Source organism: Notothenia rossii, assembly GCF_949606895.1.
Source record: "Notothenia rossii genome assembly, chromosome: 4".
In the NCBI taxonomy this organism is placed as follows: Eukaryota; Metazoa; Chordata; class Actinopteri; order Perciformes; family Nototheniidae; genus Notothenia; species Notothenia rossii.
Window position 1 is genome coordinate 59,157,034 of NC_136902.1, and position 116,734 is coordinate 59,273,767.

A 116,734-nucleotide genomic window follows, 5' to 3' on the forward strand; every position below is an offset into this window, starting at 1 on the left:
GACCAATCTGCACAATGACTACTTTTACTGTCGCTACTTTCACTAGATTTTGATGAGAATACTTTTCTACTTTCACTTGAGGAACATTTTGAATGCAGGGCTTTTACTGTAACTGAGTATTCCTACACTCTGGTACTTCTACTTTTACTCAAGTACAACATCTGAGTACTTCTACTTTTTCTACTATCAGATCTGAGTACTTCTACTTTCACTACAAGATCTGAGTACTTGTACTTTTACTCAAGTACAATATATGAGTACTTATTCCACCTCTGGTAGCGTATTAGCCTGAATTGTAGCCACAAAATCAAGCAGAGCTGCATAAAAATAGACTTACAATGGTAACAAGTGGAAAATAATATTTACAAATGTGTACAATGATTTGTAGGTAATTTTGACTACTCAAGACACCTGACGTATACATATTCAAAGGAAGACTGTGTTCATTCTACAATTACATGGGATTAACACCAGTGTTGGGTGTAACGCGTTACAAAAGTAACGGAGTTACAGTAATATATTACTTTTTGCTGTAACGAAGTAATGTAACGCATTACTAATGAAATGTGGGTAATATATTACCCGTTACAATGCTCAGTAACGCAGTTACAACACATTTTAACCCGAAATTAAATGGTGTTTTGTTTTTTAAGAATGTACTAACATAGCGAGACATTCCGACACCGGACAAATTGTGCGGGTAGATTAGTAAACCTGGTGTTTACCCTTCAGGCTTCGCGTCGAGATCTTCGGGGAAGTTGAACGTTATGCAACCATTCAAAAAAGAGAACGTAGCGAAAAATACAAACACATTGTGTCAGGTGCGCGTGACCTGCTCCGCTGCGCGTGCATCATTTCCAAAGTGCTTCCACAACAGTGACACACATCTGATCTGTGGATAATCATTTATACGAAAATGGTTAAACCAACCATCACTAAACGCCAGCAACACTGCATCTACTGCAGACAGTAGCAACAGGTCAGATGCGGACATCACGCTACCCTCCGTTGTGGACACTAGCTTACTCCCGCCTGACTCGCCGGCCCCGGAGCAGCAGTCTTCGTCGCCCAAAACTACGCCGCCCCTCTGCGGCCCGCAGGTGCCAGGTATATCTAAACAACTACCCGCCTGTACAGTGGGGTAAGGCGGTCATTTTGCAGCTTGTGGTATAAAAATAGACAATGGCTAGAATATGCATGTGAAAATAGTACCATATTCTGACATGCCTGTAGAAATGTTGGGTCAAAAATAATGCATACAATAGCACAGATGCCTTCACCACGAATGGCTACAAAAATATCTCATATCCCAAGCTTATTATCAACGAGCTGATGTTGCAGCTGAAATGTTCTCCAGGTCACAAAGTCAACCTCACATAATGATGTGATACCAGTTTTCAAGCACAGTAAATATTCTCTTCCCATCGTATATGATGGGACCAAGCTGATGATGTAGTAGGCTACATGGTTTTAATAATACTTTTGCCTTTCAATGTTTGCCATTTCAAACCATGAGCATGGTTTAAATAATATTTGCCTTGATTTACAATATGTTAACCTTCATTATAGTCCTTGACAGCGGTCTGTACTGCTGTATTAACAACGTGTCACATGTTAAGAATTTACAATCAGAATCGAGTATTCAACTAAGCCCTGTAATACAAGTTGTTAGTAGCCTTAAGGGCCTACACAGTTGTTATGCTATACCACATTGCCCTTCACTGGATGCATAATGAGCTGCACTAAAATACATTTTAGCATTTAAAATAGCTAGCTATTCTTTTGCGGTTATTTTGGTGAAAGTAACTAAAAAGTAACTAAAGTAGTGTAACTCATTACATTTCAGAGAAAGTAATATTGTAATGTAACTTATTACTTTCGAAAGAGAGTAATAAGTAATATGTAATATATTACATTTTGGAAGTAACTTGCCCAACACTGACTAGCACCGCCATCGGGTCAATTTCACCCACAGCTGTTTTTTTTATTGTATGTAACTTTTTTTCAATAAAATATTAAAGTCTCCCAGTCAGCGACTTTTCCTGAAAGTGTGTTATGTAGCACCCTCTGTTGTTAAATTTTTTCAATATGAAGTCAGATTGAAGAAATCGCCCAAAAAATTGCCATTTATACCTATTTCCGCCAGCCACCCCTTTTCACGCTATTGATTTCGCGTGTAAACCATAGGTGTAAACCATAGGTGTAAACATAAACATGACGTGTTGCTATAGCTATACCCTTTGTCTCCTGCGGTTCCTTATAGATTGAGAGAGAGGGAGAGAGAGGGAGAGAGAGAGAGAGATATAGATAGATAGATAGATATTGATAGTGACAGTCTGTAGTGAAGGAGCGCGCTGCGCAGCAAACAGCTGTTTGCTTTTCACCCAACAACGACAACCGCCTCACGAAACGCTATGTTGTAGTGTTAATAAACGAAACAATTTAACAAAATTGCTTGTCAAAATACCAATACCACAGGACCATTTTTTTTTTTAAGCAATATTTTTTTAGTGGCCCGAGCGGGCAAATTGAAATTACGTTATGCTGGCCGGGGTGTCTAAATAGTGCTTCCGGGACAGCGGGCCATTTATAATGTCGAGCCCTGTATATCATATGAAAAGCTGAGAGTCCACAGATTCTATTGGTATACGTTTCATCCCTGTGCGATCAAAAGAATATTAAACTTGTTTCGGCAAATTCAGATGATAAATACAACTTTGAAGCTTGTAAAGGCATAATTACAAGCGGAGAACGGAGTAATTTAACGTCACAGCAAGCGTAACAACAGCCGATGTTTCTTGTGAGTGTTTCCCCGGTACACAAACACAATACACACAAACGCAAAAATACACAAACACACACACACTCGCGAGCTTCCCCCAGACCAGTAATACAAACTAAAATGTGTCTTCGGGTCAATGTGACTGATTTCGATAGAGCAAGTGTTAGAAATTAAAATCAATGTTTTGATGGTATAATGTAACTTAAACATACCGTCAGTTTAAACGCTCTTTTATACTGAAAAACCAGAAATTCTTGTGCACAAGCAGTTAAGCTTTTATTCTGAAAATCCTTCATCTACGGTTAGCATTTAGCATGTGGCTAATATACGAATTCCTAAAGAGGTGAATTGAGAAGCGAAATGACATGGAGTGGGGCAAACCGAAACCTACTGATTTAACACTACAACTATAGATGTCGAGATACTACCATGCTGAATATTAAATGAAAGTACAGTTTATTTGAATACATTATTGTTTACAGACGAGAGTAGCATGTGACAACATCCGGGATGACCGGAAACCAAACGAGCCGAGAAGTATTTTTTAGAGTATTGATTACAGCGTTTAGAATGTGTTAAATGAAAAGTGATGAAAGAGAATATGAGGAGAAAAGGCGTGTTAAGCATATATTGAATGTGAAAAGAACCTATCCTGTTTAAATGCAATAACGGACATTGGAGACGAGGTGAGCCGACTGGCGGGGAGGAGCCAGCAGAGGATATATAACAGCGCCGGAGGAGAGATCCAGTCTCTTCTCTTCTTGCTCAGGAGAGCCAGATCACAGCTGTTTTCTGCCGGAACAATATTCTGTCTGTAACACTACCGCGCCTTTTTTAATTAAAGTATCCCATTTGAATCTTTTCAGAGACTCCATTTAGTCTCATTTTAAAGCTTCTCTCCTGGACGCGAGAATAAAGAACATATTTAACAACCAAGGATAAAATAGAGATGATGACAAGAACAAAGCCAAACCAATTGTGGGGTCCCCTAGGGATAAGAGTCAGAATAGCATTGTTGATTGTGCTCATTACACTTGGCACCTTTCTGGTTGGAAGGGGAGTACAATATTATGTAAGACATGGATCCATTAGTTCACTCATAGAATGCCCACATCACTAACAAGACTCCAGCTGGGTTTCAGAGACTTTCACTTATCCCCAGAGCCAAAAGATCAGCTGAGCAACAAGAGGAGGAGTTAGAAATACTCGGTCCCAAACAAGAGGCGGTTATAATCAAGATGATTCACCCCCCCTATATGCAGTTCTTGTATCAAATGATGAGATGGGTTTAAGTGATTGGGATATGTAAGTGATGGGGATTTACAGATTAGGGGAATCTCTAAATACACTGGATCCATGTTTTAGTCCGTACCAGAAACACCCCCTGTTAAGCTATGAACAACCGATCGGTGACCTGAGCACAATTATTGAAAATGATTGTTAGACACAGGCTACTAACCCACAAGTACAGCTTTGTACGTACAAACTCTATGAACAAGATTCCCCAGCAGATAGTGGCGACATTGCAGATATGTCCAGTCACAAAAGTTACTACGGTTCTAAATAACAGTGAGATTTAAAGTGATGGAGAAAATATGGAGACGTTCTTTTATAGTGTGTGAAATATGTGGTGCTTGAAACATGTAGGTATTTAAATGTATAGAAGAAAATGGTTTCCTGAAAGAGTTAATTGGAATAAACATGTTACAGTGGGTGAAGGCAATGTTTAGGGATATGGTAAAATTATTAGTAGACATGAATTGTGTTTAGATGACATTTAACAACTAAGATGGATAGTAAGATTAGGAAAATAGAGTGGAAAAGGTTGGATTTATTTTACCTCAGTGTGTTAGAATTTAACTATACGTAATGCCTCCCGAGATCTCTCTCTCTCTCTCTCTCCGCCTGTCAGAACGCTACGACCCCATCGTCCAAGCAGACAAAAGACCTCACCACGGAAGACTCCTCCTCCTCCATAGAACAGACAGAGAACCAGAGCTGAACCAACAACTCCAACGCTGCATCCAGAACTATCTCCACCTGAGGCATCCAGAACCAAAACCAGGTGACATAAAAAGGCACACTCTCATCGGTCCCCCACAGGACATGAAGTTCCAAGCTGAGCCACAAGATTTGGGCACAAGAGCAGAGTGTGGGACATGAGAGCGGAATACGCCCTCCATGCAACAAAGTAGAGACTGTAAAGGAGGAGATGAAAAGCAAAGCAGATGGGACACTGAAAAGAGTTACAGCGGAAGGATCCAAGAGCAGATAGACTGAGGAGAAGGTGGACGGAGAAGAGGACAGGACGGAGGAGTTGGCATGGTCCAGCAGAACATGAGGGGGTCGTGGCTTGACAACCAGAGGGGGAGAGAAGGAAAACGGGAGTTTGTGAGTTTACACATAAACACACTTATTCACCAACGAGAAATACGTAAAGAAAAGATTTATTAGCCATGAATTAATCAATTGGTGAACTTATAAAGAAAAAAGAGGAAACTATTAAATAACCCTAAAAACACACTGAGGGTAGAACATATTATTCAATCTTTTCATCATATGAACAAATTATTCTTTAAGAGTTTTTTATTCATGTGTGAATTTGGGGAAGATTTAATTTGTTACAGTATAGACCTACAGTTTAAAGGGATGGTTTTAGTAACCACTCTATAAAAGCAGACAAATCTTTATTTGTATGGAAAATGTTAAAGGTAGAGCTAGTACCAAGCCAAAGATAATATTCCAATATAGAGTATTGATTTCTCCATTGTAGCATGGTTATTACCTCAAGAAGGAAGATTAAGGTGGAAATAACATTTGTTTTTCGTCCAAGATGTAGAGTTTTAAAATGACACTGGGCAAAGAGCGAAAGCAAAGTTTAATTTTTTTTAAAAACTAATGTAGTTGGGAGCAATACATGCAGGGCCTTGGAGCACTCATTGTGATGGTGCATATTTGTTACAACAAACATCGTTTAGGGAGAAGGGGTCGCTCAACCCACCCTGCAGATGTTTTAAATCTTACTTGCAGCTTCAGAGGGAGCGCACGGCACCAGAGTATGAGTTTTAAAAGACAAGCGCCACCAGCTCCTAATGGTCATCCATTCACCAGATGACCTGACATTTAGAGATGTTATTTAAAGGAGAAACATATCTGCCATTAATGTAAATTCCTGAATTAAACTACAAACCATTAATGAAATGACTTCTGTTTTTAAAATCCTTGTTAAAGGAGGGAGTAATTATCACATGCTCGGGCACCCAAGGTTCCACACACTGTAAAAGGGGTTATCATAGCTATTTAAGTAGACCAGAATTGAAAATAAATTAGTATAATGAGTTATTGATATTCCACCGGTTTTCACACCATTTCAGGGACTTTATCACTGCATTAGAACAGACCACCCAAAGTTACTGAGTAGGAACTTTTAAGTGATGAAACTCTACAACTGTTGTAACTGACCAAAATCTTCTCCCAGAAATGACTGTCTAGAATGCCGTACCCCAGAGTAGAAGGTACAACGGCCCCTTCTAGAGAACATATTACTTTCATACCTTAAATGGTATGAAAGGAGGGAGGGTACATTTCTCAGGAGGAGACAGTTACAAATGCTAGCAGAACAAGACGACCCACCCCGTATACAGATCTGGATGACAATGATGAGTTAGTTTAAATGATATGGATGTTCGGAGATGAGAATCCATTTCAATTTACTTTACACTTTTCCAAGATAGTTTATTTTTATTTTTCAATTTACTTTGCCAATCCAAGATATTTTATTTTATTCTTTATTACTTTATACTATTCTAATATGGTGGATCTCATGTTGTAAAAATCATTGCTATTTTAAAATGGTTTGTTTCTTTTCACTTTGTAAAAACAAGTGCCTTAACACTGAGCGTGGTATGAGAACGGTTTCTGTGAAAGGAGGGACGAAGAAATGTTCTGATACCAAGCCATTGCTGCTATTTTGAAGAATGATATTGAATGTAAACACTAGAAGTTATGCACAAGGGAAAACGTTTATATTTGAACACAGACAAGAATTTATTTTGTATTTTTGTAAAGCCAGCTGTAAAACCATTCCATTTAATTGTATGTTTGTTAATATGAGATATGTAATATGCAAAGTTCAGATAAAGAACTCATTGATTTCAGTATTATACACACCTTTTAGGTGTGTAAGGGGGGACTGTTAGAAATTAAAATCAATGTTTTGATGGTATAATGTAGCTTAAACATACCGTCAGTTTAAACGCTCTTTTATACTGAAAAACCAGAAATTCTTGTGCACAAGCAGTTAAGCTTTTATTCTGAAAATCCTTCATCTACGGTTAGCATTTAGCATGTGGCTAATATACGAATTCCTAAAGAGGTGAATTGAGAAGCGAAATGACGTGGTGTGGTGAAAACCGAAACCTACTGATTTAACACTACAACGATAGATGTCGAGATACTACCATGTTGAATATTAAATGAAAGTACAGTTTATTTGAATACATTATTGTTTACAGACGAGAGTAGCATGTGACAACATCCGGAATGACCGGAAACCAAACGAGCCGAGAAGTATTGTTTAGAGTATTGATTACAGCGTTTAGAATGTGTTAAATGAAAAGTGATGAAAGAGAATATGAGGAGAAACGGCGTGTTAAGCATATATTGAATGTGAAAAGAACCTATCCTCTGTTTAAATGCAATAACGGACATTGGAGACGAGGTGAGCCGGCTGGCGGGGAGGAGCCAGCAGAGGATATATAACAGCGCCGGAGGAGAGATCCAGTCTCTTCTCTTCTTGCTCAGGAGAGCCAGATCACAGCTGTTTTCTGCCAGAACAATATTCTGTCTGTAACACTACCGCGCCTTTTTTAATTAAAGTATCCCATTTGAATCTTTTCAGAGACTCCATTTAGTCTCATTTTAAAGCTTCTCTCCTGGACGCGAGAATAAAGAACATATTTAACACAAGTCACATTTGGTTTAGGCACGAAACATACTACCAGTAGAAATACATTGCTTTTAAAATCGTTCTGTGTCGAATCAATAGATTATATTTTGTGAATATAAGACAAAATGCCGTGAGACTGGGTTGAATTACAAGTGAGTGCTTCATCCTCTGAACACCACAGAATGGCGACTGTAACGCACATAACATAGGTACGCTCCTCTGAAATGATTGTCCCCTGCAATTATTATCCCTCATTCAGCTTGCTAACGTTAGATTAAACAAACGTAACATGCAACGTTAGCCTAATCTAAAATGCTCTACTACGGCGTACCTTTCATGTGGCTCGTCAGCGCCGACTCTCCCATCGTTATTTTTTGCAAACTTTGCAGGAGGCTACTCGTGGGCTTGACCCTCGTCTTATCCATGGCTTGTATTTGTCTTCTGCTAGCCAACGCTCGTTGAAACTGCAACCTCCTGGCATACTGTCATCTATCACTTATCAGAATGCCCAGGTCACACACCTAACAAAAACACTTGCCGGTCGCGCGCATAGCGCGGGAAGGCCGGAGCGGAGCTGTTTTATGTAAAAGCGAAGCAATTAAGCTGGCTCCGACTTCTTTATTTTCTTTTAATCTAAAAAGCGAAGTAAAGCATTTACATTTTCAAGCACTTTATCCCAAATTCAAGCACCATTCCCAAAATTCAAGCACTTTCCCAACCTTGAAAACGCCACGTCAAATTTCAAGCATTTTCAAGGATTTCAAGCACCCGTACGAACCCTGTAGTATGTAAAGATGATTTCACATGACCAATGCAAAATATCAAACTCAATACATGTGTGTCTCCTGGGGGGTGCATTGTGCCTTTGATGTATATAAATAATATACCATAACCAAATACTATTACATACAGTGGAAATCAGGTTGCCAGAGCAGGTCAGTCCAGTGTGCATGTTCCTCAGGGTCTCAGCAGTTACAGGTGAGGTAAAGAAAATAAAAGAGAAAAAGGTCAGTAACAACACTTTAAAGTAACAACACTGAATAATTATCTCTTTTTTATAATTTTCTCTTAGTAATCACTCAACTACTGTCTTTCCAACAAACAGATTGACTCACTCTCACTATCATCATAATGAATCACGTCCAGAAGAATGTCATGCAAAGCTGCCTGCCTTCCTTCGACTCTCCCTGAACTGCCTGATCTTTTAATGTTCAATGTTAACCATTTGTGCAGATAGCATTAAGTAGAAAATATGCTAATGTGGCGTTAGCCTACCTCCCGCCCCCTTAGCATCTGGTGGAGGGGGCGATAGGCTACTCTTCAAATGTTTCACAAAATACTTACCATCATGACTACTCTTACTGTTTAACATTTTGGTTTACTTCATGTTAAGGCTAATACAAATGACAAGGCTAAGTAATGTAATGAAATGCTAACTAACATGCTCGCTACTAGCTAGGTAGCTAACTTGATTATGTTCCATGCAAAACATGTATATTACCTGATATGTTTGGTCCAACGACTCCTGGTCCTTTCATAAGACGGGAATCGATAGAACGAGCAAGTGGTATCATCACTTTTGTGATTACAACCTGGTACAAAGCAAACAGGCATCTTGTAAAAGTGAATTTATTGGAGCAATCTCTTATATTTATTGGAGGGAATAAATCAGTCTTCTTCTTTGCTTTGCGAGTCGCAACCAGTCTTGCAGCATTATCGCCTATGACATCACTTACGCGACCCAGAATGCATTTGGGATTTGTAGTCTTTCTAGTTGCGTATTTTTCATAGTCTTATATTTCAACAGTTTTACGACAAACTGTTACTTTTTTTACATGGAAATGATTGTTTAAGATTGACAAACATCATGTGTCATTCGTGGCACAATTCAAACGGGATCAAAAGATAAATTTTCTCTCTCCATTTACTTCAATGTATAATTTTCCGCTTCCGGGGTCCCATGGAGGCTCCCGGAAAGGGAGGGACTTCGCCTCTCTATAGAAAAAAAAAAAAAACTCGCTCTCTCCAAAGGTTATGGCTAGAAAGGATCCGTCTAGTGTAAATATGACGTCACGTTCTCGTTGTAACTCTCGTTGTAATCGGAGCGGCTCGGAAACACATCTACAGCAGTAACATGATTCAACATACACATTAATGCAGCAGCAATATTAATAGAGAAACATCAGACTTAATAGTAAAACACTGCAAGGGAACATTGTATTGCACCAGGAGCTATCTTGGGACTTTTACTGCGACAACGTTGACTTGCCTGTGAATACAAAATAAACCATAGTGTTGGTGATCTACAGTGTTGTCATTCTTCTTTGAACACCAACAAGACTGCTAACACCCTATTTCAACAATCACACTCCCTGTCATTGACATAATTAATAGATAGTTTAGCTTCTCACCATCATTTGCTGTGGCCAACTGATGTTAACAATCGTAACTGAAAGGCTGCCTGCCAAACGTAAACATTCAGCCACGTGACATTCAGCCAAACTCTCGCGAGAGTTTTACACAAGACGGATCCTTTCTAGCCATAACCCTCTCCAAAGGGGCAGGTCAGACAAAGATGGCTGTTGCCCGGGCCCGTACCTTTGCACGTCCCTGGCATGGATGGTCCCTGGTGGACATGTTGTGCAAATCGTGGCTATTGCTACTTGTGTGACGATAATCAAGCTAGCACTTGGTGACCACAGAAAAATATATTTTAAACATATAACCATATTCTCTAAATTAAAATATATATATTTTTCCACAAAAAAGAAGAAGAAGAAGAAGAAGAAGAAAAAGAAGAACGATATAATGTCTTGTGTGTGTTTGATTAAAAACCAGCAGCTTTAATAAGAATCATAAATAAATAAATCATCTGGATGTTTTGCCTTGTGACTGCTGTATGACTTCATACATGAATATGTAGTTCATTTTTAGAATTGGCAGAAGGATGAAAGAAAACAGTAACAAAAACTGTAGCTTACTTGACAGTGTCACATGCTGGTCAAACTTTCATTAAATATTCCCTAGTTCCAGTCAATATTTCTTCAGTTCTTCAGCTTCAGTCACATTTTTGACAATATTCTTAGTTTTGATAAATATTGTTAAGTTTCACTCAATATTCTCAAGGTGCAGTCACTATTCTCCTATTTCATTCATTTTTCTTAAGTTTCATTCAATATTCCCAAGTATCTGTCATATTCACCCAGTATCATTCTAATCTACATTTTCATTCATTTTTCAAGTTCCATTCAAAATTATTCTATTTTGTTCCATTTTCTCACATTTTAGTTATTGTCCAGTTTCATTCAATTTTGTCCAGTTTCATTTAATATTTTCAAGGCACTGTCAGCAGCCATCCAAAGTTAAAACATAGATGATTGAACCCTTAAGAAAGCATTAAGTCCAGAATAACACTGACCATATTCAATATCGGTAGCCGTAGCTAAATACAAGGTCATTGGGTCTGGATCTCATTAATTATTTCCTCTACCTGATTCTACCAAGACAGATACAAACTGAGATACACTTTATAAAAGACATAAAAATGCAACATTAATGTGCATAAATCAAAACTCTCTAACACTAAACAAATTCCAAATTATTTAAAAATGAATTTATTGAACTGAAATGATACAGTTTCAAATCTGTTAAGGCACCTTGTTGAAATCGCACAGATGAAATAAGTGATTCAAATGTATGCTTGTCAATAACTTAATGGACACAAATTGGGTAACATTCACATTAAAGATGAAAATATTCATGTGTGTATTAACCTGGTATTAACATACTGGACTGGAGATAACACATTCTACAAATACATTCAATAAAAAACTCTGGTGCTGCATTTAGAAAAAAAAGGAAGTGTTCTTTGTCCCTAAGTCATACATACATATTCATACAGATATGTGTGAGTGCTGTCCAAAGAGTGGTACATGTCAGAGACCAGGCTAATGTTGCATTAACTAGAAATATTTAGATCAGCACCGAGTCAAATGTTTAAACATTTTTTTAACACCTCTGGTCAAAATTGGCAAGCTGTGCACATGTCCTTTGGTACGCATGGTATCGCATCTTTTTCTAAGACATCAACATGAATCTATCTGCTACTCTGAAATAAACAGGATAACACTTTCAATTGTCTGAAGGCACAGAGGTTTCTTCGCTCAGTTTGATTTCTTATTTTCGCCGCTTGAATCCTGTTCAGAGCAAAGAGGGATCCTTTGGGGAATGTTCTTATTGAGACAATTGGTAGGCTAGACATGGGCCTACAGAGGGACGGTAGTCTCATGAAGGGGGTAATCCTTTGGGTATAGCCATTGTCAGTTTGTAGTTTGTGTGTTCTCAGCAGATCTTGACTGTCTACTCTATAGCACCAGGCCTGGTGGCCACATATACAAAGACGACGATGAGCAGCACCACCACAGCCAGTGTAGGCAGCACTATGGTGGCCACTTGCTGTCGGGCCTCCTGCATGGCCTGCTTACGCTCCTTCTTGTCCTTGGACGTTTCTTTTTTGGCTTTGCCTTTGAGTTGCCTCATGTTGTCTCCAGGACCTCTCCCTCTACTTCTTTGTTGTGCTCACAGGAACCTGACAAAGACAGATAAAACGGATCAGAAAAAGGTCTTAAGCTTAGAATTAGTCACATTAAAATGTTCAACAGGAAAGAGTTAACGTCTTTGTATAAAGATTTTTAAAAATGTAACTGTTGACCGAAGTTACCTTCCAATAGCTCCTTCAACTATTAGCTATTGGATCTTTCCTTCGGATATTTTAATATTGCAAAAAATAAGGTCTGTTGAAATCAGCTTTGTTCAACAAGGTAGTCTCCATATATTAACACCACTTTTATAATATATCTAGCATAAATGCAATCGCCAGAAATAAAAAGCTAACGTTAGGCTATAAAACAACCACAACACTGTCCCATGACTTCACGTCAACACTGCTAATCTAAAAGGTAGACTCACGTTAGGTCTATTTACGTTTATCAGTCTCAAGAAACTACTGTTTGTAAGACACGTAAAAGCTCTAAACTCCCCATTGGGGTGTTTACTTCAGAGAACAAAACTCAAAGATCTGTTTAGCTTTTATTAACAAAATATCTTGTTTGCAGTCTTTAACTAAAAAGTAATTCCAGAAAACATTGACTTTGAGACAAGGTACCCTGGAAGTGCTAAAATGCTAACTAATTTCTGGGTTTAGGACTCATTCCTGCATCGCTTTGAAGCGAGCCTCCAAAAGCAATGTGTCATGGCAGAATTAGTCAAACACCTTGTGTTGTGAGGACTTTTGGGCTGTTAATGCAAGTAACAGAAAAAGGGTCATTACACCCATGAGTGCAAAACGTTTCTATAAACCAGATCAGGCAAGGGGTTCTTTTTCGGTGGTGTGACCAACTCCGTAAAAACCTCCTGAAGGAGAAGCTGATCCAAAATGTTTGGTTAGCTTGCAGCACCTCCATCCTACGCCCTTGAACCATGATGGAGAAACATTTATTTAACATCTTGCTCCTTTTTTGTGGGTTTTTTACCGGTTTTACTCACAGTTTCTGGTTTTTTTTAGAGGAGGAGACTCATCCTGGTGAATTCATCAGAATCTTAAATGATAAAGAAACAAATAGAGCAAACATCAGTGGTAACTTAGCTTGCAGTCCCTGGACATTTGTTGTTGCGCTGGCAGCATCTGAGAAGTGAAATGGCTTTATACATTGATTTTCGGGTTTTCATCACCTATTGTGTTTTTAGTAGAGAGGCTACCTCTGTGGAATACTGGACCCCGGTAAAAAATTGCCTGAACTATGAAAAACTGCATATTGTGCATTTTACAAACATAAGGATTTGTGGCCAATGTGAAATGTTTCAGTTTTTGTATTAATGTATTATTAATTTTGTTTTACATGCTTTACTGAAAACATACCACATTACACCCTTCGACTGACTGGTGACACTTTAACCATGTATGACGTCACTGTTTACAAGTCAAATAACCTTACCGGTAACTTATAACTTATAAAGTGATGATAACATTAGTAATGTCAGTTGCTGAGTGACACATTGTTGATGCCGCCCAGTAACAGTCAGCTAACATGTATGCAGTAGGTACAAATAAGGTACGCAGTAGGTACAAATAAGGTGGTCTCCCTTGTAAAAGAGATCGTTGATCTCAATGGGATTTTTTACCTGGATAAATAAAGGCTACAAACAAACAAGGTAGTGACTTTGTCTGCTTACTGGAATTTAACTAGCTTAGTACGATGATGGACTTTACACACGGGTTATTCAGTTTGCCAGACTGCAGCACATTCTTTAACTGTTCTTTAACGCATTACAATATGCGGCTGACGAACAGTTCGGTCCTGTATCCTGTGGCTCCTCACGCTAGTTACCATGGACTAACTTTAGGAAATGTGAGCTAGTGAAGTTACAGCCCTGAGAAAATACTGCTGACGACTCATAAAGTCAGAGGTAACGTTATCTTACAGATAGCCGCAGTTGTGAACAGTTCCGAGCGGAGAATGTGTTTTGGCCGTTCTTCCAGTGTTTCTACCGGAGTCCGAGACGCCAGGTTTGACACAGCAGAAAGTACAGTAAGTTAATAACCTGCTGTTCCTTACGGAGCTCGACGTGGCAGTCAGCAGGAAGGGTTGAAGAAAATCACTGTCAAGTTCCCCAGCACGAAAAGGATGCAACTTCCGGTCATATCCTCCAAAATAAAACACCAAAGGAAGGTCTGATAATAACAAATTATACTAATAATGCTAATAAATAATCATTATATTTATTATAATTATAATTATTGTTGTTGTCATTTTTGTCCCTTAAAGCTTAAGCCAGGTGACAACAACAAAAATTGCAAAATTAAGTTGAGAATTGAAAAGGTATTTTAAACATTATTAACGAGAGGCGAAGTCCCTCCCCTTCCGGGAGCCTCCATGGGACTCCGGAAGCGGAAAATTATACATTGAAGTCAATGGAGAGAGAATAGTTATCTTTTGATCCCGTTTGAATTGTGCCACGAATGACACATATGATGTTTGTCAATCTTAAACAATCATTTCCATGTAAAAACAGTAACAGTTTGTCATAAAACTGTTGAAATATAAGACTATGAAAAATACGCAACTAGAAAGACTACAAATCCCAAATGCATTCTGGGTCGCGTAAGTGATGTCATAGGCGATAATGCTCCAAGACTGGTTGCGACTCGCAAAGCAAAGAAGAAGAAGAAGACTGATTTATTCCCTCCAATATAAGAGATTGCTCCAATAAATTCACTTTTACAAGATGCCTGTGTGCTTTGTACCAGGTTGTAATCACAAAAGTGATCATACCACTTGCTCGTTCTATCGCTTCCCGTCTTATGAAAGGACCAGGAGTCGTTGGACCAAACATATCAGGTAATATACATGTTTTGCATGGAATATAGTCAAGTTAGCTACCTAGCTAGTAGCGAGCATGTTAGTTAGCATTACATTACATTACTTAGCCTTGTCATTTGTATTAGCCTTAACATGAAGTAAACCAAAATGTTAAACAGTAACGGTACGTCTACACTACAGGCATCAAAAAATGCTTTCAACGCTTCGCCCATTCACTTGAATGGGGCGACGTAGAAGATTTTTAATCTTCGCCGAACTGCATTGTGGGGAGCATGGCATGGCTTTGCAAATATTACGAGCATCTATCGGCATCAAAAGTTGAACAATGTTCAACTTTTGAGGCTCGATGCTTGGCATCAGCCTATAGAGAGGCGAAGTCCCGCCCATCTACTTCCGACCCATGGGACCCCGGAAGCGGAAAATTATACATTGACGTCAATGGAGAGAGAAAAGTCATCTTTCGATCCCGTTTGAATTGTGCCACGAATGACACATATGATGTTTGTCAAATTAAAAGAACATTTTGCAAGTCAAAAAAATAAAAATGTGTCGTAAAACTGTGAAGTTACAATTTTTTTTGTGTGAAACCGCTCAGTGAACTACAGGTCTCTGGTCTCGCACAATACGCGTTACCATCACAAAGATGGCTGTCACGTTAGTAAATTTCACCTGTTTCTTTCAGAATGAGGCGAAAAAGTATAAAACGAGGTGAAAATCACTACAAGTCTGGGCATGTTGAGAGCTGTACATACACGAAAGGGAGCGGTTCTGTAAGAGCCAGCATGCGGGACCGGCTTTACAAGGTTTCAGTGAGTAATATGAGTGCAATGTTTAAGGTTAATGTCAGCTAGCTAACAAGGTACACTAACGTGTTTTGTTTTAGAAACTAGTTTTCTCCTTAAGAACTTTGTGGTGTCTGTGTATGCTGTGGATAACATTAGTGTTCACAAGAACAAGATACACTCCCGTGTTTTGTTTTAGTTGCTCTTCAGATTGAAGCGGCCAGTTCTATATCGACTATATGTGTGATCTCCTTTTTACATCTCGTTGTGTCATTTGAGTTTATTTGCTGTGTGTAGATTCAAGGATTTTGGTTATCTTGTCCAGGGATGCAAACTTGTCACCTTTCGGCGAAATTCTCCGTTTTGAATCCAAAATAGGTCGTTTTTGTGATTCCTGTAGATCTGCAATAAAAATATTTTTTGGGTATGGGAGGGGGTCTGGGACCCGGATTAATGTGCGGCCGCGAGCTTTTTTTATATATATTATAATGAAGCGCGAGCTGTGTGCTCGAGTCTTCCTGCCTGTTGGCTCTGCTCATGATGTATAATAAGCCTCTGCTGCTCGGCGATGATGGTCTAGCTTCAGCAGCTACATTACCTACGGTGCGTTCGTTAATATTAACTGTGCGTCCGGAGTCCCTGTGGCACAGACTGGACCGCTGGTGAACAGCTGTTAGAACGGGCCGTTCAGGTGTTCACAATAGAGCTCCCTGTCGGAGCGGCAGAGCGTGATGTGCACTGAAAAGTTTTTTTTTCCCGTCGCAATATTATCGTTGAGCTAGCTAACTAGCATACATTGTCACTATCTGCTAACGTTAGCTTTAGCCTTCGTTTTCTAATCGTTTTTTTTCATAGGCTATAAACAGAGGTGGTATAAGTATATATCTTGTAATTGATTAAAATTAGAAGTAGTCAGTTCTTGTACTTGAGTAAAAGTAGAAGTACCAGAGTGTAGGAATACTCTGTTACAGTAAAAGTCCTGCATTCCAAATGTTCCTCAAGTAAAAGTAGAAAAGTATTATTATCAAAATATAGTGAAAGTAGCGACAGTAAAAGTAGTCATTTTGCAGATTGGTCCATTTCAGAATAATATGATACGTTTTTATAATGATTGATCATGAAAGTGTTCTCAAAGCTGGTAAAGGTGCAGCTAGTCTGAATGACTTTGTATACTGCAGGGTAGCTTTTGGATTTACTCCAGGTGGAACTAAAGTCTGATTTAACACTTGATTATATTTCACATCATTCATCCACATCTGTAAAGTAACTAAAGGTATTACATACTGTACATGTAGTGGAGTAAAAGTACACCATTTACCTCTGAACTGTAGTGGAGTAGAAGTACAAAGTAGCAAAACATTGAAATACTTAAGCAAAGTACAAGTATCTCAAAATTGTGCCCAAGTATAGTACTTGTTGAGTTTATGAACTTAGTTACTTTACACCAGTGGCTATAAAGATAGAAAGACTAAGCCTTGCACAGAGGCCTGAAAATACATTTTCAAAATGCTCAACAGTGCTGCCAAAATTATAAACTGACTGCTACACAATTAAAATAAATGCTTTTTATATATTTCTATTAGATGTGACTCTATGGCGTTTCTGTTAATATTAACACTGCTGCTTTAGTTGTTCTGACTGCTAAAATCCTCTGTTATTCCTCATTTTAAAGCCGATATTCTGTGGGGTCAGGGGGCTCGGATCCTTGTCACCTTTTTCATACCTGATGAGTTTGCATCCCTGTTGTCAATTTGTTTGGTTATCTAGGCACAGCTGTGTGTGACTCCCTCTGGTACACTGGTATGTGTTTTCCTAATGTAGAGAGCATTGATTAATTAATAAACTACACACTGACTCTAGATCCTGACCAAATCCTTATTTTTTGATCAAATGTTTTTCAAAAAAATGTATTGTATATTATATAACAGCTGCAAATCACAGACCGGAGTCTCTGCTACTGTGGACCACGAAGGAGGGGATCATCATCCCCATCCCCAAAGACCCTGCATGGCATGGAAATCTCCTCCTCCTGGAACAATTCTACACCCAGCATATGCTCCCTGTGTTGGCCAGTAGAGAGGAGGACATTTAAATAAACATACTCTTAACACCCTCGGACTCTGCGTTGTGTTTCGTATGTGTGATGGGGTGTTATGCAGAGGGGAGGAAAACAGGACACAGCAGATTGGGATTGTGGTGGAGATGCTGAGCAGTTATTTAATTGTTGCGTGTAATTATTATTATACTGTGTGCTTCTTAGTTATTCCATCTTTTGCTGTAACATGGATCTGTATGTAACTCTATATTTAATTGTTATCTACCACACTTCCTTCTACATCATACACCATCATTATACATGGTGTATATAGGATATGTATTTATTTGTATACATATCTGTAAATTGTATAATTTTATTTTTCGTATTTGGGATTTCTCTTTTGTCCACTCAAATACACTTGGCCCTTTCTCTTTTCCATGTGGAAAATGGCAGCTGCATATTCTGCTTTTCTCATCTGCTCCCTGTCTGCTCATCTACGATGAGAAAATTATATAATTAATTACTAATAATCATTTAAACATGTTATTACCAATATTTCACAAATTCTTCATGTAAACTTAAGAGCACAGCTGTATGTTGAGTATGTCAGCTTTGCTTGGTTCATCTTACTGGGGGGGGGGGGCTGCTACATGGATGTCGGTGCAGTCCACAATAATTTTGCAGCTGAAGGCAGAATGAATTTATTATTGACTCAGAATGAAGCACAACTTCATGTCATACAATACATTGACTTTATTTGTAATTGTGTAAAAAAAATATGAGCATTGATTAGCAAGCAGGACCTGGCAGGAACAGAGAATGGTGATGGATGGAGCTGGGAAGAGAGAAGAATAAAGAAAACACATCAACTTTATTATCGGATATTAAAAATTCAATTTCAAAACAAGTTGCCGCTCCTACAGTTTTCTAGTGTGTAAAGATGATTTCACATGACCAATGCAAAATATCACACTCAATACATGTGTGTCTCTGAGGGGTGCATTGTGCCTTTGATGTATATAAATAATATACCATAACCAAATACTATTACGTACAGTGGAAATCAGGTTACCAGAGCAGGTCAGACCAGTGTGCATGTTCCTCAGGGTCTCAGCAGTTACAGGTGAGGTAAAGAAAATAAAAGAGAAAAAGGTCAGTAACAACACTTTAAAGTAACAACACTGAATAATTATCTCTTTTAATAATTTTCTCTCAGTAATCACTCAACTACTGTCTTTCCAACAAACAGATTGACTCACTCTCACTATCATCACAATGAAACACGTCCAGAAGAATGTCATGCAAAGCTGCCTGCCTTCCTTCCTTCGACTCTCCCTGAACTGCCTGATCTTTTAATGGTCAATGTTAACCATTTGTGCAGATAGCATTAAGTAGAAAAGATCGCTGATACTAATGTGGCGTTAGCCTACCTCCCGCCCCCTTAGCACCTGGTGGAGGGGGCGATAGGCTACTCTTCAAATGTTTCACAAAATACTTACCATCATGACTACTCTTACTGTTTAACATTTTGGTTTACTTCATGTTAAGGCTAATACAAATGACAAGGCTAAGTAATGTAATATAATGCTAACTAACATGCTCGCTACTAGCTAGGTAGCTAACTTGACTATGTTCCATGCAAAACATGTATATTACCTGATATGTTTGGTCCAACGACTCCTGGTCCTTTCATCAGACGGGAAGCGATAGAACGAGCAAGTGGTATGATCTCTTTTGTGATTACAACCTCGTACAAAGCACACAGGCATCTTGTAAAAGTGAATTTATTGGAGCAATCTCTTATATTTATTGGAGGGAATAAATCAGTCTTCTTCTTCCTCTTTGCTTTGCGAGTCACAACCAGTCTTGGAGCATTATCGCCTATGACATCACTTACGCGACCCAGAATGCATTTGGGATTTGTAGTCTTTCTATTTGCGTATTATTCATAGTCTTATATTTCAGCATTTTTACGACAAAACTGTGACTTTTTTTGCATGGAAATGATTGTTTAAGATTGACAAACATCATATGTGTCATTCGTGGCACAATTCAAACGGGATCAAAAGATAACTTTTCTCTCTCCATTGACTTCAATGTATAATTTTCCGCTTCCGGGGTCCCATGGAGGCTCCCGGAATGGGAGGGACTTCGCCTCTCTATGAAATCCCGTTTATGCAAATCCCGCCAGTGCAAGCGCAGCCAATCAAACCGCGTGCAAGCTGGGAGATCCAGACCGCAGTTCATTTCCTCATATTCCAAACGAGATATTACGGTAGCAAATCACCCGGTTCTTTACGACCGGAACTATTTACCGGGATACAAACCGGAGGAACCAGGCATGGAGGGAGGTGGCAGAGACAGTGGGTGAAACTGATCGTTTTTTCGCCTGTTTGGAGAGTTTATATCCAGTTTATTATGCTTTGTATGTCGGGGGGCGGGAGATTCATGTGATTGGTTGCTCGCAAAAAATCGCCAAGCTTCAGACACGCCCAGCTCCAAGATTTTTTCATGCCTGTAGTGTAGACGGGCCGTAAGAGTAGTCATGATGGTAAGTATTTTGTGAAACATTTGAAGAGTAGCCTATCGCCCCCTCCACCAGGTGCTAAGGGGGCGGGAGGTAGGCTAACGCCACATTAGCATATTTTCTACTTAATGCTATCTGCACAAATGGTTAACATTGAACATTAAAAGATCAGGCAGTTCAGGGAGAGTCGAAGGAAGGAAGGCAGGCAGCTTTGCATAACATTCTTCTGGACGTGATTCATTGTGATGATAGTGAGAGTGAGTCAATCTGTTTGTTGGAAAGACAGTAGTTGAGTGATTACTGAGAGAAAATTATTAAAAGAGATAATTATTCAGTGTTGTTACTTTAAAGTGTTGCTACTGACCTTTTTCTCTTTTATTTTCTTTACCTCACCTGTAACTGCCGAGACCCTGAGGAACATGCACACTGGACTGACCTGCTCTGGCAACCTGATTGCCACTGTACGTAATAGTATTTGGTTATGGTATATTATTTATATACATCAAAGGCACAATGCACCCCCCAGAGACACAAATGTATTGAGTGTGATATTTTGCATTGGTCATGTGAAATCATCTTTACATACTAGAAAACTATAGGAGCGGCAACTTGTTTTGAAATTGAATTTTTAATATCCGATAATAAAGTTGATCTGTTTTCTTTATTCTTCTCTCTTCCCAGCTCCATCCATCACCATTCTCTGTTCCTGCAAGTCCTGCTTGCTAATCAATATTCATATTTTTTTTACACAATTAAAAATAAAGTCAATGTATTGTATGACATGAAGTTGTGCTTCATTCTGAGTCAATAATAAATTAATTCTGCACCGACATCCATGTAGCTGTCCCCCAGTAAGATGAACCAAGCAAAGCTGACATACTCAACATACAGCTGTGCTCTTAAGTTTACATGAAGAATTTGTGAAATATTGGTAATAACAGGTTTAAATGATTATTAGTAATTAATTATATAATTGTCTCATTGTAGATGAGCAGACAGGGAGCCAGATGAGAAAAGCAGAATATGCAGCTTTCATTTTCCACATGGAAAACAGAAAGGGCCAAGTGTATTTGAGTGGACAAAAGAGAAATCCCAAATACGAAAAATAAAATTATACAATTTACAGATATGTATACAAATATATATATATATCCTATATACACCATGTATAATGATGGTGTATGATGTAGAAGGAAGTGTGGTAGATAACAAGTAAATATAGAGTTACATACAGATCCATGTTAAAGCAAAAGATGGAATAACTAAGAAGCACGCAGTATAATAATAATTACATGCAACAATTAAATAACTGCTCAGCATCTCCACCACAATCCCAATCTGCTTTGTCCTGTTTTCCTCCCCTCTGCATAACGCAGAGTCCGAGGGTGTTAAGAGTATGTTTATTTAAATGTCCTCCTCTCTACTGGCCAACACAGGGAGCATATGCTGGGTGTAGAATTGTTCCAGAAGGAGGAGATTTCCATGCCATGCAGGGTCTTTGGGGATGGGGATGATGATCGCCTCCTTCGTGGTCCACAATAGCAGAGAGTCCGGCCTGTGATTTGCAGCTGTTATATAATATACAATACATTTTTGAAAAACATTTGATCAACAAAAAAGGATTTGGTCAGGATCTAGAGTCAGTGTGTAGTTTATTAATTAATCAATGCTCTCTACATTAGGAAAACACATACCAGTGTACCAGAGGGAGTCACACACAGCTGTGCCTAGATAACCAAACAAATTGACAACAGGGATGCAAACTCATCAGGTATGAAAAAGGTGACAAGGATCCGAGCCCCCCGACCCCACAGAATATCGGCTTTAAAATTAGGAATAACAGAGGATTTTAGCAGTCAGAACAACTAAAGCAGCAGTGTTAATATTAACAGAAACGCCATAGAGTCACATCTAATAGAAATATATAAAAAGCATTTATTTTAATTGTGTAGCAGTCAGTTTATAATTTTGGCAGCACTGTTGAGCATTTTGAAAATGTATTTTCATGCCTCTGTGCAAGGCTTAGTCTTTCTATCTTTATAGCCACTGGTGTAAAGTAACTAAGTTCATAAACTCAACAAGTACTATAATTGGGCACAATTTTGAGATACTTGTACTTTGCTTAAGTATTTCAATGTTTTGCTACTTTGTACTTCTACTCCTCTACAGTTCAGAGGTACATGGTGTACTTCTACTCCTCTACATGTATTTAATCCCTTTAGTTACTTTACAGATGTGGATGAATGATGTGAAATATAATCAAGTGTTAAATCAGACTTTAGTTCCACCTGGAGTAAATCCAAAAGCTACCCTGCAGTTTACAAAGTCATTCAAACTAGCTGCACCTTTACCAGCTTTGATAACACTTTAATGATCAATCATTATAAAACATATCATATTATTCTGAAATGGACCAATCTGCAAAATGACTACTTTTACTGTCGCTACTTTCACTATATTCTGATAATAATACTTTTCTACTTTTACTTGAGGAACATTTGGAATGCAGGACTTTTACTGTAACAGAGTATTCCTAGACTCTGGTACTTCTACTTTTACTCAAGTACAAGATCTGAGTACTTCTACTTTTACTCAAGTACAATATCTGAGTACTTCTACTTTTACTCAAGTAGCCTACACGATCTGAGTAGGCTACTTCTACTTTTACTCAAGTACAAGAACTGAGTACTTCTACTTTTAATCAAGTACAAGATATATACTTATACCACCTCTGTTTATAGCCTATGAAAAAAACGATTAGAAAACGAAGGCTAAAGCTAACGTTAGCAGATAGTGACAATGTATGCTAGTTAGCTAGCTCAACGATAATTTTGCGACGGGAAACAAAAACTTTTCAGTGCACATCACGCTCTGCCGCTCCGACAGGGAGCTCTGCTCTGAACACCTGAACGGCCCGCTCTAACAGCTGTTCACCAGCGGTCCAGTCTGTGCCACAGTGACTCCGGACGCACTGTTAATATTAACGAACGCACCTTAGGTAATGTAGCTGCTGAAGCTAGACCATCATCGCCGAGCAGCAGAGGCTTATTATACATCATGAGCAGAGCCGACAGGCAGGAAGACTCGAGCACACAGCTCGCGCTTCATTATTGAAGAAACACACTCCTCAATGTCAGTTTCGGTAATTGACAAGGATGACGACACCCTGAAACAGAGTAATGCAGCAAGATAAGCTGACAAAGTATTACATCCATGCAATTTAATCAACACAAATATATACCACGAAATAGAGTATAGTAGTATAATAGTATAATATATATATAGTATAATATATAGTATAATATAATAGTGGAAACAGTCTTACATGAATGAGTGGACGAACGTCTCAACTCGAGGCGGAGTGAATGAACAATGTTTGAACTAAAATGGCCGCTCGGCACTACCGGGTCAGAGCACGGCATAACCGGGCAACGACAGCAGTGACACTGCCCTCTAGTGGCCGGCGATAAACTCTTCATCCCCCCCAGACCGGAAAGCTGTGGGCCGGAATAGGTTAACGGTCTAAATCCCGTATCCAGCTGCCAGACTCGGGCTCGTAACGTGCAGGCGGCCTCCTCACGCGGTCCGGCCGAGTCGGCTGGGGCAGCGCCGGCAGCGCCGGCAGCGTCGGCGGCGACTGCGGCACCGGGAGCGGTGCACCCAGGAAGGCACCAATAGGAACAGTGAGGTCAGAGGACGCCTCATCAGCAGGCGTCGGTGGGGAAGCGCCAATAGCCGAGTCGCGGGGCCCGACAGCCAGCCGCTGAACAATCCCCTTGGGCGTCGCCCAGCCCGGGTGGATAGGTGGGGGCTGATGACCCAGTACAGCGGGCGGCGGCGACGGCACAGCCGACTGCTCACGGACGCAAGGTGTGGCCGGTGTGTAGGCACGGAGGAACCGCTGGTTGCGCAGTGTCAGACGTCCCGAACCGTCAACCCTGACCCGATACTGGTCGTGGCCCGGCAACTCCACCACGATCCCTGACCTGTCCCATTTGTGGGGGCTCGGGCCTTGCTGGTTCTGGAGGAATACCCTTTCGCCGAGTGCCAATGGGCGGAGCGGTCTCGAGTGAGGCCCCAGAGACTCGGTGGTACGGGACATACGGGTCCGAAGGGCGTCCTCCTTCGCCGCCCATGCCTCGCGCCATAGCAGGCGGATATGCGGGTTCGAGAACTTCTCGAGGCGGTTCACGAAGGAGAGCGAGCCACGAAGGGGGCGACCGAAGATGATCTGTGCTGGCGAGAGGTCGCAGTCGGGGTCAGGCGTGTTACGCAACTGCAGCATAGCGCGCAGGAAGCGGTCCTGATCAAGGCTGCTCGACGGGCCGGTGTTGGACATCAAGAGGCGCTTAGCAGTCTTAACCGCAACCTCCGCCCTCCCATTCGACTGCGGAAAGCTAACGGAAGACACACGGTGTTTGACGTGCCATAAGCGGAGGAAGTCCTCAGTGTGGCTCGCCTTGAATTCCGGACCACCGTCGCTCGAGAGCTCCTCCGGTACGCCGAAGGTGGCGAAGAACGACCGGAGGTGTTGGACCAGGCCAGCTGAGCCCGCCAGGGCAGTACCCGCCGTAGAGCTCAGGACCTCTACCCAGCCCGAGAGCCGATCCCCGACAACTAGGTAGTGACGGCCCCCATAGTCGAAGAAGTCAGCAAACACCGCCTCGAATGGCGTGAACGGGGGTGAGGACGGCCGGGGGGGTGTAGCCGCTTGTGACGGAGCACTGCGGTTGCAGTCTGCACACCCGTCCCTGGTGGCCTGAATGTCCCCGGACATCCCGGGCCAGTAAACTATGGCTCGGGCATGCAGCCCCATAGCTGAGGTCCCCTGGTGAGCGGCATGGAGATGCCGAAAGACCCTCCCACGGAGGGACGGGGGAACCACGACGCGGTCCCGATAGAGCAGGATGCCGTCCTGGGCGTAGACGGACTCACAGACCGATGTCAGACTCGCCAGGGCAGGGTCGTTAACGTCAATCCCACCCTCCTGCTCGATAAGTTGGAGGAGGTGACCGAGGCATCCATCAGCCGCTGTTTCCCGTGCGAGGAGGGGCCAAGAGACAGCTCCGAGCTCCCGTGCGTCGTCGTGGATGGAGGCCATGAGTGCTGACTCCACGGCGTCAGGCCCGCTCGGCAGCCCCAATGAGAGTCCGTTCGCTGAACCCGAGGGGGAAGGATGCCTCGACGTGGCATCAGCGGCATAGTTGCTCTTGCCAGGCAGATGCACAATGTCGAAGCCCGATAGGAGGGTGCGCTGCTTGAGTCTAAACAGACGCGAGTTTGTGATCTCATCCAGCGTACGCCAAAGATTTTCACCAACGGCTTATGGTCGGTGACCACGACGAGGTTGTCGGACCCCTGCGTGAAGTACCGCGTCTGTTCCAGGCCCCAGGCCACAGCTAGGGCCTCTCCCTCGACGGCCGCATAGCGCTGCTCCGCAGAGGACAGGAAACGCGAGCCCGCGAGGGTGATCCTCCACCCTCCTGGACAGCAGTCCGGTATGCCCGAGGCACAGTGACAATGTTGCTGGAGCAGGATGTAGCCAATGCCACGCATGGACCAGTCACGGCGGAGGCAGGTACGCTTCTGCATGTCGTAGATCTCCACGCCCTCGCGGATGGCCTCCATTATGGCTTGCTTGGACGTCTGGAAGGCCTCCTCCAGAACGGGGGACCATAGGAACACACAGCGTGGGCTGAGGAACGGCTTAAATGGAGCCATCGTGTCACACAACTGGGCGTATTTAGCCACCTGGTTGACAAGGCCGAACCAACTCCTGATGTCCGTCGTGGAGCCTGGAGTGGGGAAGTCCCGGATGGCGTCCAAGTATTTTGGGAGCGGTTCGATGGTAGATTCCGACACCCTGAAGCCAGCGAAGTCGACGCACCTCTCCGCGAACTGAAGCTTGTCCGGATTCAACACGATGCCCGACCGGCCGACACGCGTCAGGAAGTCGATGGTCCTCCACCAGTGTTGCTCCAGGTCGGTGTCATAGTGGATGGTGTCATCCACACAACGTTCCTTGCGTTCATAGTCCGAGACGACGGCGTCAAACCGACGGTTGTAGCCATCCCCTGACGACAGGAAACCCTGTGGTGCCCTGGTGTAGCGCCAACGGCCGAAGGGCGTGATGAAAGTAGTGAGGTGACGATCCGACTCACGCAGGGGAACACTGTGGTAGCCGTTCCAGGCGTCCGTGACGGTCTTCCAGGTGCCCTTCGGGATGCGGCGTGCGAGGTGGAACGGGGACTCAGTGGCGAAGGTCTCACGTTGGCAGAACTTGTTGAGGGGGGAGAGGTCCACGGTCCTGCGGGGGGAACCGTCGTGCTTCCGAGTGACCATACGATGGCACCACGCCACCGGATCGCCGTATGGCACGCGTTCAATGACCCCAAGGGCTTCGTCCCGCAGGAGGTCATTGTGAACCCTCCGCTGCCAGTGTAGAGGCACCGTAGCCGCGGTGTGGAATGCCTTAGGCGTAGCTGCGGGGTCCACGTGCATCTCGATAGGTGGCCCCTCCATGCATGGTAGTGCCCGATGGGGGCAAGTATTGAATGTCGACGAGGCATATCTCCCGAGTAGCCAACCTTTCATCCGGTTATTGTTCTCTGGCGTACAAGGGAACGGCAGTGCTGCGGGGGGCGCCGGGGGGACCGTGCACTGAGGACATGAGCACTGGGCATCCCGGGGGTCACTTGGCCCAACGCAGCCGCCGTTGGTTGACCTCGTCGCATTGATGGACAGGGGCTGGACTGGCGTGTCAGCCGTGTCAGGGCTACGCCTGTCCTTGGGCCCCCCTGCAACGTCGTCCGACGGCAAGTTAACGGGCAAGAGGCCGAGGTTGAGCAACGACTCGTAGGAGAGGTACATGGCCCGGACTGAGCTGCTCACGTATACCATGGAACGGCAGGATGTAGTACGCCCCCCGCTGCAGGTCGTCGAGAGCCTAGCGAAGAACGCTCCCTCGATGGCTATAGGGGAGCGGTTGGCGGCCGACAGGCTAAGGCTGACGGGTCGCAGGTCGTCCCGCGCGAAACCGCAGGCCAGGAACTCCTCCAGAGACCAAAGGTCCGACTGCGCGCCAGTGTCCGCGACGGCGGATATTCGAGCTCCGTCGGCCGAGCCCCGGTTGCTGGTGCCATCCCTCAGCCCGACTGGCATGTCCATCGAGATGGTGATTAATGCCCGGGGGTGGTCTCTCAGCCTGGCTCGCTTCCATTTGCCCTTGGAGAAGATGTGGTGCTCAAGTCTGATAGGTGCAGGCCTGTCGACACAGCCATGCGACGTAGGGGCGCGGCGTCGGCGAAGACTCCCGCAACGTCGGCCAGGGCGGGCTCCAGCTTGCACCGACGAGACCTGGGATACCAGCTCCGACCCCATGGCGGCCTGTTGACTGTCGGATGACGGCTGTTGACGCCTCTGTCGTCGGCGGGCCCTGTAGCAGCCGATGCACACCTGGTGAGGCTTAGGATTCCACCCGCGAGGCCCCTCCTTGAAGACGTTAAAGACGCTCTTACACTCCGGGCACGAGGCACGTTTAGCCCCGTCCGCAGGGCTCGGGGCGGGGCTCGCCTGTGGAGTCGTCTTCAGGCGCCGGAATGACGACATGGCTGATAGGGAGGACGACGGGAGAGCGTTACGGGCCATCTCTTTGTTCTCGACGAGTGCAATCACGTCGTTAACTGGCTTGACCAGGACGTCAGTTGTCCCCAGCATCTCGCGGCGTATGTCCGAGTCATAGATGCCATTGAGCAGCACATCGCGGATAATGTGGTCGGTATAGTCCACGTCCTTACCACACTCGCATACCGCATTATATGCGCATGTCTCTGCTTTACCCCGCACTCTGGCAGCGAATGCGCGGAATGTCTCGTCGCGTTCCTGGCGTAACTGAAGTAGTTCGGTGCGCAGGACGCATGTAGCAACTGGGATGACAGCTAGGGAACGCATGACGGTGATCAGGTCTGGCAAGGGTACGGAAGCGGCGTCGGGGATGGCTTTCAACAGGCTGTCTCCAAGTACAGGCCCAGCGCACTGAAACAGCTGGAAGGGGGCCTGTGCGTCCCCTATGCCTGAGCCGGCGCGGAATACGTTCCAACGGCGGATGAACACGTTCCATTCCTCTATTGACACGCCCACATCAACTTTGGGCCGATCGAGTCTCCGGCCGTGAGGGGCTGGGGCCTGGGCTGGCGCGGCCATGACAGGCGCTGCGTGCTGGTGGCTACATCCATGAATCGTCAATATAGCAATGACGAGTGCTTCAGACAAGTCATCGGATTTGAACTCGCAGCCGGGGACAGGGCATCCAACAACGACCATGGTGTCGTCATGAAGAAAAACACTCCTCAATGTCAGTTTCGGTAATTTATTGACAAGGATGACGACACCCTGAAACAGAGTAATGCAGCAAGATAAGCTGACAAAGTATTACATCCATGCAATTTAATCAACACAAATATATACCACGAAACAGAGTATAGTAGTATAATAGTATAATATATATATAGTATAATATATAGTATAATATAATAGTGGAAACAGTCTTACATGAATGGGTGGACGAACGTCTCAACTCGAGGCGGAGTGAATGAACAATGTTTTAACTAAAATGGCCGCTCGGCACTACCGGGTCAGAGCACGGCATAACCGGGCAGCGACAGCAGTGACACTGCCCTCTAATGGCTGGCGATAAACTCTTCAATTATAATATATAAAAAAAGCTCGCGGCCGCACATTAATCCGGGTCCCAGACCCCCTCCCATACCCCAAAATATTTTTATTGCAGATCTACATGAATCACACAAACGACCTTTTTTGGATTCAAAACTGAGAATTTCGCCGAAAGGTGACAAGTTTGCATCCCTGGACAAGATAACCAAAATCCTTGAATCTACACACAGCAAATAAACTCAAATGACACAACGAGATGTAAAAAGGAGATCACACATATAGTCGATATAAAACTGGCCGCTTCAATCTGAAGAGCAACTAAAACAAAACACGGGAGTGTATCTTGTTCTTGTGAACACTAATGTTATCCACAGCATACACAGACACCACAAAGTTCTTAAGGAGAAAACTAGTTGCTAAAACAAAACACGTTAGTGTACCTTGTTAGCTAATGTTAGCTTGCTGACATTAACCTTAAACATTGCACTCATATTACTCACTGAAACCTTGTAAAGCCGGTCCCGCATGCTGGCTCTTACAGAACCGCTCCCTTTCGTGTATGTACAGCTCTCAACATGCCCAGACTTGTAGTGATTTTCACCTCGTTTTATACTTTTTCGCCTCATTCTGAAAGAAACAGGTGAAATTTGCTAACGTGACAGCCATCTTTGTGATGGTGACGCGTATTGTGCGAGACCAGAGACCTGTAGTTCACTGAGCGGTTTCACACAAAAAAAATTGTAACTTCACAGTTTTACGACACATTTTTATTTTTTTGACTTGCAAAATGTTCTTTTAATTTGACAAACATCATATGTGTCATTCGTGGCACAATTCAAACGGGATCGAAAGACGACTTTTCTCTCTCCATTGACGTCAATGTATAATTTTCCGCTTCCGGGGTCCCATGGGTCGGAAGTAGATGGGCGGGACTTCACCTCTCTATTGTGCGAGACCAGAGACCTGTAGTTCACTGAGCGGTTTCACACAAAAAAAATTGTAACTTCACAGTTTTACGACACATTTTTATTTTTTTGACTCGCAAAATGTTCTTTTAATTTGACAAACATCATATGTGTCATTCGTGGCACAATTCAAACGGGATCGAAAGATGACTTTTCTCTCTCCATTGACGTCAATGTATAATTTTCCGCTTCCGGGGTCCCATGGGTCGGAAGTAGATGGGCGGGACTTCGCCTCTCTATGGAGAAAATGCATTGCTTTTTGACGAAGGAACCGGAAGTGCTAAAAATGCTAACTTACTTCCGGGTTTTAGGACGCGTCACTGCGGTTCTCTATATGAATTGTGTAAAAGTAATTACTGTGGTATTGGCTCAAAAATAAATAAAGACACAATTCAACTGAAATTAGATTAAATGTTTTATTTATAAATGTTCTTATTTAAAAAAAAGAAGGTGTTACTAACTCTGCCAGCCTTATTTACCTTTGACAGGTTGTTCCGTCTATGGTTGTTCCACAGCCTCAGGGCCAAAGGCTTTGTCCCATCTATTTTTATTTTATGCTGGCAGGCTCAAACAGAGGAAAAACTTCCCACAAACAGGCTTGTAAAAGCTCAGAAAAATTACATATATTTTGTATAGGCCGACCCAGAAGTAGGCATTGAAAGGGCTCCTTTCAGGTATCGAATCAAGAATACATTAAAAGAAAATTGACAAAATGCTAACTCATTCCCAGGTTTTGGACTCATTCCTGAAGCACTCTATTGAAGACTATAGCTGGAAGCTATTTGGCCAACTGTGCTATCAGCGCTAATTGCCCTATAAGCGCAGTGCAGAGCGGTGAAGATTTGCCTGCCACATTCAGGCACTCACAGGCACTCACATGCCCTCACGGTTAACAAAAACCAACATTAGAAAACTTTGGTTTACAACAAAACACACATTGTGTTTTCTGGCTGTTTGTACCTGTGTACTCTCATGTTCCGATTAACCCAGTTTCCCCCAAATCTCTTTTTTGTGTCCATATATATGCCGGGATCCTGAGTCGAGGCTAATCCTGTTGCTGTGGTCGTGTGTCGGATCCTCTATCCTGAGCACTGGATCTGAGTCCTGGACTTCGAGTCGTGGCTGAACCTGTCTCTGCGGTCCTGCCAGACTCTCACCATATTGCTTCCCTGATGGCTCCCACAGGATTGCAGATATCCTCGTGGATTCATCTTCTTATTATAGACACTATGCATTTCCAAACATTTGGACTACCTATGTTGAAAATGTATTATCTTTTCAATTTACACACGGCATCTATTGCACGTCTGTCCGTCCTGGGAGAGGGATACCTCCTCTGTTGCTCTCCCTGAGGTTTCTCCCATTTTTCACTTTAAACTGTGGGTTTTCTCTGGAAGTTTTTCCTTGTACGATGTGAGGGTCTAAGGACAGAGGGTGTCATATTGTCATACTGATATTCTGTACACACTGTGAAGACCACTCAGACAAATGTAACATTTCTGATATTGGGCTATATAAATAAACATTGATTGATTGATTGATTGATTGATTGATTGATTGATTGATTGATTGATTGACATTGTTTCAATACACCATAGCAAACTGTCAGGAAAAACCTTGTGCTGTGCCTGTGGAGCAGGATTGTGCGAATAAGTGGCAGATCAAATGTGACAACCAAAAAGTAAATGAATTTATTTTAGAATAAATGTCAATGTTATTAAAAGCACCAGAATGGGTGGATTATTATTTAGCTAGGCTCAGGAAATTGAACAGTTAATGAATATGTAAGCTAGTTTTGGGGATTTAACAACTTATGTGGTTTATGCACTTTATATGTAGATTGAGTAAAATATAATTGACGAAGTGAAACTCAAGGGCTTACTTTATTTACAGGTTTCAGCAACTGTTAATGAACAATTCATGTAATAGATTTTGGTAGGACAGGAATTGGGACTATTTATTTGCAGATGATTCACTTCAATAAGGTGTTCAGGTTTTATTGGCCTTGGGCCCCTTACAGTTTAGTGGTTGTTCATAATTGAATTAGGCTGACTTTAATTCCAAATAAAGGTATTGTATATTATTTTCTTAATAACGAAGACAATAGACCTAGGAAGACATCGTTTATTTCCAATCTACGTCACTCCATTAATTTATAGCATATTTACTCGACCCGGATTGACCCTTGGAAGAACTTGAAAATGTCAAGCTAGTCTCCAAAATGTTAAATTAAATGTATAAATCTGAGCCGCCTGCATTAACCTGGTGGTGATCTCTGCCTGTTACATAGGGGATGGTTGCCGTTAACAGGGGCGGACCTAGCACATTTGGTGCCCTAGGCGAGCTTCACCACTGCGCCCCCCCCAAAAAAATATCAAAACATCTTAACAGTTATACAGTAAAGTACTGCAGCTTTATTTATTACAAGCAAGAACAAGAGCTAAGAATAAATGTAAAGTGCACACTAAAGAATTAAAACAAATAAACAACTTAGCTAACAAACAATAATAATATCAATAACAAACAATAAAAGAATGTGCAAATTTGCTTTCAAAGAAAATTAAGAAGAAATGTAAAGTGCACACTAAAGAATTAAAACAAACAACTTAGCTAACAAACAATAATAATAATAACAATAACAAACAATAAAATAACGTGCACATTTGCTTTAAAAGAAAATTATGTATTGTAAAATATGTTACACATGTCAAATAATCAAAATATAATATGCTAAATAAACAAACAAATACAAAAAAATTACAAATTCACTTTGTCTCAAGAACTATTTACATTCCACTCCCTATCATCACACAAGGTTGGCCTACATATTAGCTCCTACTGGTTTCCATTTACAGTGCAATCCTTCTGGCCTTCCTCGCTGCAAAGTCATCAATCACATCATCATATGAAATCTGACCACCAACCTCATGGTTAATACTGATTACAGCCAGACCACTGAGGCGTTCTTGAGCCATGGTGGACCTCAGGTATGTTTTCAAGAGTTTTAATTTGGAAAAACTCCTCTCGGCTGAAGCTACTGTTACTGGTAGCGTTGCACTGATCCGCAGAGCAATACACAAGTTGGGATATATTTCGGTGAGCTGCTTTGTGTGTATGAATTTCAACAACTCAAGAGTTGTCATGCTCTTTGATGGCAAGTCAGGTACATTTTCCAACTCCTGAGCCAGCTCCTTCCCATCCAAATCAGATTGCCCTCCATGGCTTAAGGTGTGTGCAAGTGCCTCTGCTTGCTTCATCAGCTCTTGGTGTGGCAGGTCTGGGAAGTTGTACAGAATGCCAAACTTGTCTTGCACATGTTCAAGAGTGGTAAACCTCTCCTTTTGTGCTGACACTGCAGCATCTACCACCACGTTAAAGAACGTTACCTCCAGATTTTGCAAGGCATTCCTCAATGGCTCATCAGGAGACTCATATGAGAAGTGCCTCTTTGTTGACTTCAGCCGCTTTTGCACAAGGACTGCATCCACATTCATGTCTTCACACATGTCCTTGGCTGATGTTTGTGCAGCCACAAAGCCTGTGGCTCTGTAGGATTTGAGAGCTTTTTCAGTCTTTTTCAGTAGACTTACTGCTACATCCACTTGCATTGTTTGGGACTGCAGGACTTTGCTCACCTGCTGAATTTGACTTAACATGTCATACCAGACCACTGTGCACAGTGAAAAGCGGAATGACCCCACTTCTTCTGCCAGAGACTGGGCTTCAATCCTGATGATTGGGTCTTTGGCCTGGTTTCTCACCTCAAGCAGTGCCTCTCTCACAGCTGCGGCTTCATATCGCAGAGGCTCCACAGCTTTCACTCTGCTCTCCCATCTGGTTTCTGACCACATTTTGAGTGAAAGGTTGACGTGTTTCTTGAGGATGGCCCATCTCTGTGTAGAGGCAGAAAACAGGCAGTATAGCTTCTGCACAATGCCAAAAAATGATATGGCATCTTTGGAGCTTTTGGCAGCATCAGCAATGACCAAATTGAGTGTATGTGCCCCACAAGGCACAAACAAAGCTCTTGGGTTCAACTGCAGTAGCCTGGCCTGTACTCCCTTGTTCTTCCCTCTCATATTTGCGCCGTTGTCATATGACTGTCCTCTGCAGTCATCAAAGGCAATCTGCAACTCCTCCAGCCTCTTCAAAATCAGGGCGGACAAACTTTCACCAGTGGACTCCTCTGCTACTAGGAATCCCATGAAGTGCTCTTTAATCTGGGGGTCTTCTTCCAGTGTCACAATTCTGATGACTACTGACAGCTGTTCAGTGTGGCTAACATCCGGGGTGCAATCTAAAATGAGGGAAAAGTACTTGCATTTCTTTATTTCTTGCACTATTGTTGATAGAATCTTTCCACTGATGCATTCAATCAACTCATTCTGAATGGTTTTGCCCAAGTAGCTGTGGTGGGATGTTTGACTTTTAATCTTGTGGATGTGGTCTTTCATCACTGGGTCAAACTGCGCCAAAAGCTCAACCTCTTTCAAAAAGTTTCCATTTGAAGGAGAGTGGAGTATTTCTGTCTTTCCTCTCAATGCCATATTTCGCCCTGCCAGAGACTGTACAATAGCAACCAGTCGTGTCAGCACTGCTCTCCACCGACTCTTCTCTGCCTCAAGGAGGGCCTGCTCTTGTTTGTCTATTGTTGTACCTTGTTTTAATCGAACTGCCAATTCTTTCCATGACGCCAAATTGTTCAGGTGTTCCGGACTATTTTCATGGCTGGTCAAAGCAGCACTTGCATTTTTCCAATCCGACAGTCCTGCATTTGTTAAATGAATTTGTTTTGGAGATAAAAGTTGACAACAAAAGCAAAAAAGACTGTTCTTCTTTTTTGAATATGTCACCCAACTTCTTTTGATCCTTTCTCCATTTACTAAGGTCCTGCTGAAGTACTGGTGGTGGCAACTTCTCCCATCATCTCTCCTTGGGAAAATGAAATCAGGTGTTATCTGATATGGTCCTCTCCGAACAAACTCTGTCCTCATTGTGTCTGTGAGATGTGAAGGGCAGTCAGCAGGATCGGTTGGTAGTGGATCGTCTGTCTTTGCTGCATCTGGAGGGCATGTGAAGCACATTTTCTCACCTCATATTCACAATATCTTCATACACACACACACACACACACACACACACACACACACACACACACACACACACACACACACACACACACACACACACACACACACACACACACACACACACACACACACACACACACACACACACACACACACACACACACACACACACACACACACACACACACACACACACAACCCCAATTCCAAAAAGGTTGGGACAGTGTGTAAAATGTAAATAAAAACAGAAAGCAATTATTTGAAAGCATGAGGACAATTAGGTTTATAGCTAAACATCCTGAGAAGAGTGTATGGGTGGAATCTGTGGTGCAATCAGGATGAGATGCAGCAGGCTGTTCTGACGTTCCTTGCAGTGGTTCTGGGCCTATACATATATAGAGAACACACAAGAGCAAATATATTGGCTGGATTAGAAATGGCACGACAGTCATTTTTACATTCAATTATTTATCATCACATCAGGAACATCTATTGACATATTGTACTCACCAGAACAAACAGACACAGTGGTCAGTGGCAGGGTGGAATCAGTGGTCATCTCATCAGGATGAGCAGCTTGCTGTTCTGACGTTCCTTCATGTGGTTCTAGGTCTATAAATATAGAAAGAACACACAAGAGCAAATATATTGACTGGATTTCACATTCAATTATTTATCATCAGGAACATCTATTGACACATTGCACTCACCTGAGGAAGCCGGCACAGCTGAGGTGCATGGCGGTTCCTTGTCAACTGATGCAGCAGATGGTCCCAGATATTTTAAAAGTGAATCTAAAATGATATAACAAAATGTGTATTATCAACATTGAATAATTTCCATTTGTTAAATGTAGCTATTATTTAGTTAGTAAGCATTAGGACAGCCTGACAGGTCTGATTCAACTAATCAAGAGCTATGCCTATCTTATTAGAACAGTTGAATCAGGTGTGTTAGTTCTGGGTTGGAACGAAAACATTCAACAGGACTGGAGTTGAGAACCACTGAGCTAGTTAGCTAACGTTAGCGCACATTATGACAGGGTTGAATTTGGCAAATGTTTGACTCGGATAGTCAATGTGCTTTCTGAGGTAAGCTTAACGTTAGCTAACGTTACCAACTAACTAACATTCCACCACACTGGCTAGCTCGCTACACCAAAACTAACATTGTTATTATTACTAATATTTCTATTTCATGACACAAAGAAAATAGCCTTATGACAGTTTCGACTGAATGGCAATAACAAACGCTGGCTAGCTAACGTTGGCTTGGCTAACTAGCAAGATTACATGATCCATTCGCTAATGTTGACAATACAATCAAAATTGCATACCTTTCACCTTGGCACGTTTCTCTTCTTCTTCTTTTCTTCTGTTTTTATACTGCGCCCCAGATGGCTTTTGCCTCTTCATAGTTCTCTAACGTTAGTCTTTCTTTCCTCAACGCTCAATTTTATAAAAACTTGACCGATGCCCATCAATGCACAGCGCTCTAGCATGTTCTGACTGTGAACACCTAAAGCCGAGGCTCTTAGACCGACCGACCGTTTTAGATTTTTGGCTCATTTTCCCTTATGTTAGAATTTTTTTTTTTATGTAAGAATAATGGTTGCAGATATAGAGGGGGGGCGCCAAAACTGCGCAAAAAAAAAAAAATTGTTGCAATTTTTGGCGCCCCCCTCTAGGTGGCGCTCTAGGCAACCGCCTATATTGCCTGTAGGAAGCTCCGCCCCTGGCCGTTAACTAATGTGCATGGCCAAGTTAAGTGCAACAAAAATGGACTGTGGATGAGAAAGAAAATGGGAAAAGTGATGTAATTAAAAGAAAAGAAAACCTGTGGGAAAGTCATGATTCAAGCTTATCAATATTCAAGTCCACTCAGAGCTCTGAATAAATTACAAGCAAAACACACAGTGCACAAAGTGCACAGAAAAATAAATATGAATAATTATTCCTGCAGTCCTCAATTATTTAGCACACGCAAGACAGATCTAGGGCCTCCCTGACACAGCTACAGGAAGTCTGCACATCAACTGACAGATGTTTTCAAACATTTTAAACTTGTCATGCTCCAGTCTGTAGTCACACCTACATGGTGAAGTCCAAAAATACCAAAGCCAGTTTGAAAAACACACAAAAGAAAAGGCCTGAAGGAGCTCTTATAGTGAAGAAAGTGACACACTTCAAGGTGGCTTTTATATGCCAGACCTTCTCCCTGCACTCTGGTGGCCCACCACAGGTAGCTGGGGCCTCTTTTATTTTGTAATGCCCCAGACCCTCAGACTGCCTGAGTCCGCCCCTGTCCATAATCCAGTTGGCTGTGTAGAACAAGCCTGACAGCCTACAGAGAGGAACTTTGAGCCCTGACATATTGGTACCATGACAACATTAGAGAGAGGGCAAGCGCATTTCGTGGCATCTGCAGGCAGTGGTACTTGCCACTGCCTGCAGATGCCACGGAATGAGCCAGGCCCTACTGGAACAATTGACATCTCGTCGTAAGCCAATCAAAGCAAACTTTTTTACTGATACCAGTCTGTCAATGTACTATATTTCATATAATATATTTCATTTTATTTACTCAATTTACAGTTTTTTTCTTTCTTTCTTATTTGCACCATTTTGTAGTAGCCTTGGGAACCTGCAATACCATAATTATAAGGCGAAAATTGCCTCAATGTAAATGTTGGGCATAATGACAAATTGAGTATGCACTCATAGAAGTGCAATTGACAAATGTTTGAAACTGAATTCAGTTGGCGGATCGAAACTCTTTTGAGTGCAGTAATAATAATAATAATAATAATAATAATAATAATAATAGATGAAATTTGTATAGTGCCTTTCAAGTCACTCTTGAGCAGTTTCACCTGCATCGACTGACACATGAAGGAATACAAACCCAGTTCAGCCATTAACACGCTGTTTTAAGGCTACAATTCCCCCAAATTATATTGTAATCAATCTAACAAGGAAATCCCGTTTCCTTCTTTTAATACATACACTGTACTTGATTGGTTTATCGGTCTGTTTTGGGACTTGACGCCAGATATTTTCTTGAATTGAATAGTCAGTTAGTTATTCCCTGTTTCTTTGAGGATATCATTGGTTCATCGGAGCAGCATTCACCACAGCCCGCAGACATCATTGGCTGCGCAGGGTTTCAATCACATGGATTAACATGATGTCATTGCGCTGCGGAAGGCGATTGGCTGGCAGTCCTGCGTAATCTCACCGCCGAGTCGCTAAGGGTTTGTTCACCATGTTGGATCAACTGCACATCATAGTTAGCCTTGTGACCAATAGTTTGATAATGTCAGTGTCAACGAAGTGGCGGGGGCCCGGAGTGTAGAGCTTCAGGCGGCGGGGGGTGCTTCCTCTTCTCCGGCGAACACACTCAGCGACACCGACTCAAACGGAAGTACAGTGTGTGATTTGGCGACACCGCTTTGCTAGCTCCAAGCTGTCAGGTTGAAGAGTGTTTATCTCTAGTTTGGCAGCTGGATAATTTATCCTGCATTCAACGGATTCAACTTTTCCCCCTTCCATGATATCCCCTGGATATGTGACTATGAGCTGCGACACGACAGTGTGACCAGGAACAAGGCTGTCGATGGGGAAAATAAGTTGCCTGCCAACCGTCTGCGAGGATTTCTCGTCTCGTCTTTTGAGTCATGGTCTCAGCTTGGTAACTCTGTCAGAATGACGGGGGTTTCCTTCCAGATGGGCGCCTCGCTAGAGTGTATTAATATGTGAGTAGACTAAAGTGGAGTGGAGGACCGAGGCCTGGCCCTGCCTGCGCTCTCCTGTTGTAGCCTGGGTTTGGATACAAGCTCCCGTGCACCGGATCAGCAGCGTTAATTACGGTACGGAGATTACCCGTGTGGCCTGCGCACACACCGGGAGGAGGACTCAGTTTGGCGTTATAGATGCGAGCCGTGTGGAGCCCCTGTGGTGAGAAGAAGACCGGAGCCGAGGCAAACTTGGACACTGTTAAAAGATGAATGATCTGCTTCCCATGTGACAGGCTTTAGATCACACTGTTCTATCAACACGGGGAATCTCATCCGGAGGGAGGGGGCGCTACCTCTATCATGAGGGGAATCTAGGGCCACCGACTTTTTATTTATTGAGGGGGGCGCGGGTTACTTTTTAGTCCAAACTTTTTATTCATCATTGTTAGCAGTGGAACTGTACATATTTTCAGACTTGGGTGGCCATTACGGTACTCTCATGACATGCTTCCGATATTAGCCCCGGCCCGGGCTACAGTAGCTTAATGGTGTGAAAGCAAGAACACTCATTTAGAGGAAGTGGGTCAGATCCTTGTTGACATTATGATGAGGAGGAAAACCGCAATGGTTTCTCTACCCACACTTTTAAAGTAGCAGGTGTTGTTATTTCCACATTTCCACAGTTTGTAATAGTTCCATCAGTCGACATATAGCTTGCATCACTTTTAGAGGCAGCTTCTGGCGGGTCATTGAATGGCTCTTTGCGGCACAACGGCTACAAATGTTCCAAAAATGATGGCTGCTTACAACGGTGGCTCCTCTACAGTAGCTGCCCATCACCCGCATCACCACCACCAACTCCAGCACCTTCCACCTCCCCACATGCATCACCACCACCACGCGGGCCATCACTTGCAGCACCCGGGCTCCGCCGCTGCCGTGCACACGGTGCAGCAGCACGGCTCCACCGCTGCTGCTGCCGCTGCAGTGATGCTCAACCCCGGCCAGCAGCAGCCCTACTTCCCGTCTCCTGCTCTGGGACAGGCTTCCGGACCGGCAGCCGCTGCGGCTCCCGCCCAGGTCCAGGCGGCCGCCGCTGGGAAAGCTCACCACCACCAGCACCAGCAGCACCACCATCATCAGCAGCAGCAGCAGCACACGCTCCACCTGCAGCCGCAGCTGGACATAGAGTCTGACAGGCCCATCGGCTATGGAGCGTTCGGGGTTGTCTGGTAAGTGCAGTGCAATATTGTTATTCCCTGACTTTACCAGTATTCATTTATACGGAATAAGATTAGGGCCACTTGTGAAAAGTGTATTAAGTTCTGACCAAAAGTGTTGTCTTGATTTTGAGTTCTGTGATTAAAAGTCAAACATCTGAGAAAAGTCATTATTATCACTTTTCTTTCCGAATTCTAAATTAAATTTCAGCTAAATCTAAAACCTTTCAACCATTTTTACTCAGAAATGAACACATATTTCATATGTGGCCCTAATCCTCTTCTGTACATACTACAAGCCAAACCTCCAGGCAGCCACTGATTTCCTTTAATTTCATTATAATATAATAATCAACTTGTAATAGAGGCATACTGAATGCCTTCTTATGTGAGTAAAATTGTAGCATTACTGTATGGACTAATATTGCAGTTCAGATATTTTAAACGTGTAGCCTAAATGGGCACCTACAATAAAGTAAATTAACAACAAGAAGTAATTTAATCCTGATGTTTGTTCGTTGTGATAATCTAAATCAATGATTTTTGAAATCCCTGCTAGTTGATCTTAATACTGAGTGATATGAACAGAAACAGAACACACTAGCATCTGCTGTAAATGGACTAAAGCATGTCGTTGGAATGTGCAAGTATTGTGACTAGATGTATCACCAAGTAGAATAACTAGGTGAATAACTTCAGTAATCTCAATGAAATGCAAAAAAAATATTTAAAGGTTACTTCATCCCACCTTTTGATATGTTATTATATGATATCTACTTGTTTGTTTGGATGTTTGCCCATTTCACTGACATCCTTGTTTTGCAGTCTACACTGCATTCTGTCAAATTGGAATTAGAGGCACATTTATAATCTCCAAAATATTTATGAGTGATGACTTTTACAATTCTTGTAGTTTACAATAAAGAATACATTATCACTTTGTGAAGTCTGCCACAGCAGTGTGTAATGACAATGGTATTTGAGATTACTCTTCTCATTTTTCTACATGTGGCTAAGATTTGGTCGTAGAAATTAGTTTTGTGTACTTGAACAAAGCATACAATTGTTTTTTTAACGCTGGCAAAATAATATGCATTATTGTGTCGTTGTGGATCTACACAGTTTTATGCATCTGGCCCAATACATATATTGACTGGTTGGCAAAAGTATTATCAAGCGGGCTTGTCTGCTAGCTTGCATTAGCTTGCTTGATAGCTCATAGTCACACTCTTAAAATTCTCACTTAATATGATGGTTGTTTTCTCAGACTCTCTACATTGGCTAGGAAAAGGTGAAGGAGGGAAGAGTTAACGACTCCAGAGTCAGATTATTTTCATTGGATTGATGCAGAAAATAAGATTTGTGGCAAACGCATGTTTATGATACTTACACACACTTTGTTTGGCAGGATAATATCCACGTCAACACCGCTAAGGTAAAGGCGGCTAATGTAAAGGCGGCTAATGTTTGATGTAATGTCATTTAGTATTATCATTTAGCCACTTTAGCAACAGCGTTCTTTAAGACATGTAAAAGCTCAAGTGGGGTGTTTTATGTTGTAGCAAATTGGTACATTTCTGTTAACTACAGACTAACAGGCATCTAACAAACAAAACAAAACATTGACTTTAGGATTCAATTAGTTGAACCCAGTGTTTAGCAATGCTGCAAAGGCTTTATTGTTCAGCACTGGAGCATGCCGCTTGGGTTCACTTAATAGATGGCTTTAGGGTTGAAAGAAATGATTGAGTCCATCATCTTCAGTTCTCCTGAGGAGACAAACTGATTTTCTACTTTGTTGAGTACCATAATAAAATAAAAATATTTCCCGCAGATAATTTGCATTAAAAGCTGTGATGTATCACATTAAGCATTAAGATGTGATTTTTTAAAAATTTGTCAGCCGTCAACAGATTTTAAAAGTCAAAGTCCGGAAAATACTGCTAACGGAAAAAACTGAGATTAACAGCAATCTAAAAGGGGCAAAGTGGAACATGGAAGTGCATTCTGCGACAGAAGAAAAAAGGGAGAGCACCAAAGTGGCGAGTACCGAGAAATTTGACTTTGTTTTGCTAATTGAATTAGCGCTGTGGAAATGTCACATAACACTGATTTCATCAAGCCAACTCAAGCAAAATCGGAAAACACTCAACTATGAACAAATTAACTTAAGGCTTGTAAGTCATAATTAATGATAAAATGAGCTTTTATGGTAATTTAAAGCAGCATGAAACCTTTCCATAGCACTGTGGCTGTTGGTACTCAAGGGTTGAAAACATTGTTGAAGTATTAGTGAAAGACTGGATCTTAGTGCGCCGCCATCTGTTTGCTTTAACTGATCCTATTTGTAAAGGTCACTGAAGGGTGACTACAGTGTGTAGAGTTCAAATAATCTTACTTACGCTTGTTGTGTTCCTCACAAGGCTTTGATCTCTGCCTTTCCTGCACTTTAGAGTTTTTGAACTATCGCTAAATAAGGCCCAATCTAAATGTCCACACCAGGAATCTTGGACTTTGAGGCACGTTCCAGTTAAGAGCGTGAGGTCTAGGGGCTTTGCCACTGCCACATCAACAAGCCTATAAGGGCTCAATCGCAGATACTTTAAGCCCTTTATTCAGACTTTGTGTAAGTCTGCATTTCTGCACGCCTTGCATGAGGGAATTACGTTTGTGACAGTAAATGGTAGGGTTACCAAGAGAAGCCTGGAAGCTTAAATAAAAGAGATGAACGTTATCCCCACAAAATCTTATGGAGGTAGAATCCCTACAATAACAAGGGAAAACCTAACAAATCATTACGATTCACGCATTGGCAGTAACTTATGCATCTGCTGAATGATGCTACATTTGACCAAAAAAAAATATTTGACGATTACCTGGAAAAGCCTGAAAGATGGTCAAATCAAATAATTAGCTTGTAAGTGCTTTGGCAGTGAGGAAAGAAAGAACTTCCATAAAATAAATCCCAAACCCACAAGGCATAATCATAGACAACACGTTTGTCATTGACAAGGGAACTTAATATATTGACTTAAAGTGTTTTATGTTTATGGTTTTCATGAGCCTTTGCAGCATTTGGCACTCAAGCACTTACCTCTGACGTCAGTTAAGTCCCTAAAGGGTTCAGGGCTTAGACCTTAGGGTGGAGATTAAGATTTGGCCCCGAAAAGGTGCTCAACCAACAAACACTGGGGTGGGTAATAAAGTATTCTTTCTGCCCTTATCCCTTCATTCATTTACTTGTCACACTTTCCTAATCCAAGATCAGACAAATACTCAAGCTTGCATAAAAGATATCTCAGCTATTTGATTATTCTATTGACATTAACGGAGCGAAAATCTCAGTAAAAACATTATTAACCATCCTCAGGGGACTATGAACATTCACAGAATATCTCATTTCATTTCACCAAATAGTTTCCACCACACTTGGAAAGTTTTCTTCTCAATATTAAAACTGACTTCTCAGTTATGCAAAAGAAAAGGTCAATGTGTCTAAAATATAATGAATAATCAGCCCCTGAATATTCTGAAAATCATGACCATATGATCACTGAGAGAGATAGGCTTCCCAACTATTAATACAAAATGGTTACTCTATCAATCTAACATTAACAATATGAAATCCTCAAAAGATCTACTAAATTCTTCTTCTTCTTCTTCTTCTTCTTCTTCTTCTTCTTCTTCTTCTTCTTCTTCTTCTTCTTCTTCTTCTTCTTCTTCTTCTTCTTCTTCTTCTTCTTCTTCTTCGGTGGTGGATGTGTGTTTGAAGAGGGAAGAGGGAATTTCAACTTTAACTCTTTTGTTTCTGTTTCAATCGTTTCTTTAACTGTATGATCTTTCGTTGGGATTTTTGTACCCTTTGCAAGTACGGTTAATTTGTTAATTTAGTGTTTTTCCGTGCCTCGTGGCGGGGATGGCGTCCTCCGGGGCGCCGCCGGTGTCTCTGAGACACGGAGTGCGGCTGGTGGCTCAGGCCGCAAGCACAGTGGAGCAGGTGCTGCTGGCTGTGGGGGATCAGGTCGGTCATGTAAATATCTCCTATGCTTCCCGCATGAACAAAGCGGTCGTGGTCTTTTTGAAAGACCAGAAATATGTGACGGAACTTATCGAGAGCGCATTAATGCTAAACGAGGAATACATTCAAGTTTCACCGCTGGCGACACCGTCCACGCGGATCACTGTGTCTGGCGTTCCTCCGTTCATCCCGAATGAGGCGCTGGAACGGGAGCTGAAGCGTTTTGGTAAGTTTGCCAGTAGTCTCCGAACTGTTGCTCTGGGGTGTAAGGATGAAAAGTTAAAACATGTCCATTCTCTGCGGAGACAGGTTTTCATGTTTCTGAATTGTCCCACTCAGACACTAGATGTGTCCTTCCGGGTGAGGCACAAAGAGGGTTTTTATATGGTTTATGCGAGCTCAGGGAGCGTAAAGTGTTTTGAGTGCGGGGAGTCGGGTCACAAACGTGTTGCATGTCCACAGAGACGGCACGCCGCTCCGCCGGGTGCGGCTGGGCCCGGGGCCGCCGAGCCGGGGGCCGCCGGGGCAGCCGAGCCGGGGGCCGCTGGGGCGGCCGAGCCGGGGGCCGCTGGGGCGGCCGAGCCGGGGGCGGCCGGGGCCGCTGGGGCGGCCTGGTCCGCGGCAGCGGGACCCGGTGTCGCGGGGGCTGCTGCTGCACCCGCCGGGGCCCCGGTGGCTGCGGAGGAAGTAGGGATGAATATCGTGAGAGATGAAACAGGGACTGTAGAGAGTGTGGTGAGTGTGAGAGGAAAAAATGTGGAAACAGGTAAACGGGTGAGAGATGATGTAGCAGGACAGGTGAGGACTGGTGCTGTGGGACAGGTAGAGGCTGTTGGCACACAGAAGGAGCTGCCGTCTGGCTCTGGGCGGAAAAATGAGCTTCAACAGGCTGCAGACAATAATGAGGTGACAGAGATGGACACAGACGGTGAGGGGGATTCTGACTGTGGTTCAGTTGCAGATAGTCTCTCTCAGAACGCAGAGATATATTCTTTGGAAGAGATTAATGTCTTTTTAGACGAGTCTTTTGGCAAGTCAGTGGAAGTGAGAGATTTTTTCCCTGACATTGACAAGTTTCTTCATACAGTGAGAACTCTTCAGAAAGTTGTAGGGTTAGACCTGCTGGATGAAAAGAAACGTTATCGTCTCAGGAGGCATGTAACTGCTGTGAAAAAAGATACGACAGGAAGCAAAAGAGGGAAGAAACTGAAAAGGTCTGAATAATTTCAACATGATCATGCAACACTGGGTGTCTCCTCTCTGCTGTGTGTACCTGTCTTTTCTTTCTCTCTGTCTCCTTCCTCTAATGCAGGCTTTAAGGGTTGCTTCCTTGAACATGAACGGGGGTAGAAGTGCACAGAAAAGAGCTTTAGTGTTAGAAGTCTTTAATCAGAAAAAATTAGATTTGATATTTCTGCAGGAAACGCATAGTGATAGCCTGAATGAGACGGACTGGGGGATGTGGTGGGGGGGTCAGTATGTACTCAGTCATGGCTCAAACCTTAGTGCTGGAGTAGCTGTTTTATTCTCCCCCTCTCTAAATGTAAAGATTTTATCCAGCACTGAGATAGTGGCAGGTAGAGCCTTGATGGTGAAAGTGGAACTGTTAGAGTTCAGTTTCACCTTTATTAATGTGTATGCACCCAATCAGGGCCCTGCACGTGTATCTGTGTTTCAGTTATTAAAAGACAAGCTAGACACTAGTGTACAGGGGGAGTGTGTTATACTGGGGGGGGACTGGAACGTTTGCACTAATGTCACTTTAGACAGAATAGGACGGGAGCCTCATCCTCAGTCGTCCCTTTTACTGTCACAGGTGATAAGAGAGGCTGACGTAGTGGATGTGTGGAGGATGAAGCATCCCTCCGTTAAACGATACACCTGGATGAGAATGCTAGATGGGGGCGTCAGTGCAGCCAGGCTAGACAGATTTTACATGTCTTCTTCTTTTATTACTCGTGCAGTGAACTGTCACATCCAACCTGTTGGTTTTACAGATCATCAGCTAGTTTCTTTGGATTTGGTTTTATCCAACACAGAGAAACCTAGATCGTTCTGGCAGTTTAATGTTAACATTTTACAAGATTTGATTTTCTGTGAGAATTTTAAATTGTTTTGGATCAACTGGAAATCAAAGAAAGAGTCTTTTCCCTCCCTGAGTCAGTGGTGGGAGGTAGGAAAGGCTCAGATTAGAGTGTTCTGTCAACAGTATACAGCCTACTCCACTGCAAACACTAGGAGAGCTATAGAGCAGTTAGAGAGAGAGATCAGAGAGTTAGAGAGTGTGTCTGCTCGAAATATAGAACAGTCCCTCCTAAAACAACAACAGCTTAACTGTTTTCTTCAGGAGAAAGCCAAGGGAGCTCTGATCAGAGCCCGTTTTACTTCCATGAGAGACATTGATGCACCAACCACCTTTTTCTTCAACCTGGAGAGGTCTGTGGGCTAAAGGAAGCAGATGGTATGTCTGCGTCTTCCCGATGGACAGGTAACCTCTGAACCTGCTGAGATGAGGAGGCATGCAGTGTCCTTCTACACAGACCTGTTCAAAGCCGAAGGTTGTGACGTGGAAGCCGCTGATGAACTTTTTCAGGGTCTTCCACAGCTGAGTCCAGCCGAAGGTGACACCTTGGGCTCTGACATTACGCTGGAGGAACTGACCTCTGCGGTGACACAGATGGCCTCCGGCAAGGCTCCGGGCATAGACGGTTTACCTGCAGACTTTTAAAAACATTTTTTGAGCATTTTAGGACATGATTTGTTGGATGTATTGATGGAGTCCTTTGGGAAAGGGACTCTTCCAGCTTCCTGTAGGCGTGCAGTGATTTCACTGTTGCCTAAGAAAGGAGATCTAACCCTGCTGAAGAATTGGAGACCTGTGGCTCTCTTATGTACGGACTATAAGATACTGTCAAAGGTTTTAGCTAACAGACTGAAGTGTTTTATCGAACTTCTTGTTGGTACTGATCAGACATATTGCATCCCTGGCAGATCAAGTGTGGACAATTTGTTTTTGATGAGAGACACTTTTGATGTTTGCAAACTGTACAATATAAATGTTGGTATTATTTCTATTGACCAAGAGAAGGCCTTTGATCGTGTGGATCACACTTTTCTGGCTGCCACATTGCAGGCTTTTGGTGTTGGGGAGCATTTTTTGTCCTGGGTGAAGTGTTTGTACAGTGATGCATGTTGTGTTGTGAAAGTGGGGGGAGGGCTGAGCAGACCTGTACCAGTTAAAAGGGGGATCAGGCAGGGCTGCCCTATCTCAGGCCTATTATATAGTATTGCCATCAAGCCGCTTTTGTGCAGACTTAGAAACCGGCTGAGGGGCCTGAGTCTGCCAGTGTCAGCTCAGGCCCCCCCGGTGGTTGTATCAGCTTATGCTGATGATGTCAGTGTTTTTATCCAGGGTCAGCGAGATATCCAGGAGCTACAGGACAGTTTAGTTTTGCATAGGAAGGCTGCCTCAGCCAAAGTTAACTGGGAGAAGAGTGAGGCAGTTTTGGTAGGTCAGTGGAGTTTAGAAAATAGGCCCAGTCTTCCTGGTAACCTCAGCTGGGGAAACGAGGGTTTAAAGGTCCTGGGAGTTTGGTTGGGGTCTGAGGACATGGTGGCACAAAACTAGTGCTGCGTACCGGTACGCCGAACCGGTACTGGACTTGTAAAAAGTTTCGGTTCAAGTCCGGTTAAAACCGGAACGTCGGGAACCGGTACTTACGTATAATCTCCTTTTTGTTCTAAACCATCTAAAACCTTCCATAGATCGAGAAATTTGAGCTGAGAAAAGACGAAAAACATTGTTTTGGCTTCTGATATGGCGGCCATTACTGAACTCACGAAGTCTCGCAAAATATCGCAACTGCTCGCGAGATCTGTGTGGCGTCAAGGGAAGCTGGCTTCGACATAGTGGACACTGACAGCGTGGGATACTGGTTGCCATATTTGGTAGTGTAGCTAAGCTAACTCCTTTGTATGTATGGTGATATAGTGTCTGCCGAGAGAGCAACACTTCACCCAGACAATGTCAATATGCTGTTGTTCTTGAACAAGAACACATAGACTTGTACTCTTGCATATTGAGTCTTGTATGTACATCACCTATGTATGTCGTTGTGTTGTGTAGTTAGTAACACATGTAGAGTTCTAGAAAAGACATGGTGTAGACACAAGTTGGAAGGGCGCACAATAAACCAGACGAGTTTGAATTTGAGTTGATTATGAGTTTATTTTCAATTGATAATTAGCTCACAATAAGTTCATTTTAGTTACTCACACAACTTGACACAAGTCCGGACTTATAAGTCCGGACCTGAACCTGAACCTCTGGACTTGAGTCCGGACCTGAACCTGAATGTGAGTCCAGGTACACAGCACTACACAGAACTGGGAGGGATTGCTGGGAAAGGTGCAAGCAAAATTAGCCAAATGGAAATGGCTGCTACCCCGGCTGTCCTACAGGGGAAGAGTTCTTGTAGCCAACAATCTGGTTGCTTCATCTTTGTGGCACAGACTCCAGGTGTTAACCCCACCACCGGGACTCATGAAACAACTGCAGCGGCTCCTCGTGGATTTCTTCTGGTCGGGTCATCACTGGGTGCCAGCATCGGTCCTGTACCTCCCTGTGGCGGAGGGGGGGCAGGGCCTTGTGGACATTACTGCGAGGACTGCTGCTTTTAGACTGCAGGCAGCTCAGCGGCTGCTGTATGGTGCCTCTCCCTGCTGGCTGGCTATGGCCCGGCTGTTGCTCTGGAGGGCAGGGGGCTTTGGTTTTGATAAACACCTGTTTCTGCTGAAGGCCCCTGCGTACAAGATAACTGGACTTGCCCCTTTTTACTGCTCAGTCATCAATGCCTGGAAGATTCTGAGTTTTACCAGACCACCCGACCCCCGGCCTGGGATGTGGCTGTTTGAGGAGCCCCTGTTTGACACTGGTTTTCTTTCTGGAACCATTTTCTCTTCAGCCGCCCTAAAAAATGCGTTCATTGAAGCGGGAGTGGTAAAACTTGGCCATTTGACAGGGATCTCCACAGAAAAACTGGCTGAGGTGACGGGCATTCGATCAACTCAAGTTCTGGAGAACCTGGTAGAAGAGGTGTGGCAGTCGCTGTCGCCATCCCACCGGACTTTTGCTCTGGATGCAGATCTGGCCGACCAGTGGAGAAAGGGACATGATTATGTTTTTCCTGCCTTGAGTGTGGGTCCTGCGGTGGGGGAATGGAGAGAGGAGGATGGTCTCCTACTATCACTGTGGACTCTAACACCTGGAATGTTCAGCTCCTGCAATGGGAAGAAGCTATATCTTAGCTGCGTAAAGGTGCTAAACCTCAGCTCGCTCGCAGGTGTCAGAGAGTCGAGGTGGACAGATGTGTTTGGTTTGGGCTCTTCCCCTCAGGGCAGCTGGCGGATCCTGTATAAATCTCCCGTTGAAAAACGGATGGCTGACATCCAATGGAGAATTATACACGGTGCAATAGCCACTAACAAATACAGGGCTCATTTTGACCCAGGCACAAGGGGGGGCTGTCCGTTCTGTTTTATGGCAGAAACATTGGAGCATTTAGTGGTGTCCTGTCCCCGGTTGGCTGATCTTAAAAAAATGTTACAGGAGTGGGTGGAGGGGTTCGGGGAGGTTTTCTCCATACCACTTTTTGTCCATGGCCCCAAATACATCCTGAAAAAGAAGGAAATCCTACTATTGATGAATTTCTTGTTTGCTAATGCAAAATTAGCAATCTGGAAAAGTAGGAAGAACCAACTTGCTGGAGTAGGGTGGACGGATGCAGTGCTCTGTCTGAGGGGGCTGGTGGCAGCGCGTCTGAGGGTGGAGCATGCGTACTATACGCTGATCAATCATCTACAGGGGTTTCTGGATGTGTGGGCTGTTGGGCAGGTTCTGTGCTCACTGGGGGAAAATGACTCTCTAATATTGAAGTTTTAAAGGGTAGGTGAAGTTTTTTGTTTTTAAAGTGTGTAAAAGATGATGTTTTTAAATGGGTAAAACGTTTTCAAATGACTTTTATTTGGTAGAAGTGAAAAACTGTTTATTTATTTGATTTGTGTAATGTTTTTTGTTCCGGTGTATAGTTAAAACAAATGGAAATAAAATTTGGTTTTAAAAATCAAAAAAAATCTTCTTCTCCTTCTTCTTCTTGGTTCTCTTCCCCCAGGTCAGTGACAGACCCCAGAGATGGAAAGCGAGTTGCCCTAAAAAAAATGCCGAATGTCTTCCAAAACCTTGTTTCTTGCAAGAGGGTGTTTCGGGAGCTGAAGATGCTATGCTTCTTTAAACATGAAAACGTAAGTACCAGCTGCAAACACACATGTAGAACCCCTTTCTTTACCTGCAGGCCATTGTGAATGACAGTCCTGTGTGGGCATCGTTAAGGTTTTAACGGTACTACTACTTTTATCGATACCGCTTATCGATCCGGTCTTTTAACGGTACTCTTATCGGTTCTTTTGGAGAAAAAGAGAAGGTAAACTAACTAAACAAATTGTGAACAAAATTAACATTGCTTATTATTTAAATTAAATAATATTTCACATCAAAAGAAACAACAATGTTTTACCAATTCGTATTAAATAATCTGATGGCAGAACTGTAAACAGAATAGCTGAAACTTTAACAAAATAAATAACTCAGTTACCTCTAATCATTAACCCATGCTTGTATAATTGAGTTAACTCTGTGTGTTGCTGCTAGCATACATAACACCTGACGTGGAAACGTTACTCGTGGATGGGGCTACAGAGCTACTAGAAAGACAGTCGAACCCGGTGCATTTCTCCGTCTGAATGTGGTGCACTTTTGCTAAATGTTTAGACAAATTGCTTGTGTTACCGCCCTTACATGCTAAACTTTTATTGCTCTTTTGGTAACGAGCATTGTTCACATCGAGACGGGTAAAGTTTAACCACACCTCGGAGCGCGTTCTCCCCGCCATCTCCTCCGTGTGTGTGTGTTGCTGCATGTAGCAGCAGCGTGTGTGTAAAATCAGGTCCGGCCCTCGGCATAGGCAGTATAGGCGAATGCTAAGGGCGCATCAGCCCATAGGGGGCGCCGAAAATTGGGGAGAAAAAAAAAAAAAGTTAGAAATTTAAAAAATATATATTTTTTAATTTCATAACACAATTTCCCGATTTTGGATCAACTAAGTACATGTTATTATCTTATACTAACAGAACTACGCATATATTGCGTACAGCGCCCATAAACTATGGCACACCCCCCCCAAAAAAAATCTAATTGAACTGCCCCAGCCCCAGTAAAAATAACCTCAGCTCAGTTAGGTAAAGGCACACCTTTTTATATGATCATTATAGCTATAAAAAAATAAGAGAATAGATGAAAAACAGGTATAAAATACTATATGACGGTAAAAAAAGTTGTTATTAATAAACAAGAATACAGTTTGAAAGGGGAGTGATTTGTAAAATATCCATAGAGAAAAAGAAAATCTGCTTGCAGTTCTGCAGTTCTGTATCATAGGTAAAATCTTGCCTAGGGCAGCAAATTGTTCAGGGCCGGCCCTGTGTAAACTGCCCCGCCCCCTCGTTTAACACCGGGGCTCGGTAGCACTATTCGCAAGCTTTTCCAATCAATGATTAATTCTCATCATGGATGTTTAAAGAGAAATGGATAGAACGTTGGAGGCATGGCCCCCTTTCATTCATATAAACATTTCTCAGTGGCATGCAAAGCCAAACTGGAGTACAAAAAGACCTGGATCATCTGGGGACCCGGGCGAGTTTGCACACTTGGAGCCCAGTGATGTCATGTTACTGACAAACCATTTAGTATACAGCCTTTTGGCGACTATGAAAATTTGCTTCAACTCACAGCTAACTTTCAGGATTGATTCTCTTGATGAATAGCGTTAGCCTTGTTAGCATGACGACTGAAAAGCAGATGTCTTTGGATGTCTCGGTCTCACACCTGGTATCAACGTGAAAACAACATATATTGGCTTTCCCTTTTTCTTCAGGTTCTCTCTGCTTTGGACATATTACAACCTCCTCACATTGACTACTTTGAAGAAATGTATCCTTCACCAATGATTCATTCAAAGAGGGTTTTGTGTTGATACCTGTTTCCAGACACCATGGGTTATCTTCGGGAAATTGGACAGCTCTGTAGTACCTGTCAAACTTCTAACAATCATAAACATTAAACAAAACATGTCCATTTCAATAGCAGTTTTCAGTTGTTTTTGAAGTTGGACAATAAAAAAGACATTTTGTGTATTGCAAAATTGCCCAAACTCTAGTAAATTGATGAGTGCATTAAATGTATGAGTTAATTGAGCCTAGTGCATTGATGACTTAAAGCAAACATTTATATAATATATAAATACATAAAAAATACATATTGTAATTTTTGGGTTGAACAGAGGACTGGTTTGTATTGTAGCAATATATTCTTATACCTTGTGGAGATCGAGAATGGCTTAAAATGTTAAATATTTGCCTCAAGTACAATTGATATCCAAGATTGAAATATTCTAAGGGCAAGGAGGCCAGATCAGCTGTCACGAGAACACTAAACTGTCCTTAAAGTAGGTATAGTTGGAAACAGGAGCCCTGCTGATTCTGAGGCTTAACTTGAACTTTAAGATATTGAGTATGGCTTTAGAACACAGAGTTTCTCAGTGAGATTTGCTGTTTGTGCTGTTGGATGTGTTTCTGTTTCCCCCCTTAATTTCCCACTGGTTAGCTATGTGGTGACTGAACTGATGCAAAGTGACCTCCATAAGATCATCGTATCACCACAGCCTCTGAGCTCGGACCACGCCAAAGTGTTTCTTTATCAGATTCTACGAGGTAGGTTCTCAGCTACTTTTCTTTGAAATCCTCTTTCCTGCCATTGTTCACTTTATTCAAGTTCAGTGTTTTGGTTTCTTTCAAAGTAAGTTGGAAAAGATAAAAGCAGCTGGTTGAAATTCAAAGTATTGCAAATCTATAGCATGTCTGGTGTAATATTCTCTCCTGTTGTCTCTTCCTCCTGCACCGTACCATCACCAGGACTTAAATACCTTCATTCTGCTGGCATTCTACACCGAGACATCAAACCTGGCAACCTCCTGGTCAACAGCAACTGTGTGCTCAAGGTGCATAAAACAGGCTTTAATTGGCCATCCTTCTTTAAAACCCTCCTGTTGTCTTTGTTCCCCCCTCCCTTACTTTGGTGTTTGCGGTCAAATTTGACCGGTCCTGTTTTAACTGCTATTACATTAACACAAAAACCATTAATCATCACCAAATGTCATTTAACACCCTTTCAAATTGTAAATATTGGTATACATGAAAAACTGCAGTAAATATACAAAGAATAGACACTGAACATGTATTGCGTGTGCCAGGTGTGATCCATGTGGGGGGATGGGCACATAAAGTGTGTGTGTGTGTGTGTGTGTGTGTGTGTGTGTGTGTGTGTGTGTGTGTGTGTGTGTGTGTGTGTGTGTGTGTGTGTGTGTGTGTGTGTGTGTGTGTGTGTGTGTGTGTGTGTGTGTGTGTGTGTGTGTGTGTGTGTGTGTGTGTGTGTGTGTGTGTGTGTGTGTGTGTGTGTGTGTGTGTGTGTGTGTCGGAAGGTTACTAATTCCTTTTCTTTATGGCGGGGGAACACCATGGGTGTTACAAAGTTGACTAGATCATCCAAAATGCAATGAAAGTGGTGATCAGCCATTGTATATGTTCATATGTCTACTGTGAAGGATATCATAAAGCCTTAATGCAATCGAATGGGAAACAAAACAGTTATGATTGATGAAAGTAGTAAATCGGTCAGATTTGACCCGAAGACAACAGGCGGGTTAAGTCAACTGAACATGTCAGAGAGACTCAGAATCAATCTCCAAACTGGGGACAATAAGACAGAAACTCATCAGAGAGAGTTTTATTTCTGCTCCATTGTCATTTTACAAGCTGTTCTTGATAGTGTAGTCTTATTACTGCATTGTATTTTGTTGTAACATTCATAGACACAATGCATCACAGAGTAATGTAATGAACAATAGTTGTATCTGTGTTAACTTCATCAACCAAAACTGATGACAAATAATAGTTGTTTTCTTATGTTGGCTGTTAAGTACAGTATGTACCTTGGGCTATAGGTCTGTACTTAGGGGCTATATGAAGAACATTGGAAACCTCTATAACTACAGAGTTTTTTCAATACCTTTTTCACAGTGTCAATAAGTTGTTAACTTTACAGGCTTTAGGAAGATTCAAGTTATTAAAGGACCATTTGACATGCATTGTACGTGTTCTTTTCTTCAAGGCCGATCTGGGGAAAACTCAGGCAAAACAAATGGTTTTAAAATGCATTGTTGAAATAATCAAACACTCACAGACTAATGAATCAAGTGGAAAAAGTCAAATATGGGACAGGTGTAGTAACCTATGAACGACTGCTCTCCAGATCTGTGATTTTGGCCTGGCCCGGGTGGAGGAGTCGGACGAGTCCCGACACATGACTCAGGAAGTGGTGACGCAGTACTACCGGGCTCCTGAGATCCTTATGGGGAGCCGCCATTACTCCAACTCCATCGATATCTGGTCTGTGGGCTGCATCTTCGCTGAGCTGCTGGGGAGACGCATCCTCTTCCAAGCCCAGAGTCCCATCCAGCAGGTAACGGATCATCATCCATCCTTAGGGGTTTCTTTGATGCTTGATTTACATAGTGAATTTAATTAGGGCCTGAGCACGAAGTGTGCGAAGACCTATTGTAATGCGTAGGATTATTATTATAATTCTTCATATTCTGGGGACCTGTTTTTGAGGGGGTTACGACACTATTCATGTAGCGACATTTGGCAACGCCGCCAGGACGGGTGAAACATTTTTATTTTAATTTGTTTTACTTTTTTTTATAGATTTTTTCACAAGGTACAATTACACACAACAAATATTACATTTCAGAGAGAACAGTGCCTGTACGGAGACGATCTACATAGTTATCAAATATTGCTTGGTTTTTTATGACTCATTTGTTATGTACCTTAACCATTTTCCCCAGCCCTTAAGAAATTTGTCTTCCATTACTTTCAACTTGTATGTGATTTTCTCCATTATTAGGATATCACCAATAATATTAACCCATTGTCTGTAGCTTGGTGTTTCTGCCTTTAGCCAGTTTTTAGTGATAGCCTTCTTTCCAGCAGCTAGGAGGATTTTGATCTGGTATTGATTTCCGACATGTACAGATCCTTCCATATGTCCCAGGTATAATACCAAACAGGTTCGAGGGATTCTATATCCTAATACCTTGCATATAACAGAGTGTACACAGTCCCAGAAAGGTTGAATCTTACTGCAGCTCCAAAACACATGTGTATGGTAAGGTTCCTGATGTTTACAAAGTCTCCAGCATGATTGTTGAGTGTTTGTTTGTTTACTAGTGATTTTGGGTGTGTAAAAGAAACGAATTTGGTTTTTCCACAGAAATTCTCTCCATCCGTGTGACTGTGTAGTGGTCTGGTGCATTTTGCACATATCACACCACATCTCATCTGAGATCCTTTCGTTTAGTTCTTTTTCCCATTTAGTTTTTACATAGTGTTGAATCTTTTTTGGCTTCCATCAAGCACGAATACAGGGTTGACACAACTTTGGGAACATCATCATGGTAAGCTCGTGCAATAATCTTTACAATAGGTTGTATGTCATCTTAATTTTTCTTAACCTTTTTTGTATAGTAGTCCCTCATTTGCATATATCTGAATAAATCTTTGTTCTCTAGGTCAAAGAGGTTTCTCAGATCTTGAAAGCTTCTCATTTCTCCCTTCTGGATAACCGTGCATATGGCTGTTAAACCCTGTTCTGTCCATTGCTTGAATCTACAGTCATAGCTTCCTGGTTTGAATCCTTTGTCATAGGCTATCCAGTCTAATAGTCCAAGTTCCCTTCCCAATTTCAATTGTTTAATAATAGAATACCATGTTCTAGTGTAAATGTTGTTATTGGGTCTAGGTCTCCCTTTTCTTTAATATGGGGAGGTATTTCTCTTTGCCCTATGAGTGGTTGAAGTGGGGACTCATATGTAAGTATTTTGATGTCTTTCCAAGCGGGCTATATAATCGGAGTTGCACCAGTAAATGAGAGGACGTAGTTGTGCTGGATGATAATATTCCTTTAAGTTTGGAAGTGCCAGCCCCCCTCTTTCTTTAGGCAATTGCAGTGTGGTATATCTTATCCTAGGACTTTTACCCCCCCATAGGAATCTTGATATAAGCTTATCCCAGCTTTGGAACTGAATCTGCGGTATATTTATCGGCAAGGATTGAAATAAATACAACAAGCGTGGTAAAATGTTTATTTTCACTGTATTTATCCTGTCAATAAAACTCATCGGGTAAGTTGACCATTTTTCGAAATCTTTCCTTATATCTTTGTCAATACATTCATAGTTGCTTTGGTACAGCTTTGCTACATTTTTGGTTATGTTTATTCCTAAGTATTTAATTGATTTAGCTTCCCAGTTTAAATTAAATTATTTTAGTTTTTGATTTGGAGCGCAGTTAAACATAAGGATTTGAGTTTTAGATTTCTTTAATTTGTTACCTGAATATTCACCAAATTGTTCCATAATTTGCATTAGCTTTTTAAAGGAGCTTACTGGATCTTTCAGCATGATCATGATGTCATCTGCGAAAAGGCTAATAACATGTTTTTGTTGACTAATTTTATTCCTGAAATAGCATTTTCCTGTCTGATCATTTGGGCTAATGGTTCTATATAGAGAGCAAACAGGGTAGGGCTGAGACAGCAGCCCTGTCTAGTTCCTCTTTCCAATTTAAATCTGTCTGTTAGTGAGCCATTAATTTTAACTTGAGCTGTTGGTTTGTTATAAATAGACTTAATGCATTTAATTGTTTTCTTACTGAATCCAAATTTCTCTAATGTTAGATATAAAAATTCCCAATTGACCCTGTCAAATGCTTTTTCCGCATCGAGACTAATCAGTGCTGCTGGTATTTTATTTTGTTGTATTCTATGTATGATGTGTAACGTTCTTCTGATATTATCATGCGTCTGTCTGCCTGAAACAAAGCCTGTTTGGTCCTCATCTATGAGGTCTGGTACTATTGTTTGTAGCCTGTTTGATAGTATCGTAGTGTAGAGCTTGTAATCAACATTAAGAATTGAGATTGGTCTATCATTTTGGCAAAATTCTTTATCTTTTAGTGGTTTGGGGATAACTGTAATAATTGCTTCTTTCCATGAGGGGAGAGTATCCTCTTTTGACATGATCCAATTAAAGGCACCTAGTAGCAGTGGAGACAGTTATTTTTCTAGTTTTTTGTACCACTCAGATGGGAATCCATCACTACCTGGAGCTTTGTTTGTTTTCAGTTTTCCGATTGCCTTATGGATTTCATCTACAGTTATCTTTGCTGTTATACGTTCATTTTGAACTTTGCCTATAGAGGGCAGATCCAGTGAGTCTAGGAATGACTTTGTACGCATATGATTTGTTGGAGACGTTTGCATGTAAAGATCTTTGTAATAATCTCTAAAAATATTTTCAATTTCTTTGGGTTCATATTTAGGTTGATTTGTTTTAGGGTCATGTAGTTTGTTTACTGTGATTGCTGCCTGTTGCTTTCGTAAACGTCTTGCCAACAACTTTGTAGATTTGGGGCCTAATTCATAATCATTTTGTTTAAGATATCTTGCTTTTATCTCCATATCCTGATGTAGTAAGTTGTTGATTTGGTTTCTCACCTCTTTGATTTGTGTTTGTGTATTTATATCACTTTTTTCTTTATGTTTTTGTTCTAATTGTTTCAGGTCGGCTGTGAGATTATTATATTGAGTTTCTTTTACTTTTTTGGGGTTACTTGTAATAGAAATCAATTTTCCTCGTATTACTGCTTTTAATGCATCCCATAATATGGCTGGGTCTGTGTTGTCGTTAATGTTTTCCTCTAAGTATTTCTGTATTTCATCTTGGATTTGTTCAACAACCAATTTGTTATTCAATATGCCCACGTTCAATCTCCATAATGTCTCTCCGTCTGCACCCCAGTTTAATATTCAAGTAGATTGCACAATGATCAGACACGTCAGCCACTCCAATTTGACAGTCCTGTATTTTATCCCTATTTTCCTTCTGCATAAAAAAGTAATCAATCCGTGAGTATACTGAGTGTACTGCCGAGTAATAGCTGAAATCCTTTTTTTTTGGATTAAGGTCCCTCCATACATCAAAGAATCCTCTTTCTTCCCAATTGTTTTTCACCAGCTTTGTAATAGGTTTTTTAATTCTCTTGCAGTTTGTTGTGTCCAGATCATAATCCATTATCGGATTGAGATCTCCCCCACTTATACATATTCCCTCTGTTTCTACTGCAATCAGATCAAGCAAGGCCCCAAAGAAATACTTATCACTCTCAGGTTGTGCATATACTGTATGTTCACCAATGTTACTTTTTAGTTTTGTCAATTGTCCCTTTCACAATAATATATCGTCCCTCTCTATCTTTTATTTCTTTTTGGTACTCAAATTTGACTGCATTAGAAACAAAAATTGCTACTCCTCTTTTACGTGCGTTAGAGTGGGAGCTGTAAAAGGTGTTTTTGAATCCAAATTGTTTTAATTTTTCATGTTCCGTCTGTGAAAGGTGGGTTTCTTGTAGGAAAGTAATCTGTGACTTTTCTTTTTTGATTTTCGTTATAATTTTTGCTCTTTTTATCGGATTTCCCAAACCATTAACGTTAAGGGACATAAGCTTAATTCCGTCTTGTTTGTTAGTCATAGGTTGATTTTGATTCAGTCATTTTGTAGTGTCTCCCACTCAGGTTAACAGTGATATAACTATTGGCACTTAACAACATTGAAAACAAGAAAACATTTCTAAATGTAACTATAGACAGAAAAGGCGACCTCCAAATAGAGGTGTCAACAACCCTCAAATGTTGACTCACCTCTTGTTCTGCGGGGGAAAGTCTTCCATATGGGAAGGCCCCCCAGCTAGTAGTAGGATAAAACCCAAATTGAGTTAAACTGCCCATACTAGGCTTATACAATAACATAGGCAGCTATGTTTCATTCCCTTTTTAAGCCAACATGCCAGATATCAATATGTATTCCTGTCACTTCTCATTTCAAAACTAACAGTTCTTAATGTTTTTGATTAACATTACAAGGATATATTCTTATCTTTTTCCATTATGCGTCAGGCTGAAGAAGAAGACTTTCATTCTGCGTTGTTTTCTTAATGTTCGAATTCTCGCAGCAGTCCTCTCGCCCGTTTCCTGTCTGCGTGGTTCTGTTGTTTCCGACGCGTGTCCAAGTCTCGATCCCCGTGGACTTGAGCCCGCCGCGGCCAGCGGAGCCTCTCGTAGCGGTGGTGTCTTCCACTTCATATCCTCTTCCCCGCATATCGCTGGCTGCTTCCTCTGCGCTGTTATATGTCTTCATTCCATTAGCCCAGTGAGTACGCATCTTATTTAGAGGTGTCTGAAAACGGATGCCTTCTCCCTTCAAGATCTTCTTAACGCCCGCGTATGCCTTTGCGTTGGAGCAGTATCCTCACGGTGTAGTCGTGGTCGAAATATATCCTATTGTCTCCGAGTTTGACAGTTTTCTTTTCCCAAGCCCTCTTCAAGACCATCTCTTTTACATGGAACTGCAGAAAGTTCAGGATGATCGACCTCGGAGGTTGTCGCGATTTTGGTTTCGGTGCCAGGGCTCTGTGGGCTCGTTGAATCTGGAGATCTGTCTCTAATGACAGCTCGTCCCGCAGCCATTTATCCACAAACACCGCCACCGTGTCACTTTTCAGCTCTGCATCTTCTGGTATGCCGTATATTCTCAAATTGTTCCGTCTGGATCTCGATTCGAAATCATCCAGCTTTTCAGTCATAAACTTGTGTTCTTTTATTATTTCCTGCATATCGCTTTTTGCCTCGGTACTCCAGAGCTCAAACTCCTCCGTGCGATTCACAACAGCGTCTATTTTATCATTTTGCTGTCCAACTTCTGTGTGTATTTTTTACCAGTTTCTGGTTAATGTCTTCTTTGAATTCTGTCAGCTCGTTTTTTATTTGAGTGGCGATGTCCTCCTTAAAGATGGTCAAGTCGGTTTTCAGCTCGCTCCGCATGGCTACGATTTGCTTGCTAATGCTGTCCAGATTAGCTTGTGGTTTAGCCATTGCTGTGCTAGCTTCTGTAGTTAGCCTGTCCTTTTCTTTGTTAATATTAGTTTTTTCTTTACCTTGACGGTTCTCGCTTTTCTTATTCCTTGCTTTTGTTGACCCTCCGCTCATTATCAACTGTCCAGGATGTTTTATATGTTTTAATTTTCGAGTTAGGCGGAGTTTATTCTGTTGGCATAAGGGAGCTCACTGTTCAAGCGACCATGCTGCTCAGCTGTCCGCAGGAAGTCCCCGGGTGAAACATTTTACATTCCGGAGTCGATGGGGAAAACATTTCCAACATGCTCTCTAGCGCCACCTGTGAAAATTCTATTTTACGAAAAATGTACATAGTCGCAGCGTTAGTCTGACGGACCTGAAATTTGGCACACTTATCCGGGTGGAGCAGCTCTACATATAGCGTATCTCGAATCTCCTCCTACTTAAATTTCAATTTTTCAATTTTCAACACCAAACTTGGTGTACAACATCAGTGGAGGGTCAGACACATTACCGTAGAAAATGAGCACGAGGTGTGGAAAAATGTGTCCGACATCAATCGAAACGTATTAGCAAAAAGGTGTGGCCTAGACATAAATGCTCACAATTCATCCGAAATGTATCCGAATATCACAGATTTCGGTGGATAGGTTCAATCTGTCTTGGGGAATAGGTGCAAAAAAGCATGTTCATTTTGGACAATAGGGGGTGCCAAAAACACAACAAATGTATGCCTCAAGAACGGATGGATGAAATAAATATATTTTGTCATAGACATGCTGGCAGGATGAGTATAAACTGAGATTTAAAGTGTCGCAACCAATGATGAATGAACTTTTTCCAGACTGTACCAAAAAATCGTATGTTTTTGTATACCAGCTCAGTAGCGCCCCCTATTGTGCGATAGTCACATATAGTTTCTCCAAACTACCCGAATCTTGCCACAGACATTCCTCATGGAATTGCGGACATATTTCAAAATGGCTTCCAATAGCCCCGTCCCCCAGAAAGTTGGCCATTTTGAAAAAAACTGCGCTATTCATGCTTTTTCCTCCTAGGGAAAAGATCGGAAAAATTCCAGTCCAGAACAAGTTCAGCCCATATCCAATAGCATGCTAAATTGCGAATAAAATAGTTGCTAGCTCAATCGGGGCGGACGTAAGCTAACAGAGAATGTACATTTTTTGACGATTTACATGTCGCAAATGACTCCAAACTACTGGCATATAGTTTTCCCGATATTCACGCTGTATAGACATTGCTATTATGATGGCACACATATTTCAAATGGCTTTTCATTAGCCCCGCCCCCCAGAAAAATGGCCATTTTGAAAAATCTGCATTATTCATGCAGTTTAAGCACATTTTTGCACACTTCTCCTACGGAAATGATTGGAACAATTCCAGTCGAGGACAAGTTCAGCCCATATCCAATGTCGTGCTAAACTGTGAATAAAATAGCTGCTAGCTCAATCGGGCGGACGCAAGCTAACAGAGAATATACAATTTTTTGCGATTTATATGTCGCAAATGACTCCAAAGTACTCTCATACAGATGTAGCGGTTCATTTCAGACAGTTTGAAACGCGAGGGCCGTGATTGGTACGTCATCTGCCCTCGCTCAAGGGAAAACCTCCAGCTTGACTTGAGACCGCCCCCGTATTAGATAAATGTAATTTATAATGAAGCCAGCTGCAATGGATCATTGATCCACCAGAGGGTGCAGTGGGGTTCCACACTGGAGCTCATGTGAAATAAAGTCAGATACGGTACGCTGGATGTACAGCGGAACTTTGTTAAGATCCATATGTCACGGATATCATACTCTGTGCTAAATAAGAGACATGTAATCATTTACAAAACATCACCATGTTGTTATTTAACAAAATAATGTTGTTTAGTCGGAAAAAACGAATGGGAGGAAATGCAGCCCGGCTCTCGATTTTTAATCCTAATTTAATCATCATCTTCACCACGATCATTTATGTTTATGTTCACCGAATTGACATGAAATCACTGACACATATGAATATACTGTATTCAACTTCATAAAAAAACTATTAATGTGCCTAAACTCAGTAATTCACTAAAAATATTTATATTTTAATGGAGCCTCGTCGGCAGATCAGGATCCCAACGCGCAGCGGAGGGATATTGGTCTGCATGACGGGTGTTATTTTCCCCATAAGGAACAAGTCGCTGCAAATTATCCCGCTTATTACATAGCCACAGTCTTAACAAAGTAACGACATGACTCCCAATATTAATTTAAATGCTTTTATGGATTTAGAAAATGTTTTTATTGATTTAAAAAATAGTTGTATGGATTGATTTAAATTGACATGCATCCGCTAAGAAAAATAGTCCGTTGTTACCATTTTTTAAACAGTGTGAATGAAACGGCAGCTCTCTCCCCCCTCCCCCCCTGATCTTTCTTCTCCAGCAACTAAATTAACTTTAGGTTACTCTGAGTGACCATAGGCTGTATGTGACAAGCTTACAGTTAGTGACGTAACAACACCATAAAAGCTGGTGGGTTGAAAGCAATACGGGAGGTACAAATAACTACAATAATTGTGATTTATTTATTGTGGCTTTTATGTTTTTAGGTATAAAATGTTATGTAATTCAGGCTTATAGTTCATCCTTCTCTAAAAGCCTTCAACAATGACAATATTCATAGTAATTTAATAAATCCTTCCAACACACATTGTAAAAAATAGCCTACTGTAAGTTAAGAAATCATTCCAATATGTACATCTTCGGATGTAACAACAATAACATTATAAATAGTAACATAGCTGAACATGATATTGCACATTTAGCTTTGAGTGTTACTGACCTGAGATGTTTTTATTACATGAATTAAGGTGACTGAGGCTTTTTAACATACAGGGATGCAAACTCATCAGGTATGAAAAAGGTGACAAGGATCCGAGCCCCCGGCTCCCCCACCCCACGGAATATCGGCTTTAAAATAAGGAATAACAGAGGATTTTAGCAGTCAGAACAACTAAAGCAGCAGTGTTAATAATAACAGAAACGCCAAAGAGTCACATCTAATAGAAATATATAAAAGCATTTATTTTAATTGTGTAGCAGTCAGTTTATAATTTTGGCAGCACTGTTGAGCATTTTGAAAATGTATTTTCATGCCTCTGTGCAAGGCTTAGTCTTTCTATCTTTATAGCCACATGGTGTAAAGTAACTAAGTTCATAAACTCAACAAGTATTATACTTGGGCACAATTTTGAGATACTTGTACTTTATTTAAGTATTTCAATGTTTTGCTACTTTGTTCTTCTACTCCACTACAGTTCAGAGGTACATGGTGTACTTCTACTCCACTACATGTATTTAATACCTTTAGTTACTTTACAGATGTGGATGAATGATGTGAAATATAATCAAGTGTTAAATCAGACTTTAGTTCCACCTGGAGTAAATCCACAAGCTACCCTGCAGTATACAAAGTCATTCAAACTAGCTGCACCTTTACCAGCTTTGAGAACACTTTCATGATCAATCATTATAAAACATATCATATCTATTATTCTGAAATGGACCAATCTGCACAATGACTACTTTTACTGTCGCTACTTTCACTATATTTTGATGAGAATACTTTTCTACTTTCACTTGAGGAACATTTTGAATGCAGGACTTTTACTGTAACAGAGTATTCCTACACTCTGGTACTTCTACTTTTACTCAAGTACAAGATCTGAGTACTTCTACTTTTAGTCTACAAGATCTGTGTGCTTCTACTTTTACTCAAGTACAAGACCTGAGTGCTTCTACTTTTATTCTAGTACAAGACCTGAGTGCTTCTACTATATATATATATATATATGTCCTGATGAATGATTTCACCAGCTGTTACTCTCATGTGCGAGGCGGAAAATAATTTCTATATATATATATATATATATATATATATATATATATATATATATATATTCTCGCGTCCAGGAGAGAAGCTTTAAAATGAGACTAAATGGAGCCTCTGAAAAGATTCAAATGGGATACTTTAATTAAAAAAGGCGCGGTAGTGTTACAGACAGAATATTGTTCCGGCAGAAAACAGCTGTGATCTGGTTCTCCTGAGCAAGAAGAAGACAGCGGATCTCTCCTCCGGCGCTGCTATATATATCCTCTGCTGGCTCCTCCCCGCCAGCCGGCTCACCTCGTCTCCAATGTCCGTTATTGCATTTAAACAGAGGATAGGTTCTTTTCACATTCAATATATGCTTAACACGCCGTTTCTCCTCATATTCTCTTTCATCACTTTTCATTTAACACATTCTAAACGCTGTAATCAATACTCTAAACAATACTTCTCGGCTCGTTTGGTTGCCGGTCATTCCGGATGTTGTCACATGCTACTCTCGTCTGTAAACAATAATGTATTCAAATAAACTGTACTTTCATTTAATATTCAACATGGTAGTATCTCGACATCTATCGTTGTAGTGTTAAATCAGTAGGTTTCGGTTTTCACCACACCAAGTCATTTCGCTCCTCAATTCACCTCTTTAGGAAATCGTATATTAGCCACATGCTACATGCTAACCGTAGATGAAGGATTTTCAGAATAAAAGCTTAACTGCTTGTGCACAAGAATTTCTGGTTTTTCAGTATAAAAGAGCGTTTGAACTGACGGTATGTTTAAGCTACATTATACCATCAAAACATTGATTTTAATTTCTAACAGTCCCTCCTTACACACCTAAAAGGTGTGTATAATACTGAAATCAATGAGTTCTTCATCTGAACTTTGCATATTACATATCTCATATTAACAAACATACAATCAAATGGAATGGTTTCACAGCCGGCTTTACAAAAATACAAAATAAATTCTTGTCTGTGTTCAAACCTAAAAGTTTTCCCTTGTGCATAACTTCTAGTGTTTACATTCAATATCATTCTTCAAAATAGCAGCAATGGCTTGGTATCAGAACATTTCTTCCTCCCTCCTTTCACAGAAACCATTCTCATACCACGCTCAGTGTTAAGGCACTTGTTTTTACAAAGTGAAAAGAAACAAACCATTTTAGAATAGCAATGATTTATACAACATGAAATCTACCATATTAGAATAGTATAAAATAATAAAGTCAAATAAAATGGACTATCTTAGAATAGTGTAAAATTAATTGGAATAATAAAAATATACTATCTTGGAATAGTATGAAGTAAATTGAAATGGATTCACTCCATTTTAATTTTGCTCACTTCTTCACATGATATCATTTAAAGAATCACATCGGCTGGACATTCATTGATCAATCTCATCTCCGAACATCCATATCATTTAAACTAACTCATCATTGTCATCCACATCTGTATACGGGGTGGGTCGTCTTGTTCTGCTAGCATTTGTAACTGTCTCCTCCTGAGAAATTTACCCTCCCTCCTTTCATACCATTTAAGGTATGAAAGTAATATGTTCTCTAGAAGGGGCCGTTGTGCGTTCTACTCTGGGGTACGGCATTCTAGACAGTCATTTCTGGGAGAAGATTTTGGTCAGTTACAACAGTTGTAGAGTTTCATCACTTAAAAGTTCCTACTCAGTACCTTTGGGTGGTCTGTTCTAATGCAGTGATAAAGTCCCTGAAATGGTGTGAAAACCGGTGGAATATCAATAACTCATTATACCAATTTATTTTCAATTATGGTCTACTTAAATAACTATGCTAACCCCTTTTACAGTGTGTGGAACCTTGGGTGCCCGAGCATGTGATAATTACTCCCTCCTTTAACAAGGATTTTAAAAACAGAAGTCATTTCATTAATGGTTTGTAGTTTAATTCAGGAATTTACACCTATGGCAGATATGTTTCTCCTTTAAATAACATCTCTAAAAGTCAGGTCATCTGGTGAATGGATGACCTTTAGGAGCTGGTGGCGCTTGTCTTTTAAAACTCATACTCTGGTGCCGTGCGCTCCCTCTGAAGCTGCAAGTAAGATTTAAAACATCTGCAGGGTGGGTTGAGCGACCCCTTCTCCCTAAACGATGTTTGTTGTAACAAATATGTACCATCACAATGAGTGATCCAAGGCCCCGCATGTATTACTCCCAACTACATTAGTTTTTTTTTTTTTAAATTAAACTTTGCTTTCGCTCTTTGCCCAGTGTCATTTTAAAACTCTACATCTTGGACGAAAAACAAATGTTATTTCCACCTTAATCTTCCTTCTTGAGGTAATAACCATGCTACAATGGAGAAATCAATACTCTAGATTGGAACACCATCTTTGGCTTGGTACTAGCTCTACCTTTAACATTTTCCATACAAATAAAGATTTGTCTGCTTTTATAGAGTGGTTACTAAAACCATTCCTTTAAACTGTAGTTCTATACTGTAACAAGTTCAATCTTCCCCAAATTCACACATGAATAAAAAAACTCTTAAAGAATAATTTGTTCATATGATGAAAAGATTGAATAATATGTTCTACCCTCAGTGTGTTTTTAGGGTTATTTAATAGTTTCCTCTTTTTTCTTTATAAATTCACCAATTGATTAATTCATGGCTGATAAATCTTTTTCTTTACGTATTTCTCGTTGGTGAATAAGTGTGTTTATGTGTAAACTCACTCACTCCCGTTTTCCTTCTCTCCCCCTCTGGTTGTCAAGCCACGACCCCCTCACGTTCTGCCGGACCATGCCAACTCCTCCGTTCTTTCCTCTCCTCCGTCCACCTTCTCCTCAGTCCATCCGCTCTTGGATCCTTCCGCTGTAACTCTTTTCAGTGTCCCATCTGCTTTGCATTTCATCTCCTCCTTTACAGTCTCTACTTTGTTGCATGGAGGGCGTATTCCGCTCTCATGTCCCACACTCTGCTCTTGTGCCCAAATCTTGTGGCTCAGCTTGGAACTTCATGTCCTGTGGGGGACCGATGAGTGTGCCTTTTTATGTCACCTGGTTTTGGTTCTTGGTGCTTCAGGTGGAGATAGTTCTGGATGCAGCGTTGGAGTTGTTGGTTCAGCTCTGGTTCTCTGTCTGCTCTATGGAGGAGGAGGAGTCTTCCGTGGTGAGGTCTTTTGTCTGCTTGGACGATGGGGTCGTAGCGTTCTGACAGGCGGAGAGAGAGAGAGAGAGATCTCGGGACGCATTATCTATAGTTAATTCTAACACACTGAGGTAAAATAAATCCAACCTTTTCCACTCTATTTTCCTAATCTTACTATCCATCTTAGTTGTTAAATGCCATCTAAACACAATTCATGTCTACTAATAATTTTACCATATCCCTAAACATTGCCTTCACCCACTGTAACATGTTTATTCCAATTAACTCTTTCAGGAAACCATTTTCTTCTATAAATTTAAATACCTAGATGTTTCAAGCACCACATATTTCACACACTATAAAAGAACGTCTCCATATTTTCTCCATCACTTTAAATCTCACTGTTATTTAGAACCGTAGTAACTTTTGTGACTGGACATATCTGCAATGTCGCCACTATCTGCTGGGGAATCTTGTTCATAGATTTTGTACGTACAAAGCTGTACTTGTGGGTTAGTAGCCTGTGTCTAACAATCATTTTCAATAATTGTGCTCAGATCACCGATCGGTTGTTCATAGCTTAACAGGGGGTGTTTCTGGTACAGACTAAAACATGGATCCAGTGTATTTAGAGATTCCCCTAATCTGTAAATCCCCATCACTTACATATCCCAATCACTTAAACCCATCTCATCATTTGATACAAGAACTGCATATAAGGGGGGTAGGGATGCAAATTATCGATTAATTCATTAATCATTAGTTGATTGACCTTATCGATCGATTAACGATTAACTGATTTAAACGGCTTTTTTCCTGAGAATGTAAATTTCTCACTGTATCGATAGTGTCTTTAACATAAAAAGCTAAATAGCGATAGAATTACTAACAAAGCACTTATATACTAATAAAGGGCTGGCTTTCTAAATGCCAGTTGAGTAGCACTTGAAATGTTTGGCTCTATGAAACCTGATGGACTTATATGATTCTGTTTTCTTAAAGGTTGTATCTTCCTGGTCGAATGCACTTATTGTAAGTCGCTTTGGATAAAAGCGTCAGCTAAATGCAATGTAATGTAATGTAATGTAATGTAAATATTGCTTATTTACTGAATAAAAATGCATGCTATATTGCACAATTGATGTTTTATTGTACCAGTTAGGATAATGTGCAGATAATGGCATTTATGTAGTTTAACAAAATAAATTAAGCACAGAAAATTCAAATACATAAAAAAATAATTGTGCACTGGCTCACCTGTCGCATGTGAAACATTAAGCAAAAATAAAATTAATTTTAAATAGAAATCTAAACAATATGGGTAGGCCTAGCCTACACAATATTAAGCCTACAAATTATAATCTGGTTAACTACATATGTAAAACTTGAAACATTAGCAGCAGCATTTATAATCCCCTTTGGTCTGAGAAAGGTAACAGTAAGATAACTAGCCCTGGAAACTTCAAATATATTCTGAACACAACTTAAATCATCCCTGAGGAAGGTGACAGTAACATTAGAGGGCGACCCTTAGAACACTCAAATGAAGATATAGGCTACCTCTCCTGAAACAAAAACATTCCTGTCTCAATGTGTTTTGAATAGGCTCCTGACCTAGACCCCTCTATTTTTGTTCAAGAAAATAAGCATATTAACGTGGTCAGGAGTAAGTCGTGTGCGCAGCCTGTTTACAGTCAGGCCAGCTGCTGAGAATACACGTTCTGATGGGACAGACGTGCCCGGTATGCACAGATATCGTCGTGCCACATTTGCCAGCCTCGGAAATCTTCCTTCATTGACTTTCCACCATTCTGTGGGACTGGAATCAAGGAGTGGTGAGGCATCCTTCAGAAACATGTCCACTTCCTCTTTAATGTCATCGTTGCTGCTGGTGGTATAGTTTTCACCCAGTAGAAGAGTCATAGCAGAAGTGTGTCTCTGAAGTGTAGCTCCCTGGACTGGCACATCATCTCCAGTGGTGGCTTCATTTGTTGATGTGGAGTCCACATGTTCCATAGCCAGTTCAAGCAGTTTGGTATTAGCTGAGATCCTGCTTGCTGGGCTTAGAAATCCCAGGTGCTTATGCCGTGGGTCCAGCATCGTTGCTATCATTGGTGTTGTTGATGTGAGGTCTTCAGACTCAACCTGTTAAAATTAAATAAAGGAGAAAGCTAGCATTAGAGTTTTATTTAATAAGGTTTGACATGACAAGGGTACAACTGCATAAAAACGCAGTTTACACTGTGACAATGTGTTGGTGATAAGTGATTCACCCCATAATCTGTTATATAGCTCAAATGTGATTGAAGAGTTTAATTAATTAATGGCCATAGCTTACCTTCATCCGTTCCCCCAACGAAGTGCGCACTTTAGATTTGAATTCCGCCACTCTGTTGCTGTCTCCATTTGCCATCTTCAGATGCGTGTTAATCAGACTAAATGTGATGGGGTACGTGTTGGATATGGATACCTCCGTCTCTGCTGACATTACAGTAGTTGCACATTGGAGAGCCTCTAGTGCTGGCGCTATGTCCTCCATAAGCTGCCAGAAGTCGTCTCTCAATTCCAGCGTCCTCGCATCTGAAAGCTTGGTCTCTGAGCGGTCTGTTAGCACAGCACACACGGCCCATCGCTGTTCTACGAGTCTGCCAAACATCGCATGTACAGAGTTCCACCTGGTCTTACAGGACTGAATGAGCCGATGAGCTGGTAGCTGCATTTGTCTTTGTTTTGCTTCTAGCGCTTTCGTTGCTGGTGTGCTGTGATTGAAGTGCTTGACCAGCCTGCCAGCAGCTCCAATTACTCGGTTGACACCAGCAGCAGCGAATCCGTCATTGACGGCCAGATTTAAAGTATGAGCAAAGCAACACACTGATTTCCAACTGACTCGTGCAGGGTTGTTTGCTGAAACAATGTTCCGAGCGTTGTCGTGCACACAGGCTACTACACGGCCGGTGAGTCCCCATGACTCCACAGCCTGGTTCAGTTTGGCAGCTAAATTATCAGCTGTATGTCTCTCGGATAAGCTCTCCGTAAGAAGGACTGCCGACTTTACCTGCCAGTCGTTTTCAATATAGTGGCAAGTAATCGTGATGTAGCTTTCTGTAGTCAGTGCTGTCCAACAATCCGTCGTCAGAGCCACATTAGCCGCGGACAAACATGTTTTTAGCTTAGCCTTCTTAATTTCGTAGCGTGCTTCCAAGTTGGAAGTCACGGTCGCTCGCGAAGGGATGTTATATCCTGGCTCCATGAATTGTATCAGCTCCCGAAATCCCTCGGCCTCGGTGGTGCTAATTGGCATTATATCTCTTTCAATCATCCCGCAAATTCTCTGAGTAATGCCGTCTGCTTTTCTTTGGTCGCATACTCGCCTTCCCAGCACAGCAGCAATTGTAGGTTGTGAAGGCGACGGAATGGCTAACGTTACATGCAAGTTGTTCAGGTGGTATCTTAACGAACTTGTAGAGCTGTTGTATTTAAATGTAGCACCGCAAAGTTTGCATTGTGCGTCTTTTTCATCGTTAATTAATCTAAAATGCTCCCACACTCCACTCCGTTTTGACCGCCTCATCATTGTTTGTTTTAGTTTTTTTGCCGCCTCAAGTTTGTGACAGGTCTCGCGAGAATCTCGGGTCACGTTCAAGTACGTCCTGTGGGAAACGGTCTTAGATTACAATGTTCAATTAGTCACAATTAATTTAATTTAATCGAGTAAATTCTTTTCGACAATTAATCGATAGTCGATTAACCGTTAACATCCCTAAAGGGGGGTGAATCATCTTGATTATAACCGCCTCTTGTTTGGGACCGAGTATTTCTAACTCCTCCTCTTGTTGCTCAGCTGATCTTTTGGCTCTGGGGATAAGTGAAAGTCTCTGAAACACAGCTGGAGTCTTGTTAGTGATGTGGGCATTCTATGAGTGAACTAATGGATCCATGTCTTACATAATATTGTACTCCCCTTCCAACCAGAAAGGTGCCAAGTGTAATGAGCACAATCAACAATGCTATTCTGACTCTTATCCCTAGGGGACCCCACAATTGGTTTGGCTTTGTTCTCATCATCTCTATTTTAAACCTGGTTGTGTCCGTTACAGAATTTAAATAATGAGTACAAAAATAACATAACAAATTGGACTCTTTTTACAGATGTAAAACAAAAAATAGGTATTCACATTAATGTACAATCTATAAAAATCTATAGACAATTTGTCTTTTGAGCTGTTTCTATCTTTATCTTATTTCTATTTATTGTTTTGTTCCAGCTCTGCCAAATCAGTCCTAACTCCCAATAATGTTCTGGAAGTTGCCAGTGAAGGGTGACAATGTGTGAGGTGGTGTCAATTTGCTCCTTTTTCTTTACCTTTAAACCGGAGCGCGTGTGAAGTTTGTTACAACCTTTCACGCTTCCGTCCACCGGGGATCAGCCCACTGTCTTTTGTGAACTTTCACCCTCACCCAATCACCTGGCCGAACAGGAGTCTCTTCTGGTGTCTCGTCTGGTATCTCTGTAGTTTTCCTAGCCTGCTGTGTAGACAAAACTTGCATAATATTACTCAGAGTTCTGACATATTCATCCACTTCTATTTGTCTAATATCTAAAACTGGACCACTCCCTCCCTGGAGAAGGCCCGAGCTTCGGCATACCTCTTGTTGACTACATGTTATTATTTATTAACTACAACGTCACTGAAATCAACATATCTGTATAATCATGACACTCCCTCCTTTGAGCATAAAATGCTCAATTAATATTGCAATGATTACCCTATTCTGAACAGGACATGTAAAACTCATAACGTTGCATTAAATAAATATAACTTCTCCGTGTACCCACAAGGGGTACAAAAATATCGTATGATTTATGGTTTTCTGATGGTATAAATGCATATTCACTATAAAAAAAATCAGCAATTAGCACTTCTAATAGTTTACTTGTTTCAATAATGGCTTTTGTAATGGTATTATGCGTCATCGTTGCTGCGAAAAACAATACCTCTGGTGTCGCTAATGCGTCTCGATAACTCTAGGATTAGAGGATTGGTTGACACTGCTGAACTAACATATGATAAAATAATATTTCTCCAAACTGGAGGGAAAATATGAACTATTCTCTCAGAGAGTGACCTGCATGAAGGGCTGGTGCCCCTCACTCAAATGAGATATTGCCTTACGCACAACACCACAAATCAGTAAAGTTACTCAAGAATAAATAAATAAAGACTGATTCTTGAAACTGTTGTAAAAACCCTACAACTTCTTCATCCAAGCTCTCAATCAGTGTTATGTTATTTAATCTGCGGCTCATGCCTTAAAACAGACACTTCAGACCGATTATAAAATTGTGTTTATGAGAAAAATGTAATCTGACTCCATAAATCAAATAATTGTTTGATTAAAAACTGCACTTCTGGCTAACAATAAATGAAGTTCCCCTTTAAACACAGCCCCGGTCTTCTGACGGGGTCCATCTATGTACTGGCTGGAAAATGTTGGGCCAGTCTCCGTCGCTCCGTCACTGTTCTCCCGTTAACAGTCACTCTCTAGTTCAGCTGGGTTCTTGTTGACTTCTTCACTGGTTTGAGACAAGCGACCCTATCGGACACCTCCCTTTGTAGCCAGACTTCACCACAGCAGAATCGAGTTTCTGTTTTCAGGTCTGGACAGCTTCACGTCAGGTGTATCGCCACCCCTTGCATATTTTGGGTGGAAGCCCGTCTTCTTGACCTCACTAGTTGTGTGGACACAATAGTTTTCTGTGTGGGGGAACAACATCACTCGTAATGTATTTTCCTTCTCATAATTACAAAAATAGTCTGCTAAATGTTCTACTCTGCTACTTCTAATCTGTGGATGCTCTGTGTAAATGCAATATTCTACTCACTATCTTTTAAATAACATTCAACCTCTCCCTCCTGTGGTGACATATGTGGCTCTATGTAGCTGGATTTCCAAATACTCGTTCTCCAGTGGAGTCCTCCCACACTCCTTCACATCTCTTCAGGAAGGCATACATGTCTTCCCCCGGTTCTTTTCTCAGGCTGTTGAGGGCATGTAAACTCCATGTTGTTGGGTAGATGTGACGAATAGCAACCCAATAATTCGACCTGATGTAGTTGAATGGAGTGTCATCTGGGTCATTTGTGCAATTGGCCTCGGAATCTATTGCTCTCACTTCAAGTCGTCTTTCAATCCATCCGAGCAGGGCCCACATGTCTCCCAAGCACAGGTGGTCCTGGGCTGTGTATCTCTTCAGATCATTCACCCACTTCTGACCTCCTTTCGTGAGTGGAGGTAGCTTTGACACTAATGCTTCCATGTCCCTGTGAGTCCATGATTTGTATCGAAATCCTCCTCTTCCAGCCGCTATCAATGGCATGGAGGTATATGCACCGGTTCTTCGTTCTTCTTGTTCTCTCTGTTGTCTATCTGCAACAATGTCATTATGGGCTTCAACTGCCTTTCGTCTCTCTTCCATTCCTCTGTTGAGTTCCTTTTTCATTATTCTGCCGAGTTCTTCCACATGTAAGCTGTTTGTCAATCCTTGGCTGGCATCTTCCAGGTGGAGTACCAGACTTGCAACCATAGCTTTTCTTTTTTCAGCTCTGTTCATAGCAATGTTTACAGGTCCATACCAAGAGGGTTGTCCGGCTTTGATCCATGTCCTCTGTCTTTTACTTGAAACTGTTAAAGCATCGGATCTGATTTTTACCCTTTCCTTGATATCTGCAGTTGAGCCTGGCCCTGCGTCTAGTCTCAACTTAGTTTGTTTTGGTGACATGTTCTCTAATTATTTATTAACCTATCAAAGATGAAGCACTAATCTTCTGACTAGCACCTTCGTTGCTGTTCGTCCGAACTTTAATTTAATTTTTTTTTTTTTTTGCTCAAAGTTTTATTATTTTTATAGATTTTTTTTTTTTTTTTAAGTTTAAGGTAAAATATTAATAAAGTTAATTAATATATAAAAAATATGCAAAATTAAAATATGAAATGTTAAAATAAAGTTGTACCGTGTATGGTTTTGACTTTGAAATATGAATTTGGTTCAAAATCATAATGTTATGGTGTTTCCGCTATTTGGGTAATAATTCTGTACTACCACCAGAGTGCGCTATTTTAAATTCCAGCTTAATCCACTAGGGAATAGCTGTTTCAAAACTGACTCGTTTTTAACAAAGGAGAAACTTAGTTTCCTCAAAAATATCTTTAAAATAGGAATTTACACTATGGTTAAACAACACAACACATAACCGCCAAAACACATTTGCAAAGAAGAATATTCACAATGTTATGGTGTTTCCGCTATTTGGGTAATAATTCTGTACTACCACCAGAGTGCGCTATTTTAAATTCCAGCTTAATCCACTAGGGAATAGCTGTTTCAAAACTGACTCGTTTTTAACAAAGGAGAAACTTAGTTTCCTCAAAAATATCTTTAAAATAGGAATTTACACTATGGTTAAACAACACAGCACATAACCGCCAAAACACATTTGCAAAGAAGAATATTCACAAAACCGCCAATACACATTTACCAGCAGAAGTACTTCCAATAGTTCTAACTCTAACAAGAAGTATGATGTTCTTTAGAAGATGGAATGCCTAGCCTCAGTGTGTTAAAGCAAACAGAGTACTTCAATTAGCATTTCATGAAATGGTGACTGCCGTGTGGCTCACCGTGAACATGAGGTCAAGACAAAATGGCAACTGGTTTTCCAACCTTTGACCTGAAGAACAAAGGGATTTGAGAAAACACCTGGAGTTGAAATTGGTGAGGTGATATTTTGTCTAGTAAATTCAACACACAACACTGTAGTTTAAAATAACATTTCCATTTAGTTTACAATGATAAATGGGCCTCATACCCTTACGTCATAGCCCTCTACCCATGTACGTAAATGTTTTGACTTTAAGAGCCAGTATGGTCATCTCTTCTGTTTAAACACGCTATTTATGGGACAAATAGGACGCTAAGCAAACACAATTAGAAGAATATCGTCTATCTAACGCACGAATGTCGCACTTCCTGCCGTAATCCACAACGCAATGTCTTGAAAAACAGAATGGTGTAACCACTGAGAGCTTCAAACTACTCAGACCTTTTCCTTGAAATAGGACTTTTTTAAAACAGCCTCACGCTGTTGTTACACAAAACACTCACTCCAATAACCTTAGCTTCAAACTTTGGCTGTGTCTTTGCCTCAAGCAGTCCCGACTGCTTAATGGCCTAAAACCATTCACGTAAAACGTAAAACGCCACAAAAGACACATATAGTGATTGGCCTCTAGCCGACATGTACTAACAGACAAACGAATAGCATGCAGGGTTAAATAGAAAAAAAGAAATTGAACTCACCCTGCCTGTAACAAAGCAACGCCACGTGGTATGCTACCAATATTTATCAATTTAGGCTTGTTTTAACTTAAATTGCACAGCTATTTTCAGGATCCGCTGGCCGCCGTCAAACACACAGAACTAACATTGTCCTACATTAACTATTGAAGAATTCGATATAACAGGTTTCTCCATACCTAGTTGATTTGAGCTCTCTGTGTGCTGAACGGATGCCAGCGGGTCCAGCAAGCAGCCTGCTGTAGTCTCTCCCGGTTTTGCGAGATCCTGGCTAGCTCGCCAATTGTTAAATATGTTCTTTATTCTCGCGTCCAGGAGAGAAGCTTTAAAATGAGACTAAATGGAGTCTCTGAAAAGATTCAAATGGGATACTTTAATTAAAAAAGGCGCGGTAGTGTTACAGACAGAATATTGTTCCGGCAGAAAACAGCTGTGATCTGGTTCTCCTGAGCAAGAAGAAGACAGCGGATCTCTCCTCCGGCTCTGCTATATATATCCTCTGCTGGCTCCTCCCCGCCAGCCGGCTCACCTCGTCTCCAATGTCCGTTATTGCATTTAAACAGAGGATAGGTTTTTTTCACATTCAATATATGCTTAACACGCCGTTTCTCCTCATATTCTCTTTCATCACTTTTCATTTAACACATTCTAAACGCTGTAATCAATACTCTAAACAATACTTCTCGGCTCGTTTGGTTGCCGGTCATTCCGGATGTTGTCACATGCTACTCTCGTCTGTAAACAATAATGTATTCAAATAAACTGTACTTTCATTTAATATTCAACATGGTAGTATCTCGACATCTATCGTTGTAGTGTTAAATCAGTAGGTTTCGGTTTTCACCACACCAAGTCATTTCGCTCCTCAATTCACCTCTTTAGGAAATCGTATATTAGCCACATGCTACATGCTAACCGTAGATGAAGGATTTTCAGAATAAAAGCTTAACTGCTTGTGCACAAGAATTTCTGGTTTTTCAGTATAAAAGAGCGTTTGAACTGACGGTATGTTTAAGCTACATTATACCATCAAAACATTGATTTTAATTTCTAACAATATATATATATATATATACCACCTCTGTTTATAGCCTATGAAAAAAACTATTAGAAATAGAAGGCTAAAGCTAACGTTAGCAGATAGTGACAATATATGCTAGCTAGCTAGCTCAACGATTCCTTAAATAATATTGCCACAGAAAAACTTTTCAGTTCACATCACGCTCTGCCGCTCCGACAGGGAGCTCTGCTCTGAACACCTGAACGGCCCGTTCTAACAGCTGTTAACCAGCGGTCCAGTCTGTGCCACAGTGACTCCGGACGCGCAGTTAATATTAACGAACGCACCCGTAGGTAATGTAGCTGCTGAAGCTAGACCATCATCTCGGAGCAGCAGAGCCTTATTATACATCCATGAGAGCAGAGCCGACAGGCAGGAAGACTCGAGCACACAGCTCGCACTTCATTATAATATATAAAAAAAGAACACCATGCGTGTCATGATGGCACATAACAGCTCACGGTCGCAGATTACTCCGGGTCCCAGACCCCCCCATACCCCAAAAATATTTTTATTGCAGATCTACATGAATCACACAAACGACCTATTTTGGATTCAAAACGGCGAATTTCGACAAGTTTGCATCAAGCACAACTGAAACATAACATCTGAAACGATGTAACAACATAATACACTTTGATGCAAGTTGTGATGTGAGGAGTGAGGGACACGGCTTAGAACGGGCGTGTCGCCTGGCAGGACAGGAGAGTGTGCACCAGTCTGCCTTGATCTATGAATTCATGTCCGTTACACTCACTGCTGCCCACAGCTGTTTTATAGAAGGAAAACCTCCTTCACTTCATGAAAGTGTTTTAACCACACCACCTCTACACACACACACACACACACACACACACACACACACACACACACACACACACACACACACACACACACACACACACACACACACACACACACACACACACACACACACACACACACACACACACACACACACACACACACACACACACACACACACACACACACACACTCTGCTGGCAATGATGTTGATTGTTAGTCCAGCAGCTCCCTCTGCTGGCGGCACATGCAATTTCAACAGACACATATACACTCCATAACACACACATACAGCTCTTAAAGCATATAATACATATCAGGCTACAGCCCATGTGTATGTTATGGTGTGAAGCACTATTTGGTTTCATGAAAAATGTCAACTGTTTATTTGTAGATATCTACTAAAGCATACAAATAAAGTGTGTAATGTTGGCCTGTTACTTATATTATTGAGTGATATATATTATACACACTGTTCTGCTTTCTGCACTGGCCTCAGCAGCTGTTCTCACTGTAAATGTCAGCTCACAATTAAAGCAGTTGTATTAAGAACATACATAGCCTAATATCCAGAGGAGCTAAACAAACGGTAAAAGGCAGAAAGTCTGCACAACCCACTGCACGACTCGCCACGGTTAAGGCTTCTCTAGGCAGCCTCCGCGATAATCAATCCTCGACGAGCCTTTGCAGACATTTGTTTTCCTTCGAGGTGGCGCGCCCACATCCGTTTCCGGGTCGCTGCCGGAGGACTGAGGAGTCCGGGACGCGAATATTTGAGAAATTACGAACGGCTCATTTCCCAGGACTCGCGCGCGTCTACTTGACGCCGGGACAACCGGCTGCCCTCCCCGACAGGCGCACGGACGCGAGGGGCCGCTCATCACTGCGCGCAGATCTGCGTCCGCAGTTTTAATTCAATTTACTCTACAGCCCTTAAAAAAAGACTTACAATTACAGTTTCCAAAATCTAAGATGATATCCAGTCCAATCACAATATCAATATATTGCCCAGCCCTAAATTAAATACACACACAGTATTCATATACTATACACATACATAATCGAATAAAATGTGTACACACAAAATAGGGTCTTACAATAGTCACGCTGTTGTTATCTGCATAGAGAACCAACCGGGACTTTATTGTCAATTTCCAGTTTTATATTTCATCATATTTGAGTGAGAAACCTTTCTGGTAACTCAACACTCTCTCTATGGTTACTTTTGTTGTCTTGATACATACAAGATAATGTACACTTCCACAACATCAATTATTTACTGATTGTTTCCAAGCTGCTTTTATTTTGCACATTGTCCCCCGTCACTGTTAATCTGCCGCCTGTGAAACCAAACGTTTTACATTAAAAGCCTTTAGAGCTTAAGTAATGGCAATAAGGTAGATTGGAAGCTATAACTAGGCATGGGTGAATTTGTGTTAAAATGATGGTGTTTTCTGTGGTACAGACAGCTGCAACATGAGAGTTGTTCATGATACAAAAGCTTCACTGGGTGTCTCTAAATATTCTATAAGAATCACAACCAATACTTTTTTATTTATCAATCTTCTGTTTGTGTGATACAGACAGGGAGATCATAATCAAATTAAAATACATACATACACACCTGCACACCCCCATACAGTGTATATATACATACAGACCTACATAATCAAACAAAGACACATGTGCAGTTGTGCACACATTAAAAAGCAAGTTGGGTTTTGTGCCCAACATTTTTGAATAAAATAAAAATAAACAATACCATTTATTAAAATAGATTAATACTAAAATATTATAACATTTATAAATGAAAAGATAAATAATATTTATTTTTAAATAATTAGAATATATTTATAAAAACAAAGGAGTCAATTAAAATGTCCAACGAAAGATTAAAATAAAATACAAATATTTATATAAGCATAATAAACTATTTTTGCTACTTCTTACATTTAACCCTTGTATGGTGTTCCTATTTGTGTTACTCAGACAGTGTTCGTGGGTCTGGTGGACCCGCTGCCTTTTTGGGCTTCAATTCAACACAATCAAAGTATTTGATGTTAAAATACTCAACAGATATTTACTTCATCTCAATTACAAGCAATATAAACAGCATATATGGTTAATATTTGCCCTTTTCCATTTGTTAGATCACATTAATGAATTAAATTGCCACTCGTTTTTTTGCCCGCTGACCGGCTGGTCCTGTGCCTCGTCTTTTTTTGTAACTAGCTGATGCTCAATCTCATCCTCTTCTTCAAAGTCACTGTCAGACTCAGATTTCTCAGAAATGTGATCCTCACATTCTGAAGCCTCTTCCTCTTCCTCTACATCATCATCAAATGGTTCTCTCTCTTCCAGAATCGTTTGCAAGGCCCTCTGAGCAGAGAATCGTTTGGCCATCTTGATCAGTTGTGATAAGGACCCAATCTGAAGAAGCTTTATTTATTGTGCCTCGCCCCAAATTTGCAGCTTGGATAGAGTGTGAAAAAAATAAAGATTTGTACACACACACACACATATCATATCATTTTTCTTTACCTAAATAATGAAAACGGGTCCCACAGACCCGAATACCATAAAAGAACCTTGTGGAAGCATGTCTGATACATGTGAGAGGGTCTTCACAGGTTTGTTATACATTATACTGTCTTTTTTTATGAGGATGGTATTAATGGTGGGATTTAGTTGCTTCTTGCTGGTATGAAATAAATTCCTCTGTTCTCAAAGAAAACGATCCGGCATGCTGAACCATAACGTGTGTTTAACCGTGCAGCTGGATCTGATCACTGACCTGTTGGGGACTCCATCTATGGAGGCCATGAGGACGGCGTGTGAAGGGGCCCGCACACACATCGTCAGAGGACCCCACAAACAGGTAGGCTGATGAAGAGATACCGGGGTTTCATCATTGTACAGTACAGACGCTGTAATGACACCAATCCATCCAATCAGAACACTCTGTTTATCCCCGGGGAAGTTGGGTTTAGTGATTGTTATTCCATTTTGGAATCAAATAAATAAATACATATTTAGAAAATCCAATACAAATATTTATATAAACAGAAGAAGTCAAAGATGTCAAATAAAATATATTAGAACAAACATTTACATTTACACTATAGAATAGAATAGATGGATAGAATTGGAGGGATGAAACCCTCTTTTAAACACATGCAGAGCTGCTTTTTAACCCATCCTAGTACAGGAGCAGTGGGCAGCTATTGTAAAGCGCCCGTGGAGCAGTGGGGGGGGAAGGGGGGTTGTCCGGTGCCTTGCTCAAGGGCACCATGGCAGGGCCCAGGAGGTGAACTAGGACCTCTCCAAGTACCAGTCCATACTCCACATTTAGGTTGGTTCTGGGACTTGAACCGGCGACCCTACGGCTCACAGTCCAAGCCACTACTGACTGAGCCACTGCCGGTAAAAAAAAAAACTATAGGAGGTAAATTAAATGTCCAGTAAGAGGTATAGTAAAAAAACAATAGTCTATAAACATGTAACATTAATTTCTAACACTCACTTGATACACAATATAATTATTTAACATACTTTATCTGAACAAGCAGTAAGCTTTTTTTCAAAGAGGAGTAGGAGAATACAAAATGAAGGAACACTTGGGCTGCAGTCGAATAGTCCATTTAGCTCAGGAACCTTCCTAACGGAGTGAAATGACCTGGAAGTACCTCAGTGGCAGCCATGATAAGTGCCGTTCGAATTCTCTAGATGATAGGAAAGGAGGTTTCAAACTTCCTTTATAACCTCCTTTAGCTTAGGACACACTGGACCTCCCTTGACGAAAGGAGAGGAGAAAATGCTGCCCCACAATGCCTTGCAGCCGCAGCATTTGCCATCACCCAACAGTCGGCCGTTCACGGAAACAACCGATTATGACCGAGAAATGATATCATGAAAGTTAGGGTGCTTATTAAGCTTTTTAAAACGTATGTGGTAAGTTGCCAAAGTGCTTTGTTTTGAACGTTCATCAGTATTATAATCAAAAAGAGAAATATGAACGTTAGTTTTCCCTGAAATGATCAAATAAAGTCAACATTTCACAGTCTTTACTGAGCTGTGTGGAGTTTGTTCAACTTTTAAAAGATGTTTGAATGTTGATATACACAGTGATAGATGTTAAGGACTAACGTTTATAATAAATACATTTGTATTTATTTTAAGATCTTTTCATAGTTCATACAATCTTTGGGATCATTTGTATTAATGTGGACCGAGGGAGAGGGTGACGAGCATAAGTTTCACTTTCCTTTTTTCTTTCAATTCCAACTTTGGTCATGAAGAATATGTTTCTCTGTTGTCCACGTTCATAATTAAGCATAAAACAACAGCATCAGAGCATGGTGCAGAGTCTCTGGATGAGTTTACAGTAGTTCCTCGTTCTTATTAAACATCCATGTTGTAGTCCGCTGTATAGAAAACTGTAGTTTCCATAGTTTCCCCACAGCAGTAGACGCACATTTATGACGTCCACTGGCACATCATAAACACGTCGGATAGTGAAAGTGCATTCGGATTCTCTAAAGCAGTGTCTTCTCCTAAGTCCTTTTGAATTCTCCTATCCACTACCCCTTAACCCTGTGACGTTTCACACAGAGGCCAAGGAATAGACGATAGGGTTAGACGTTAGGAGCTGATTTTTGGATTATCCGACCGCAACCCTGTACAATTTAAAATACCTGAACCCTGAAAATGCAGACTGGTTCCCCTCTGCTGCCCAGCACTGCCCTCAGTTGAAGCTGCTCCTTATTGCAGGGTGAAAGAGTGACATTGAACTCACTCAGGTCGCATGTATTTGAGTGGGTTACAAACACAAGAAGTCAGAATGTGCAATACAAAAATAAATAAATGTTTCATCATTAAAAGCTGAAGTGAATTATCCAATAAAGAGGACATCAAATAGAAATATCTATAATAATATAAACAAGTTAAAGTAAAAATGTGAATACATAACAGCTGTTTTACAATATATACAGTGGTCTAAAAGTATGAATAAGTCTACAATAGGTTTTTACCTTGGCAGTTCACCACCAATATTTCCCCACATGCCCTGATGCGACCTTTTTGAATATTGAAGATTCAGAAACCATGCATCTATTTCTTGCAGTTTTCCTCCCCACATCCTGTTGGCACATTGAAATCTATCATTGACGCACATGTTGTTAAAGTTGAGCAAAAGCTGAATGATGTTTCTTTGGTCCACAGCCATCACTTCCTGTTCTGTACACACTGTCAGGCCAAGCCACCCATGAAGCTGTGCACCTCCTCTGCAGGATGCTGGTGTTTGATCCGGTGAGTAACTCTGTTACACAGGCACATGGTTTTGCATTTTGTTTTGTTAATGAACCGAACCCCTTGAAGTGTTATTGTAGATCAGGATTCTTACGGTCATTGAAAACCTGGAAAAGTCATGGAAATTCCAAATGCTAATTCCAGACCCTGGAAAAGTTCTTATTCTTCCCAAAGTTTTGGAAAAGTCATGGAAATGTAAATTTCATCAAATATGATTTATATTTTATCTAATTGCCGAAATAGTAATACTATAATGATAATAAATATTATATCGTATAGTAATGAAACGTAAAATGGTATTTAACTGACGAGCTATTTTGCTGGTGAGAGATTTTAGTTGCTTTAGCGTGTAGAACCTAGTAAGCCTATTTGATTTGTTTTAGATAGGCACAACATGTTTCAGAGCTTATTTTCCTGTTCCATGTTAAAATAAACCATAACAAAATGTTGGTCATGGAAAATTAGGTAAAGGTCATGGAGAAGTCATTGAAAATCATTGGTGAAAAAGTGTATGAACCCTGATAGATGTGTACTGCACAACGCAGTGTACACGGTGTGTGTGCCTGTCACCACACAGGACTGTTGGAAGCAAGCAGCAAAGTAACACAGCAGGTCTACCTGGCCAGTGTGTGCACCTGTACTGGAAGGAGCCAGTTCTTCGCATTGGTTGCAACATTTAGATAACTTTATTTATTCTGTGAATATTTTGTGGGCTTTGATAAGCTATTCACTTATCTGTGTCAGCTTCTTGGCCATGCAACACACCGGAGTCGTGCACTTACTTATACATACTTTATGCCGAAGTGTTATTTAAAACAAAACATTAAGTTGACGAAACACTCAAATGTAATTTAATGTCAGATTAACTTGTGTATTGGATGGGGCAGTGATATCATAAACCTGTTCATTTACGCATTCAAACATTCGGTAGTTTTTCTTTTTCCAGCTGTTCTGTATTCACGTTGCAGTTACAGCTATGTTGCTTTTATCCTGGATTAAGTGTTTGAGTCATGGAGGTTTAAAGTTGAACTTCTTCATATTTGTCTAACATGATACTTTACTTTTCATTCATGAAGTATGACGCTGCGCTGTCGGTACGCTTGTCCATGTTTGTGATTGGTCAAATGTTGCTAACCCCGCCCCTTTCACGTGAACGCGCTCTCAGCTGGACGGAGAAACCCTGGCTTGATTTAGGGAGTTGATAACCAGCGTCGTATGACCGCTTAGCGAGATCTCGTTTGTTAGGGTTAGTTAAAGGTCCCATGTCATGGCCATTTCTACTGATCATAATTCCATTGTTGAGGTATACTAGCATAGATTTATACTGTGCAATTTTCCAAACTCACATTGGTTTCTCATACAGCATCTCTGTAAAGTATGTGTATTCACCGGTATTCACTCTCTGTCCTAAACGGCTTGTTGTGAGCCCAGTGTGCTCTGATTGGTCGGGACGTTGAGAGGCTCGTTGATGCGAGCTGCTGCGAGGAGCGGACAGGGTTTCCGTGTCGGCGATACAGCGAGAACAAGCCAAACTCATCCTGAGCACACACAAACACTCACAGCTCAAGTAAAAACAATAAGTGTGGCTTGATATTGAGTAAGAAAAAGGTTTATAACGCTGTGAGCATGGGTCTGCGGAGAGCATTTCTCCGCGATCCCAACTTAGCAGCCCGAAAAACGTTTAGCCATTTAAACAGTCGTGGTAGATACCTTGTTTGTTTTAAACATCATAAATACACAAACAACAATGGATACTTACAGGTTGTGTTCCCGAATCTCCCGCTGGTCCAAACAAAGTAGGAACAACATCGTTCTTCAGTGCCCTACGCTGTGCATATCCGGCATGAATCGTTGAAGGTTTGGGAAGCTTTGTTTCGTGAAAGGCTGGCAGAGGGTGTGGGCTCTGGGTATTCACACGGCACAGTACCCAGGAAGTAAACAATGGAAAATGAGAAATCTCCAACGAGGCGTTTTGGGGCAGCATAGACTGTGTTAGAGATTTACTCGCTACAGGGTGTACTTTGAGAGTTTGTGACTCTACAGACCGTTTACATGCAGAAAAACCTTTATAACACACAAGGGGACGGGTAATAACCAGAAAAGCATGACATGGGACCTTTAAGCCAGATAACTCGGAGATATTCAGAGTATGTTGAACTGGTTCCCTCGTTTTGAAGTCAATGTTTTTTTGAACATGATCGTGCAGTGTGCGATGCAGAGGGAGTAGTTGAATTAAGATATGTGGTTGACACATAATGCGTCAGTCCAAAAAAATGTTCCCAAGTTAAAGTGGCTAAATGGGACAACTAAACATGGATGTATGAAGAGAACTGGTTACATTGTCAGAGGCGGGACCCTGGTCGTTCCTATGAACGTTGCCTCTCGAGAGCAAAAGTACCCATACCTGGACCCAAAGATAGCCAATACTCAACCAACTGTAACTGGTGTGTTTGGTCTCCAGTCGAAGAGGATCTCAGCGAAGGACGCCCTGGCCCACCCGTACCTGGACGAGGGTCGCCTGCGCTACCACACCTGCATGTGCAAATGCTGCTATACCACCTCCACCGGACGCGTGTACACCAGCGACTTCGAGCCCGTCACTAATCCCAAGTTTGACGATGACTTTGAGAAGAATCTCAGCTCTGTGAGGCAGGTCAAAGGTACGTTTACCTGCTGTTATTCACTTAATGGTGTTGCGATGAAGGACATGACTATATACAACTTCATTTGGATAACATGAGTAAGACATGCTGTCGGTGTTTCATCCTCTCAGAGATCATCCATCAGTTCATCCTGGAGCAGCAGAAGGGGAGTCGGGTGCCACTCTGCATTAACCCTCAGTCAGCTGCTTTCAAGAGCTTCATCAGGTGGGAATCTAGCTGAGATGATTTATGACCCAATTCCTAACCTGTAAAAGTGTAATGATATTGGGCTTCAGCATCAAACATGTCAACGTTTGTTTGTTTGTTGATTAAGGTCATTTGATGATGTGTAGTGCAACTCAATTAAAGACGTGAAAGGCCCAATAAAAGATGGAATAAAATAAAAATCTTTATATAAACAAAACAAGTTGATATAAAATGTAAAAGAATAATTTAAAAAAGCAAACACAAGGAGTTAATATAAAAAGTGGAATAAAATATCAAATAAGATGGAATAAAAATCTTTATAAAAAGTGTACACTGTACTACAATATTCTTTTAAATTAGAGGACCACATCAAAGGTAACCGCTACACATGTAACTAAGCACCAAACGTCTCCGTTAGAATACACTGAACAGCTGATACTAACCTCCCTCTGCCCTTGCTCCCCAGCTCCACGGTGGCTCAGCCCTCTGAGATGCCCCCCTCCCCACTGGTATGGGAGTAGCTGCTGCTGCTGCATCCTCATCTTTCCAACACGCTGCTAGGCCGGGAACAGGAACGCCTCTCAACGTCTTCTATCATCTGCGTAGCATTTCACTGGAGAACAGGACTCGCAGGTCTGCTGAAACATGAAACAAATGAAGAGAATCCACTGATAACTGCTTTATAGGGGTTAGAGGAGCCCGTTATGCAAATTAATGCTCTGTAGACCAAATCAGAATGTTTTAAACAAACTCATCTGGTTACTTCCAGGTAGATTACAGTTATTGTACTTTTGTTTAGCTATATATATATATATATATATATATATATATATATATATTAATATACATTTAAAAACAGATGTCTATTTTAAGATTATTGTGATGACAAATGGATTAATTTCCCTACTCAATCAGGCCACTGAAAACTAAATCCAACTTCTTATTCAGACAATCGATTGTAATTGTTGGTATGCGTAACGTTTTTCCAACTGCAAGCTCCCCGTATTTTATAAAAACATGCACTTGTCACATTGATATTTTTAACTTATTAAAGATGAATTATTACATGCATTTAATCCCCCCTGTATCCCCAAGTGTCCCCCTGCACAGTTGGCCATAGTTTTTATCTTATGTCACGGTTAATTTGCCAAAGATCAGGAGCCTCATGTATAAATGCAACATAAAATATGTGGGCAATGATGGGATTTATAAAATTATATCCGTGTGAACATTTTCTACGTTTCTACACCACGTGAGGAGTTCACAATCGTTCCAGGGCTGCGGTCTAACGGTCAAAAGAATCAGGTGCTATGTGTTTTTATAACCACATGTCCTTAACCTGAAACATGTCACGTGGTTAAAAGACGGAGAATTCATCAGGATTTAGGAAAAAGACTCCGTACAACAACAGTGATAGCGTAACGTTCATAATATTGATTGAATACTCGGTATATGTCAGAAGACACGGTAAGCTTGTGTCTTTTACTTTACCAATCACACCATAACACTTTGATATATGTATGTAAAATATAATGGAAGTCAATGAATGATTTATTTTTGGTTTTTATACATCTCAATGAAGATGAGCGTATACTTAAATCCACACGTTTGGCATCCTAAAAAAAAGGTCAGGCATACAGGAATGTAATAATTGTTTAGATATATATGAAGGGTGTATTATAAATATTTAAGAACAAGGAAATGAAGGCATGCTATTTTGCTCTAAAACTAAAGTTTATACATGAGGCCCCAAAACATTTCTAACTATTCTCTGTAATATGAAATTGAACCTGTACCCAATATGTACATTTTTGTCAGTCAGTCATCATGAAGGGGGACAGGTTTATTTCCATTGGAAGTAATGAATGTTCACAGTGCTCAGTAAATTAGATTTGATGCACAATTTTAATGATATTGTGTGGGCTTTTTAGATCAGGGGTTCCCAAAGTGGGGGTCGCGAGATGATTACAAAATAAAAATGGAAAATTAAAAAAAAAATTGATTAATTTTTTTAATATTTAAAAAAAATATATTATTATTAATAATAACGTTTGCATAGAAATTTTCAGGGGCGGACTAGCCATCTGTATAATTTCCCCGCAACGAGGCTCCCCCTTTGAAAATCCATTAGCGCAGTGTTTCTCAAACTTTTTCATACCAAGGACCACTTAACCAATAAAAAACACTTATGGACCACCTAACTCCACAAATATCCAAAAACAATCTATCCAAACCCCCCCCCCCCCCCCGTCGACAGCGGGTCGCCAGTCTCTGGCACTGTTATTTTGGGGGTCGCGGGCTGAAAAGTTTGGGAACCCCTGTTTTAGATAAATAGTGTTTTTTGTTTTTTTTAAGTAGTTCAGTGTTGAAGGTGAGGGTTTAACGACTCATTTACATGAAGAACAATTGAACCTTACCATGAATAGGAAATACTTTTAAAGGGACCACTCCAAAGGATGCCCTCATACTACTAATAAAAAACACCTTTCCCATGGTACTTGTACTGCTAATACTTAGCTCAGTACTAGTGTATTAGTTTAGTTGCCAGCTCATAGAGTCCCATAGTGAACCTGGAAATGTTGAGTCGGCCAAATTTTTATGATAGAAATGTATAGTACGGGTCCCCAGCACAAAGAAACTACTGGAGGCTAACCTGCATTTGTTGGGCAATTTGCACATTTAGCATATATGCTTTAATTAGCATGAATTAGCATTGGGAACAATAGTTAAATAATGGCTTTGCAGATTTGGACAATTTTGGAGTGGTTTTGGGGGTTATAGAGGATGCTGAATTAATTTGAGACCTTTATCATATAAAAAATGGCAGTTTTACCAAGAAAATGCCAATATTTATTCTCTCAATCGGCTGATTTTGATACATTTTGGGTCGGCTTGGAAGATTAATGGGACTGGATCATTTGGATTGGACAGATTGCCTATTTATAAAAAAAAAAAAGAACAGTCCACAGTAGAGATAATCATTTTCATTTTGTGCTCTCTATATCCAATGTTCACAACTCATGGTAGTCAAAATCAGCCCACCTAGAGTACAGATATAGCCACTTTCTGGTTAAACTGCTATCTTTGATTCTGAAAATGTCAGAAATGGATTCAGCATCCTAGATAACCCTCAAAACCAGTCCAAAATTTTCCAAATCGGCCAAGCGATTTTCTTTATTATTGCCCTCTTCCCCATCACACTTGCTCCCTGTACAAACCACTCAAATAGAGAGGATGTAAAACTCCTGCAACCTGTGTGGTAGTTCGAAGAAAACTTACATTTTACACAACAATTTTCGACCGTAAAGCTGCATTCACATGATCCGCTGCACAACGTCCTGATCTGTTTCTATGGAGAAGCTCTAAGGTGAAGCTCTACCCTCTGCACTGCACACTGTTTGGAATGGTCGCAGAGACCTTCGCTCACATTTTCATTTTGTTCTTTGACCTCGTTATCACTGACTTTTCAACACGCAACCAATCCGATAACAGCTGTATGAAGCGGCACAAGCTATGACCTAACCATAGAAACTGAACTAACAAGCTGCTGAGCTAAGAGAAACCAAGCTAAGAGACATTTGAGTATCATGTGAATCCAGCTTAACCCTAACCCTACTTTAGTCCATCCTTCCTGTTTATTTTCAAACTTGAGTTACCCGGTTGATTGTGGAGGAAAGATGTTGCTGCTTTTATTTATTACTCCCATATCTGATACGTGCTGAGCAGAGGAGCTGGTTTGTGTCGGCAACAGTCCCAATCCAGGTCGTTTTGATCGGCACAATGGAAAAAAACAGAGTGGGATGAAATTCCGTTCATAACAGATCAACTGATAAGTGGATGAGGACTACACTCTCGTATTGTTGTGAAGGGTAAAGGTTGAGGAGGAAGAAGGCTAATGCTACGTGTATCAGATCCAGATTGTAGAGAACATATAGACTAGAGACTCTATAGCTGAGACGGGACAGTCTTCCTCCGGACGTAGAACCCTGTGTTCTTGTTAAAGGACAAATGGGGAAAAATCATTCTCTTGTGAACAAAATGTTCAAATGAAAAACGCATCAAGGTAAAGAAGCAGTTTCACCTTCAATATTATCAAAAGAGTTTTCCTTTTCTTCTATATGAATATATCAAACATACTACTGAGCGACTCTTTCCTTATTGCTTCCAGCTGCTCACCATAGAAGTAGCAGGTAGAAATTATGGCATGGTCTCATCTATATGGGGCTTAAGTCCCCCCCCCTCCTCATACATGTACACTGTCGCCCCCCCATAAAGCGCTTTGAAGTAAATGTATTTAATATATTTTTCAGAATTGTTTTCTATTCCTGTTGTTGTGTTTATCAGCATGCATTATTCCCCACACCTCAAAGTATGATTATGTATATATGGTAAATATAGAAACACACAAACCTAAAAAACAAAACAACTGTATAGAAATGGTATTAGCCTGCACCTTTGGAGGGCTGTGAAGTTCCTTTTTATTTTTAAAACTTGCATACAAATGTATATATTTTCTTGATTTTTACCCTGCTACTAGAAGAATCCTGTAATGATTCCCAGAGTCATTTTATCTGTATCTTGTGTGTACAGCAGAGTTGTAGATATATCTAAGGAGAAGCCTTTTTTTGTTATTGTTGTTAATGATTTCACCACAGCAGCACTGTGTGAATATGTACATAAATGATTCACCGTGTTGGTCTCTACCTCTTGAGCTCAATATCTCGGCTTTGTTTACCTCCACACCTTTCTGGTTTCACGTGGGGACGATTTGAAAACACTTGAATGTCCATTCAAGCTTTTATACTGAATTAATAATTACATGGACTGCTCCCCCTGCAGCCTTTACCGCACTATCCAAAAACTCACCTGAAATTTTAGAAATCATCAAGACGTTTGTATTACAAAGTACCACCGATGGCCAAGGGGTCCCTGACTGTTAGTCTATGTTCACTCTTTGATAGATCAGGAGGGCAGGGAGAGGCTGCTCACCACCAAGGCTGTGTTCAAAGCTCACTGGCAACCATTCAAACATGACTTATTTTAGACTTTCAGATAACAAACTATCTTTTTTTTTTGGCTTATTTCATGCAAATGAGAATTGGACTAGTGTCTCTGTAGTTTATTGCAGGCTGTCCTATATATGTTTTTTTAACTAATTAGAAGCCAGTTGAGTACTCGCTTTTTAAATATAAATCCCTTGTTGAATTCAGTTTGAATTTGTCTTTCAAATTTCAAATCAATCACTCATCAGAAGTTTCTATTTGGATCTTATCCATTTTTTTTAATATATCGAAATGGGCGCATTTTTCGAATCCGGCCTGCGGTCCTTTTACCCGTGTCATCCCCTCTACCCGCCCCTTTCAAATCTTTCTCACTGATAAAAGTTGAACTGGCCCAAAAATAATGTTTAAGAGATATATAGACATGTGAAATGCTTTGCTAATAGAAATACATAAGAGACATTTCTGATTCCTGATATTTCGCAACCGAGAGCCGGGTTGGACATGAAACTCTATTATGAGAAGCTCTAAAAATATATATATATGTGTTTCCATTTGTTCACAGAGCTTGGATTGGCTGCAGGCTAGTTATTCCCCGTTAACTGCACACTATTCTTCTGCTGTTTGGATAATATTTCTTCCTACTGTTGGCAGAGATTGCATCAACACAAAGTTTTAACCCTAGAAAAACCAAACAAAAATACACTAAATTAAAAATAACTCATCGTTTCTCCAGGGCGACATTTAGAAAAAAGGAAAATCCAGCAAACCAAGGCACAGCGTTGCCTGTTTGAAACCAAAAATGTAAGTGCTCTCTATGAAACTAAACAATAACAAGTCGTGATCATGTAGAGATCCAACTGGAAATGTGCCCTTGGTAATAAATTAGCTTTCAGATTCAACTGCCTGGTTTGTTACAAATACACAGATTAAGGCCATGTTGAGAGTCATTTCACTCAGAAGTGGACGCAGCGTTGGAGTCGGACAAAATGCCCTGAGACCTCCGGGGTCTGGAACTATAGAGGATGCCCTATTTAATTTCCCTTATTCCCACTCAAACTTCTTGAATCCATTGATTAAAACTCTATTTTTCTTTAATATGTTTCTGTTTTTAAGTACTTACAAATCCATTTTGCCAATCAACTGCATAGATTATACTACTCCCTCCTAGAATCCTGCACAAAGCCACCTGGATGTCTGGTGTTTCTTAATTACCTTGTGTTTTATATGACAGAAACATATTCAAGTGTTCACCTACATATTCATTTTTTCTAAGGTGTCAGTCATTAAACTCGCTGTAGCTCCCTTTTCAATTGGTTCCCTACGATAAGGCTCATCATTTGGTTTTCACCACATGGAAACAGCTTCACAAGGGATTTACCACCTCGAACCCTTCACATTGACATGTGTATTATTCATCGTTGAGGATTATCCCTTAACCATTCTGATACAGGTTACAGAAAAGAGACATGCCATGGGTGTCTATTGGAAACTCGATGGGAATTTTCTCAGGAATGAACACAGCTAGCAATGGTACAGTCCCTCTCCCTCCCCCAGCTCCTGTATGAACTATTTGTGTAGATAGCTTCCTATATGTTTTATTTTGTGTTGGAATGAAGTACTTGAATCAAATGATGCTCATTTTTTTAAATTGTAGAGTAATAATTGACAAACGTGTGTTAGACTAACCCCAACTCAGCAACTACTACTCTTTGGATTCATAATTTGCTGTCTTATACAATGTTTGTATATTTGATGTTTTAATCAGATGCATTGTAATTTGAATAAAACTTGCAGTATATACAATACATAGATGTATCTAATAAACTCTGCGTTCAAGCACTGTAAATGAAACTTAATGACTAAATATTAGTTGTCATATGGGAAGTGTTAGATACACATTAAAGGTTCCATTGAAAAATAATGGTGAAAACATTAAATGTGACATCTAACGATTGCCAAACCTTGTTGTCCATTATTTCCCCTTAAAGCTAACAAAAAGGAGGCAACCTCCCAAAGCACAAGAACACACTTCATGATGAGTTTGATAAAGGGCTAATTCCAAACTGCCCCCTACACCCTACTCCTACACACTACCCCTCCGTTTGTGTGTTCGTCCGGAGGGTCCGCCACATTAAATGCTGTTCCAAACCAACGAGAGTGGAAGGGGAGTGGGTTATCAAGCCCTCCAACAGTGAGTCTGCATCACCTGACTTCACCTGCTTCACTACCTGACCGACCGAACGCTGTGTCCGTCAGGAAACACGCTGTTTACAAATAGTTCCTGCAAACATTTACTGATAAACTGCACAACAAGATAGACATTTAATGTCGACATACAGATGTTAACAAATTAATGGTTACCACGATATATTTTTAAACATATTACATTACATTACATGTCACTTGTTAGACGCTTTTATCCAAAGCGTCTTACATACTCAATACTGTGGGCAATCCCCACAGGAGCAATTTGGGGTGAAGTGTCTTGCCCATGGGACACAACGACATGCTGACAGTCTAGAAAACAGAAAAATGGGTGCATTTTAATTAAAGTGTTGTATATTTACAGTGACGGTTGCAAAACCAAGCAGTTTAAAACATCAGATTTTAAAACAAAAAGAGGATGTAAAAAAAGAAACTCTTATTAAAGATTTTTGGAGTTTTATTTTAGTTATTATTTATTAATTTCTTGTCCAAAAGATGCTGATTTGAAACCATTGTTAGGAAACGTTACTGAATTCCCTGTTTCTGCCGGAAAGAGGGGAGTTTGTTCCAAAGCTTGCCGCTGTTTTTACGCCCTCCATCTGGAAGAAGAGAGCCTCATTTAGCTGCGAGTGTGATTACAGATGGAGTTCACTCCATCACAGAGGGTGAGTGGGTAGGATGTGGTTTGGAATTGGGCCTTTTACAGGGATACAAACGTGTCTGGGTGAACTCGGAGCTCTGTTAGTATGGGGTGTTCAGGTATTCAGAGCAGAGCTCCGTGTTGGAGCTGCAGTGAATGTGTCAACATTACTTTATCTCAATATTATTTAATGAATCGTTTAGCTTGCTAACTAGCACACATTGTCACTGACTCCTTGTGTTAGCTTTAGCCTTCATTTTATAATTTATTTTGTCATGGGCTTAATGTTACACACTATCACATGTCATCATAATCATCTCTTACTTACATTGTCACCCTTACTGATAAACAAGGCCATACATTTTAAGTTCTACATATTTATAATATTAATTTCCCTTCATGTTAGCATCACTGACTTGTTTTCTTACCTGTGTAAGATGGATGAACCATGGATAGATAGATAGATAGATGGATATATATATATATATATATATAGATACACTGAACAAAAATATAAACGCAACACTTTTGTTTTTGCTCCCATTTTTCACGAGATGAACTCAAAGATCTAAAACATTTTCTACAGGGTAAGGGTTAGGGTAATGTTGTGAATCGAGTGGCCCATGGTGTTGGTGGGGTTATGGTATGGGCAGGCGTATGTTATGGACGATGAACACAGGCCACTCGATTCACAACATTACCCTAACCCTAACCCTAACCCTCACACCAGATACTGACTGGTTTTCGGACCCCCCCAGACCCCCCCAATAAAGCAAAAATGCATGTTTCAGAGTGGCCTTTTATTGTGGCCAGCCTAAGGCACACCTGTGCAATAACCATGCTGTCTAATCAGCATCTTGATATGCCACACCTGTGAGGTGGGATGGATTATCTCGGCAAAGGAGAAGCGCTCACTATCACCGAATTTTTCCGATTTGTGAACAATATTTGAGAGAAATTGTTATTTTGTGTATATAGAAAATGTTTTAGATCTTTGAGTTCACCTCATGAAAAATGGGAGCAAAAACAAAGTGTTGCGTTTATATTTTTGTTGAGTGTATATAGATAGACAGACAGACGGACGGATGGCTAGATAGATAGACAGACAGACAGACAGACAGATAGATGGATGGATGGATGGATGGATGGATAGACAGACAGATAGATGGATATAGATAGATACTTAATTTATCCCAAATTGTGAACAGTGTGGAAACAAGTATAAACATAATAATGTCAAATACAAATGAAAGCAATAGACAGGAATATATGCATATACAGTAGAAAGGACACGATGAATATTATAACATTTAATGTAGACTTACTGTGGAGGCTAACCTAAATACGGTGCTTTTCTACAGAGTACCTTACCACTGCTCTGGTTAGGTAAAACTAGGCCGATTAATAAGATGTGAAGTGCTTTGTAACTTTGACCCGCTTGTCTGAATACACAAAAAACAATTATTACATTAATAATAATAATAATAATAATAATACATTTTATTTGTATTGCACTTTACATTTGAAAAAAACCTCAAAGTGCTACAGTACATAATAAAAAAAGATAAAGAAAACGATTTGCAAGAGTCAAAATGTATAAACAGGTTTAAAAAACAAGTTTAAAAACATGTTTTAAAAAGGACAGGCAGGGTTATTAAAACCGGCTTAAAAAGCTAACCAAATGCTTTGTTAAAATGGTAGGTTTTTAGTGCTCTCTTAAAAGTGTTCACAGGTTGAGGAGCTCTGAGATGGTCTGGGAGTGAGTTCCACAGCCGGGGGGCAGCTGCACAGAAAGCTCGATCTCCCATAGTGCGGAGGTTGGTGTGCCGTTCCTTCAGCTTGTTAGTATTTCCCGAGCGGAGGCTGCGGGTGGCGGTTTGTGGTTCAATCAATTCCTTGAGGTAGGGGGGGGCATTTCCGTGGATACACTGGTGTGTTAACAAGGTGATTTTGAATTCTCTCCGGGAGGTGATGGGAAGCCAGTGCAGTGATTTGAGAATGGGGGTGATGTGCTCGTATTTGCGCACTCTCGTCAGGATCCTAGCAGCGCTGTTCTGTACGTATTGGAGCTTTTGAAGGCTTTTGCTAGGGATCCCGACGAGAAGTGCATTACAGTAGTCCAACCTGGAGGAGACAAAGGCGTGGACCAACTTTTCGGCGTCAGGAAGAGTGAGGGTGGGGCGGAGTTTAGCTATATTTCTAAGGTGGAAGAAGGATGTTTTGCAGAGGTGTTTGATGTGGGTCTCATAGTTGAGGCAGGGGTCCATTTTGACGCCCAGGTTGGTGACAACTGATGAGAGGGGAAGGTCCTGGTCGGAGAAGGTGATGCTTGTTATGGGGGATGATTTAACTTGGTGTGGGGTGCCGATGAGAATGGCCTCGGTTTTGGAGCTGTTGAGTTGTAGAAAGTTTTGTTTCATCCACGCCTTTATCTCCTCCAGGCAGATGGGGATTGTGGATGAAGGTGATGGTGACGGGGATGACAGTGGGACTGCAGAGCGGGGGGGAAAGGGGGGGTCCATTTTTATGCAGAGCTATATGTCATCAGCATAGCAATGGAATGATAGTCCATGCCTGCTGATGACACGGCCGAGGGGGAGCATATACAGGGTGAATAGGGTGGGGCCAAGCACGGATCCTTGGGGTACACCACAAGTGACGGGTTGGGTGGGGGAATGAGTACCTCCCATGGAGACACACTCAGTCCTTCCGGTCAGGTAGGACCGGAACCAGTCCAGGGAGGTGTCACAGAGTCCGATGGTGGAGTGGAGACGATTGAGGAGGATGGTGTGATCAACAGTGTCAAAAGCTGCAGTGAGGTCCAGGAGGATGAGGAGGGAGGGGGAGCCATTGTCAGAAGCAGTGAAGATGTCGTTGGTGACCCTGACCAGTGCTGTTTCAGTACTGTGAGCGGAGCGGAAACCAGACTGGAATTTTTCGGAGATGTTGTTGTTGTTGAGGTGGTGTTGCAGTTGGGTAGCGACTATTTTTTCCAACACTTTGGAGAGGAATGGTAGGTTAGAGATGGGCCTGTAATTTGCGAGAACGTCCGGGTCTAAGGTAGGTTTTTTGAGGAGGGGAGTGATAATGGCCGTTTTTAGAGCTGATGGAACGTGACCGGACTGTAGAGAATGGTTTATTGCTTTGGTGATCAGGGGGCTTATGGCTTGGATGTGTAATTTGACCAGGGCTGTGGGAAAGGGGTCCAGGGTGCATGTGGAAGGCTTCATCCGGCGGATGGTGTCCTCAACCTCTTGCTGCGTGGTGGGAGAAAAGCAGCAGAGAGGCTGGGAGGCCCCAGACTGTGGGATGGCAGTTGGAGCAGATGGAGTGGGGGGGCCGGAGAGGGAGGAACGGATAGTGTCAACTTTGGTTTTGAAGAAGACCATGAAGTTGTTGCACTGTTCTGCAGTGATGGCTCTGTTTGAGGGGGGTTGAGGTTTTAGGAAGTGATTTATGGTTGAGAAAAGCTGTTTTGAGTTGCCGGGACTGTTATTGATGAGGTTTGAGTAGAAGTTGGACTGAGCGTCTCTGAGGGACTTAGTGTAGGCCTTTTGGTGTTCCCTGTAGGCCATTTTATGAACCGTGAGCCCTGAGGTCTTGAGCCGCCGTTCCAGGACACGCCCAGCAGCCTTCATTTTCCGCAGCTCGCTGGTGAACCATGGAGCTGAGCGTGAGAATGTGACTGTTCTTGATTTTATTGGGGCGTGAATGTCAAGGAGCCTGCTCAGGGATTGGTTGTAGTAGTCCACCGATTCATTTGCTGATGAATGAGTTGCAGAGGCGAGATGATGGAGGTCCAAGGTCAAGGTGTCCGGGTTGATGTGTTTGAAGTTTCTGAAGTGGATTTCACACTTGGGTTTGGTGTGGGAGGGTGGAAATGGCAGTTCCATGGAAATGACCTTGTGGTCGGACACGCCCATTTCGTAAACTAGTATGTTACTAACCGGGGCTGAGTCAGTGATAACTAGGTCTAATGTGTGCCCCTTTATGTGTGTGGGGACATGGATGTGTTGTGAGAGGTTAAGGCAGTCCAGTAGTTGTAAAAACTCAGATGCAAAAATTGGGAGGAGGGGTTGTCTACTTGGATGTTCACGTCACCGAGAATTAGGATGTTGGGGGATGTAGTGCAGAGTGATGTGAGGAGGTCGTGTATTTCCGAGATGAAAACTGAATTTGGTTTCAGTTTGGGTGGGCGGTAGATGAGTAGTATTGTAAGATTGAAAGGTGGTTTACATTTGACTGCAAGGCATTCAAATGAGGATGGTGGGGGGAGGGGGAGAGATGTTAGTTCCAGCTCATTTTTGTGAAAAATGGCTAAGCCACCACCCACCCGCCCAGTGCTGCGTGCTTTTTGAATATAGCTATAGCCGGGAGGACAGGCTTTATTCAAAGTTGAATAAACCTCAGGTGGGTGCCAGGTCTCTGTGAGGCACATGAGGTCTAAGTCCTTGTCCAGTATGTGTTCATTTATGAGTGATGATTTAAGTGTGAGGGATTGTGTGTTGAAAAGTTCCAGTTTAACTGTTGGTGAAATAATGAATCTCTGTAGTGGTCGTAGTACACGGAGATCCACTCCTCGTTTTCCATGTAGATCCATTCCACATTTTCCATTGAAATCCACTCCATGTTTTCCATGCAGCTGCCTGGTCTGCAGCACTCTCGCGGTGTTTCCAGTGTTACATACCAGAGGAGCGTCAGAGCTCTGATGACACGTCACAGTAGCGACGGTGCGAACAGCTGTGCAGAAGGAAGGAATATGGTGGCCGGGCAGCAGGTAAACAAACTGACGGCGGGTGCTTCTGTGGATGTAGCGTGGTCGGCGAAGGAGTCCAAGTTTTTTGATGAATGAAACACAGGCTGGGATGGTGTGTTTATTTAGTTCCAGCAGGCGCGAGATGGAATATTGCTGCATCATGCCGGTCAGGATGTAAGTCCTGAACAGTTACATTACATTACATTGCACTTAGCTGACGCTTTTATCCAAAGCGACTTACAATAAGTGCATTCGACCAGGAAGATACAACCTTGAAGAAAACAGAATCATATAAGTACATCAGGTTTCATAGAGCCAAACATTTCAAGTGCTACTCAACTGGCTTTAGATAAGCCAGTCCTTTATTAGTATATAAGTGCTTTGTTAGTAATTCAATCGCTCGAATTTGAGTCTAAAGAGATGACTTTTCAGTCTACGCCGGAAGATGTGTAAGCTTTCTGCTGTCCTGGTTTCAATGGGGAGCTCATTCCACCATTTTGGAGCCAGGATAGCAAACCCATGAGTTTTTGCTGATGGGAACTTGGGTCCCCCTCGCAGTGCGGGTGCAGCGAGCTGTTTGGCTGATGCAGAGCGGAGTGCACGTGCTGGGGTGTACGGTTTAACCATGTCCTGGATGTAGGAAGCGCCAGATCCATTCACAGCATGGTACGCAAGTACCAGTGTCTTGAAGTGGATTGAAGAAAGAGTTATCTCTGGGCTGCCAGCTGCTCCCCCCGGGACCCGAAAGTGGCGTAGCCTGTACTTCAACATCAATGCATACGAATGTGCTCGATATATGCTAAACACAAACTAACTGTATCACTATAACATGATGATGATGGTGATAAAGAATGCATCCAACGTTCCCCTGTTCATTAAAATACAAAAACAGTGCATTAAACAAACCGTTATGTTCTTACTTTGAAAACCATGCGGAAATGTCGTCATCAGCAGGCCATCACATGGTTTCCGAAAATAACCGAGTGACACGAGTAGATTTTAGCCGAGACCGGTGGAAAGTTTGTCTCAAAACTCTGTGTGTGTAAAAAAATGATCCACAAGCAGAGATTTTAGATCCATGAGCAGAGATTTGAGATCCACAAACCGAAATGTGAGATCCACAAGCGCATCTTTGGTCGACAAATACATAATGGATTCACAAATGCCTGATCGAAAGTTGTAAATGTTAAAGAGATATTCAAAGATATTTTTGCGTATTTGCAGATCCGTTTTATATTTGCACATTTATTTGTGAGTTTGCAAATCTTTTAAATGCATTTGTGGATGGTGTTTTACATTTACAAATCACATTTTACTCACAAATTATTTTTATGTTCACACAAATAATTATGAGACATATCTATGCCCATAGAAAAGCACAGAAAAAGGATAGCATAGTGACATGGGCCCGAATCCCTCGATGTAAAACACAATATTGCTATATCTCCTCAGAAAATGATCAAATAGTGCTCAAACTTCACGTGTGCTAACGGTCCAGCCCTGAAGACATCTACGTGTCAGTTTTGAGATTTCGCCAAATGCCGTTGCCATAGCAATGCATCCCTCACCATGTTATAAGATGATGTTGTTGATGTTGCTGTAACTCCAATGGACACGGTCCGATCGTCCCCCAAACTTCACCTGTATATCACCTGTCCATGCCTCAACAGCTCCATGTCAAATCTGAGATCTCACCATATGCTGTTGCCTTGGGAACGGAATGCTCGCCAAAAAACACGATGTTGTCATAGCTCAAAGGAAACTAGTCCAAACGGCACCAGACTTCAGACTGTCCTTAATGCTCCAGCCCTGAACAGCTCTATGTCAATTATGGGTTGTCCTCATATGCCGTTACCATGGGAACACAATGCTCGCCATAAAACACGATGTTGTCTTAACTCAAAGGAAAATCATCTAAATTGCCCTAGACTTCAGATGACAGTTAATGGTCCGGCCCTCAACACCTCAATATGACAATAGTGCCAACGGTCCAGCCCTAAAGACAACTACATGTCAGTTTTGAGATTTCGTCAAATCCTCTTGCCATGGCAGCATAATGCTCGCCATCAAACACGATATTGTCATTACTCTAGTGAACGTGCTCCAAACGGCCCAAAACTTCACATGTTTGATAATGATGCAGACCTCAAGACATGAAAGCCTATTATGGGGTGTCATCATATGCCGTTGCCATGGCGACAGATTACACACCATGAAACACCATGTGTGATGCCCCTATAGGTTCATCAGTGGAGAGGGTCTGTGCTGCACTTGCTGCATTGATTGCAGTAACTCAGGACACCTGGGTTTGGTGTCCTGCAGTTCTTTAATGCATCTCTGCTCCTCTCTGTTCGCTCTCTGCTTTCTCCTGCAGGCACCCGGCTCTGATGAGCATACACAGTGTTTATGTGACTTGTTGGTGCAAATAAACACCTTTTTCTACCCGTTAATATGTTTTGTCTCCTCTTTGTTGTGGCCTTCTGAGCCAGGTCGCAACACCATGTTTATGTCTTGTGAGTTTTCCTGAAAACCTGTTGCCATGGCAACGCATCCCTCACCATAAAAAACGACATTGCTATAACTCCTGTGTAAATGTTCAAAAATTGCTAAAAATCCACATGTGTGCTAACAGTCCAGCCCTGAAGACATATACGTGTCAGTTTTGAGATTTCATAATATGCCTTTGCCATGGAAAGTCAATGATCGCCATGAAACACGGTTTTCTTATAACTTCAGGCGAAATTCTCAAAACGGCTCAAAACTTCACAGTTTTGATAAAGACTCAGCCATCAACACACTTTAACCCCAATTATTGGGTGTCCTCCTATGCCGTTTCCATGGCAACACAATGCTCGCCATGAAACACGGTTTTCTTATAACTTCAGTGGATATGCTCCAAACGGCCCAAAACTTCACATGTTTTATAACGATGGAGACCATAAGGCATCTAAGCCTATAATGGGGTGTCGTCATATGCCGTTGCCATGGAAATACAATGCTCGCCATGAAACACGGTTTTCTTATAACTTCAGTGGATATGCTCCAAACGGCCCAAAACTTCACATGTTTTATAACGATGGAGACCATAAGGCATCTAAGCCTATTATGGGGTGTCGTCATATGCCGTTGCCATGGAAACACAATGCTCGACATGAAACACAATGTTGTCAAAAAAATCATCCCAACGCACCGTACTTTAACAAACTCCTCCAAGAGATTTGATCCGATCAACACCCAATTTGAACTGTAGCATCTGGGACATAAAAAGTTATCAAAATTGTAAGTTTTCACGCTTGCGTAATGCTAGGCGATCCCTCACAATGGAACACGAAGATGTGGTAACTCCAAATGATATGCTCCAAACAGCCACGGTCATGGGCTGTGTGTGAGCCCCGCCCCTCACAGCGCGCCGGGCTAAAATGCTGGTCACATCCTTATCTAAACAAACACGCATGTAAACGGCAATTTATCGGGCTCAGAAAAGTTATAGAGTCCATTTTTATTTCTCGTACGATAAGTCAATTTATTGATTATCGTGACAAGCCTATTGCTGGGTCGTTGTGACCAATGTTATCGCCTCTTTAATAGAGAATAGATAACACCTACTCTATTAACAGAGTAGGAAGAGCAGTAAAGATGCTCAAGGCGGAGAAAAGCCCACACCTATCATATAACTCTTAAATACAGATAATAGTGTAGTTTCATTTTAAAAGTTCTGCAAAAAAATACATTACCAAATTCTTATCCGGCGAAGGGGTCAGGGGTCACAGGCCGATAAGTCGCTGTACCTCTGGAGGTAGAGTCTATTCAGAGGAGAAACACACAATGTAGGCTTTGAATTTATGCACTTCATTGACTTTTTTAAGGGACTTTATGGAACTCACTGGAATGTCAAATTCCTCAAACGTGTTCACATATTTGGCCAAAGCTCATTTGGATTTATTACAAATAAAAAATTCAACTTGTTGCAAAATATTCATACAGATTATTTGGTTTTGCTGCAAAATTATGTTTTTGATTGCTAAAAATAAATCAACCTGTTTTACTGTCAACAAATTCTTAATATTATTACGAATAATCTGGGCCTGGGCCCTGGCAGTAAACATGAACAAGACAAAGACAATAATCTTCCAAATAGATCCAGTTCAGGGAAACATAAATAACTTCACATTAGGAACTCTTAAAATAGAAAACTGTAAGGAATAAAACAATCTAGGCTTGAAATAAGTTCCACTGGGAATTTAACCCAGCAATAAATGAACTGAGAGACAAAGCACAAAGGGCATTATACGCAATGAAAAGTAAAATTAACATTCAAATCTGGTTTAAATAACTGGAATCCGTCCATAGGACCAATTATTCTCTATGGTAGTGAAGGAGTGAAGGGACGGGCCCTCTCGCAGTTAAAATAATTTGTCTTAGTGAAGGGTTGGGCCCCCTCCCAGTTGAAAGTTAACCAAATTATAAAACAGACAGACAAAAACTACAGTTTTTTTGCATTTATTAGGCTATTTATTACATTATATACAACTGTTAACCTCTCATAAGAAACAAAGAACTCCTATAAGAAGAATTACAAATAATACACACGCCTCCAAGAAAAGGCGCTCGCGCGGGACCGTAGCAGGATGTGACGCATATTTTAGTTGACCTAATTAAAACCGTTTTGTTTTTTATTTATGTGTCACAGTATCACCTCAAAATACATGATACGAAACATTTTCAACCGTGCAACAAAATATAAATAGTCCTACAAATACTTTTATTTTATATCCTTCTTATTTTTGTCTAAGCTCAAGGGAGCCAGAGCAGAGGGCTTAAAGGGCCGCATGCGGGCCGCGGGTTGCCGACCCCTGCCTTAGGGCATGGGAACAGTTAAATTCTGTTGGTTGACTGATTCTGTGGCCGTCCGTGGGCCGCGGGTTGCCGACCCCTGCCTTAGGGCATGGGAACAGTTAAATTCTGTTGGTTGACTGATTCTGTGGCCGTCATGGGACGATGGCGTTTGGATATTTACAAGTATGGCTTTCATAAAGAAAAACAGGTGACATTTGTATGATGGGCTGCATAGGGATAATGTGTGTGCGTTCTGTCAAAGAGTCCTCTGTCATGACTCCAAATCATTGATTGGGGGATCTGCCTAAGGACAGAGGGACAAACACACACACACATACACTGTGAAGCAACAGATGGAATCGACAAACTGCTGACTCATTGCCTGGGGTCCCGCCCAGAAGTGAAACCGACCAATGGAACAGTGCCAACTCACTGGCTAGCTCGCTCAGAAGTGAACTCGCCAATAACAAATAGCTAGGGAAGAGCAAGCGACAAAACTCCTCCCCACCTGTGTATAAATGTTGTGATCATTTTGAAGATCGGCGCTCTTGTTTTTGATTGGCCGTGCCTGAGACTAGTCTCACGCGGTGGTAGAACTTGGGCCCGAAACATTCTGCATGTTGAAGCTGCTGTTGCAGAGTGCTTTGTGATTAGGTGAATAGGAGATTGGGTGATGTATTGTACGTTCTACCATTAAAACAGATTATTGTTAACCCTTATCCTGGCTGCTTTGAATTCTTCCTCCTTTTGAGAACCCGCTCATATAGGAACGGCGCGGAGCAGAGGTTCTGCCCCAACAAATTGGTGACCCCGACGTGATGATGTGAGGACGTGCCGACGTCATGAGTAGGTTTTTTGTTGTTGAGGAAAACACTAGCAGTCAGCGGACGGAGTAGTCCGGAGAAGATGCCTAGAATAATCTCTGACAACGGAAAAGGTGAGCAGGCAACTGTGATTATCAAACATCTGGAATTGGCTATATAACCCAAATTTTAGAGTTGTCAGAGATATTCCGGTGTCATAGTTGTTACGGTGGAATATGCAATACATATTTTAGGTAGGTAGGAAAGTTATATACATATAAAAGTGAAGCAGCGAAGTATTTCAGCGTAGGGTATTGAGTCTCTAACGGCTGGAAGGGTATAGAATCCCTAGCTTAAGTGAAGGTATCGAGTCCTCACAAGCTATAGTAGTATAGTATAGTAGTATTGAGTCTCCATCCATGACTAAATTAAATAACAGATCCGACGCACATGGGGCGGGAGGTGCGTTATAAATCAGTCTAGTTTTGGTTGCGGGTATAGAGTCCCGCACGGCAGCTAGCTGAAGGTGCTAGTATTGAGTCTGCATCTAAGACTAAATTAAATAACAGATCCGACGCTCATGGGGCGGGAGGTGCGTTATAAGTCTGTTGGGGTTAACTCCCATTCTGTTGAAAGAAATATCGCATCTTAAAAGCTGCACAGACAGTGAGGAGGATATATTTATGTGCCATGTGAATAAATAGAATATATTAATGAACATGAAACAGCCTTAGTCAGATAAATAGATACAGAGTCATAATAGAGGGAGTATTTGAACGAGAAAAGCATGAGTTAAGAGCTTACGAGCACAGTGGGTTCAAGCAGAAAAATTGAATAAAATGATAGCAGAAGTGTTAATTGTTGAAAGAAGCCCCCCTTCTCCTAAACAGGCTGAGAGCTACAGCGGGGGAGAGAGGGGGGGTGTCAGTATTTGTCTGTGAGAGTCCCCCCCCCTTTTTTCCTCTCGAGAGCAGCAGCAGCCCGGAGTGTGTCTGCTTGCTTTTTTCTCTAATGCCTGAAGTTGGAAGGAAATACATTGAAAATTAACAGATCAATGTGTGATTTGAAGTAGTAGATGTATTGAAATAAATATGAAACAATGATTTGTTGCTATTTAAAAATAGTCTTTGAGAACTGATTGATACCGTTGCATTGCGTTGTGAATTTCATGGTAGTTGTCATTAACTAAGACTTGTACTTAATTATATTCCAAGGGAAAAATTATATTAAATATAGGAACGTAAGGGGAAAGTGAAAAGTGGTTTACTGAGTATATGAAGTACATTAAAGTTAAGGCTTTATTCAAATTAAATATAATAATTGAATATATTTACTAGATATAAGAACAACAGGCTTATCTAGGTTAACAGAAAATTGCTATTAACCAGTTTCAGATGCAACTATCCTATCTTTGTTCTAAAGAGAACATACGTTGCATTTACAATTAATATTAAGAAAGTTCACAATTGATACCATTAAAGACCGTTTGGAATTAATAGGACGAGTTTGTCATAAACATTCGTGCTTAGATGGAATAAAAGTGTTGAGATGTTCTCAAGAGTAGGAGTTTTCACAATGCTTTTTAGTTTTTATTGGAACAATTACCGTAAGTAGTAAGGACAGAAAAATGTTCCGTGATGATTTCTTTAGGTTTCAGCTTTTGTAATAATGAAGATTACATTTTGTAATAATTCCTTTAAGTGTTCCAAAATATATTAATTAACTGTAATCAGATTACTTGTTTTAAATATATAGCGCTAGATACAGTTAGTTTTGTATTCTGTTACAAATCTAACCATGCTTGTAACACACAACTTAGATAAACAATTTGAAAAAGAATAGAATAATCAAGTAGATAAAAGATGAATCTATAGTGGTTAAGAAAGGTGTCTTTGTTTTGCCTATTAACTTAGAACTGAAGTAATGAAGAATAGGAAGACTGTTACCATTAATGGGTTTAACATTCACATGTTTCAGCATTCCTGACCATATAGACCAGGGGTGGGGAACCTCCGGCCCCCGGGCCGTATACGGCCCGCGAGACCATTTGCTACAGCCAAGGGCGCCGGAAGCAGGGGGGCCAGGGCCCCCCCACTTTTCAGCCCTGCCCCACATTTTCGCAGCAGCAGATGCCGCGGAAAACTGTACAAATCCCGTTTCAATAATTCCCCTCTACTCTAAAGTCGCATCTAAAACGCGATCTGATCTAGCTGTGTACATTTTGTTATTTTTGATTGTTATATTCAGTCTCACTAGCTTCAGGCATGTTTGAAGCTTGTAAAGGGAAGATGACAGCTCTCACTCGCCACTCTGCTGTTCCTCAGCGCCGCTCCCCCTCCCTCCCGCTGAAATTATGAATGTAAGGTGTATAGTAATCATAGATAACACGGCAGGGTCCGTTACAGTTTGTTTTTATCTGATTTCAAATAAGCAAAGTCTTGGCTTTCAGTACATTAAACTTGTTTCGGCAAATTCAGATGATAAATAGGCCTACAACTTTGAAGCTTGTAACGGCATAATTACAAGCGGAGAACGGAGTAATTTAACGTCACTGCAGGCATAACAACAGCCGGTGTTTCTCGTGAGTCTTTTCCCCGGGAAACAAACACAATACACACTAACGCAAAAATACACAAACACACACGTATATACACGCGGCGCGGAACACTGTACAAATCCCGTTTCAATAATTCCCCTCTACTCTAAAGTCGCATCTAAAACGCGATCTGATCTAGCTGTGTATATTTTGTTATTTTGTATTGTTATATATATTCAATCTCATTAGCTACACGCATTTTTTAAGCTTGTAAACGGAAGACCACAGCTCGCCTCTCACTGGCCACTCTGCTCTTCCGCAGCGCCGCTCCCCCTCCCTCCCGCTGAAATTATGAATGTAAGGCATAGTAATCATAGATAACACGGCAGGGCCCTTTACAGTTCGTTTTCATCTGATTTCAAATAAACAAAGTCTTGGCTTTCAGAATATTAAACTTGTTTCGGCAAATTCAGATGATAAATACAGGTTTGAAGTTTGTAATGGCATAATTACAAGCGGAGAACTGAGTAATTTAACGTCACAACAGGCATAACAACAGCCGGTGTTTCCCGTGAGTGCAGTAATCCAAACGAAAATATCTTCCCTCCGTAGTATTTTTGATCATTTGCTCCGCTAATAATCAATCAGATCGATGGATTCCAGAGAAGAGAAACACTTTAAAGGCCTTTTTCTCAAAACGATGACTCTGTAACAGTCATTATATAATGTGACATATTTTGCTTAATATTTGGAGTACAAAAACAATCCTGATCTCATTAGAAAGCTAGCAATCAAAATGTGTCTTCGGGCCAATGCGAACGATTTCGATGGAGCAAGTCACTTTGCATTAGGTAAAATAAAGCAGGCAGACATAACAGGAAGAATATTTACATTTTAACCCAATCAAATAGGACATTGTAACACCATTCAAATGTATCCATGTAAATTACAACCAATACAAAAGCTTAGATTTGTTTATTTGTTACGTTGTTTACTGTATTTGTTACGTTGTTCTGCTGTGTGTGTCAGCCGTTAACCTAGAGATATAAAGAATATATACACTTGCAAACATTTCAGAAGAACCAGCGCAGAAGAAAACTAAATACGGTCAATCTAAACTTAAATTTAACAACTGGAAGGTCACATCCCTGACATCCACATCTCCGGAGGCTGGACCTTCTTCAAACAGCGAAGCCAGATGAACCCAAAAGCAGCAGCTCTAGTCTGCGGCCGCAGAAACTGTCAAAACCGCCGCCGACCCCACCGCCGCCGTTGTTGAACCGAAACAGGCTGGTTCCAACTGCATGGAGGTTTGCTGTCGGGACATTGAGGCGGTTAAAGCTGTACAGCTAACTATCAGAAAAAAGGAGACCGCTAGTAGATTATTTGGGCAAAGAGAAGGTACTTCAACGCAGAATGGTACAAAAACAGAGTGGTTAATTCTTTGCAAAACCACTAAACGATAGTGATAAATTGCGATGTTAACAACCTCATTTTTTTTTAACTTAGGATCATACCTGTGTTTAGTCTAGAAAAAGATAAATGTGTGCATTTTATTATAAAATTGTGTATATTTACAGACTGTTGCAAACACTAAGAAGCTTATAAAAATCAGGTTTAAAACTAAGAGCTTTACAAAAAAGTAACACAATCAAAGATGTTTGGAGTTTTATTTGAGTTATTCATTTACATTTTTTGTCAAAGAGATGCTGATTTGAAACCGTTGTAGCCGTTACGGCATTTCCTGTTTCTGCCGGAGAGAGGGGAGTTTGTCCCAAAGCTTGCCGCTGTATTTACTCCCTCCATCTGACAGGAGGGAGCCTCATGTGTCACTCCACGGAGTTCACTCCGTCACGGAGGGGGAGTGTCTAGGGCGTAGTTTGGGATTGGGCCATACACACGCACTTTTTTTGGCCCCCCCAATTCTAAAATGAATCCGGCGCGCCTGGCTACAGCCCTCGAGGTAATTTATAAACACACGCAAAAAAGAAAAAAAATTAAGAAATCTAGAACGCAAATTAAACAGGCGAGTGCCTGTTTTTCCTGGCCAAGGTCAGGGTCCTTGAACACAACACGAGCCTAACGTGTCATCACGTGGTATATGTCTCGTCTGACAGGGGAGCATGGCAGGGGAGCACCAGAACGTCGCTTCGGCACTTCCAAAAATTGCAGTACCCATAAGGAGCCGTACACATGCCAGTTTCTGCGTGGCTGTGTCTTTAGTTGTAAGCCCAGTGGCGATCTGTTCATCTGTCATACTGATCATACAGTCAATAACTTTGTTGTTATTAGCATCTGGTTAGCTAGCTATGCTAACGAATATGAGAAGCTTTTTCTCCAACCACTGAGGTAAAGGCACATCTTTATATGCTCATTATAGTTCTAAAAACAAGAGAATAAAGTAAACAGGTATAAAACACTATATGACAGTAAATAAAAGTTGTTATTAATAAACAAGAATACAGTTTGAAAGGGGAGTGATTTGTAAAATATCCATAAAGAAAAATACATCTGCTTCCAGTTCTGTTTCATATGGATGTTGAGAGATGTATCCATAGATCTCCTAATGTTGCTCTCAAAGTGCACCAGATTGATGCTTTTAACTTCAACATTTAAAAAAAAATCTTCCCGGGGAGGTGAGGACCCGCCTAGAGGAGGTTAGGTCCCCCCCCCCCCATTTCCACATATCTTGTGTCCAATATACTTTCTGTTTTGGTGGTCATGCCACAACCGTGCACGTGAATACATGCACGAGTCATGGTAAAATATCTGGATTAAGAGTTTGCTTTTTCTTTGCACGGCATGAAAGAAAGGCGAAATGAATGGGCTGTGATTTTAGTATTTTTAAGCAGAGGTCAATAATTTGTACGGCCCACGGAGGATGTTTAAAAAATTGAAATGGCCCTTGAGAGGAAAAAGGTTCCCCACCCCTGTTTTATTTTGTAACCCGCTGGGGGAGAGATTTACATAGAGTTTTTCTCAGTAGCTGATTTGCTGTGATTACAGCAGCATTGGATAGTTGTGTGCCACCTTTGGGTTGTACTCTGAATCAGTGTGTTGGTGAAAAGTTGCTCATTACAGAAACAGAAGAAGTGTGCAAAGAACGCACCTCTGAGGAGGTATTGACAGTTTGCTTGTGCCTCGTTGTCAAGGCAACAGTGGTGTGAAGAGGTACTGCAGTTTTTGGGGATTTCTGCTGTACAGAGGACAACGTGTGTCTGCTGATTGTATCACATTGATCCAGAGGTCCCTTCCCCCTCAGGACATCCCAATGCCAGAGAGAGTTTCCTTGGAGCCCACTGACCAGGGCCGGTTCTAGCTTTTTGGGGACCCTGCCACTAACTACAGCTGAAGAGGACAATGAATCATTGACTGTTCTCAATATGACAAGATCAAGAGACAGGCTGGTCTCAGTCTGTTCAGACTCTGAAGAAATCATGCAATGATTTTACAGCATAACTGTGCAAGAGTTTACCAGAAGGTGGTGTAGAACGATATGCTCAGTGTTTAGGAAGGGAGGCTGATTGTTTAATGATGGTCTGGAATACTGAATAGATTAAAGTTTAATATCCTTGTTTGGCAAACAAGACATCTGATTATTATGTCACACATGGTAAATCTTGACATAGAACCTAGCTATGGGTAAACGTGTGGACGTTATACCATTATTATCATGAACTAAAAATAAATAGGGAAATAGTATCTGGTTAAAGATGAATGGATTTCATATCCTTGAGATGATTAGTTATATTGTGCATACTTCACAAGGTATTTACTAATGTATTTTAAAGAACTAAATTTAGAGAAATTGAATTGACTTGATAAATAAGTAATGATAAACAAGTTATATTTCCCACAAATTAGTCAGTTTGTAAATTCAAAATAGCAGTAAAGGGGAAACTGTTAAAGTACAATGAGAAAATCATCCTAAAAACACACTGAGGGATAAAGGGGGAGGCATGATGGAAATATGCACTACACTTTAAGCAGTGGGTGTTTTGAAGTTAGGAGTACAGTGTGGGAATATTCTTCAATCTTTTCATCATATTAATAAGTTATTCTTTAACAGATTTGTATTCATGTGTGAATAAAGTAGTGATCTAATTTGTTACAATATTGATCACCATTAAAAGGATAGTTTTAGGAACCACTCGATAAGACAAAGCTTTATTTGTATGGATAATGTTGAAGGGAAAACTAGTTCTGAAAAATTATAGTATTTCATTTTGAGATATTGGTTTCACCATTGTAACATATATTACTATACGAGAACTTTGTAGGGGGAAGTAACTGTTGTTTGTACTCCAGCATGTAGTGTTTACAATTCCTAAAAGTTCAACTACAAACCATTGATGAAATTACTTCTGTTTTTGAATCCCTGATGAAGTAAGGAGTAATTGTTGCGTGTTCGGACACCCAGGGTTCCACACACTGCTAAAGAGTATTACATTGTTTTTTAAGTAGACCAGAATTGAAGATAGATGAGTATAATGAGCTATGAGGTGCAGAGCTACACAGATCCTAGTAATGGTTTGACTCAAGATAATAGTTATGTACACAAGTTTCTGAATTAGATCTATTAGACATTGTATTCATAATTAGGTGTAAATGACTTGCAGTAGTAGTACTATAAGGAAGTGAGTTTTGTACCAAGTTGCAGGAAATGTGGGAAGCAGCCGTCCCGATGACGAGTTAGAGATATCTGACAATTAAAGTTGTAAATCGTGAATAGAGAAATGATGGCGCTCCATATATGACTGATTTTTGTAGACGAAAGATCCTGGCCTATGCTGAAATTGGAAAATGTGATTTGCATGTGATAAACAAATTGATAAAATGGAATATTGTTATTGATTAATTTGGAAGATTAATTAAAAAGGCCGTTTTCTGCAGGTTCACTTAAGAATGCCTGGCATGAACATTTGTCAGGCTTTGTGTTTCCTAGGGGCAGTATATTAATAAAGTTTATTGATAATTTGTTTGTTTAAACATCTGAAGAAAATGGTGCTGTGAACACAGGAAAAACTTTGTTGCATTGTTTGACATCAACAAAATGATGTCACTAGTACAACTCCAGCTAGTAGAATATTAAAGTCTCTGCAGAGCACGACACATGGCCAAAAAGACTGAGACCAAGTGACCTTTGACCCTGACTGACAGTGTGACAAAAGCACTGTCAATGACTGACTCTGGGATGAACCTGACCAAACTTGACTTTACAACCTGACCGTGTGAGTGTGAATGTATGTCTGCATGTGATCACTGCAACTGCATGATTCTAAAACAATGACTAACCAAGCATGTTTTTAGACTAACACATTATTCTGGAGCTCCAAGGGAAACGAGAGGTTTCCTAAAAAATGTTGACATGTTTCTAATATTGATTGAGTTATAACAGGTAACACAGATGCAGAATCAGTGGCCGAGGGGCTATTGAGAGAGGTGTAATTCCAGAATATTACAATTTTGTAATATTTCAACAGGTATTAAAGTAACTGAGGTTTGAAATGTAGAAAGAACATATTACAGTTAAGTTAAAACATAGTAATGTATTGAAATAGAATTTAATTTAGACAACATCTTGTAACTAGCCTGGTAAAGAAGTAAACGCTTTAGACTGTTTAGATCATTATGGGGATGTACATTTAATTTAAATTCATAATAGAAAGACATTTGATGACAGTATGTTGGAATTCTGTATTAATTTTTCAGCTTGATAATATCTAAGCAGTGACAGGTAGAAGCAGTCTCGCCTGGAAAGTATTCACTTTGTCAGTATCATGATTTTAGTTGTTTTTAATCCATAACATTAGTTTGTTTCTTTACCAGAGACATTAGCAGTTAATATTATATTTAGATTTTAAATAGGATCTCTAGGATTTCATTTAAAAATAACACAGATGCTTGTCAGAAATTCAGAGCTATTGAGATATGTTATTTAGTTCACCTGAAGATGTTGGGGTTTGTTTTGTTGACACAGGCCAAGTATTAAGATTCTGAAGCTGCACTGGCAGATAGGAGGTCTGCAACTAATTTAGAAAACCTGTTCACAGACAGCTGTTGTTTTAAGACACCCCACCAACAGGCTCCAAGCGGCCTAAGCAGTGGTGGGTCAAACACCTGACGGCCCAGAAGCCCTGAGCGTAGACTTGAGGGGTGGGTATCAGATTTCTCCACACAGGTTGCTGACGCCAAAGGGGGACCCAATGAGCAGGAGGCCGACACAGCGGAGTTCGTCTGGCTGAAGGTCATCAGGCCTAAGTGGCTCAAACCCAGGTTCTCCGGCCCCTACAGAGTGACCCAGAGGACATCTCATGCCGTCCGCCGAGGAGAAAAGGGGGACATCTGGTACTACTGGAGCCAGTGTGCGGCGGGGAAACCTCCGGCTAGGACCTTGGACGACCTCAGGACGGACCTGGCTATCGTCAACGAAGACATCCCTACAGCAGACGACTCGGAAGCTGTCATCAGCGGACTGGAGGAGAAGGACCTCGCGGACATCCCTACAGCAGACGACTCGGAAGCGGCTGTCAGCAGGCTGGGGGACTTCTCGAGGCAGCAGAGGAGTCTACTTCTCTCTGATCAGATTAATCAGTTCCACCTTTGAAGGAAAGGCCGCATCTCCCCCTCCCTATCATCTGCCCTTGTTGGCGTATTCCTTTGAGGGGGAGGGGGGCCCGGATGGTTCAACACACAAGGATGCTGCTTTCTGGCACTCAGGCTACCACTCTGATAGTTCCTTCACTGACATTGAAAGTTGTGTTCTGTCCCCATGAAGGTTTCAGGTACTAGGTATACAGTGTGGATCTCTTTATTGAGAGATCCAAAGGGGGAAATGAAGTATTATTTGAATTATTTGAACTATTAAAGTAACGTATTATAGCAGAAAGTTTTATATAGTGTATTTCTGGTATATTCATTTTAATGTAACCTTATATAGAATGTGTGTTAGACTTGTGATTTCTGCCTTGAGTGACTTCTGCCTAGCAGATACCAAGAAGAGGCCCCTGGGGTCTCTCTGTTAATTATCAATAGTCCTTGCAATTAACAGGGAAATTCCCAGAGACATTTTCCTTAGATATAGTGCAGTTCAATTCTTGTTAGTTAATGATGCACATCCTGCAGGCCTTGAGAATTGAGTCACACAGTTAAACGAGACCATAGTCCTTTGTTCTCATTTTTAAATGTATTCATTCCAGATAGCTGACTTTCAGGTGAGAAGAAGGTCAGGGAAGACCTTAGGGCATGGGAACAGTTAACTTCTGTTGGTTGACTGATTCTGTGGCCGTCAGGGACGATGGCGTTTGGATATTTACAAGTATGGCTTTCATAAAGAAAAACAGGTGACATTTGTATGATGGGCTGCATAGGGATAATGTGTGTGCGTTCTGTCAAAGAGTCCTCTGTCATGACTCCAAATCATTGATTGGGGGATCTGCCTAAGGGCAGAGGGACACACACACACACACACACACACACACACACACACACACACACACACACACACACACACACACACACACACACACACACACACACACACACACACATACACTGTGAAGCAACAGATGGAATCAACAAACTGCTGACTCACTACCTGGGGGTCCCGCCGAGAAGTGAAACCGACCAATGGAACACTGCCAACTCACTGGCTAGCTCGCTCAGAAGTGAACTCGCCAATAACAAATAGCTAGGGAAGAGCAAGTGACAAAACTCCTCCCCACCTGTGTATAAATGTTGTGATCATTTTGAAGATCGGCGCTCTTGTTTTTGACTGGCCGTGCCTGAGACGTGTCTCACGCGGTGGTAGAACTTGGGCCCGGAGCATTCTGCATGTTGAAGCTGCTGTTGCAGAGTGCTTCGTGATTAGGTGAATAGGAGATTGGGTGATGCATTGTATGTTCTACCATTAAAACAGATTATTGTTAAACCCTTATCCTGGCTGCTTTGAATTGTTCCTTCTTTTGAGAAGCCGCTCATATAGGAACGGCGCGGAGCAGAGGTTCTGCCCCAACACTTCCAATAACAAAAACCACAATATAATGTCACCACTCTGAGAAAACATCCATATAGCAACTCACCTGCAGCCTCAGCTCAACAACCGAACCAAACATTTCCCACTCATTTTCAACCCTAGGCCACGCCCCCTTTGGGGAGCAGCTCAACTGAGGAGAGGGGTCTGCCTGCAGACCTCCACTCTCAGGACAGTTCCGGTGCAGACCTCCACTGTCAGTACAGGAAGTGACGATTCTGACATGTGCTAGCTAATAGTGATGCTAATGATAGCTAATTCCTAATAGTAGTATGTGTGTCGTTTGTACAGTGCTACTTATGTTATGTAAAGCCTGCATACTTATTTGTTTTATTTCTGTATTGTTACAGTTTTACAAAGTAAAAGAAGAACAGTAAAGTCAAGAAAGAAAACCTTGCCTCTTTATTGGAGGACTTTTAAATGTTAGCTAACTGTCTAGCTACGCATAGGGATACGCGCTGTAAGGGCAGAACAGTTCAATCAATCTAAGTGATGAAAAGTGATACTGTACTGATATTAACTACAATACAAGGTGTTCCTATATATAGATATATATATATATCTATATATACGCGGCGGAGGTGGGGAGGTTCCAGCTGGGAACCTCCACCCCGCTGCGGGAGTGGGACCCCTGGACGGTGCGTCTTGGTCACGCTTCATATCGTCTGGCCCGGGAAGGAAGAGACACGCAGAGTGGGGGAAGTCCCCCACCCCAACGCAGCACACCCTCCCGGCCATCAGAGTCGAACCCGCAGTTCGGAGGAACCGACCGCCAGAGCAACGGCACTAGGCCGGGCCGGCGCGGAGGCCCTCCGACAGTGGGTCGCGTTTGCCGTGGGGGGACACCCGAGACCGGGCAATGTCCCCCGTAGAAACCGGGTGAAATAGCAAAAAATTTATAAAACCGGGGAAAATAGGGGGGAAAGTGAAAAAAAGTGTCCGAAAATAGGCACTCGTGAGGCGGGCAGAGTCCCCTGTCAACTCCCGTTACATTCCTCCATGGTGTCATTTGAGCGAAAAACTTTTACGAGAACCAGGCTGGGGGGGGTCAGGGCTTGACCAAGGCTGACCCAAAGTGCACAGTGGGCGGACTCATCACCTCCGTGATGAGTCTCCATTGTGATTTGAAAAATTCCTTCGGTGGGCGGGAAAAAAAACGTGTTCGTCAGAATTGTCACTTCCTGTACTGACAGTGGAGGTGTCCTGAGAGTGCAGCCTGCACCGGAACTGTCCTGACAGTGGAGGTCTGCAGGCAGGCTCCCATGCAACTGAGGCCTGTACTACGAAGCCGGATTTTCGCTTAGCGAGGTAACTTCAGGGTAAACTCTGGGTTTCTGGTCCTACAACGCTGGTTCTCTTCTTACCGGGGTAGATCTCCATGGTAACTTATGCTGAACGGCAAACCAGAGGCCTGTACTACGAAGCCGGATTTTTGCTTAGTGAGCTAACTTCAGGGAAAACTCTGGGTTTCCGGTCCTACGACGCTGGTTCACTTCTTAGCGGGCTAGATCTCCATGGTAACTTATGCTGAACGGCTAACCTGCTCCGGGGGAGAAATCACAGACTGTTTGAACGTATTTCAACGCATCCCTCGCCGTTAAACACGATATTGCTTATCATAACTTCTTGCTTATCATAACTTCACAACGTCCACACGTTTTAACGTCCACACAGCAGCGTTAAAAAATCTTGGAGGTGGGCGTGTCTGAAAGCTTGGGGATTTTTTGCGAGCAACGCGACCAACAACCAATCACATGAATATTCCGCCCCCGACATACAAAGCATGATGAACATTTATGAGATTAATGTCTATGGTGCTATTTTATGCTACATTCCATGCTGGCTAAAGATACTGTCTTTGCTTGCTAGCAATGTTTAAACGAAGTAAACTGGATATAAAATCCCCAAACAGGCGAAAACCTACCAGTTTCACCCACTGTCTCTGCCACCTCCCTCCATGCCTGGTTCCTCCGGTTTGTATCCCGGTAAGTTATTAGCGACTGGTCATAAGGAACCGGGTGATTTGCTACCGCGATAACTAATTTCTCCTCCATTTTCAGGAATATAGAAAATGAACTGCGGTCTGGCTCTCCCAGCTTGCACGCAGTTTGATTGGCTAGCGCTTGTACTGTCAGATTTGCATAAACGGGATTTGATTGGCTGACGCTTCCACCTCAGCTTCAAAAGTTGAACATTGCTCAACTTTTGAATCCTGAAAATCCTGGAAAT

At 41.5% G+C, this 116,734-nt stretch overlaps 3 protein-coding genes and 2 long non-coding RNA genes across 12 annotated transcripts in view; 3 read left to right on the forward strand and 2 right to left on the reverse strand.

The window, feature by feature from the left end:
* The window catches only part of LOC307036100, a 12,844-nt gene extending 3,789 nt beyond the window's left edge, over window positions 1-9,055 (forward strand). Inside the window, exon 2 of the long non-coding RNA XR_013807273.1 lies at window positions 1-9,055. This exon is cut by the window's left edge and continues 1,630 nt beyond it. This is a non-coding gene — a long non-coding RNA (uncharacterized lncRNA).
* Window positions 9,056-11,328: 2,273 nt separating this feature from the next.
* Window positions 11,329-17,823, reverse strand: smco4 (single-pass membrane protein with coiled-coil domains 4). Of its 7 annotated transcripts, none has more exons than XM_079676845.1 (3): window positions 16,490-17,823; window positions 13,275-13,327; window positions 11,329-12,318 (listed from the first exon to the last, which is right to left on the reverse strand). In XM_079676845.1, the coding sequence occupies exon 3, from the start codon at window positions 12,267-12,269 to the stop codon at window positions 12,090-12,092; it is 180 nt and encodes a 59-aa protein (XP_079532971.1). In that variant the 5' UTR covers window positions 12,270-12,318; window positions 13,275-13,327; window positions 16,490-17,823; the 3' UTR covers window positions 11,329-12,089. The 7 variants fall into 7 exon arrangements, with proteins under 7 accessions (XP_079532971.1, XP_079532969.1, XP_079532970.1 ...); XM_079676843.1 differs by lacking the exon at window positions 16,490-17,823 and adding an exon at window positions 14,331-14,428; XM_079676844.1 differs by lacking the exon at window positions 16,490-17,823 and adding an exon at window positions 14,345-14,425.
* On the forward strand, window positions 14,924-21,238 carry LOC307036486. 2 transcript variants are annotated; one of them, XR_013807372.1, is made up of 3 exons: window positions 14,924-15,918; window positions 17,820-20,917; window positions 21,138-21,238. It is a non-coding gene; the product is annotated as an uncharacterized lncRNA (long non-coding RNA). The 2 variants fall into 2 exon arrangements; XR_013807373.1 differs by having other exon boundaries at window positions 14,924-15,912.
* A 16,980-nt stretch (window positions 21,239-38,218) lies between these two features.
* nlk2 (nemo-like kinase, type 2) lies at window positions 38,219-92,651 on the forward strand. Its single transcript, XM_079679558.1, has 11 exons — window positions 38,219-40,152; window positions 50,329-50,458; window positions 52,147-52,202; window positions 52,875-52,981; window positions 53,183-53,268; window positions 54,579-54,788; window positions 80,315-80,416; window positions 82,759-82,845; window positions 85,307-85,505; window positions 85,619-85,712; window positions 86,161-92,651. Exons 1-11 carry the CDS (start codon window positions 39,674-39,676, stop codon window positions 86,213-86,215), a joined length of 1,605 nt encoding a protein of 534 aa, XP_079535684.1. The 5' UTR covers window positions 38,219-39,673; the 3' UTR covers window positions 86,216-92,651.
* On the reverse strand, window positions 66,367-74,223 carry LOC307038226 (E3 SUMO-protein ligase ZBED1-like). The gene is made up of 2 exons (XM_079679557.1): window positions 69,657-74,223; window positions 66,367-69,463 (listed from the first exon to the last, which is right to left on the reverse strand). The coding sequence occupies exons 1-2, from the start codon at window positions 70,890-70,892 to the stop codon at window positions 68,933-68,935; spliced, it is 1,767 nt and encodes a 588-aa protein (XP_079535683.1). The 5' UTR covers window positions 70,893-74,223; the 3' UTR covers window positions 66,367-68,932.
* Window positions 92,652-116,734: the final 24,083 nt, after the last annotated feature.

What these genes read in the sequence shown, in the direction of transcription:
- smco4 (XM_079676845.1), bottom strand. Translation starts at nt 12,269, where the DNA reads ATGAGGCAACTCAAAGGCAAAGCCAAAAAAGAAACGTCCAAGGACAAG.
- nlk2 (XM_079679558.1), top strand. Translation starts at nt 39,674, where the DNA reads ATGGCTCTTTGCGGCACAACGGCTACAAATGTTCCAAAAATGATGGCT. An exon ending in ACAGCAACTGTGTGCTCAAG is followed by an intron (nt 53,269 to 54,578) that starts GTGCATAAAACA and finishes ACTGCTCTCCAG; the next exon opens with ATCTGTGATTTTGGCCTGGC. An exon ending in TCAGAGGACCCCACAAACAG is followed by an intron (nt 80,417 to 82,758) that starts GTAGGCTGATGA and finishes TTTGGTCCACAG; the next exon opens with CCATCACTTCCTGTTCTGTA.
- LOC307038226 (XM_079679557.1), bottom strand. Translation starts at nt 70,892, where the DNA reads ATGATGAGGCGGTCAAAACGGAGTGGAGTGTGGGAGCATTTTAGATTA. An exon ending in CGTTGGGGGAACGGATGAAG is followed by an intron (nt 69,464 to 69,656) that starts GTAAGCTATGGC and finishes TAATTTTAACAG; the next exon opens with GTTGAGTCTGAAGACCTCAC.